Genomic DNA, 140,800 nt, shown 5'->3' with positions numbered 1-140,800 from the left:
CCAGAATTGAGACACAAATTTCTTTATTTTTATTTTTTTGAGATGCAGTCTCGCTCTGTTGCCCAGGCTGGAGTGCAGTGGCACGATCTCAGCTCACTGCCACCTCCACCTCCTGGGTTCAAGCGATTCTCCTACCTCAGCCTCCTGAGTAGCTGGGACTACAGGCATGTGCCACCAGGCCTGGCTAATTTTTTCTATTTATAGTAGAGATGGGGTTTCACCATGTTGGCCAGGCTGGTCTTGAACTCCTGACCTCAGGCGATCCGCCCACCTTGGCCTCCCAAAGTGCTGGGATTACAGGCATGAGCCACAGCGCACAGCCAGACATAAATTTCTGTTATTTGTAAGCCACCCAGTTTATGGTATTTTGTTACAGCAACCTGAATATAAAAAGCCTGCATGACACTGCTGGGACACCTAAAACAATGGCCGTGGAAGGCAGTTCAGGGGCTTCATCTAGAATAGCGGTCAGCAAACTAAAGGGCTAGAGAGTCAATATTTTAGGCTTTGTGGTTCACCTATCAGCTCTGTCACACTTTTTTCTTAGAGACAGGGTCTCACTATTGTTGACCAGACTGGTATCATCAAACTCCTGGGCTCAAGTCATCTTCCCACCTCAAACTTCCAAAGTACTGGGATTACAGGTGTGAGCCATCACACCCAGTGTCTTCTTTAAAAAACCACTTTTTTTTTTTTTTTTGAGACAGAGTCTCGCTCTGTTGCCCAGGCTGGAGGGCAATGGTGCGATCTTTGCTCACTGCAACCTCCGCCTCCAGGGTTCAAGCAATTCTGCTTCAGCCTCCCGAGTAACTGGGATTATAGGCGTGCACCACCACGCCCGGCTAATTTTTGTATTTTTAGTAGAGACGGGGTTTCACCATGTTGGCCAGGCTGGTCTTGAACTCCTGACCTCAAATGATGAACCTGCCTTGGCCTCCCAAAATGCTGGGATTACAGGCATGAGCCACCGCGCCCAGCCAAAAAACCACTTTTTAAATGAAAAAAAGTTCCAGGATAATCTCTGTACCTTAAGACAAAAACAAAACAACATTCTTAGCTCACAGACCTTACAAACTAGCTAAATTACCCGATTTAAAAATATTTAACAAAAGCTAAAAACAAGCAATATACACATGTAAACAACACATCTGAACATAACCCAGAACTCTGGAAACTTCAGGGGCATTTGTACCTCTAAGATGGCCTTGCCTGGCAGAGATCTTCTGTGAAACCAAAGGTACTGGGCCAGGACCACAGCACAGGGCCAAACATACATTCCATACTGGAGATGCAGGACCTGAAAAGAATGTTTTTGTGTGCCATAAATAATTTAGCTGCTGGAAGTTGGAATCATTTATACAGCAATTTCTGTCAGGCACTGGCATCCATTACAAAAATGGCAGCCCTGTTCACCAATCCACGACCTTTGGGGATATAAAACTGCAATGCAATGTGATAGAAACTCTTGATAGCACTCTTTATTCAACAAGCGCTTCTAGTGTCACAGTACCAGGGATCATTCTTAGACTGGGGATGTAGCTCTCCCTGAGCACATATCCTACTGTAGAGAGAGAGGCAACGAGCAAGCAAATAAGATATTTCTAGTCAGGGGCCGGGCACGGTGGCTCACACCTGTAATCCCAGCACTTTGGGAGGCTGAGGCGGGCGGATCACCTGAGGTCAGGAGTTTGAGACCAGCCTGGCTAACATGGTGAGACCCCTGTCTCTACTAAAAATACAAAAAATTAGCCAGGCGTGGTGGCACGTGCCTGTAATCCCAGCTGAGGCGGGAAAATCGCTTGAACACGGGAGGCGGAGGTTGCAGTGAGCCGAGATTGTGCGACTGCACTCCAGCCTGGGCAACAGAGTGAGACTACTTTTCAAAAAAAAAAAAAAAAAAGGCCGGGCGCGGTGGGTCACGCCTGTAATCCCAGCACTTTGGGAGGCCGAGGTGGGTGGATCATGAGGTCAGGAGATCGAGACCATCCTGGCTAACGCGGTGAAACCCCATCTCTACTCTACTAAAAATACAAAAAAATTAGCCGGACATGGTGGTGGGCGCCGGTAGTCCCAGCTGCAGTGAGCAGAGATCGCGCCACTGCACTCCATCCTGGGCGACAGAGCAAGACTCCAACTCCAAAAAAAAAAAAGGAAAAAGGCTTCTATTCTCACAGGCAATATCATCACCCCCTACATTTAGGAAGAAATGCAAGTGTATTTAAACGTGAAGCCAGCCGGGCGAAGTGGCTCATGCCTGTAATCCCAGCACTTTGGGAGGCCGAGGCGGGTGCATCACCTGAGGTCAGGAGTTCAAGACCAGCTTGGCCAACATGGCAAAACCCCGTCTCTACTAAAAATACAAAAATTAGCCAGGCATGGTGGTGGGCGCCTGTAATCCCAGCTACTTGGGAGGCTGAGGCAGGAGAATCACTTGAACCCGGGAGATGAAGGTTGCAGTGAGCTGAGATCGTGCCACTGCACTCCAGCCTGGGCGACAGAGCGAGACTCCATCTCAAAAAAAACAAAAACAAAAAAACAAAAAAATCCGTGAAGCCAGATTGGGCATGGTGGCCAATGCCTGTAGTCTCAGTTACTTGAAAGGCTGAGGTGGGATGATCACTTGAGCCCGGAGGTTGAGGTTGCAGTGAGCCCACCGCTGCACTCCAGCCTGGGCAATAGAGCGAGCGTCCGGATCAAAAACAAAAAGTAAAGCTGTTTGGAAACAATCAGAAACAGCCTCCACTCCACTCCACTCTTTTTTTTTTTTTTTCTTTTTGACAAGGTCTTGCTCTGTTGCTCATGCCTGAGTGCAGTGGCCTGATCATAGCTCACAGCAGCCTCGACTTCTCGGGCTCAAGCAATCCTCCCACCTCAGCCTCCGGAGTAGCTGGGGCTACAGGCACAAGCCACGATGCCTGACTAATTTTTCTATTTTTTGTAGAGACGTAGTATCACTATATTGCCCAGGCTGGTCTCGAACTCCTGGTCCCAAGCGATCCTCCCGCCTCCGCCTCCCATTTAACTTCTCTAAAGCTGTTTCTTTAGCATGGGACATGCCTCACAGGCTGCTGTTAAAACCAAATGAAATACTGCAACGTGAAAGTGCTTTGAAAAACCGAAGACAGGCAGGGCATGGTGGCTCACTCCTGTAATCCCAGCACTTAGGCAGGCGGGAGGATCACTTGAATCCGGGAGTTGGAGGTTGCAATGAGCTGTGATCGCGCCACTGCGTTCCAGCCTGGGCGCCAGAGCGAGACAGTGTCCCAAAAAAATGAAAAGAAAAAGAATTATTATTGAGAGTTTTGTGGTAGCTGTGAGCTTAGAGGAAGAAGCGAGGTCCAACCCAAGAAACACTTTGGGCACCAAATAAAACTGGAAATCCTGGTCCCAAAACTCACACCAAAGTGAGAGAGAAGGATGAATCAAGAAACCCTTGGACAAGATCAAAAGAAGCATTAGAGGTCAGTCAAGAATGTCACTTTCCTGGCAGGAAAGATTAGATGTGGAGAAAGCCGGCCCGGCGCAGTGGCTCATGCCTGTAATCCTAGTACTTTGGGAGGCCGAGGCAGGAGGATCACTTAAGCTTACAGTTCGAGACCAGCCTGACCAACATAGTGACCAGGGTCACTTCTTGGTAGGGTCTCCAAAATTCTTACTGAGAGCCATTTAATGCACCGAAGGGCTTCCTATCCTACGTTTTTGCTCCGGGGGCCAAGCTAAAGCAGGAAGCTGCGCAGCTGAGCGTCCGCACCCCCGGTCCCTCAGGACCCCAGCCAAGTCAGCTCCTGAGAACCGCTCCTGACCTCAGGCGCCTCCCGGCCGGTGCTGCTACACGCACCTGCGGGACGTGGACCTCCAGGACGGCCCCGTCGGCCCCCGGGCCCGGCTCCTCCGAGAATCGAAAGCGCTGGGTCCGGACCCCCTGTCCTCGGAAATCGTGCTCGCCCAGTGGGGCGCCGTTGGGCCCCGGGCAGGCGGGGGACCGCGGAAGGCTCCGGGCTGCCAGACTGCGCGAGCGGGGAGCCCCGGGTCACGTGGCTGTAGCACCTGACGGCAAGAAGGGGACAGCCCGGCTCTGGTGATAACCCTGCCGCGCTGCGAGCGAAGAAAGCCCGGAGCAAGGCGAAAGAGACTCACACGCGCAGGACTGGCAACCGGCGGCTCTCGCGACCGGAAGTGATGGGCACAGCGGCAGCGCGGGAGGGCGGGGCGGGGCGGGGCGGGGCGGTGGCGCAGCCGACGTGACCTTCCCAACATGGCGGAGGCCCGCCGAGTGTGAAGGCGGACCCCAGGGGAGCCGAAGCCAATGGAAGACCGCGAGAGGCGTGGGGGCGGGGAAGACGGCGGCCGCTTGCCCAACCCGAGGCTCGGGAGGTGGCTGGGGAGTGAATTTTCTGGAAGGCGACTTTAAAGGCGCCAGGACGGAGCGAAGGGCGTTTGGGTGCTGCCGTCGCCGCCGCCCAGGCCGGGGAGGGGTGCGTTAGTGTCAGGAAGCGGGCTGCGCCGAGGTCGTAGCGGAACCAGCTGGCGACCCCGCAGAATGAACCACAAGAGCAAGAAGCGCATCCGCGAAGCCAAGCGGAGTGCGCGGCCAGAGCTCAAGGACTCGCTGGATTGGACCCGGCACAACTACTACGAGAGCTTCTCTCTGAGCCCGGCGGCCGTGGCGGTGAGCGGGTCGGGCGGGGGTGGCCAGGCCGGGCATCGGCACCTCCAGCCGCTGCGCACTTTTCTCTGGGCCCGGGGCTGCCCTCGCCCCGAGCGCCCGGGACCTCGTAGAGGCTCACCCGCACCCCGCGGAGTTTGGGGTCCCCGAGGCGCGGATACCGGGGCGGGCCTGCTTCCTCCCACGCTGTGGCCGCCCGTCTGATCCGGCGGACGACGGGAGTCCCACGCCTGTGGCGCTCTCAACTAGGAGGCCGGTCGTCCCTGACTCCTTTGGGCGGCGGGTCCCCTAGGGGACCGGGCTGTCAAGGCTCATGGGGGGTGGCTCTAGGAACGACGTGGCCTCACGCACGCGCCCTCCCCCCATCCCGGAGGAGCCAGACGAGAGTCAACTTCCTTCGGTTTGCTATTACCAGTTGGCCTTGGGGACACCCTTATCTGCCACTGGACTTTTTTTTTTTTTTTTTTTTTAACTGGACAGGTCTTTTTTAATTCCCTCAGGATAACGTGGAAAGGGCAGATGCTTTACAGCTGTCTGTGGAAGAATTTGTGGAGCGGTATGAAAGACCTTACAAGCCCGTGGTTTTGTTGAATGCGCAAGAGGGCTGGTCTGCGCAGGAGAAATGGACTCTGGAGCGCCTAAAAAGGAAATATCGGAACCAGAAGTTCAAGTGTGGTGAGGATAACGATGGCTACTCAGTGAAGATGAAGATGAAATACTACATCGAGTACATGGAGAGCACTCGAGATGACAGTCCCCTTTACATCTTTGACAGCAGCTATGGTGAACACCCTAAAAGAAGGAAACTTTTGGAAGACTACAAGGTGCCGAAGTTTTTCACTGATGACCTTTTCCAGTATGCTGGGGAGAAGCGCAGGCCCCCTTACAGGTAAAGTATTTTGCAGCTAAGTGCTTAAAATCCTTTTCTTTCTTCTTCTTTTTTTTTTTTTTTTTTTTTTTTGAGACGGAGTTCACTCTTGTTGCCCAGGCTGCAGTGCAGTGGTGCGATCTCGGCTCACGGCAACCTCCATCTCCCGAGTTCAAGCGATTCTCCTGCCTCAGCCTCCTGAGTAACTGGGATTACAGGCATGCGCCACCACGCCCAGCTAATTTTGTATTTTTAGTAGAGACGGGGTTTCAGCATGTTGGTCAGGCTGGTCTCGAACTCCCGACTTCAGGTGATCTGCCTGCCTCGGGCCTCCCACAGTGCTGCGATTGCAGGTGTGAGCCACCGCGCCCGGCCTGTGGTTAAAATCTTATCTACAATAGCATTTGCTCGCTGAGTTCAGTTGGTAATCTTTTTTCGAAACAGTGAGTACTCCCTCAGCTGTACATTGAACTCACTTAGGGGGCTCCTGAGGAATGCCTGGGCCCTACTGGGGAGACTGATTTAATTCGGGTGATGCCTGGGCATCAGAATTTCTGAAAGCTCTTCAGGTGACTTGAATGTGCAGCTAAAGTTGAACCACTGATCTCTAAGGAATGTTTTAATAAAGTCCAGCAATGAACCACATTAGTGATTTTTCTTTTCTTTTTTTTTTTCTTTATTGAGATGGAGTCTCTCTCTGTCGCCCAGGCTGGAGTGCAGTGGCGCAATCTCGGCTCACTGCAGCCTCCGCCTCCCGGGTTCAAGCAATCCTCCTGTCTCAGCCTCCTGAGTAGCTAGGATTACAGGTGCCCACCACCACACCCGGCTAATTTTTGTATTTTTAGTAGAGATGGGGTTTTACCTTATTGGTCAGGCTGGTCTCGAACTCCTGACCTCAGGTGATGCACCCACCTCCGCCTCCCAAAGTGCTGGGATTACAGACGTGAGCTACCGCCCCAGCTGATTTTTCTTATTTTGTTAGGAATCAGTCCATGAACAACGCACTCAGTGTTTCTGTGTACCAGAATTTATATAATATCTGAAATAAAGATGATATATCGCATACAATTAAAACCTGGCCAGGTGCGGTGGCTCAACCCTGTTATTCCAGCACTTTGGGAGGCCGAGGCAGGTGATCACTTGAGGCCAGGAGTTCGAGACCAGCCTAGGCAACATGGTGAAACCCCGTCTCTACTAAAAATACAAAAATTAGCCAGGCGTGGTGGCGTGCGTCTGTAATCCCAGCTACTCAGGAGGCTAAGGCAGGAGAATCACATGAACCTGGGGAAGCAGAGGTTGCTGTCATCCAAGATCACACCACTGCATTCCAGCCTGGGTGATAGAGCAAGACTCTCAAAAAAAAAAGAAAAACTAAAAATTTATTGTTTTGTGTGGTATGTGTGTAACTAAATTACACTTCACATCTTGGATATCTCCATTCTGTAGGTGGTTTGTGATGGGGCCACCACGCTCTGGAACTGGGATTCACATCGACCCTCTGGGAACCAGTGCCTGGAATGCCTTAGTTCAGGGCCACAAGCGCTGGTGCCTGTTTCCTACTAGCACTCCCAGGGAACTCATCAAGGTGACCCGAGACGAAGGAGGGAACCAGCAAGACGAAGCTATTACCTGGTTTAATGTTATTTATCCCCGGACACAGCTTCCAACCTGGCCACCTGAATTCAAACCCCTGGAAATCTTACAAAAACCAGGAGAGACTGTCTTTGTACCAGGTATAGATGAACTGGAAGAAAGTACATTCTTTCCCGGGCGCGGTGGTTCACGCCTGTAATCCCAGCACTTTGGGAGGCCGAGGCGGGCAGATCACAAGGTCAGGAGATCGAGACCATCCTGGCTAACACGGTGAAACCCCGTCTCTACTAAAAATACAAAAAAATTAGCTGGGCGTGGTGGTGGGCGCCTGTAGTCCCAGCCACTCGGGAGGCTGAGGCAGGAGAATGACGTGAACCCAGGAGGCGGAGGTTGCAGTGAGCCGAGATCGCCCCACTGCACTCCAGCCCGGGCGACGGAGCGAGACTCCATCTCAAAAAAAAAAAGTACATTCTTTGATTTCAATATTTTGTCATTTTGGAGCAGAACTGTTAGAGAATGAGTCCAAAAAATCCTTTGGATGCTGCCTGGTAAATGAACTGGTACTCACCTCTGACAGTAACATGTAGCTATAGTGTCACATACTTTGGGAGCTCTTGTTCACATATTATATGGCTATAAAACCTGATAAACTGTATGTAGGCCGGGTGTGGTGGCTCACACCTGTCATATCAGCACTTTGGGAGGCCGAAGTGGGTGGATCACTTGAGGTCAGGAATTCAAGATCAGCCTGGCCAACATGGTGAATCCCTGTCTCTACTAATAATACAAAAATTAATCAGGCATGGTAGCGGGCGCCTGTAATCCCAGCTACTCAGGAGCCTGAGGCAGGAGAATCACTTGAACCCGGAAGAGGAGGCTGCAGTGAGCTGAGATTGTGTCACTGCACTCCAGCCTGGGTGACAGAGCAAAACTCCATTTCAAAAAAAAAAAATTGTATGTAAAGATACAACTTTTCTTTGTTTGCAGTAGTTACCTATTGTCTTTGTATATGTGTAGTGGCTTGTTTGGTTTCTGTAAATTGGAGTTTAATTCTTTTTTTTTTTTTTTTTTTGAGACCGAGTCTCGCTCTGTCACCCAGGCTGGAGCACAATGGCACAATCTCGGCCCACTACAACCTCCGCCTCCCAGGTTCAAGCGATTCTTTTGTCTCAGCCTCCCAAGTAGCTGGGAATACAGGCGCATGCCGCCACACCCAGCTAATTTTTTGTATTTTAGTAGAGATGGGGTTTCATCGTGTTGCCCAGGCTGGTCTTGAACTCTTGAGCTCAGGCAACCCACCGTCTTGGCCTCCCAAAGTGCTAGGATTACAGGCGTGAGCCACCACCCCCGGCCAGGGTTTAATTCTGTAAATTGAGTTGGAGGTCTCACTGTTACCCAGGCTGGCCTACTTGGTTCAAACAAGCCTCCTGCCTCAGCCTCCCAAAGTGCTGGGATTATAGGTGTGAACCACCAAGCCCAGCCTAAATTGAGTTTTTGATGCAGTATAGCGTTGTCCTGGTTGAGTCAGGAAGTCCCACACCAGACAACTGCACTTTGATAAGTGAAGGAAAGTAAGCGTATTTAAAGTAGGTGTCCTCTTCCTAGAGGCTGAAGAACTTTATGCTTTTGCACTTTGGTCACAGCTTTGGATTAACAGGAGTAAACAAACTTTTCCTATAAAGGGCTGGGGAGTAAATATTTTAGGTAAGCCAGACTGTCACAGCTGCTCAACTCTGTCCTTGTAGCTGGAAAGCAGCCCTAGACAATCCGTCACCAGATGGGCGTGGCTGTGCTCCGATAAAACTTGATTTACACAAACAAGTTGTTTGCAATCCCTGGATCAGAAGGAACGTTTACTACCCTGTATTATGTCTCTGTAGGCTCTCCCTTATGGATAGGAGTTCCCAGTTTCTGGTGTGTGTATTATACAGTAATTAGGTATAGGATCAAACCTTGTTTAACTGTTTATTTGTTGGATTTCAGGAGGCTGGTGGCATGTTGTCCTCAATCTCGACACCACTATCGCCATCACCCAAAATTTTGCCAGCAGCACCAACTTCCCTGTGGTATGGCACAAGACGGTAAGAGGGAGACCAAAGTTATCAAGGAAATGGTATAGGTGAGAGTCATTTTTTTTAAATTTCTGCTTGGTTTCAATTTCGACCCCAGAGATAAAATGGCTAGTCCACTGCTGCGATGCTGTGTGCTGATCGTAGACAGGCCTGGGCAAAGCTGGGGCTGCCGACCCTCTGGGTAGAGGAGAGAGGGGCCAAGGTCAGGGCGAGTCCTCAGGGTGTTTGCCAGCCTCAAGGTGGCAGGGTGAGACTCTGCATGTTGAATCGAAGCCACTCAGTCAAGACGTCATAATTGGGATTGTTTCTCGTTTTGTTTTGTGTTTTGTTTTTCAAAGCTAGCGCTAGTTAAAATCATTTTATTTGGGTTTTATTTGGGTTGTTTCTTTTTCTTACCTAGAAGCATTATTCCCATTTGAACTTAATACCTTCAGTTCTTGTGAGTGAGGTGACTGCCCTGGAGACTTAGCTCCTCTGTTTATCCACAGAACAGATACAGCACGGGCAGCGGCAGTGCAAGCCACCCACAGCCACCCCGTGCCACTGTGTCCCAACCCTGACCTGGAGGGACCAGCTCTCGGGGTAAGAGAGGGATTCTGGCTTGTTCCATGCTCAGCCTCCCTGCTGAGAGGGCCAGTAAGGGTGGTGGCTTCTGTTCTCCCTGGACTGTTGGGCATCTGAGGCCCACTTACCCCGCCCCAGAGGGCACTGCGTGCTGCGATTTGGTCACACCGCAGGCCTTATTATACAACAGGTCTTTTGTCACTGATTACAGTGGTTGCCAGATGAGGTTTCTGAAGGGGAGGGCTGCTGCTCTTCAGTTCAGTTTTACGCTCCCAGTGAGGGGGGACCATCTCTGTTACTTGACACTTCGTATTTCTTACAAATCTAATTGTTTCTACTCTTAGAATCTAACCAATGCAACTCTGATCATTATGTGCTGTGCTGTGGAAAGGAAAGATTTTTTAAAAATCGGCTGGGAAAGGTTCAGGAAATAAAACTAGGAAGAGGAACTTTTTCTCCTAAGGGAATAAAACTAAGACTAACTTAAGGAAAATTGTGCCTCGTGTATTGGTGGCATGGCTGGCTCGTTTGTGCAGGTGGTAGTAAATTGTGTGTAGTTAGTATAGTTTTCCTTGCAGAAAAACATGGGCACCGTATTGGGTTTCTCTTGTTCCCAGCCTGGGGTTTTGTCCTCACCATTGTACAGTAGCCATTCTGAACGGACACACCTGGCATTCCCAGGTGTTTCTGAGAGACACAGGCCTCAACTCTGAGTGAGTCCTTGTGAGTGGGTATGGCTGTCAGTGCACTGAGAACAACACTTCTTGCCTCTCAGGATCTTGAAGCAAGAGCACCCCGAGTTGGCAGTCCTGGCAGACTCGGTTGACCTTCAGGAGTCCACAGGGATAGCTTCCGACAGCTCCAGCGACTCTTCCAGCTCCTCCAGCTCCAGTTCGTCAGACTCCGACTCAGAGGTGAGGCCTTGCTCTCTGGCTGGCTCCTGGAGCCTCCAAGGCTCATGTAACTCAGTCATAACCAAGTGTGACTCTTCCTTCTCCTATCCAGGAGAAGGATATGAAAGTTTTTCCACCTTGTTCTAAGGGTTACACAGTTGTCACCATTCCTGCTGAGTGGTGTATCTTGCCCATTTTACAGCTTCGCACATGTGCATGAATTGTTTTTTTTGTTTGTTTGTTTGGAGACTGAGTCTTGCTCTTGTTGCCCAGGCTGGAGTGCAATGGCGCGATCTCGGCTCACTGTAACCTCTGCCTCCCAAGTTCAAGCAATTCTCCTGCCTCATCCTCCCTGGTAGCTGGGATTACAGGCGCATGCCACCACACCCAGCTAATTTTTTGTATTTTTAGTAGAGACTATAAACTCTATATGCTTTAGTAGGGCTTCACTATGTTGGCCAGGCTGGTCTCGAACTCCTGACCTCAGCCACCCGCCTCAGCCTCCCAAAGTGCTGGGATTACAGGCATGAGCCACCGCGCCTGGCTAAGAGTTGTTAAAATAGCCTTGAGGTATTGGGTATTTGGGGATTTAGTGAAGTAAATGGCTCAAGATGAAGCAGCAGTGTCAGATTTCAAACTCATCCTTCTGACCGCAAAGCTCATATGAAGAATTTCCCCAATGGATGGTGAATTGTAAGCCTGGAAATTCAGCAAATCCAGTAACCTTAAACTTGAAGCTGACAGTAATACTGGGTGAGAGGGCCCTGCACCTTTAACAGATGAAATTTCTATCTCAGCCTGGCGCAGTGACTCAAGCCTGTTACCCCAACACTTTGGGAGGCCAAAGTGGGTAGATTACTTGATGTCGGGAGTTCAAGACCAGCCTGGCCAACATGATGAAATCCCATGTCTACTAAAAATACAAAAATTAGTTGGGCCTGGTGGTGCACACCTGTAATCCCAGCTACTCAGGAGGCTGAGGCGGGAGAATCGCTTGAACCCAGGAGGCGAAGGCTACAGTGAGCCAAGATCATACCACTGCCCTCCAGCCTGGGCGACAGAGTAAGACTTTGTCTCGAAAAAAAAAAATTCTGTCTTTTCACATAGTCTACTGATCGAGTCTTTTCTCGTCAGGCAGGGAACGGGCTCTGGGAGTGTTCAGTGCTGTACCTACTTCTTTCATATATCAAGCTCTGTTGGTAGAGTGAAATCTTATAATGTACTTTCAGAATTCTGACTAAAATATTTTTATAATGGGTATCCTATTCAGACAAATAACCGCACCGTTAAGAGAACAGTGGAGGGATACTTGGCCTCTGAGGGAAGTTTGAAATTCCTAGGGAGCCGGGAACATCCAAGGAGGTGGCTATGAAGGCTGCATGTGGAGCTGTCATAATGACTGCTTTGCATCTGGGAGACAGTGACCAATATGTGTGCTGTCTCCCGAGGTCAGAGGTTTGTTTCATGAAGAAGTGGGTTGCATCCAGGTTGACTCCTTGTTTTCTCTCCTCCTGTGTCCAGTGCGAGTCTGGATCCGAGGGCGATGGGACAGTGCACCGCAGGAAGAAGAGGAGGACGTGCAGCATGGTGGGAAACGGGGACACCACCTCCCAGGACGACTGTGTCAGCAAAGAGCGCAGCTCCTCCAGGTGACCCAGCAAGGCTGTTGTCTGTATGGAAGGACACGCTCGCGGCGAGGGCAGGGCCTGGGGAGGGTGGCCTGTCCAGTCCTGCAGACAAGGGGAGGCCTGACAGAGCCCAAGAATGAGGACGCCCTCGGCACGGGAACCCATTCACTTAGCGTTTGCTCCAGTAGCTTTCCCTCTGCTACCGATGCAGATAAACGCGGCTTGTTTTACTCAGAAAGGCAAGAGAATGTGAATAGTGCCAAGAAAACCCTTTACATTATTTAATAAAAATTGAATCCATTTTCTATCTTGGAAATGTTTTCCTTTGAGAATACCAGAACATTCCCTTATTGCTCTTCTCCTCATGGTGGCCTTGGGGGAAAGCAGTGACTCCTGCTGTGCATCCTTGACCGCAGAGTCGTCGTCCCAGCAGCGTAGGGAGAGCCATTGGAAAAGTCACCCGGCATCTTCTGCAGAACCTGAGGCATGGCCTCTTGCTTTTTCTCCCAGTTGCCATTGCTGCTTGAGTGCTCAGCCAAATCAGACAGCAGCAGAGAACTCTGATTTATCAAATCTTTCTTTTTTTTTTTTTTTTTTGAGACAGGATCTCGCTCTTGCCCATGCTGGAGTGCAGTGGCGTGATCATGGCTCACTGCAGCCTCAACCCTCCAAACTCCAGCGATCCTCCTGCCTCAGCCTCCCAAGTAGCTGGGACTACAGATTCACCCCACCATGCCCAGCTTTTTTTTTTATTATTATTTTTTTTGAGACAGAGTCTCGCTCTGTTGTCCAGGCTGGAGTGCAGTGATGCGATCTCGGCTTATTGCAACCTCTACCTCCCAGGTTCAAGCAATTCTCCTGCCTCAGCCTCCCGAGTAGCTGGGATTACAGGCATGCGCCACCACGCCCAGCTAATTTTTCTTATTTTTAGTAGAGACAGGGTTTCACCATATTGGCCAGGCTGGTCTCAAACTTCAGACCTTGTGATCCGCCCACCTTGGCCTCCCAAAGTGCTGGGATTACAGATGTGAGCCACCATGCCCGGCCTGCTAATTTTTTTTATTATTTTTAGTAGTGACGAAGTCTTTCTGTGTTGCCCAGGCTGGTCTTGAACTCCTCACCTCAAGTGATCCCCCCACCTCAAGTGATTCCCCCACCCCAGCCTCCCAAAGCAGTAGGATTATTACAACAAGCATGAGCCACCTCACCCAGCTTTTATAAAAACTTAATCACGTCTCCAAGTACAAGATTGGACCTAAATAAGTTAAAATTTAAACATGTGTTTGCAAGCACCTGGGCATGTAACAGGCTCATAATGGAATTTGTTCACTCTCTGCATTTGTCTAGAGTCTTTAAATGCCACAGGTCTTTGATATGCTGGTTAAGTGTTAAGAGAGGTTGTTGGAAGATAGTAAAACACTGAAGTTGAAGCTAGGCATCGTAGCTCAAGCCTGTAATCCCAGCACTTTGGGAGGCCAAGGCAGGAGGATCACTTGAGCTCAGTAGTTCAAGACCAGCTTGGAGAATATAGTGATACCCTGTCTTTAAAATATATATATATATGTTTTAATACTGACGTTCATAGGATTTTGAATGTCTGAAGCCCTTGACTGCTGAAGGTGACATTCCTGTTAACGTTTTCTCTCCCAGCAGCTCAGTCTTTCTTAAATGCACTGGGGAAGTGCAGGACCCACAATCCCTCCTATCGTGTAGTCTCCATTCTCTGTGGTTTAGCTGAAATTCCATGGGGAAATTCAAGTGACTTATTCAAGTAAATTTATCAAACTGGAATGTGCATTTCTCAACCCTACATGTCCTTTCACAGCCATACTTAGACTCTTCTTGCCTTTTTAAATTGTTTCTATTATTATAGATTTATATCTGCACTTGATCTGTGACTTTGTAATTTGTAAGAAAACTCGGGAGAAAGCCCTGCCATGACGTCCACGTGGGGTCCCAGGGGTCCTGCTTTTTAACATTGCCTTCCAGCTTTGTACCCAGCATGCTGTCTACGTGCTGATTACAGGCAGTTGTACTTTCCTTGGCAGGATTAGGGACACTTGTGGAGGCCGGGCTCACCCCTGAGCAGATAAAGAGACTCTCCCTGAGGTGCTTTCAGCGTAAGCTTTTGGCAGCCACCCAACTCAGTTCTCGTGTCTTCTGCTCCTACCTTCTCCTCTGTCTTCTTTGAATTTGGATATTCCTTCCCTGGTCCAAGCTCCTATCTTCGGTCAAATGCTGTTTTTACTGCTTCCTAAGGATAGATTATCAAGAAGTTTAACAGCTCGGCCAGCTCAGTGAAACACTGAAGCTAATGGGATATTGGGTAAGAAGGTTCTGTGCTGTCTCATTGAAAACCGAGCTGGTCAACCACAAGGCTGGCGGGGTGTGATCCTTTTAACATCTTGTTGTTACCTCACGGATGTCGGTAAGGAGCTTCCACAGAGCCAGCTGCGTACCACAGAGACTGATAGTGGTGAGTGGACTTTGTGAGCCAATTATGTGTCGGAAGGACTTGGAGTCCGCCCTCCTTCCGGTATGTCACCATCAGCCCACAAATGCATTCAGTGGCAGTGACCCAGCACCATCACCCACTGCTCAGTCTGTCTTAGGATTCCTTATCTTTTTCTCCATCATCATAGAGACTGAAATTTCGGGGGTGTCTTTGTACAGTGTATTTTTTTGGGGGGGTGATACATTTGGGTTGTTTGCATAGAGTGGGAACAGTGTGCAATGTGCTCTTACCACAGAACTTAAAGTATGAATAGGCTCCATTCTTCCCCACCACGGGATCCAGAAGAAGCACTCACTTTGCAGGGTACTCTGAGATTAGCGTTCCCCATTTGTTTGACCTACAGACGTTAAGTGGGTGACTTGTGTTACACACGGGGAGTAAATTCAGAGATGGCACCTCTAGTCTTTGCAATCTGTTGATACTTCTAAATAACTAACTGGATGACTTTTTGGGGATTGACCAGCAGATGCCATCTCTTGCCCTCTTGATTCACCTGCTTGCCTTAATTTGTCCCTAAATTCAACTAAACTTAAGTAAGAGGGGTTGTTGAGGCCATGCTGCGCACTTGGAAGCACTGCCTGGGCTGGAGCGTCGGAGGCATTGGCAGGCATGTGGGAAGGAGCTCTCTCTGCAGTGTTCACAGGTAGGGAGGCTGTGTGTGGATACGTTAGAATTGTGTGCTGTTGCCTCTCAGAATATCCATTAGAAACAGGTGTAACCAGGAAAATACAGGTCTCTGCTCACTGTTATTAACAGACTGTCATTTCCTGACATTGGGTCATGTGGCTTTACTCTAGGAGGCTCGTTCTCTATTTTTGTCTGAGTTCAATTTTCTGCATCCTCAAATGCCAACCCCAGTATATGGCTGGGTAGGTAGAACTGTGCTGCCTGCCTGCCACGGGGGCCGCTCTCCCTCCTCACCCCCACGCCCACAGCTCCCTTGGTTCTGTGGTGGGCACAGCATGTGTTTGGGTGTGAGTAAAGTCAAACTCTGTATGTATAATCTCTTGGTAGTAATATCTGAGTGGTGGTGTTCCTCCTGCTTTTTAAAAAGACTTGCCATCTACAAAAAGCTTTTTTCTTTTTCCCAGCGTTGTTCCTGTGCTGCCACACTTGCCCTTTTTCCTTACCTTCCTTTCAGTTTTCTATCAACGACTCCTCTAAACTTCAGTTTAAAATAAAAAACAGCCCAAAAAGGCTCTTTGCCACCAGGGGGCGTGGTAGGACACGTTGCCAGTGGTCTGGATAGGGGAGCAGAAATTTTGAATTTTAAAAATTAGCCACCAAGGCCAGGTGCAGTGGCTCATGCCTGTAATCCCAGCACTTTGGGAAGCTGAGGCAGGGGGATTGCTAGAGTCCAGGAGTTCAAGACCAGTCTGGGCAACATAGTGAGATCCCATCTCTCAAAAAAATAATAATCTAGAAAATAAAGATTAGCCACGCAGTTTTCCTTCTCCAGATGCTAAAGGTGATTCCTGTTTGATAACAGTATTCCAGAAATGAGGGGAATAACATATCTGATAGGCCCAAGTCAGCTCCGGATAGTACAGTGTCTGGATAGTACAGATTATGTGCTCCTGGGACATGCTTTGTCTATTCCTGCCAGGCCAGGGCTTCAGCAGCCCTATTCCCCAACCCCTTACTGTCTGTGTGGGCCAGCCAGGCTCTCTGTTATGTAAGCACAGCAGGGGCAAGGTGGGGAAACTGCGTGTGAGAAAGTGGAGTGGTGGCGGGTAGCCAAGGTAGACTAGGAAGAGTGGGTACCCACAGACCACTTGTTCACAAGTTAACTCTTCTTCCCATCTGGCGTGAGCTACTCCATTGAATGGTGCCAACAACAGTAAAGTGAAGGAGATAATGTTAGATTATTTTCAGGGATGATTCTCCAAGATGACAGCAGATCTTAAAACCAAAGAGCTGGGTCCTGGAAGAAGGGATCTTGGACTATTAACTTCTGATGGAAGGACCAGACTGGGAGAGATAAGAGTTGGGGACCTAGAACATCAGGAGGACCCTGGGTCTTTGGGGATGAGGCTTCACCATCAGCTGGAAGACTCCATGCTGCACACACATGCCTCTGCCATTAGTGGCACTGGGATGTTTAGGGTGACATCCTTGAGGGGAGAGCCACTGAAAAGAGGGACATTCACATTTTGCTGTATTCTTTCAGCTGTCCATGTCTTAATAATTCAAGCGTTCAATAGATGTTTGAGGGCCAGGCACTGCTCTTGAGGTGCTGGAGATACGGTGACAAGCCCAGGTCCCTGACAAGCTCCACAAGCTTAATGGACAGTGAATGTGCGGCTGTTCACAAGGCCGCTGGTGAGCGCAGGTAGAAGGAAGTGCAGACCTTCTTAAATGCAGGTGTACTGGATCTACATGAAAGAGCATAATTAACACCAATGTATACTTAAGGTAGTAACGGCTTCTTCATAAAGTAGCAAAACTAAGGATCTGTGGGAAGGTTGCTGGTGCAAATGCTTTATCAGCTTACTAGAGACTCAGCCTTGGATTTAGGACTTTAGACAAGTATAGGATGGAACAAAATTTTTGCAGTAAATGTAAAAAATGCTGTGTAGGAGGAAGGCGTATAAGGATGCCCCAGCTGTAGGTTCTTTAGATTGTCTGTAGTATTTCCACGAGTAAGTTGTTTTCGATGTGTGTACTGGTATTGCTGGTAGATTTGAAGTGGAGTCTGGTGGCTTCTTCCACACTCCCCTCCCACTAGCTTGTGTCAAGATGTGACATCCTATGCGGCAAAACTAGATGAACTTGCACCCCCAGGCGGTGGCTCTCAACTTTGTCTCATTGTTCAGAAATTTCGGCCAGGCGCCGTAGCTCACCCCTGTAATCCCAGCACTTTGGGAGGCCATGGTGGGTGGATCACTTGAGGTCAGGAGTTCAAGACCAGCCTGGCCAACATGGTGAAACCCCGTCTCTACTAAAAATACAAAAATTAGCCGGATGTGGTGGCACATGCCTGTAGTCCCAGCTACTCGGTCAACTGAGGCAGGAGAATCACTTGAACCCAGGAGGCAGAGGTTGCAGTGAGCTGAGATCAAGCCACTCCAGCCTGGGCAACAGACCGAGACTCTGTCTTTAAAAAAAAAAAAGAAATGTCATCTAAGCCCCAGTGAACCTCCTGGGAGGAGAGCTAGCCCTGGCCAGCTGTCTCCAAAGTGACGATGCTACAGAAGAACTGGGACTGTCTTCTGCGCACTCGTGCCTCCTGGAGTTGTCAGAACACTGAGCAGTCTCCTAGTTCTGCGTCCATCTAGCCATGGGGTCTGCCATGAAAGCCTGTGGATCTGCCATTGGGTTGGTATTTTTAACTTTCACTTGGGTGAAACTTGTTCATCATTTTAAATAAAGCAACATGATTTGGAGTTGTGTTTTTGGCATTGTTTTGTCCTTATTTTCTTTCTTACTCATTTGAAAGTCAACAGAATGCACTTTGTCAGCAGAACAGGACTTTTAAAAAATGTATTTATGCTTTAAAACAATGGGATGGAGCACAAAATTAAGGCCCTGGGTCAGGATCATTGATGCACACCTGTAATCCCAGCTGCCCAAGAGGCTGAGGCAGGAGGATCACTTGAGCCCAGGATGTCGAGGCTGCAGGAAGCTATGGTCATGCCTGTGAATAGCCACTGCACTCCAGCCTGGGCATCATAGTGAGACCCTGTCTCTTTAAAAAAAAAAAAAAGAAAAGAAAAGAAAGACCCTGTCTCTTTAAAAAAAAAAAAAAAAAAGTCGGCTGGGCGTGGAGGCTCAAGCCTGTAATCCCAGCACTTTGGGAGGCTGAGGCAGGCAGATTGCCTGAGTTCAGGAGTTCAAGACCAGTCTGGCCAACATGGTGAAACCCTGTCTACTAAACACAGAAAAAAATTAGCCAGGCGTGGTGATGGGCGCCTGTAATCCCAGCTACTCAGGAGGCTGAGGCGGGGTATCGCTTGAACCCGGGAGATGGAGGTTGCAGTGAGCCGAGATTGCGCCACTGCATCCCAGCCTGGGGCAACAGAATAAGACTCCATCTCAAAAGAAAAATAGGTCCATACACTGGCTGAAACTTCCACAGTGGTTAAAAGCTAGTTGCCCGTAGATAAAGCCTATTTCACATTTTATAGTTTGGGGGCTCTTTTCATCAACCACCACTAAAAGGAAATGCATGGCCCACTTAGTATCTATCATACAGTGCTGCAGAATTCAGCTCTCCCTGTTGCTGGGGAGTCTTGTTTGTATATCTTCATTTAAAAAGAAGCACTCCATCTAATATCTTGGTTTATATCACAGATCAGCTCAGGCACTGTAATTTTCCCAAAAAAGTATTAAATGCATCCTCGGCAAAAACTGGAACCGTGTTTTTTTTAACATTAGGCCTTATGTTTGGCGTGATACCTGACATGCCCGTCCTGTGTTTATTTAAAATAAAGAGTGGGTGGGGAGTGGTAGGAAAATACGTTTTTGGTTACAACGTATTTATCTCAAAATCCACTGTTCAGCAACAGAGGCCTGGGAGGATCTGGAGAAACAAAAACAATAGCCTTCATTTCCTTCATTGTACCCTCCCAGCCTGCACGCATTCTGGAATTGTGCAAAGAAGAAAGTCTGGTAAGAGGAATAGCGTTGACCAAGGACCTGCAGCTGAATTTCAGGTGTAGGGGCGGGGGAGCCATGTTACTGTTACAGGGAGCCCTGTGTTGAAGGCTGCTGGCCTCAGCTCCGAAGGGAGCATTCACTGGCCAGGATCTGGAGATGTCCTCTGTGAAAGTGCATTAAGGCAACCCTGAGGATTAAAAGCAACTCCTGACATGCCTATAAAAACGGCAGCGGCTGAACGTAATCCGGCTTTATGATTGCTTTACAAGCCAATCCAGGCTGCCGTTTCCATGAAGCTTCCCGGGTTTGCTTGTCTCTCTGCATTCCCCAACTAGCACTTATATTTCCAAAATGCTCTAAGATGAACTGCCGTACCAAGGCCAAAGATGACAACCTAAGGGCACCTCATACAGTATTTCAAATTGAACCTGAGCTAAATTGTGCCCCAAAGCGTCAAGACTGCCCAGGCCGGGCAGGGGTTGGCCCTCCTGTGTCTCCCAGGTGGTCAGGGCTCTGCCCCCTCAACACCCCCGCCCGCAGCCTGTGCGTCACCCCCGGGGGCCGGAGGGGGCGGGGGCGGGGCGCGGCGACGGGGGCTCCGCCCCGGGGCGGGGCGCGGCGACGGGGCGCGGCGGGCTCCCTCGGGGTCCCAGCTAGCCGGCACTCGGCGGTCGCGGCGCGATGGAGGCGCCTGCCGAGCTGCTGGCCGCGCTACCTGCGCTGGCCACCGCGCTGGCCCTTCTGCTCGCCTGGCTGCTGGTGCGGCGTGGGGCGGCCGCGAGCCCGGAGCCTGCCCGCGCGCCCCCGGAACCCGCGCCCCCGGCCGAGGCCACCGGGACCCCGGCGCCGTCCCGCCCCTGCGCCCCCGAGCCGGCGGCCGCGTCCGCGGGGCCGGAGGAGCCTGGAGAGCCCGCGGGGCTGGGGGAGCTCGGGGAGCCTGCGGGACCGGGGGAACCCGAAGGGCCAGGGGATCCCGCGGCGGCGCCAGCGGAGGCGGAGGAGCAGGCGGCGGAGGCGAGGCAGGTACGCACCGGGGCCCCCGCGGCCCCCTCCCCACCCCCGGGGCTCGGGCCGCCGCTGCCGTTCCCCGCCGAGCCAGGTAGCGGGGCCGCGGCCTCCAGCCCAGGCTGCCCCCGGGAAGCGCAGAACCCGCGGCCCGCAGGAAATGCAGGTCCCGCCATGCTAAGCCGCAGTCCCGCAAACTCGCCGCCCTCCCCCAGAAAGTGTGGCGAGGGGCGAGCCCGATGGAGTTTGTTTGAAGGTGTTTTGCTCTCCCCTCCCCTCGGCCTCTCCCAGCCCAGGGCGTGCTCCGCAGCTGCTGGCTCCCAGGCCTCGCGACCAGGGCTTGGAATTTTGCTCCACACCCATCTCTGACCCCTCCCGCCCACCGGTTCCCAAATCCACGTGCCTGTGGCTTATTTCAAGGCCTGCCATGAGAGTTATCTTGATGTTTAAAAAGTAGTACTTTCGGGGGGCGAGGGAGGAAGGCTGGCTTTTCTTTTTCAGCCAATTTGAAGTCCAGGTTTCAGAGTCAGTGCTGTGGCGTTTTGTGAAGCCCGTAGGCTGGGACTGAAAGAAAAGGCACCCGATCCCAGCAGTCCTTTTTATTGTCGTTTTCAAGCTACACATCTCCTAACACCCTCCTACCCCCACTCCCCCGGGTTGTAGGTAAGCTGGGCCTGGATGGAGTGAAGATGCAGGATAAAGCCCTCCTGGAGCACCAGTGAGCACCCCAAAGCGGCCCTCCCTGCCTCTGCCCCAGGCCTCCCACCATGCTGTCCATCAGCTCGGCCTTGGCCACCTTGTCCTGCCTGTGGATATCTGAGAGGAGTCGGATTTCCCTCATCCACTCATCCCAGCCCCTACACTGTGTGCCCATGTTCCCTGGAGTTCACCACGCTTGGCTGGTCCAGGCCACCGCCAGGGTCTCCGAGTCGGATTGTAATCCCTTGTTCTTACCCCTGAGCTCCTTTTCTTGGAAGGGAGGAGAGCCGGGATGCCCGTTGTCAGCGTGTCTGCGTGCCCACTCTGTCCTGTGCGGGACACAATGGTTTACCCTGGAAAGAAGCCCTTCGGGGCAGGAGGAGGCAGCTAGGCTGTGCTCAGAGGCATTTCTCTTTGCTGAGTAAGTGCGCCAGACCCCCTCTGAGCAGGCGCTTTGCTTGACAAGTGGGTGACTAATTGTGTCATTAGAGAGGATTCTAACCAGCCACATTTAATGGGGTGGAGGGGGGCAGGCCCTGCCGTTCTTGCTTGGGGTGGGCTTCCAGACCTCACGGGGTGATGGTGGAGGGGGCGCGGTTTGGACATGTGCTGATCTGTTGTGTTTGCTCCCATATTTGGGATTCCTGCCTCCATCGAGGTCTCGCGGGAGCAGGAGAGGCCTTTAGACAGTTCTGGAGCCGTCATGCACCCTCAGTCAGCCCTGGCCTTACAGGGTTGGCCCGTTATCACCCACACCAGGCTCTGGACTGAAGTCAAAATGTCCTTTAGCGGCGCCTTGTCTTATCTCAATCCTGTGGGACACAGCGCTTAAAGAACTTTCTACAAGGCTTTCGGCTCTCAGCACATGATACCTACAGGAATAGGTTCAGTGGTGTTTAAATAGGGCCCCTCGCATAATTTGCCTCTGTCTGGGTGAATGCACGTCCTCTGAAGCTGAATGGGTGCTCTGAAGGACAAGGCAGTATGGGGGTTCGCGTGCCAGGCAACCCCCATGACATAGGTGCCAGTGAGGATGACTTGAGGCTTGTGTCTGTCCTCCCGCTAAGGCACCCTCCGGAGAGAACCCACCCCACAGGAGAATTCAATTGAAGTCAGTGCCCTTCCCCTTTGGGCTCAAGTCCCCAGGCCTTCCTGAGCTGGCCAAAGCTCCCCCAAAACTCCTCCCTGCAAACATTAAGCCAGGTGTTGTGGGGACACAGATATTGTGTCATCCCACCCACTCCCAGTGGTGGCATTAACCTAAGAAGCTGCTTAGAAATTGTCTTGATGAGCTTCGAGTCAGTGACAAGAAAAAAAAAAAAGGAAAAGAAATTGTCCTGAAGTGGACTCCAGCGTTTCCAAGAGCTTCCAGTGCTTTCTTCTGATGATTACACTGCTGGGGCTTGGAGGACAGATAGGGAAAAACGCCCCCTGGGGAAGATAACTCAAATCGGGGTTGGGAAGTGGGGTGATGCCCTCTGCCAGCCTCCTTCTCCCTCCCTCCCTCCCTCACTCCCTAAGCGAACCCCACCAACAGCGAAGGAGGAGGGCAGCTCCACCTGCTGTTAGCTCGGAAGTCACTGCCCTGGGGAGCAGCGTGTAACTCACCTCTCCCCTCCCTCTTCATTTTCCATTAACTGCTTCCTTTCTAATCCAGTCCTCTCCCTTCCCAAGGAGGCCTGGGCGGGCTGGGGCAGCTGCTGCCTCTGACTACAAAGCTGATTATTGAGAAGGATCTCTCGCCCCGGGAAGCAGCCTTTAGCTGCTGTTGGGGATCGCTCAGGAGCGTCCTCTAGTGCACGGTGCCCTCTTTGGCCAAGGACAAAGTAGTGGGGAGGAGCCACTGTAGGCTGAGACCCTGGAAATGGACCAAAGAAATGGGGATGAGATCAGTGCAGCTCTTGCCTCCCCAGGGCAGCACAGGCCAGGGCAGGGAGGCCGAGGAGAAGTGGAATGATACTGCTAGAACCTCTTTTCTCTCCTAAGGATTAGCACAGGGTGGGCTGTGAGGAAGCATTACAGGCAAGTCCTGTTCACACAAAGAATCATGAGCCAACGAAGTCGAGAACAAGAGCCGGCCTCTTTTCAGGCCAGGACTCAGGGCTTTCTTGGTGTTCCTGTGTAGGTTGGGGTTTTAGGATTGCCAGGCCTCTTACCTAATGGACTTGTGGATGGGAGCAAGGCTGGATGGTCGGATTCCCAAACAGTGGTAATTGGCAAAGTGTCAAGGGTCATTTGAATAACACTAGAGTTAAATTTCTTATCTGTGCCAGGACTCAGGTATCTCGGTACTTGGGGCCCAGCTCTGCTCATAGACAGACTTGAGCCCAGGCGTGATGGCTCACACCTGTAATCCCAGCACTTTGGGAGGCCGAGGCGGGAGGATCACCTGAGGTCGGGAGTTCGAGACCAGCCTGGCCAACATGGCGAAACCCCGTCTCTACTAAAAATACAGAAATTAGCCAGGCATGGTGGCGCGCGCCTGTTATCCCATCTACTCAGGAAACTGAGGCAGGAGAATCACTTGAACCCAGGAGACTGAGGTTGCAGTTGAGCCAAGATCGTGCCACTGCACTCCAGCCTGGGTGACAGAGCGAGACTCCGTCTCCAAAAATATAAATAAAATAAAAGAGTACTTTGGGAGGCCAAGGTGTGTGGATCACAAGGTCAGGAGATCGAGACCATCCTGGCTAACACGGTGAAACCCATCTCTACTAAAAAATGCAAAAAATTAGCCGGGCGTGGTGGCCTCACCTGTAGTCCCAGCTACTCAGGAGGCTGAGGCAGGAGAATGGCATGAACCCAGGAGGCAGAGCTTGCAGTGAGCCGAGATCCCCGCCACTGTACTCCAGCCTGGGTGACAGAGCAAGACTCCATCTCAAAAAAAAAATAAAAGTAAAGACAGAGTAGGGACTTCCTGCAAGGCAGTGGGCCGGTGTCATGAAGCACACAGAGAGACTCTTCTAGATTTAATTGGGATTTAGGAGATTAAAGCAATATGACAAATACAATCTTGATCCTTGATTGGATTCTCGATCAGAGAAGGGAGCTATAAAGGACATACTGGAGATAATTGAGACATTTTTTAAATGAATGGCTGTGTTAGGTAAGCTTATTGAATCAATGCTGAATTTTTTGTGTACGATACCGGCAGATGGCTGTGTAAACAATGTCCTTATCCTTAGGAAGATGCAGGCTGAAACATTTTGGGATGACATGTCATGATTCAAATAGTTACATGCACACACACACACAGTGTGGGTGTGTATATAGAGAGAGAGAATGCAAAGATGGCAAAATGTTAACAATTGGTGAATCTAGGTGAAGGGTGTATGGTATTCATTGTATTATTCTTTCAACTTTTCTGTAGGTTTGGAATTTTTCAAAAGAGAATGTTGGAACAAAGAAGCCAACATTCTTCTTTGGGAAATTTCTTGGGAAAGGGGTTGGTTTTTCAGACAGTCTGGTGGTGGTGGTCTGAGTGAGTAGCACAGCCTCCATCTGTCTGTCTTCACCATGTGACTTGGCCCTGGTTCCCCCGAAGTCACCCTGCTGTCACGTCCACCTGTGTGCTCTGCCCTCAGCAACCTGTTTACCATAGGTGTGGGCTCTGGAAGCTGCAGAGACCCCAGCCTTCCCAGAATGACCCAGGAGCAGGTGAACTTCCCCATCATCTGTCCTGCCTTTGTGATGGCAGTGTGGTCCTTTGTGATGGCGGTATGGTCCTTTGTGATGGCGGTGTGGTCCTTTGTGATGGCGGTGTGGTCCTTTGGGATGGCGGTGTGGGCCTTTGTGATGGCGGTGTGGGCCTTTGGGATGGCGGTGTGGGCCTTTGGGATGGCGGTGTGGTCCTTTGTGATGGCGGTGTGGTCCTTTGGGATGGCGGTGTGGGCCTTTGTGATGGCGGTGTGGGCCTTTGGGATGGCGGTGTGGTCCTTTGGGATGGCGGTGTGGGCCTTTGGGATGGCGGTGTGGGCCTTTGGGATGGCAGAGTGGTCCTTTGTGATGGCGGTGTGGTCCTTTGGGATGGCGATGTGGGCCTTTGTGATGGCGGTGTGGGCCTTTGGGATGGCGGTGTGGGCCTTTGGGATGGCGGTGTGGTCCTTTGGGATGGCGGTGTGGGCCTTTGGGATGGCGGTGTGGGCCTTTGGGATGGCGGTGTGGGCCTTTGGGATGGCGGTGTGGTCCTTTGAGATGGCGGTATGGTCCTTTGTGATGGCGGTGTGGGCCTTTGTGATGGCGGTATGGTCCTTTGTGATGGCGGTGTGGGCCTTTGTGATGGCAGAGTGGTCCTTTGGGATGGCGGTGTGGGCCTTTGGGATGGCGGTGTGGGCCTTTGTGATGGCGGTGTGGGCCTTTGGGATGGCAGAGTGGTCCTTTGTGATGGCGGTGTGGTCCTTTGAGATGGCAGTATGGTCCTTTGTGATGGCGGTGTGGGCCTTTGTGATGGCAGAGTGGTCCTTTGGGATGGCGGTGTGGGCCTTTGGGATGGCGGTGTGGGCCTTTGGGATGGCGGTGTGGTCCTACTTTCTGTTCTCTTAGCAAAATCTCAGAAACCAAGTAGTGGAGGGCCAAGTAGATATTTGCCAGTTATTTATATCATTTTAGGTCCTTGTCTTTAAGCAGCTTAGGCTGATATATCAAAATACCACAGACTGGGTTGCTTTAACAACAGGCATTATTTCCTACACTTTTGGAGGCTGGAAAGTCCAAGATGGAGGTGTTGGCAGATTCCAGTTTTGGTGAGGGCTCTCTTTTTGGCTTGCAGACAGCCACCTTCTTGCTGTATTTTCACACGCCAGAGAGAGAGGGATGTCTCTTCGTCTTCTTATCAGGGCCCTCATAGCATCTTAGGGACTCCACCATTGTGACCTCATCTAAATCTCACCTCCCAAAGACCCCCACCTCCAAATACCATCACACTGGGGGTTAAGGCTTCAACAGATGGATTTGCAGGGGACACAAATATTTAGTCCAGAACAGGCCCGGTGACTTACTGGGGGAAAAACTAGAAATAATCCAAATGTTCATTAATTAGCACATTGGATTCATCAGCAAATTAGTATGAAATAAGTAAAAAGGTAGAACATAAAATATTGTATTCACAATAATTATAACGATATAGAGCAACTGAATAGAAGATGCCTTGGAGGGCTGTAAGTAGAGTTCCCTGTTCAGTAGTTCCAGTGGGTATTTTTTTGTAAAGTTGTTTGAGCGCATAACTTAATTTTTTTCCATATATGAAATAAGTCCAGGGGCTTTCCTAATAGCTAAACTTTGTTCTTTCAGAGAGAAAGAGTCTTGGTTACAGACTAGTGTCAGCTAGAATTTTCTGCTTAGCAAGAAGGAGTACGTTTTTAAAGAATATGTCTTGAGAAAAAAGCCACCTAGCTTTGGAGAGCTAGAAATGAAATGGTGAGCATGCAGACAGTTTCTTTTTTGTAGCCCCACTCTTTCCCAGTCGGCTCAGACCACAGTGTGGGAGGAGGGAGACTAGCTTGGGCCTCTGGTAAACAGTCTTCCGGAGAAATGCCAGATCCCTGATGGTTAGGAGTATTTCTGGAACAACCTGCGTTTGGCCACACTAAGCTTGCCACTGTTAAGTACAAATGTATGGAACAGGATGAGGAGGTCAGGCTCAGAAGCCCTTTCTCTAAGGGGGCTTCATGCAGAGATGTTTCCAGCATTCTTTTTTTTTTTTTGAGACGGAGTTTTGCTCTTGTCGCCCAGGAGTGCAGTGGCGCAATCTCAGCTCACTGCAACCTCCACCTCCTGAGTTCAAGCAGTATTCCTGCCTCAGCCTCCCGAATAGCTGGGATTACAGGCATGCACCACTATGCTTGGCTAATTTTTTGTATTTTTAGTGGAGACGGGGTTTCACCATGTTGGCCAAGCTGGTCTTGAACTCCTGACCTCAAATGATCAGCCTGCCTCAGCCTCCCAAAGTGCTGGGATTACAGGCATGAGCCACTGTGCCCGGCCCTGTTTTCAGCATTCTTATTGCTTGCTGCTTGGTCAAAAGGCTGGAAAGGGCCAAGCGCGGTGGCTCATGCCTGTAACCCCAGCACTTTGGGAGGCCAAGGCAGGAGGATCACTTGAGTTATGGAGGTAGAGGCTGCAGTGAGCTTTGATCGCACCACTGCACTCCAGTCTGGGCAGCAAGACCCTGTCTCAAAAAGAGAAAAAAGCTGGCCGGGCGCGGTGGCTCACGACTGTAATCCTAGCACTTTGGGAGGCTGAGGTGGGCGGATCACGAGGTCAGGAAATCGAGACCATCCTGGCTAACACGGTGAAACCCCATCTCTACTAAAAATACAAAAAATTAGCCGGGCATGGTGGCAGGTGCCTGTAGTCCCAGTTACTCGAGAGGCTGAGGCAGGAGGATGGCATGAACCTGGGAGGTGGAGCTTGGCAGTGAGCTGAGATCGCACCACTGCACTCCAGCCTGGGCGATAGAGTGAGACTCCGTCTCAAAAAAAAAAAAAAAAAATCTGAAAAGGAAGCTGGAGGGTGCTGCAGCAGTCATTCTAGTCATTCTGTTCCCTGCTACAGGGCGGTAGAAGCGATGCTATTTTCTTTTTCTTTTTTTTTTGGAGACAGTCTCCCTCTGTCGCCCAGGCTGAAGTGCAGTGGCACAATCTTAGCTCACTGCAACCTCCGCCTCTCGGGTTCAAGTGATTCTCCTGCTTGCCTCAGCCTCCTGAGTAGCTGGGATTACAGGTGGCCACCACCGCGCCAGGCTATGATGCTGTTTTCTGGACACAGGGTTACATTGGCTAAAAAAATGGCTACATGAGATTTAACGGCCCAGAGAAAACCCATTGCAGGACTCATGGAAGTTGTTTATCTTCAAATGTTGCCTCTGAATTGCCATAGAACTTACAGAAGTGATTGTCCACTTTCCAGGCATCAGCTCCAGTTTTTTGTTTTTCTCAATGTATTCTTTTTTTTTTTTTTTTTTTGAGCTAGGGCCTCAGCTGGTCCAGTGGTGTTGAGTTATCAGAACTTGTTAACATTAGTGTCACTAAACTTGATATGCAACTCCCTACTGCTAAAGTTAACTGGCTTAAAAAAAAAAAAAACAAAAACAGAGTCTCACTGTGTCGCCCAGGCTGGAGTGCAGTGGCGCAATCTCAGTTCACTGCAACCTCTGCCTGCTAGGCTCAAGCCATCCTCCTACCTCAGTCTCCCGAGTAGCTGGGACCACAGGCACACACCACTACGCCTGGATAAGTTTGGTATTTTTTGTAGAGATGGGGTTTCGCCATGTTGCAGGTTGGTCTCAAACTGCTGAGCTCAAGCAGTCTGCCAGCCACTGCCTCCCAAAGTGCTGGGATTACAGGTGCGAGTCACTGCGCCCAACCCTTCAGCTCCAGTTTTGTGGCCTGTGTATGTGTGTATTTAACGTTTTCAAGTGAGAACTCCTTGCGCTCATTTGTAACCCGCTGACCAACCTGACCTCTGGGTGAGACAACCCTGGCAGATTCTCAGCAAGGGCCTTCTTATGTGATGACCTTGGTATTCATCGTTTTTCTCCCAGCCTGATTCTTATTTGCTGAGGACTCAGAGTCTGAGATAAATCTCGCTGTTTTGAGACAAGGTCTGGTTCTATCACCCAAGCTGCAGTGCAGTGGCGCAGTCTCAGCTCACTGCAACCTCCACCTCCTGGGCTCAAGCCATCCTCCCACTTCAAGAGAAGAAAATGCCCCCAGCCCAGTGGTGTTCTGCTGGAGATCAGCAGGAAACCCTACTCCATAGTCAAGTCAGCCGTTAGCTTTTCATGAAGTTCTTCTATGGTGAGGCCTCCTCGAGATATATATATATGTATTTCAAGAGGGAGTCTCGCTCTGTCACCCTGGCAGGAGTGCAGTGGTGCAATCTTGGCTCACTGCAACCTACCCCTTCCGGGTTCCAGAGATTCTCTTGCCTCAGGCTCCCAAATAGCTGGGATTACAGGCACATACCACCACGCCCAGCTAATTTTTGTATTTTTAGTAGAGATGAGGTTTCGCGTGTTACAGGCTAGGCTGGCCTCAAACTCCTGCCCTCAAGCAATGCACTCGCCTTGGCCTCCCAAAGTACTGGGATTACAGGCGTAAGCCACTGTGCCCGGCCCTCAAGAGATTTTAAAAACCGACCACTTGCCTTCTTCTTCTTCTTCATCTTCTTTTATTTATTTATTTATTTAAAGAACCAGGCTGGGGTGCATTGGCACAATCATAGCTCACTGCAGCCTTGACCTCTCGGGCTCAAGGGATCCTCATGCCTCGGCCTCCTGAGTAGCTGGGACTGCAGGTGCACACCACCACACCCAGCTAATTTTTAAACTTTTTGTAGAGATGGTGTCTTGCTATGTTGCCCAGGCCTGGTCTCGAACTCCTGGCCTCAATCCAGCCTCCTGCCTCTGCCTCCTGAGGCTCTGTGATTACAGATGTGAACTGCTGTGCCCAGCCCTTATCTTCTATTACTGTATTTCAAGCTGGTCATGGTCAAAATTGTTCAACCTGGTTTTCCCCCATAAAATTAAGTCATTTTCTCCAACCCTCTTCCATCAGATTTTATTCATCTCTTAGTTTTCTTCTCTGTCCTATATTTTCTCTATCTCAAAATGTAGCACCTAGGATTCGACCTGATATTCCCTGATAGGGGTTGCGGAGAGTACAGATTGCTGCCCAAGAGTGTTTTGTTGTTATTGTTGTTTTCCTTTTTTGTTTTTTAAATGAAGCTTTTGGTGTCCTCTAAATCCTCTTTGTAGGAACTTGCCAGAAACTGTTAATCTGATAGGATTGAATCTGGCATGCTCCAGTCATCTGAGCAAGAGTTTGTTTAGGCTTGTGAATGTGCCCTTGATTGGGATGTGAGGTTGGAATGCAGGACGATGCTTTTGGTCTGGACGTTGGAACGCGGCAGTCGGCCCTGGGCAGGGGTTGGGGCCCGGATGGGGTCGGCTCCTCGCAGGAACAGTGATCTGGTATCTCCCCAGACACCCCCACCCACAACGTAGTCCCTCCTTGTCGGTGGCTTACCCAGCACACTCCCTCTGCTCTTTGCCCTGCTGGAAGAGCTCATGCCCATAGTATCAACTGCAGGACTCCTGGACCAGGCCTGCCTTGCCGCCTTCCAGAACACACCTGCCACCCCCATCCCCCTGATCAATAGCTGATGGTGCCCACATCTATACACCCAGCTCTCGCCTCCCCTGAGCTCCCTGGCCCCTGGCTTGTCTACGTGCACCTCAGCCCAACACACTGATGAGTGCCTCATTTCTGCTGCCCCTCCACCCGGCATTCCTCATCTCATCCCGGATCCATCCCCCCATGCTCAGCTGCTCAGACCAAAAGCCCAGGCCTATCCTTGTCATCCCCGCCTCCCTCACGCCCTGAAGACCTGCTGTCTGCAATTCTGGTCACCTATCTCCAGAGTGTGTCCCAAGAGCAGCCCTCCCTCCTCTCATCTTTCTGGCTCCTGCTTCGGTGGCTGTTCAGTGACCTCCTCACTGGTCTCCCTGTTTCCCGTCCTTCCCGTCCCTGCCAGGCTCTTCCAGCAACCAGCATGACCTTCCTAGCACGGAGAGCACACCCCACGGCCCCTGCTCACAGCCCTCCGCGTGCAATTCCAAACTTTCCACAGCCCCAGGCCCAGGAGCACCCTGCCTACTCGGCATCTGCTCCCAGCCCCCTGCAGCCACAGACTCCTTTCTGGTGCTTAGACCTCCCAGCCCTGCGCCCATATCAGGACCCTGCCCAGCACACCCCTCCCTGCCTGAGCCTTCATGCAGTCGGTCCTCACCTCTCTCCTCTCCGTGTCCTTGCCCCCGTGAGCAGATGTAAAGTCCCACCCGCCGCCCGCCCACTCTCTCTCTTTCGCCAGTGCATCGTCACGTTTGGCTTTCTTCATAGCACTTCATCCGGTCTGAGGTCATCTTTTATTTCAGTGTGCCTTGTCTGCCGCAGTGGAATGCCTGTTCCGGAGAGCAGGGCCCTTGCCCGCCACGCCCCAGCTCCTGCAACAGGCCTGAACGCAGTAGACACCTGTTGAATAAATATGCCACAAAAAGAAAGGACAGAAATCGCTGTGGGCTCCTGCCTAGAGGCAGGTCCTGTCTCTTTGTCTCCCACCTGGGGCAGCAGGAAGGTGACTTGTTTCTCTCTCTGCCCAGGCCTGTAGCCCAGCGCCCTGCACAGCCACCTGCAGTTCTTGCCCTCACACTGTTACGTTATGCCCCAAAGAGGAAGACTGCTCTGTAAGGTAGTGAGTTTCCTGTGCCAGAAGTGTTCAAACAGAGATGGGATACCAGCAGTTCATCCAAGGTTCCATCAGCAAGTATTTTTCCTTAGGCGGAAGCCACACTAGATCAGTGGTTTTCTAACATTTTCTAAAACACTGGATCCTGGCCGTGTCCGATGGCTCATGTCTGTAATCCCAGCACTTTGGGAGGCTGAGGCGAGCAGATCACCTGGATCACCTGAGGTCAGGAGTTCGAGACCAGCCTGGCCAACATGGCAAAACCCAGTCTGTACTAAAAATACAAAAAGCCAGGTGTGGTGGCGCATGCCTGTAATCCCCACTTGGGATTAATCAGCTACTTGGGAGGCTGAGGCAGGAGAATCGCTTGAACCCAGGAGGTGGAGGTTGCAGTGAGCTGAGATTGTGCCACTGCACTCCAGCCTGGGCGACAGAGCGAGACTCCGTCTCAAAAGTAAATAAATAAAAAATGATAATAATAAAACACTGGATCTCTTCTTGCCTCTTCAGTGTCTTATGGAAGCCCAGGACATAAAGCAAAAACAGAGCTGCTCTGGATGGCAGTCTAGGCCCCTTTTACTCTGTCCCCTCCTCCTTGCAGCAGTCTCTGCAAACCTAGGGTAGAATTAAAGGGCCTCCAAATCAGGTCCTGTGACCCTGGGGGACCCTTGCCCAGACAGAGGAAGGAGAGGGGTGCAGAGGTGAATGTGGAAGGACAGATCACATTCCTGAGGCCATGGTGCAAAGAGCACCCCAAGTCCCAGCCCACCACCCCTGCCCATCGAGTTCTTAGCACCCTCGGTTCTTAGCCATCGAGGGGAGAGACCTCACCCAATCTGATGGCAGAAGAATCTGGAAGTAGAACTTGGAGAAACAGAGATTACTGAAATTGAACAAGGTCAGGCAACGTAGGCAGGTGGCATGGGTTTTGAGCAGGAAAAGCATTATGAAGTTGGCATTTGAAGATGTTCTTAAAGCTGGATGAGGGCTGAGTGTGGTGGCTTCTGCCTGTAATCTCAGCACTTTGGGAAGTTGAGGCAGGAAAATGGCTTGATCCCAGGAGTTTGAGACCACCCTGAGCAACATAGTGAGACCCAATCTCTACAAAAAATAAGAAAACTAGCTGGGTGTTGTGGCACACGCCTGTGATCCCAGCTACTTAGGAGGCTGAGGGGGGAGGATTGCTTAAGCCCAGGGAGGTTGAGGCTGCAGTGAGCCATGATTGCACCACTGCACTCCAGCCTGGGCTACAGAATGAGTCTGTCTCCCCAAAAAGGATGAATTGGAGGAGAGCAGATGTAGGTGCCACCTGAAGGCATTGAATGGTTGTAGCAGGAGAACACAGAATAAAGGGGTAAAGCCAGAAGACTGTTGGAGTGAAGGGGAGACTCTAGAATTCAGAATAGAAAGGAAGTTAGGGCTGGGCGCAGTGACTCACGCCTGTAATCTCAGCACTTTGGGAGGCCGCGGTGGGCGGATCACTTGAAGTCAGGAGTTCAAGACCAGCCTGGCCAACATGGCGAAACCCTGTCTACTAAAAATACAAAAATTAGCCGGGGATGGTGGCGTGCACCTGTAATTCCAGCTACTCGGGAGGCTGAGGCAGAAGAATCTCTTGAACCCGGGAGGCGGAGGTTGCAGTGAGTAGAGGTCGCACCATTGCATCCCAGCCTGGGCAACAGAGCAAGACTCTATCTCAAAAAAAAAAAAAAAAAAACCAGAAAGGAAGGAAGTCAGGTTGGAATCAACATTCCCAGGCCATGTTAAGGTGTCAGAGATGCTGTGGCTGCCAAGAAAAACTGGACAAGTGAGAGGGGGACAGTTTGAGACGGGTTACTAGGTTCTGGACAGAAGTTCCTGGGACATGCCTCATCCAGTAGCAAATATGGATTTAGAGAGTGGAGCCTGCGTGTCCCCAGCCTGGAGCTGTAGTTTGGAGGGGGAGATGGCTGAGTTGTTTTGCCGGGTATGGAGGAACAGAGGTGACCCCTGCCTCAGCCTGCCCTCCCTGCCCACCACCAAGCCCCCGGAGCTGGCGCCAGCTGGGCTTTGCTGCTCGCCCCACAGCTGATGCTCCCCCGCCCCCGTTGCAAAAGATGAGCAGCTGATTGGCTAATGGAGTCCTTCTGGAAGGAGTGAGAGCGTTGTCAGGCACTCTGGAGGCAGCCCTGGGCCTGGCCCATTCTGGGGTTGGGGAGCCTGGGCAGGCCCCTTGTCACCTTCCTGTTTCTCCATCCTTGCCTGCTGCAGGCAGGGGAGGGACAGGTGTCCCCTTGGGAGTTAGGAGCGGCCTGCCTCCTGGAGCCGCTGTCCTCTAAAGTCATTCTGGATTAGCCAGTGGGATCGATGCTGTCACAGCCTGTGGCAGCTCTGGTGGCCACAGGGCCACAAGAGACCTTCTTTGCACTGCCCCACAGCAGAACCATCTCCTTGGGCAGCAGACACAGGCAGAAATCTGTCTCTATCACTCTGTCTCCCTCTGTTAGTGTCTCTCTCTCTCTCTCTCCCCTCCCCCCTCTTATGTATCCCTCTCTTCTCTCCCCTCCCACCTCCCCTGTCTCCCTCTCCCGACTTCAGCACTTTGCATCACGCTTGAATTAGCTTGAATCAGCCAGGGCAGCCATAAATGGCAGCGTGCAGCCTGCAGGGCGTGAGCTTGGTTCACTGTCTCTCCCAGCTACTGCAGCCTGGCCGGGCCCCTCAGCTTGGCCTCCGGGGCACCCTGGTCCTAGGCTCCTAGCACTGGGGAGGCTGTCAGGAGGCACGTCCCCTTTGCCTTCCCCCTCCCTCCTCCACCTCCTCCATTGGAGGGAAAAGCTGAATTAGAAAATTATCCCAGAACATGACATTAAAACGTGGTCTCTATTCAGTCATAAAATGCTGAGACTCTGATCAGTGAAGTGATGGAGCTTGGGCTCAGCCCAGCCTGCCCTAGGGACCAGCCAGGGTGACGCCAGCTGCCTGTCTCAATTCACTGTTTCCATGAAATGGATTGACTTTCATCAGAAACATGATGTATTCATTTGCCAGGGCTGCTATAACAAAACGCCACAGACTGGGCACCTTCAGCAACAGACGTTTCTTTTCCCAGAGTTCTGCAGACTGGAGGGCCAAGTTCAAGGTGTCCGCGGGTTCAGGTCCTCCTAAGCCCTGTCTCCCTGGCTTGCACTCGGCCGCCTTCTCCGCCTCATGTGGTCTTTCCTCTGTGCACTCACAACCCTCATGTCTCTGTGTGTGTCCGAGTTTCCTCTTATAAGGACAGCAGTCCTTGGGTTAGGGCCCACCCTAATGGCCTCATTTTAACTTAATCACCTCTTTAAAGGCCCTATTTCCAAATAGAGTCAGGCTGAGAAGTAGTTGGGGCTAAGGCTTCAGCATATGAATTGGGGCATGGAACACAGTTCAGCCCATGAGCCGAGTAGCCTGAACACTCCTGGGACCAAGGGCATGGACAGGAACTCCGCAGTGATGATGGCCTTGGGTGAGGTTTGCGTCAGCGCTCAAGCAGCTGCTCTGTTCTGTTTCCTTTAAGACCTCAGGAAGAATCAGCTGCATACTCTGTTGGGTTCGTGCCGCCTCCAGGAAATGATCCTGGTCGCACCCACCGTGGCACAGCTGCCTGATGGTGGGGAGGACTCAGACCATGAGACCCTGGAGAGATTGCCTTTGGCTGGTCGCGCCTTCACGGATTCATTCAACGCTGAGCTGAAGGCCAGATGCCTTTAGCATCGCAGTTTGGGCCTTTATCGTCGCTCCCCTGAGCTCTGTACCCTCCTCAAGGTTCCTCCTGCCTCTTCTCTTGCCTCTATTGCGATCCTCCCACCTCAGCCTCCCAAGTGCAGCTCTCATCCTGTTTGTCCCTGTTTTTTTGTTGTTTAAAAAATTTATATTGATACCTGTTTATTTTTTATTTTTATTAATTTTTTTAGAGGCAGGGTCTCCCACTGTCACTCAGTTGGAGTGCAGTAACACCATCATAGCTCACTGCAGCCTCAAACTCCTGGACTCAAGCGATCCTCCCACCTCAGCCTCCCAAGTACCTGGGGCTACAAGCACATGCCTCCACCCCCGGCTAATTTGTTAATTTTTTGTAGAGATGGGGGTCTCACTTCATTGCCCAGGTTGGTCTCAAACTCCTGGCATCAAGCAGCCCTCCCACCGCGGCCTCCCAAAGTACTGGCATTACAGGTGTGAGCCACCGCACCCAGCCTTGTTTATCCCTGTTTGAAAGCTTCAGGTGGCTTCTCACTTCCTGAGGAATGAAACCAAACGCTTTAGTGTCCTGTATACGATCCCTGTGGTTGCAGACCCTGTATTTCTGCGCACTGTTTCTTTCTTTCTTTTTTTTCTTTTTGAGACAGAGTCACACTCTGTCACCCAGGCGGGAGTGCAGTGGTGCGATCTGGGCTTACTGCAACCTCTGCCTCCCAGGTTCAAGAGATTCTCCTGCCTCAGCCTCCCAAGTAGCTGGGATTACAGGCACCCACCACTACACCCAGCTAATTTTTGTATTTTTTTAGTAGAGAGGGGGTCTCACCATGTTGGTCAAGCTGGTCTCGAACTCCTGGCCTCAAATGATCCACCTACCTTAGCCTCCCAAAGTGCTGGGATTACAGGCATGAGCCATCACACCCAGCCTCTGTGCACTATTTCTGCCTCACACCCACCCTGCAATCATACCCAAGTCTGTGGAGCCACTGGAAGAGCTGAGGTGTTCCGTGCCTCCATGCCTTTACATGGGCTATACACTCTGCCCAGATGCCCTTCTCTCTGCATCTGCCTGGCAAGCCCATATCAGACCCAGCATGGCTTTCTCATCCACTCTAAGGCCTTCCCTGCTCCCCACAGACACAGCTGAGCACCCTTTCCTCCAGGCCCCCACCGTGCACATTCCTGAAAACATAGCTGCAAATTTGAATGTGCCAAAGCGGAAGGAAAGATGAGCGTGCTATGAGGGAGGCATGAAGGTAAAATCCTTAGTGCCAGCTCTCTGTTGGGCACAGCCTTAGATGATGGAGCTCTGGTATTTCGCACAAGGTTTTGCTTTATCCCTTCCCATCCCGTTGCACACACACATGCACCTGAAGCTAAAGAGTCACCCCTTGCAGAAGGGTTTGTGTCTTTGTCTCAATTGCACTGTGTCTGAAACCGGCACTTCTTACTACTGGAGTCAGCACTTTCACTTTTCTGTTGTGTCCACACTTTTATAAAATCAGGGCAAAATGCAGTCAACACTGGTGGTTTTATTGTTTTGTTTTGTTTTGTTTTTAAGACAGAGTTTCGCTCTTGTTGCCCAGGCTGGAGTGCAATGGCGTGATCTTGGCTTACTACAACCCCCACCTCCCAGGTTCAAGCAATTCTCCTGACTCAGCCTCCCAAGTAGCTGGGATTACAGGCGCCTGCCACCATGCCCAGCTAATTTTTTGTATTTTTTAGTAGACCCAGGGTTTCACTATGTTGGCCAGGCTGGTCTCGAACTCCTGACCTCAGGCGATCCACCCACCTCAGCCTCCCAAAGTGCTGCGATTACAGGCCCCCGGCCCCCATTATTTTTTTAAAAAGTAAAACACCACAGCCAGAAGCAGGGAGGCTGAGGCAGGCAGATCCCTTGGGCCCAGGAGTTCAAGTCCAGCCTGGGCAACATGGCAAAACCTCATCTATACCAAAAATACACAAATTGGCCAAGCCTCCTGGCCCATGTCTGTAGTCCCAGGTACTAGGGAAGCTGTGGTAGGAGGATTGACGGAGCCTGAAAGGGCAAGGATGCAGTGAGCCGAGATCGCATCACTGTACCGCAGCCTGGATGACAGTAAGACCCTGTCTCAATAATAACAATAATAATAATTGGAATTCATTCAGTTATTATTAGTATATTCTTTAAAAGCCTAACAAGTTACCCAGATAAAAGTGAGGCTGTTATTTCCAGTAGAAGCCTAGGTGTGAGGCCCTGGGATGCCTCCGTGGGGTGCAGTTTGAGAACCACTCAAAAAAACATTCCATGGCTATCCAACCCTTGACTTCGGCGGAGCTGAGATCTGATGCAGGCAAATTTGAGATGTTCTTGGCCTGCAAAGTCTCAATGTGGTGAGTGGTGGACACGAGAGATGTCAGTGGATGGTGGACACGGTGGTCCAGGGGCTGTGGGAGTTGGAATGGAGCGGCTCTGAGGCAGGGAAAGGCAGGGTGGAATGGCCTCAGGACAAGCACACGGTGGGGGAGGGGGCTCTCCAACGAGCCTCTCCACCCGGGCCCACTCTAGGCAGCTCACTGCTGTGGTCCCAGAGGGTCCTTGTCCCCCAGGCAGAAATTGGGCTCCTGGGCCTATGCCCCCGCCCATCCAGATAAGTAGATGGAAGGGGGAGGGTTTGACTGCCCCAACTGGGGCCACGGGATTCAACAGACAACTTCCAAAAGAACAGGGGATTTCTGCACAGACAACACAATAAATGGCCAATTCAGCAGTGTTTTCAAGCTTTTTTTAATTAGGTGTCACAATAAGAAAGAAATTTTAAATTACATCCTGTATATAAAGTCACACAACTACACCAGAAGTTTTTTGTTGTGGTGTTGTTTTGTTTTCTTTTGTTTGAGACAGGCTTTCACTCTTTCACCTAGGCTGGAGTGCAGTGGTGTGATCTCGGCTCACTGCAGCCTTGACCTCCTGGGCTCAAGTGATCCTCCCACCTCAGCCTCCGCTGGGACTACAGGCAGATCCCACCATGCCCAGCTAATTTTTGTAATTTTTTTGTAGAAATGAGGTTTGACATGTTGCCCCGGGCGGTCTCAAACTCCTGGGCTCAAGCAATCCACTTGCCTCAGCCCCCCAAAGTGCTGGGATTACAGGCGTGAGCCACCTCGCCTGGCCCCAGAAGTTTTATAAACCAGTATCTAACTCTACCACACACAAAACACTGTTTGTCTTTAATTTCTTTTTCTTTTCTTTTTTTTTTTTTTGACAGAGTCTTGGTCTGTTGCCCAGGCTGGATTGCAGTGGTGTGATCTCAGCTCACTGCAACTTCTGCCTCCCAGGTTCCAACAGTTCTCCTGCCTCAGCCTCCCAAGTAGTTGAAGCAGTCGTGCATCACCACGACCAACTAATTTTTGTATTTTTAGTAGAGACGGGATTTCCCCATGTTGGCCAGGCTGGTCTCGAACTCTTGACCTCATGATCCACCCGCCTTGGCCTCCCAAAGTGTTGGGATTACAGGCATGAGCCACTGCGCCCAGCCTTGTCTTTTGTTTCATTCTGGGATACAGGGGTGTCCCCAGAGTCTTAGTGCAGTTTTAATAACTTCAGATGTTTAAATGTACAAACCTACAAAACATCAGTTGAATATTTACTTATTTAAATTTCTTTTCCACTTAGTTTCCTGACAGTCAAGTGCTAGATTTTTCATTTTAATTCTCTGCATGTGCCAGTGTCTGGATGGACAGGCAGGCAAAGGAGCCCTTTCCTGGGCTGAATTGACCTCCCTTGAGGTCACATGTGCACAAAATCCAGTTCTTTGGAACATAGTGAAGCTGGAGTCACCAGTGCAATCTTTTCCCGTAGCTGACCAACGGTCGATAAAAGGTTTTTCAAAGTTTGAAAACAACTAGAGCCATGTATAGCACTAGAGGGGGTATTGTAAGAATCTGAGTAAGAGATATCAAGGTATTTTAAATGTAAATAACCTTTCAAATGTCATTTTTTGGTACATTTGTAGTATCTATACTTCTGAAGTTATTAAAGCTTCAAACTTCACCAAGACTTTGGTCGCCCATTTTTTTTTTTTTTTTAACAATACTAGTAAGGCCTTCTCATTTGCTTTCCTGACCCATCAATGGGTCACGACCACAGCTTTTTAAAAATCAGACTTGCAGGCCGGGCACGGTGGCCCACACCTGTAATCCCAGCAGTTTGGGAGGCCAAGACGGGTGGATCACCTGAGGTCGAGAGTTCAAGACCAGCCTGACCAACATGGAGAAACCCCCATCTCTACTAAAAATACAAACTTAGCCAGGTGTGGTGGCACATGCCTATAGTCCCAGCTACTCGGGAGGCTGAGGCAGGAGAGTCGCTTGAACCTGGGAGGTGGAGGCTGCAGTGAGGCAAGATCACACCATTGCACTCCAACCTGGGCACCAAGAGTGAAACACTGTCTCAAAAAAAAAAAAAAGGAAAAAATCAGACTTCCAAAGTCAAGTACAATTTTTTTTTTTTTTTTTTTTTTTGTGACAGGGTCTCACTCTTGCCCAGGCTGGAGTGCAGTGGCACCCCCATGGCTTACTACAGCCTCAACCTCTTGGGCTCAAGCGACCCTCCTGCCTCGGCCTCCCAAAGTGCTGTGATTACAGGTGTGAGCCACTGTGCCTGGCCCAGAATCTAAATGTGTACCAGCCTCTCTCTGCTCAGGAGGGCTTGGGCACGTCAGCTGATACCGGGTCCTTTGGGGATACGGATCTGCCCCGGCTGATGGACTCCTCGCCCTGGATTGCAATTATTTGTCTTTCCTACTGGACCACGAGCTCCGAGAGACTGTGCTCATTGTTGCTGTTGTTTTTCATTTAATCTTTGTGTCCTTTGCACATAATAGGAGAACTGGCCTCCTGTCTATTCTTGATATTGTGCTTAGTTCCGGGGCCCTGCCCTGACTAGGTCAGTGACTGTTTGCCTGTCATTAAAGAGAGACATCAACCATGAGAAAAACCAACTCTTTTTCTGTCCATGCACACAACACTCCACAGAACCCTTCACTTCTGATACCAAATATGAAGCCAGCCCCACCCCTACAACCAATGCATTCTCCAGCCACCCAGACACCAAGTGGGTGTCCTCCCGTTCAACTCTGACACTAACTGCCTGGAATCAGCGCAGACCCCACAGGTTAGGGCCCAGTCCCACAGACTGCCCCCCACTTCAGGGGCCAATCACAAGTATCAGGTCCCCTTGTTCCCCACACTTTGGTCCTACTTGGCTACAAATCAGGGGTTCCGTGAACCCCTCAAGTTGAGTAATTTGCTGCGGCATCTTACAGAGCTCAGGGAAGCACTTATGTTAACTGGCTTATTAGAAAGGAAGTCATAAAGGCTACAGACGAACAGCCAGATGAAGGTACCTAAGTAGAGTGAGGTCCAGTAGGGTCCTGAATGCAGGAGCTTCTGTCCCCATGGAGTTGGGGTACGCTACCCCCTGCGCACGGGAATGCATTCAGCATCCTGGAAGCCCCCCAAACCCTATCGGGATGTTGACGGAGGCCTCATCACATAGGCGTCATCGATTCTTAACTCAATCTCCAGCTCCTCTCCAGTCTCTGGAGGAAGCTGGGGGGTGGTGGGGCTGAAAGTTCCCAGCTCCTCATTGCAGCTTGATCTCTGTGGTGATCAGCCCACCCAGGAGTCACCTCATTAGAACAAAAGACACTCCTGTCACCCAGGAAATTCCAGTGGATTTAGGAGCTCTGTGCCAGGGACTGGGATCAAAACCAAATGTTAGAACAAAACATGCTGTTAGCACCCCTGTAACTTAGGAAATTCAAGGGATTTAGGAGCTCAGTGTCAGGGCTGGGCATGGTGGCATGCACCTGTGATCCCAGCTACTCCAGAGGCTGAGGCAGGAGGATCGCTTGAGCCCTGGAGGTCAAGACTGCAGTGAGCTGTGATTGCACCACTGCACTCCAGTCTGGGCAACAGAGCAAGACCCTGTCTTAAAAAACAAAATAAAAACTGTGTCAAGAACTGGGGGCCGAAACCAAATATATATATGTTTAGGATGTTACATTTTTTCTACTTTTTTTTTCCAAGTGATCCTTCTGCCTCAGCCTTTTAAGTAGGTGGGATCACAGGTGTGTGCCACCATGCACAGCTAATTTTTAAATTTTCAGTAGAGGCGAGGTGTACACTATGTTGCCAGGCTGGTCTCGAACTTCTGGGCTCAAGCAACCCTCCCACCTCGGCCTCCCAAAGTGCTGAGATTGCAGGCATGAGCCTCTTACTTTTTCTTTTTTTCCTCTTTTTTAGAATATATAAGAAAATAAAGGAAAAATGGGGTCTTTGGATCTGACTGTCCAAAGACACCATTAGCATTTAAAAAATATATTCAGTCATTCATGCATATTAATGGAAAGTCCAAATTATACTGAAATGTATAAGATGGAAAGGAAAAGCTGCCCCCCAATCTCCTCTCCCAAGAGGTAGCCACTGCTGACAGTTTCTCGTGGGCCCTTCCAAAAAACAAGCCTTTTCTCTGCATTTTCAAGCACATGCGTACACTTCCACTTTGCCACTTACGGCAAGATGACTGTGCTGCTCACGTGGGGCTGCTGCTTGCATTTTTCCCTCCATTTATCTTGATGCACTTTTCACGTCAGCACTTATCAACGCCTCCCTTTTTTTTTTTTCTTTTCTTTTTTTAAGGTGGAGTCTTGCTGTGTCACTAGGCTGAAGTGCAGTGGCGCAATCTCGCCTCACTGCAACCTCCGCCTCCCGGGTTCAAGCGATTCTCCTGCCTCAACCTCCCGAGTAGCTGGGATTAAAGGCACCTGCCACAACACCCAGCTAATTTTTTTTGTATTTTTAGTAGAGACGGTGTCTTGCCATGTTGGCCAGGCTGGTCTCAAACTCCCAACCTCAGGTGATCCACCCACCTCGGCCTCCCAAAATTCTGGGATTACAGGCGTGAGCCACCGCGCCCAGTCCCCAGTTCTGTCTTTTCAACTGCACGCGGTCAGAGTCGTTATATAAAAATCCTGATGGACATTTCTCCAGTCTGGAGCAGATTCCTAGAAGTGGGTTTGCTGTGTCAAATGGAGCGGCTCCTCTTCCTGCCCCCTGAAGAGGCCTGCCTACCCCGACCTCAGCCACAAAGATACTTTGCTGTGCAAAATTTGGGAAATATCAGGACACCCAGTCACCACTTCGCCATAGATAGCACTGAGTCTCTGTGTACGAACTGCTCAAAAGGGAAGAGGCTTTGTTGCCTGCGCAGCTCCCCCCGGGCGGCATTTTGTGTAGTCAAGGAAGTCTCCCAGGCCGGGCACAGTGGCTCACTCCTGTAATCCCAACACTTTGGGAGGCCGAGGCAGGCGGATCACCTGAGGTCAGGGGTTCGAGACCAGCCTGACCAACATGGTGAAATGCTATCTCTACTAAAAATACAAAAAAATTAGCTGGGCTTGGGTGGCGGGTACCTGTAATCCCAGCTACTCGGGAGGCTGAGGCAGGAGAATCGCTTAAACCCAGGAGGCAAACATTGCAGTGAGCCGAAATCGCGCCACTGCACTCCAGCCTGGGCAACGAGAGCCAAAACTCTGTCTCAATAAAAAACTCAAAAAAAAACAAAAACCAAACAAACAAGAAGTCACTCAGAGGAGCTCAAGGCCCCTCTGGGTTTGCCACTTCTGACCCGCCATGGGGCTTGTAAAAACTTCGCCTCCCAGCACAGCTCAATGTTTTGTTAGGGAGCCTCCCTGTGAGCGGCCGACGCTGGCTGGGCTCCATGGGATCAGCTGGGGCTGCTCATTCATTCATTTCCACATCTACCCACTGGGCTTCCAAGTTGAAGTTCCTGGGGCCCCCATGTCCCCTCCCCACGACCTTCAGTCCCACAGAGCCCATGGGCACAGCACGTCGCTCTCATCCTCTGACATTCCTGCGAGCTGAAGTCACTTCTTCCTTCCACCAGGGCCATCCCGGGCCATTCCTCTCATCATCTGTTTATTGTGTCTCTGTGTGGGAGAGAACTGGCTGAAGAGGTGGGGCTCCAGTTTTGGGAACATGGACACTGAGAGAGTTGGGGATGGAAAACAACATAGAAGGAAGCAAAGCCAGAGGCTGCGAAGGCCATGCTGCCTGGCCCTGGTCCCAGACAGACACCCCAGCCAGCTTTCCTGTTGCACCGTTTGTCTACTCGCCGCAGCGACGCAGTGGGAGTCCTGGGCCCGCTTCTCCAAATGGCACACAGAAGCCTCAACAGGCACCCACCTGGGGAAGGCCAAGGCCGAGGGCTTGGGGTGCACAGTCAAGAACACGCCTCAGCTCAGCATTTGTGAGCCGAGTCACTTTGGCCCATCGTTTGTATGCAGCCCCCATAACCACAGGGCAGGTGCTGCCGCAGGGCGTGGACAGGCTGGACCTTCGAGGCCCTCCTCTGTCTCCCCTACCTTCTGCCCCCCACCACTTCCCATCACCCAGTCTGTGCCAAGGGCACTGACCCTGTCCTTGTCTTGCAGGAAGAGGAGCAGGACTTGGATGGTGAGAAGGGGCCATCGTCGGAAGGGCCTGAGGAGGAGGACGGTGAGTGGGACCTCTGCGCTCATGACGGGGCCTGACTGTGTCGGGGGTGGCCTGTGTTCTGCTGGGGATCCCAGGAGCTGGGGTTCGAGTGCCAAGGGGAGGGATGGGGTGGGACAGTGGCCTGAGTGGGGCATGAGAGGTGAAGTCTGGCGCCATGGATGTCCTGCCCTGGCCTGCCTGTAGCCCTCCCTCACGCCCCTTGCACTTTGGGGCTTGGCTTTCCCATCCCGGGGCCCCTCTTGGGAACACACTACACGCCCTGCCCGGCTCTGTCCTGCACTGCCTCCTAACTCCCCTCTTGTGACCGACCGCGCTGTACATTTCACGATTCTCTCCAAACATCTCTGACCTATTTTACTGAGACGAAAACCACTCACACAGCCTCCCCCGTGCCTTCTTCAGAACGAAGGCCCCAGGAGGGGACACGCCTGCTTTCTAAGCAGCTCTGGCTGACTGGCCACAGGCCCCAGCCATGAGACTGAGAGGAGAAAGGGAGTGGCCGAGAACAGGGGAGACACTGCCAGATCTGACCCGGCCAGGACAGACAGAGGCGGAATAAAACGTGGGGTGGCTTCTGCTGGGTCCGTCCGCCTATTTCTCTAAAAAAGAAAGTGGAGGCAGACATGCAAGATGTCAGCCTTTGTTGGCTCTGTATGGCAAGCACAGGGAGGATTAGTGCTTTCTGCATTTTTGTATGTTTGAAATATTTCATAATTTTTAAAAAGCAAGACTGTTTTTGTGATCTTAAGTCGGCTGCTGGCAGGAGCACTGGAAAGAGAAGGTTTCAGGAATGTAGGAACCAGCTCCTGCGGGCAGGCTGGGCTGGGGTGCAGAGCTTCCCCTGAGGCAGTGCTTTGGTTTCCATCAGCACAGCCTGAAGCAGGAGGGGAGACTGAAGCTTGGGTGCAGGCGGTGGGCTGCAGGTGGGGACATTAGTCCCTTACCAGGAAGGACCCTTGCTCCCTGCTTTTGGGGACTGGGGACTCACTGCAGCCATGGCCCTGGCATCTGTCCCTGCCATGTGGCCTGAGACAGCTGAAGGGATGCAGGGATCCTGTTAGTGACTTGGGGACACGGGAGGGAGGCCCCTTGGTAAGGACAAGGAGAGAGGCTTGCAGACCCCTCTCCCTGGCATAGCTGCCAGAGGGCACAGTCACCCAGCACTGTCACCAGCCTCCCCCCTTATCTGCACCGCTGCTCCTGAACATCCCCCACCCCCAGTGCCTCCTGCCATCTTAGCCTCCTGCCATCTCTAGCAAGGCAGGGAAAGGAAAGGTTTATGGCTCCAGCTGTTGGAAGAATGTGTGAGCACCCCCAGCCCCTCTGCAGTACGAGGCAGCCTCAGAGGCTAATTGATTAGTGTCGCTAAAATGACTTCCCTGAGCGACTCGGTGAATTCACAGGAGACTGGAGGAAGAAACCTCCCCCATCCCTCAGAGGCTGTCACATTGAATCTTGGCCTAGCAAAATTGGATGCGCTGCCTGGTGCACTGCATGTGATTGAGCGAAATCCTTTTTAAGTCGTTTGTTCTGTCTGGCTCAGAAAACAAAACTAATCAGACTTGCCCCATAAATTGAAACCTAAGACTGGGACCAAGGCAGGATTTTGTATGTTTTCTTTTTTTGGGGGGTGGGGGGTGGGGGGTGGGGGGATACTGGAATCTTACTCTATTGCCCAGGCTGGAGTGCAGCAGCGCGATCTCGGCTCACCGCAACCTCCGCCTCCCGGGTTCAAGCGATTCTCCTGCCTCAGCCTCCTGAGTAGCTGGGATTACAGGCATGCACCACCATGCCCGGCTAATTTTTTGTATCTTTAGTAGAGACGGGGTTTTGCCACGTTGGCCAGGTTGGTCTCGAACTCCTAGCCTCAAGTGATCCACCTGCCTTGGCCTCCCAACGTGCTGGGATTACAGGCATGAGCTACCATACCCAACCAGATGTTTGGGTTCTGAATTCGCATCTAGAACCTTCTTCCTTTCACTCTGAGAGCCCCCCGCCTTCCCATCAGTCCGCATCAGCCTATCTGGTAACATGAGGGCTGCAAGCTAGAGGGGAGGGGCCTGGCTTTTCAGGCTGCTGGACAGGATATGGAGGGACAGAGAGGGCAGCACTTCCAGAATAGCAGCGGAGGATCTCTCTACGCCTCCCTCACTGGGTCCTTTAGTTAGTGGAGGTCAATAAGAGGCCAGCCAGCTCTGCCCGATACCTGCTGGATTCAGGAACCAAGAGGTTGCTCCCCCATGGGGCTTTTCCCTCTGGAAGCTCAGCTTTTCTCTCCTCACCGTAGCTCATGTGCCCAGAGCCTGTGTCCACTCCAGGTCACAGGTCCTGGCTTCCTACCCGTCCATGTGCCCTCTTCAGGCCTCGAGATCTGTCCGTTTTTTGCAGGCAGCAATGGGGGGTCTACCCTCAGGGACTGGCAAATCGGGCTCTGCCTCTTCAGCAGTACACACGTCAAACCCGCTGCGGCAAATCCTGCATCCCTGGCCTGGCCACTGTGGGCTGCCTGGATGCGTGTTTTTAGACTTCCAATAGCCGCAGGGGGTGGGGGGATGACACAAGCCTCCCCAAGCCCAGGCAGGCATGGTGTGTGTCCGGAGATGAGCTGTGCTCGGCTTGCCGGAGCTATCGCCTCTGAGCTAAGTAACCGAGAGGACCCGCAGGGCAGGGCCAGGGCAAGGCAGAGCACTGCAGATGTCGGGAGGGATGTGGCATCTGGAGACAGCCGCGGACTAGGAGCGGGACTGCTTTCTCTCTAGCTGTCTCGTTGTAGGATTTAAGGGAAAGCTATGGAACGAGAGGGGGTATAGGCGCTGGGGTGAGATGTCTCTGACAGCCAGATGTGGCCTCTGCTTGAGGTGTTTCTTTTTAAACCTAGGGAAAGGGGGCCGGGGTTTGTGGGGCCAGCCTCTACAGCACTCCTGGCACTTACTGGGTCCCCTCTCCGCAGGAGAAGGCTTCTCCTTCAAATACAGCCCTGGGAAGCTGAGGGGAAACCAGTATAAGAAGATGATGACCAAAGAGGAGCTGGAGGAGGAGCAGAGGTAGGCTGCAGCCCCTTCGCTGGCGCCTGGCGGGCTCTTGGGGGAGGGGGGTGCGCCTCTGAGCCCTTCATGTTCCTGCCCCGTGGCAGAAGGGCCCCGAAAGGAGGTGGGGCTCCTACATGTTCTGCCCAACCACCGCCCCACCTTCCCAGTTTAGGAGTTCTTTCCTGCCCTGGTCAGTCAGGCTCGCACACCCCTGGCACCCCTCCCTGGCACTGACCAGGAGGCAGCCACTGGTGATGGGGGATACAGAGCCCATTTACTGCACTCCCCCCCACCCTCTCCACACCCCACTGCCCCCCATCTAAAGAAATGAGATGCCAGGAAAGAGCCTGGAGCAGACCTGGCTGTCCCTCACACACAGAGTCCCCAACAGAGCTGATTTCTCCATTTCTCTTTGGGACACAGCGGATTCTTGGTGCTCATCATTCAGCAGCCTCCCAGGCCGGTGCCTGCAGCAGCGCCTTGTAGCTCCGGGCAGTGCAGCTATGGCTTCTCGTTGTTGGAACTGGCTCCCCCTTCCCATCTGGACACCCCCTGCACAGCCACTGGGCACCCTGCCACATTTTCCCTCCACACCATCCTGCTGCCGGGGAAGGGGTGCGCTGGGCACAGTGGGACAGCTGGGGAGGTCTCAGCAGAGGGACAGTCGTTTGCACCAGGCCCAGCAGGCTCCTGGTGCTCACCCACACTGCTGCCCTTCTGCAGCGTGGCCTGGAGTCCTTTGGTTAAAGCAGAAGTCTAGGCGGTAGCTGTGCCATTTTCCAAGCCTGGCGACTCAGAGCAGCTCGTGGGAATCACCCCCTACTTGTCAGCAGAAACCAGCGGTCTAGGGTCCGAGCGGAAGGGGTGGTTTATGATTTTGGAATCAGAACTCAACTGCCCCTCTCATGGCTGTGTGCCAGGCCACCCGCCGGGCAGCCCTCTAACTTCAGAGCTGCTCTGCCGGTGACAGGCCCTGTCTCCCCTCCTGCTGCTGGCATCAGCGCTCTCGACCCTCAGCAGGAAAGCTCTTCACCCTGGGTGGGTGGGGGGCGGGCAGTGTAAGTACAGCCAGGAGGAAGAGCCCTGGCAGGAGCCCCGAGTCCTCAGGTGCTGAGGATGCTGCCTCTTGGCATGACCAGGTTTGCTGCATTTATATTTCAGGATTGAGCTGACCTCTGACCTCACTTCCCTGTAGCAAGTTCCTTAGGTCCTGAGCCACAAATATTCTTGCAAATCCTTTTGGTAAGGACACTGATTTCTTAGACTAGTGGTGCTCCCCTTCTACTGCGTGCTAACGTGCCCCCAAACAACTGACGCGGCCTCAACCTCCCCTCCTCCATCGCCTTCATAACCGATTAATACATTTCCCACCTGAGCCCTTCTCATTCTTCTCAAGCACGAGGAATCTCTGGCAGAAAAGGCCCCGTCTGGGGGCAGAGGTTCCTGGAGGGGAGTTAAGTCCCTGAGTTCCTGGAGGGGGCCTAATGGGCCGGCAGGTTGGGGTGCTAGTGCCTCCTCGCAAGGCTGGGGGAACTGTCACCCCGGGACCTCAGGCTTCGGAAATGTGGATGTCATCACCGTGCAGCCTTGGGTCTCACCCTGAGAAGGTGAGGCAGCTTCTGCACAGTGCACAGCAGATACCCTGAGACCGGTCCGTGCTCCCAAGCTGTGAGACAGGCAGGTTCTTATGATCAGGGCAAGGGTTAGCAGACGACGGCCGGGCCACATCTGATCCCCCACCCGCCTGTGTCAACCCAGCGTGGCAGGAACAGCAACACTCACCCATTTTCCTGCGGTGTGTGCCCCTTTGCCACAGTGGCCAACCTGAGTCACTGCAGCAGAGACCGCACAGCCCCCCAAATCTAAGGAGTAGCTGGCTCTTTGCAGAAAAAGGTTGCAGTCTGTGGACAGAGGCTAGAGGGGGCTGGACACAACTGCCAGCCCTTGAAGGTCCCAGGGGACAGAGGCTGCTCAGGCAGATGGATCTGGAGGGCCTCTTAGAACAAGAAAGACCAGGCCTCAGGCTGGGGATGAAACTGCCACTGCCACCCACGTCCAGAGCTGGGACCTTGGCAGTGGGGAGGGAAAATCCCTTCCCCTTATTTTCAGAGAGTAGACCCTCTGCTGCCCATCCTTCCCCCACTGGATCTTCGGAGGTCTCTAGACCACCAACCCACACTTGGCTGTTCCGTGGGACCGACACTGTGCCCGAGGTGCTGCTCCTGGGACGAGGGAAGACTCCTCGACTCCTCTGCATGCTGCAGTTACCACTTTGTGCCCTGAATTGAGAAGGAGGGGCCGGAGGACTTCTTGGGGCAGGACTGGAGTTCACGTCCATTCCCATCACTGCCCAGCCCGCATGCTCCCTGTGGCTCCCAGGCATGCCAGTGGCATCTGCTTGCTCCCCGACACCTCTGCCCCCTGCATGAGGTCGCCCCTCGCAGCACTGCGTGGGGTCCCCGCGGCTCCACATCACGCTGTCCTCACACGGTGATGCTTGGGGTTGCAGAGGCTGGTCCGTTTGGCTTTGGCTTTTCATCTTCAGCACGATGGTTCTCATGGGGGTGGGGAGCACCGGCAGCTGTGAGACAGTTCCGGTCCCAGCCGAGTCCAGGGAACTGCCCTAGAATCATCAGTATGAAAAATAACATGCCTGTTGTTATCAAACCACTAAAACCACAGGCCAGCTAGCAGGGTGCTCTCTCTCCGCCTGTCAGGTTCTGCCCTCCCGGGCTCCATGCCTCTGATGCCTTTCCTAGCTCTCAGGGTCCACAGTCGAGTTGCAGCTAAAAGCTGCATGTCCCCTAACTTTAAATTTACTAGCTCAGCCAACAGATCTGCATCTAGAACCTGAAGCTTTAGTGGTTGCCGGTTCCAGCACTCCTCAGGAGCTTCAGTTCACAGGCTCTCACGACAATTAGGAAGTGGGACTGGAAGCAGGAGGCCCCAAATTAGTTCCCCGACATGCTGAAGTGGTCAGTCTCATCCTTGAACTACTCAGATCAAATTCCTTCCGCCTGGGGCCAGAAAGCGGTCAGGTCTGTAAATCCAGAGGCAGCTGCTGCTTAAGATCCTGCTTGCCACTGTCTGCCCGCCTCCTCAGCTCTCCCCTCAGGCCAGAGGTTCACACACTTCATGCCTCTGGTGGCGTCCCTGGGTTCTGCTGGAGCTGCTGTGGGAAGTGCCACCTCCATTTTCACAGTGTGGCTAGGACAGTGGGCTCGCAGGCTGGTGACAGCTCCCCTGAGCAAGAGGCCTCCTCCTCCTCCTCCCCCAGAGCTAGGGAAGCTGGCAGGGCTTGGCTGGCTTCACAGCTTGGCAGGAGAAAGAAAAGGCGTGGCTGTCAGCTCCTCTCCATCACTTCTTCCGACCTTGTGGTCTCAGAGCGAAAATGAACCCAGGCTATAGACTAGGCTGGCTCTGATAGATCAGGACCCACCCCTCCATTTGAGGTCTGCAGGGCTGTCTTGACTCCTCTGGAAATGGACATGACTAGAGGAAGGTGCTAGTGTGGTAAAACAGGGAAGGGGAGGAGGAGGCCAAGGAACCACAGCTGTGGGGTAGTTCTGGTTCTTCCACCTGATGTATGCAAGAAACTATGCAAACAATAGACCTGCCAGCGTCAATTTCCAGCTCAGGCTGGAAATGCGTGCTGACTGTGACCACCAGGAGAGGGCGCCAGAGGAACAAGATCAGACCTGCTGGGTTCTCAGTGGTCCCAGGACTGGCAATGTGTATTAGTTCATAAAAGATGGGCACACCGTTGGCTCCATCTGGAAGCGTGCATCCTAGGGTGCCAGTATCCCCCAAGGGGACAAAACTCAGCCAGCGGGAATGGGAAATTATCTAGGGTGATAGGAGTATTGTCAGCACAACCACACAACCCAAGATCAGAAAGGCCCTTGGCAATTCAACTGCCCAAGTTTCTTCCTTAAGTACCCTGCAGAGGCTGAACAGGGTCCATGGGCTGCCAGGTTCTGTGCAGGATCAAGGGGAGCTCTGCAAGCTCTGGCCAGCTTTGTGGCACAGACTCTCTTGCCGCAAGCGATGAGAAGCAAATCAGCAGTGGTTTGAGAAACCAGAGTCTAGCGCAGCTTCTGCAATTCCAAACATTCTCCTTCCTCGTCCCCATTTCCCCCTTTCCTTGCCCATGGTGCAGGATGGAATGAGTAAAATAAATTATCTTTTTCTCCCCATTTCTCTTTACAGAACTGAAGAATAACGAAGTTATCCTTAGCGTCCTCCTAAAGGCTTTTCCTTTTGGCATCTTAAAAGCTTGAGAGATAAAATGGAAACCCCAGAGAGGAGTCTGGGCAGGCTCCCAGGGTGCATGCTGCCTCCATAAATCTGCTGAGCTCTAGACCCTCAATCAGGACTTGTCCCTTGGCTAGCAGGATCCTGGGAACACCTTTGGCCCTGCCCTGTGTAGAGATGTTCATGTCCGTTTCTGTGGGTCACTTTGTTAAGCTGAAGAGTTTTAAGAGTTAGAGCTCAGACCCTGGACTGGGATTTTTTCTTACCACTCAAACTTGCTATCCACACACCCTGCACACCTTAGCTAAAACGAACATTTTAAAAGCAGAGTTCATTTTCACTCCAGTCCCCCCTCTTTTGCCCTCACTGAAGCCAAACCACAAAAGACTTTGAGGAATGAGAGACAAATGAGGTGGAGCTCACCTGTGCTCACCAGCTCCGTCCAGGTGGTCAGCCGACCCCTTTCCCTGGGAATCCCACTTCTCTCTCTGGCTGGCTTGGTTGTTGGGGGTGAGATGCCATATTGATTACAGGGCAGCAAAGAACCAGTACCAGGAATTTACTTGACCATTCCCCTTATTTTTCATCTAGAGGAATCTTGGATTCAGCCCTTTTATTGCTAAGACACCTTTTCACTGAGGTTCTTACCAGCTCAGCCAAATCTCCACTCTGCTATAGCAGAAGCAATAATGTTTGCTTTACAAAGATTTCTTGACTATGCCTTTTCTTAGAAAGTTTGATAGATTAGTTACAACTTCAGATCATCAGATCAGTCTCAAATTCGTTTCTTGGAATTTTATATTTGATAATATTTATACTATACCAAACTCATTTGCAGTTCTTAGGTTTGTTGGTTAAAACATTTTTTTTAAAAGCAGTAAGTTTATAGAAAATGTTTTCATTTAATGGAAGGCTGGGGAATGTCCAGCATCAACCCCTATGGCATGCATTCCCAGTGGCCTTCTCATCTGGGCCTGGAACCTTTGGTTCAGGGCTTAGGGGAGAACAGGCCACACGGCAACAGCCACACAGTCATTGCCTTCAACACAGAGCCCCGTGTCCCCAAACAGCAATAGTCATGCCCTTGTCCAGGCTGGGATCTAACTGATACAATAGGTCGTTGACTCCCTCCTAGTAGAGCTATCTAGGTTTGTCTGGAAAGTTTCCGACCCTGGCTTATAGGCACCACACCTCATGTACTCCTGATGGCTTGGATCTCTGTATTCAGCCTTTGTTCAGTCCAATAAACTTTGAGTAGATGATCTCAATTACTGTGTGTTTTTTCAGTTTGCTTTGTTTAAAAAAAAAAAATCCCTTTTGAACCCATTGAAGTTTGACTTCTCTTTCATTTTGATGCCTCTTACTCTGCAGCAGAGTACAAAGCCATACATCCACCCTGTTAAAAATATGCAGTCGCCATGGCTGTCAAAACCACATGACATGATCTGTGTTCACTCAGGGACATGTGGATTGTGCTTCCATCCACAGAGCTCAGCACACCCTTTCTGTCCACGGGAATTCTTTCTTTTTTTTTTTTCTTCCTTTTCTTGAGACAGGGCCTCCCTCTGTTGCCCAAGCTGGAGTGCAGTGGTGCAGTCACAGCTAATTGTGGCCTTGACTTCGTGGGCTTAAGTGATCCTCCCGTCTCAGCCTCCCAGGTAGCTGGGACTACAGGTGCTCACCACCACGCCTGGCTAATTGTTTATAGAGACAGGGTCTGACTATGTTGCCCAGGCTGGTCTCGAACTCCTGGGCTCAACTGATCTTCCCATCTTGGCCTCCTAAAGTGCTAGGATTACAGGCGTGAGCCACTGCACCTGACCCTCTTTCTTCTTACAGGAGGGCACAAAGCACACATCATAGGCTGCTGCTTCTCCAGACAGGGGAACCAACTGTAGACACAGCTTTCTCAGGGGACAAGGGAGGCTGGGAAGTGGGACTTCAGTATTTCAACTACTAGATGCTGCTCTAGACAGAAAACTTTGCCGGATGGAAGATGCGGGGCTGGGGAGAGGAGGGAAGGGTGAAGCAGAAGGAATATGGTAGTAAAAGTATGGGAGCGAACATGGAGACCACGCCTCCAGGCAGTGTGGGGGATGCCAGTGGCCCAGGGCTATGCTGAGGTCCTGCAGTTGCAGAGCCTGTAACGTGCTTACGACCGACCCAGCTGCACAGCGGGGCTGAGAGGTCCAACGCTGCAATGTGGTTTACGTTCTCTTAAGGCACTGAGACCGTGGTGTGTGGAGGGCAGGAACTGCAGAAACCAGAAGAGTGAGATGCAGCCAGGATGCAGTACCCGGCTGGGCTGAGGAGCACAGGGCACCAGAGTGGAGCAAACAACAAACATATGGCTCCCTGGGTTCGGCAGCCGCCTCGCCCCACCTGAGGTGTTTGTGCTGTGGAAGTTGTCCTGTGCTGGTCATATGGTGTAGCTGAGCCTCATAAAGATAACAAGACATTGCTCCCAGCACAGACTCTGTGTGGAGCAAACATTTAGGCCAGTCTTCCTCCACACCCATCCCTTGATTAAAGGGGCAGGGCCACCGCCTGCCATAGGGTGTCCTTGTGCAAATTAGGAAAAGGCACCCCCCTTTCTCTGGCCAGTGAAACCCCACAGGCTGCCCTCCTCACTCCTTTGCCAAGCACTGTCTTGCACACATTTGTATGCTCCCCGATTTCCCAGCTGATAATGTTTTTTCTTTCTCCACTTTCGGCTCATTCCTCTCAACGAAGGCTGTTTCTAACCTATTTCTTCATAGTACTACCTCAAGCTGCTTCATGGAGCCTATCTTCTTCCTCATTATGTCACTGTGGGATGTGCAGTCAACAATCAAATGAGGCCCAAAGGGAAACTGAGGCACAGAGCACCTAAGTGATACCTGGGGTCCCCAAACCTCCCCAGCAAACCTGAGATTTCACATCCCAGTTTTTAGAGCCCCAAAAGTTGCGTGTGTCAGACCCAACCAGCTCCTATGTTCTAAGTGGGTTCTATTTTCGTTTTCTTCTTGTTCTGAAAAGCAACCGCAGTCACACAGGAGAGAGGAGAGTCCCAACTCCGCCAGCTGCACACAGGCTCTCTCTCTCCCCAGTGGGCTAGGAGCACCTTCTTCCTCTTTGTCCTTTCTTCTCGACAGAGTTCAGAAGGAACAGCTGGCTGCCATCTTCAAGCTCATGAAAGACAACAAGGAGACGTTTGGCGAGATGTCCGACGGCGACGTGCAGGAGCAGCTCCGGCTCTACGACATGTAGACTGCGCCCGCGGGATGCACAGCGGCCATGCCTGACGCTGTCCCCACCCTTGCCCCATGCCCTTGTTCTTTCCAGACTTCTGTAGGCCTAATTTTCCCTTATAAACATAGATGCAGGCGAACATTCTATACATACTTGACAAGCTCTTGCAATGTGTATATTACTTTGCAGGAATCAAAATTGTTTTATTCGGAGGACAAAGTCCCTGACCCCTCTGGTTTCTGCTTGCTGGTGAGGTTCCAGCTGTTATCGGGCTCTGAGGCCCTCTCCTGATCCAAATCTTTTTTTGTTTGTTTGAGATGGAGTCTCACTCTGTCTCCCAGGCTGGAGTGCAGTGGCGTGATCTTGGCTCACTGCAACCTCCACCTCCCGGATTCAAGTGACTCTCCTGCCTCAGCCTCCCGAGTAGCTGGGATTGCAGGCATGTACCATCACACCTGGCTAATTTTGTATTTTTAGTAGAGACAGGGTTTTGCCATGTTGGCCAGGCTGGTCTCGAACTCCTGACCTCAGGTGATCCGCCCACCTTGGCCTCCCAAAGTGCTGGGATTACAGGCGTGAGCCACCATGCCCGGCCAATACTACACTCTTTTTCTGCCTTATGAGGAGTTCTGGAAGCTTCTGTAACTGTAGGGAAGCAAGCTGTAGGGGAGCATTCTTGGTTTTTTTGTTCTGTTTTATTTTTGTTTTTGTTTTTGAGACAAGTTCTCACTCTGTCACCCAGGGTGGAGTGCAGTGGTACCATCATGACTCACTGCAGCCTTGACCTCCCAGGCCCACAAAATCCTCCTTCCTCAGCCTGAGTAACTGGGACTACAGGTGTGTACCACTACATCCAGCTAAAGGAGAGCGTTTTTTTCTTTTCTTTTTCTTTTTGAGACAGAGTCTCACTCTGGCGCCTGGTCACTGTGCCCTTCACCTTCTGGGTTCAAGTGATTCTCCTGCCTCAGCCTCCCTAGTAGCTGGGATTACAGGCATGCGCCACCATACCCAGCTAATTTTTGTATTTTTAGTAGAGATGGAGTTTCACCATGTTGGCCAGGCTGGTCTCGAACTCCTGACCTCAGGTGATCCACCTGCCTCGGCCTCCCAAAGTGCTAGGATTACAGGCATGAGCCACCATGCCCAGCCAGGAGCGTTCTTTCAGCAAAAAGTCTAATCCAGAGACTCACCTTCCATCCTGGCACTAAACAATAGTACTAGAGGTAAGATCTGCCAAGAATTTCTCTCACTTAAGCAGGATACTTACTTTAAATATAATTAGGCAAGACTTATTTGAGTACTTGCCTAATTGTATTTAATTAGAACTATGCTGGACGCTGTAGACAGAAGAAATAAAATACTCAACTTGGTCCCTACCTTTCAGCAGGTTAAAGGCCTTTAGGAAAGAAAAGCCTGTGTGCAGGGAAAGAGAACCTCACCAGAAAGTATTCAATAAAATGCCAAAGTGATCTTACAGAACAGTGCCTGTGACACCGGAGGGGATTGTTCCGTCTTTGTGAGTGAACATACAATCATGGGGATAACTGGTCTTTCGTACCATGCAGGTCCCATTTCTGATCACCCCACTGGCAGGACAATTCAGTTCTTGAGCAAACTGAGTTAGGGAGGGTATGCTAAAGACAGAACCTATGCAAGTTCTTAGAAATATTTTTTGTTTGCTGAAATAAAGCTCAATCAACACACTACCTTAAAAAAAGTGGAGCAGCGGCATTTCCATGCCTCATGCTCACCATCATGAGGTTAACTTCCCGCCATCGCCTCTTGCCTGCCAGGGGTTTTTTGGGAGCCCTTCTCTGTTCCACTCTGATTCCTTTTGTTTCTTTGCTGACCATTCGCTCTCTGTGTCTGTTGTTGGATCCAAATACGAGTGTTTTTCTTTCTTTTTGTGGTCAGTGCTTTTTTCCTTCTTGAAATTGTTTTACTGTGTTTTGTCAAAAGCATTTAACCATGTTATGATTTAAGAATTCTCTGTTCACTTGAGGTCAGGAGTTCAAAACCAGCCTGGCCAATACGGCAAAACCCTGTCTTTACTAAAAATACAAAAATTAGCCAGGCGTGGTAGCACACGCCTGTAATCCCAGCTACTCAGGAGACTGAGGCAGGAGAATCGCTTGAACCCAGAAGGTGGAGGTTCCAGTGAGCCATCGCGCCACTGCACTCTAGCCTGGGTGACAGAGTGAGACTCTGTCTCAAAAAAAAAAAAATCATTTGTTCCGTCTCAGGTCTTAGGGACCCCTTATGTCAGCTAATCTCTCCGTCCCCTAAATGCACAACGGTGGGCAGGGCAAACTCGTAGGTGCCCTTATCCCTCCCAAGGCTGCGCTGCAAAGCTCCCGTGGCTCCATTGCCCACTTTCTCCTCCCTCTTCTTTCTTTTCTGATTATACAAAACAGGAATGACTCGTGTACTTGAGTCAAAATCCTCATGGCATTGGGAAAAGTAAACTGAAGGAGTTTTTGTATACTTGTACCGGCTAAGATGTTCTGACTGCAACGAACAGAAAACTCCAATTCAACTGGCTTAAACAAGAACAGGGCTCTCTCACGTGAGAAGCCAAAAGTTAGAACAACTCCAGGCCAGAATGGTCGGGGCTCAAGCTGCAGTTCTCTTAGCTCAGTCTTCCTTGTACTGTGGGCTTTTATTGGAGACTAGCTCTCCTCATGGTGGCAAGCTGGCTGCAGGAGTTCAGGTATCTCATCCAGAAGCAAGAAAAGGGTATGTCTTGCTTGCGTCTCTAGGCGTAAGGGAACTGGTCCAGATGTCCCCGCCCCACATCCCTTCAGATCCCAATTGGCCAGAATATGGCATGTGCCCATGTTTCAACCAATCATGGGCAAGGAGATGGGACCAGCATGATTGGCCTAGACTCCTGGAGCCTGGGGCTGGGCCCAGCATTCCCTGAATACATGGCCATCTGGAGGAGAAGGTAACTGAATTTCATTGGGGATCTGTGATAAAAGGGAGCATGGGTGTTGGGGAGACACCTGTTCCAGTTGAGTTTCCTATGAGGTCCAGGACAGGGCTTGGTGGGCCCTCGGAAGCCAGTGTCTGAAGTGCTCAGCATCCTCCTCTTCCTCGGTGGTGGGTGTCCACCGCCCAGGCCCCACCCCTGGCCTTGGACACTTCATGGAAACACTGCTGGTTTGCTATGGTGTTGGGTGGCTCCTGTCTATTCCCCATAAGTGCTGGCGTCTGTTGACACCATTTCTGCCACCTCATCTGAGATTGCTCTCATCAGCTCACAGAGATTCATTTCAGTGAATGAACCAAATCTAAGCTAAAAAGCATAAAGGAGGGCAGAAAGAAACAGCAGTGTGGGAGAAAGAGTGCAAACACCGAGAGAAAGATGTCTACCTGGCAGCCATGTCAGAGAGTCACCAGTATGTATGTCACTGCCACCAAGAACCTAGAGCCACAGAGGTCTACAGAAGTCAATCCCAACGGAACTCTCTCTGGGTGTGGGGGTTGAGAGAACCTAAAGCATTCAGGTGCACAGAGCCTCTTTCCAGCGACGGGAACCAGTCTCAAAGCCTTTGCATCTCTCCCTGCCCTCCCTCCATCACTCTGCTGAGAACGCTGCCCCAGGCTGGACTGCCTACATGACACAAATAGCAGTGGACTGTCACTTGTCAGTATCTGCAGTTCTGTTTACCAAAGCCTGCTTGCTAGAGACTTTTCAGGGCCTCCTTCCCTCAAAGTGTCCATTGTACCTCCATCTGGATACAATTAGCTGGCTCCCCACTTCCTGGACTGACAGTAACCACCTTTTCCAATGACCCTGAAGAAAACATGCAATCTAAGCTGCTTTACGAGTAACCTACAACTGAGGACAAATTTTCTATCAACTCCCAGTACCCCTCTCTGCCGTGGCTGTTTTGTTACTGGTTTTCCATTATTTTTTTAATTTGAAAATGTAAATAATTATACTAAGACCAGATCACTCTGAGACTGTTTTATTCTAATTTGCCCTAAGGACCTGCCTGTACTTAGAGCCTGACACAAAGCCCAAGTTGATCTACTGGGCAGCTCTCTGGGCCTGAAAGGAAGAGCACATGACCAGACTTCAACAGTAAGCATGGCTAGGTCCAGGCAGACCATGATTGCTGAAGGCAACAGTATGGTCCACGTGGAATCAGGCTGCTGAGGAACAGCAGCGAGAGGCTGCCTCTGAATCACATCTGCAGGGTCACCTGGGCCTGGTGGAGGCCCACAGTCATCCATTAAGCCCCAGTATCCTATGTGGGAGTATCCACGTCTAGTCTGTACTACTCACTGCAGGAGAGGTGGCAGATGAGGAGGTTTCCTACTTTAAAGCAGGCAGAAGTTGTTTCCTTTCTTCCCTCCTCACAGCCTTGAGGGGGAGGTTGTGCCCAGCCTGATAGCAGCTGCCTTGCCCACGATTACATCCTGTTCTGGGGGCAGCCCACCTCCAAACCAAGTCACTAGTGGGGTACAAAGGTCTGCCCTGTCTGCCAAAAGGACAGTGCTGATGGACCATTCCAGTTCTAGAGTTCCCAAAGAGACGTCTTTTTGGAGAGGGGCAGGGTACCAGAAATCCTTCACTCAGGCTATAGCATGGCCTCCAGTTATAAGTAACTTGAGTCCCACGCAGCCAAACATGCCTTTCCGGGTCTAGTGCTGGGTTCCAGAACAGGAAGCCTGGCAAATTCCTATTGCCACAGATTCTTTTTACTATTATTACTGTCACCTTATTTTTCTTTTGGTGGAACCCCTCTAGGGCTTCCACCAGATTCTCCTCCATTTATGCTATCAATTTTATCAGTTTTGGTTTTATCGTTTCAGTGCTTCTTTTCGCTAACGGTAGCAGCCAATATACATCATCTCTGGAGACAGATCACGCCACAGAAAATATTGTCGTTTTCCTCATTTTTCTTAACACCACAGAGTCAGCTGGGCTGTAGTACCAGCCCGGATGTACCAGTTTACTCAGCCACTCCCCCTCTCATGGACATCTGCGTGGTTTCCAGTCTTGCAAATTCATACAGTGCCACTACAAATAAAACCTTGCGCGTATGCTGTTTTCATATTTGTGCAAGTTTACTTTCAGAGTAGATTCTAGAGGTGGATTGCGGGTCAAAGGTAAATTTGCACTCCCTCCCAGCAATGCAGGACAGATCAGGTTCCTGTATTGTCCTTAACAGCGTACCTCGCTTGTTAAACTTTTGGATTTTTGACAATCTGATGGATCAGAAGCCTTAGCTCAGTGAGGTTTTTGTTTGCATTCTTCTGATTATGAAAAAGGCTGAGAACCCACTTAAATGTTTAGGGGCCCCTTGCATTTTATTTTTTTTCCTGTAAACTGTCCATTCATGTCTTGTCCCATTTTCTACTGAATACCATCCATTAAATCTCCGCTTTAGCTCACTGAGTTGCGCACATTTCCGACGATCTTGGCGGTAATTTGGGCTCAGCGCGGTAGTTCTCCAACCCTGACCCTGCACGGGGAGGGGGGTGCCTTAACTAAGGTAACGAAAGGGAATCTGAGTCATTCCAGGGAAAGCCTACTAAAATCAGGAGGCTTTGTGAGAGCCAAAATACTAACTTTCAAAAAAGCGAAAATACTCCCAAAACCCACCGGCAGCGGTTTTACTTACGCCCTAATTTTAGCTACTGTGCCCATTTTATCTACTGTAGGGACAAACGCACGGAGAAAACCACCCACCCGCGAAGCGAACCAATCACTGCCATAGCGCCGGTATCCCTCTGCGGCATTTCAGTGGTTCAAGCACCTGCCAATCTGCTGCGAAGCCAAAGGCCTTGATTCCCATTGGGTATTGCATCCTTCCATCTTCCCCACCTCAAGCCCGCCCCACGCCGAGGGTGGAAAGCCCCGGATGTCCGGCCACACCCAAGGTCTGTTTCCCTCAGTGATTGACAAGGGCCATCGTCCAATGAGAATGCGGCCCAGCCAGGCGTGAGCCACCATGCCGGGTCTGGGGGAGCGTTTCATGAGCTCCACAAACGGTCCTTGGGCACCAAGCTGGGCCCCGGAATACCAAGATGAGCTGAAACCAGTCCCTGCCCTTTGGGACACCTGTGTCTCCACCTTCCTCCCTCTGACGCTCCCAGGCTTGCCCTCGAGCAGATTCAGAGGGTGGCCCAGGGTTTCAGGGGGTTTCAGACGGCGGTACTACAGCTGGCGCCAACACACACACACACACCCCTTGCTTTTCACATTCCCTATTGTCCCAGGCCTAAGGTAAAAGCCAGCAGTTCCGTACACACCCAGCTTCACATCTCACCGTGGTGTCTGATACTGGGCTGACAGTCACACCTTCCCTCACCTGTGCTTGCCCTTTCAAGTCCTGCCCCAGGCACCTCAGCTGGGCTTTACCAGAGCACGTAGAGTGCAGGCTGAGTGCGTGTGAAATGCGTTGGACTTACCACTCGGCTGAATGATCACATTCCTTTTCTCCACCCAGTCGTGGCCCCCTGCAGGCTCCACACCGCGCGGGGTGGCCCCACCAACCTGGAATCTTTGGGCCTGATGGCAGCCTGGGTCCTCTACAAGTGAAAATTCCTCAGACCAGGGTTGCTGAACCGTGTTAAATAACTCAGTCTGCAATCAGGGTTTTTGAAAATCTCCCTTTTCTCATTCTTTTCAGTTCTTTAATTACTTTTTGTGGCGCTCACTAAGATGGGACAGGCTATGCTCACAGGCTGTCAGACGCTCAACTCCTTCAATGGTTTATCACATTCACCTCGGGACTGCCACAGGTGGTGTCTTTGGTTCTCTTTGTACTCAGCTTCAATGATACTGCAAGCTAAATTTCAGAAGAGGAGGCAGCTGGCAAGGGGAATAAAATTAAGAAAATTGTTCCAGGAAGAAAAGGTTCAATGAGAGAAATGGGAGAAAGGGGGCAAAGCACAGAGGATTCAGATTTGAATATTGAATCTTGTGAATTGGTCCATTTACTCTCAGACATTTATTGAGCCTGTCTTCACGCAAAACACTATGGTAGGTGACGTAATGCAGAACGAACTCCACTTGGTTCCTACTTACAAGGCAAGGTGACAAGAAGTTTTGATAACTTTTTGGAGTGCATGCCAAGTGCCCTGCAGAGCACTGTGCTGTGTGCCTTGCAAATAAATGTTCTCATTAATCACTACTCTATGAAGCCTGTAACATTCTTTTACAGATGAAGAAAACAAAACTCAAAACATTGAATAAGACTCAATAAATGAGCAAAAGATCTAAATAGACATTTTCCCAGAAAAGATACACAAATAGCCTATAAGCACATGAAAAGATGCTCAACATGTCAATCAAATGCAAATCAAAAACTGCAACAACGAGACACCGCTTTACATCACGAGGATGGCTATAATAAAAAAGACAGATAATAACAAGTGGTGGGGAAGTGGAGGAATTGGAACCCTCACACACTCTTCACGGAAATGCAAAATGGTACAGCTGCTTTGGAAAACTAGCAGTTTCTCCCAATATTAAAGTGATACCACATGACGCAGCGATTCCGTTCTTAGGTGTATACCCAAAAGAATATGTATGTACTCTTAGGCATATACCTATGAAAACATATGTCCACGTAAAAACTTGTACATGGATGCTTGGAGCCGCATTATTCATGATAGCCAAAAAGCGGAAATAATAGCTAAAAGGTGGTCAGGTGCAGTGGTTCACGCCTGTCATCCCAGCACTTTGGGAGGCCAAGGTGGGCAGGTCACCTGAGGTAAGGAGTTCAAGACCAGCCTGGCCAATGTGATGAAACTCCTTCTCTACTAAAAAAATACAACAATACAAAAATAAAAATAAAACTAGCTGGGCGTGATGGTATGCCTGTAATCCCAGCTACTGCAGAGACTGAAGCAGGAGAATCACTTGAACCCAGGAGGCAGAGGTTATAGTGAGCCAAAATTGCGCCACCGCACTCCAGCTTGGGTGACAGATGGAGGCTCTGTCTCAAAAAAAAAAAAAAAAAAAGCTAAAAGGTGGAAAGAACATCCATCAACTGGATGCATGGATAAACAAAATGTGATCTATCCACATCATGGAGTATTCAACAGTAACAAGGAATGAAGTACTGATACATTCTGCAACATGGATGAACTCTGAAAACATCACGCTAAGTGACAGAAGTCAGACACAAAGACTGCACAGTGTATGATTCCATTTACATGAAATGTCCAGGATGGGCAAATCTATAGAGACAGAAAGTGGATTTATGGTTGCCAGAGGCTGGGGGTGGGGTGGAGGGAAGAGAAGTGACTGCTGATAGGTACAGGGGTTTTTGGTGGGGGAGGACAGGTAATGAAAATGTTCTAAAATGATTAGAGTGATGGTTGCACAACTCTGAATGTACAAATAGCCATCGAATTGTATGCTTTAAATAGACGAATTGTATGGTATGTTAATTATATCTCAATAAAGCATGTATATACCTATGTATATACATATATATAGCATTGAAGATAAAAGATCCCAGTCAGAAAGGCACCATGAGCACATATTGTAGTCTCTCCTTGGGACTTTTTGTTTTTGTTTTGAAACAGAGTCTCGCTCTGTCACCCAGGCTGGAGTGCAGTGGTGCGATCTCCCCTCACTGCAACCTCCGCCTCCCAGGTTCAAGCGATTTTCCGGCCTCAGCCTCCTAGGTAGCTGGGATTACAGGCACGTGCCACCACACCTGTGTATTTTTGTATTTTTTGTAGAGACAGGGTTTCACCATGTTGGCCAGGCTGGTCTCCTGGCCTCAAGTGATCCTTCCGCCTTCACCTCCCAAAGTGCTAGGATTACAGGCATGACTCATCACACCCAGCCCCCTTTGGCCTCTTGAGAGGAATTTTATTTATTTTTTCATCTGTAACCATGAGAGAAAAGAAGGTATAATGATATCAACTAATGTTTATTGTTGGCTGTGTCTGGCTCTGGGATAAAAACTTTTATGTTCTTTTTTTTTTTGAGATGAAGTCTCTCTCTGTCGCCCAGGCTGGAGTGCAGTGCAATCTTGGCTCACTGCAACCTCTGCCTTCCAGGATTCAAACAATTTTCATGCATCCTCTTCCCGAATAGCTGGGATTACAGGCATGCCTGGCTAATTTTTGTATTTTTAGTAGAAACAGGGTTTCACCATGTTGGCCAGGCTGGTCTCGAACTCCTGACCTCAAGTGATCTGTCCGCCTCTGCCTCCCAAAGTGTTAGGATTACAGGCGTGAGCCACAGTGCCCAGCTTAGAACTTTATATTCTATGTAATTTAGTCCTTGTGAGAAACATGATATGTGGCAGGTTGAGTCTCCAGGAAGCCAACGGAGGTGGAGGTCGGCATGTAAGAGGTTTGTTAGGGGTGCTCCCAGGTCAAGACCTGCAGGAGGAGGAGGAAAGGGAGAGGACTCAGCGCAGGGAGGAGGGAGAGCTGTGATGCAGTCTCAGTAGAGGCTGAGCAGACACTGTGGGGAGCAGTTGTGAAGCTACTCTCCCCAGTGAAGTAACACCCCCACCCCCCATAGATGCTGACAGTGGAGCCTTTTTGACAGCAGCACTGCAAGAACTGGGGGAAGGATCCTTAAAGATCCTTCATTCCTAATGAGAGATATGGGTGGCACAGCAAAGTAGCCACTATGATTATTACTGCTAGCATCTGCCTTTTTTTTTTTTTTTTTTTTTTTTTTGGTAGGCAGGACCTTGTTCTACTGCCCAGGCTGCAGTTCAGTGGCGTCATCACAGCTCACTGCAGCCTCAATCTCCTTGGCTCAAGTGATTCTCCCACCTCGGCCTCCCAAAGTGCTGCGATTACAGCTAGGAACCACCACACCCGACCTCTGCATTTTACAGGTAAGAAAATCCAAGCATAAAGAAGCTAAGTAACTAGCCCAGCTTAGTGAATAAGAAGCAGGAGGCATTCCAATCCACTCTGCCTGGTGCAGAACTGGGGGCTGTTAGCTTTGAGGCTGTACTGCTTCCACCCTGAGGAGTCCTTGAGAGGCATGAAGAAGGGAACCCCTGTCCAGGCATACTGAAGAGGACTGCCCCCTCCAGGGGGGCTGCACAGCTGGGAGTGAGGGGTCCCCCCCCCAGGGGGGCTGCACAGCTGGGAGTGAAGGGTCCCTGGAGCATGGCCCGGTTGGGACAACTGCCCACTTCCTAGAGGTATCAGGCCAGTGGATCCTCCACAACCCACAAGGCTTTGGATCTGCCAAAAAGCAAGCAGCCCTCATCTTACACTCAGCGAGATAAGCCAGACACAAGAGGACAGATATTCTATGATTCCACTCATACAAGGTATCTAGATTGGACAAATTCATACAGACAGAAAGTTAAAGAGTGATTGTCAGGGGTTGAGAGGAGGGGAAACTGGAGAGTTATTATCTTTTTTTTGAGACACAGTCTTGCTCTGTTGCCCAGGCTGGAGTGCAGTGGTGTGATCTTGGTTCACTGAAATCCCCGCCTCCTGGGTTCAAGCCATTCTCATGCCTCAAGCTCCAGAGTAGCTGGGATCCCAGGCACGTGCCACCACACCTGGCTAATTTTTGTATTTTTAGTAGAGATGGGGTTTCAACATGTTGGCTAGGCTGGTCTCAAATTCCTGACCTCAAGTGATCCATCCACCTCAGCCTCCCAAAGTGCTGGGATTACAGGCGTGAGCCACCGCACCTGGCCTGGAGAGTTATTGTCTAATGGCTACAGAGTTTCAGTTGGGGAAGATGAAAAAGTTCTGGAGATGGATGGTGGCGATGGTTGCACAACAATGTGAATGTATGTTATCCACTGAAGGAGTTAAGGATGATCAACCTGAAAATATGAAGATTGGGGCCAGGTGCAGGGCTCATGCCTGTAATCCCAAGACTTTGGGAGGCTGAAGCGGTAGGATTACTTGAGCCCAGGAGTTCAAAACCAGCCTGAGCAATAGAGGGACTCCCAACTCTACAAAAAAAAAATGTTTTTTTTAAATTAGCTGAGCGTGGTAGCACGTGCTTGTAGTCTCAGCTACCTGGGAAGGCTGAAGTGGAAGGATTACTTGAGCCCAGGAGGACACAGCTGCAGTGAGCCATGATCAGTTGCACTCCAGCTTGAGTAACAGAGCAAGACCCTGTCTCAAAAAAGAAAAATGCAGATTTAGTAAATTGATTATTTCAGGTTGAAGGCATTTGAGAAACTGCGGTTGCAGTTTATCACAACAGAAAAAAAATTATACACACACAAACATTTCTAGGTTTTGTTTACCTGGGTGTTTTATTTTCTATTTTAAATTGCAGAGAAAGAAAAGAACATAGCAAAGGTTATGAAAATTCATTGAAGCAAGTGTCCAATAAATATGAAAAAAGATGCTCAACATCAGTAATCAGACAAATGCAAATGAAAGCAATAATCTTTTTAAAAATTTTTAAACTATCAGAGCAGCAAAATATTGAAAGGTTGATAATGTCATATTTTGTCAAGGGTATAGGGAAAGTCATATTACACTCTGCTAATAGTAATATAATTATTAAAATTGTATCAACTTTAATAAATGGTCAAGCAATTTTATATAATTTATTACAATTTAAACAAGATACGCTATGATGGAATAATCCTACATATATCTGCCCTAGAGAAATATTTTGGAGTCCATGGAAATATGTCCAGGGATGTTCACAACAACATCCGTGTGATAAGAACAATTAGGAACAGCCTAACTTACAGGCTATTATGCAGCAGTTAGCAGCAGTTAAAAGGGATGAAGCCATGCTACCTACCTACAAGGAAAGATCCTTAAGACACATGGTTGGCCAGGTGCAATGGCTCACGCTTGTAATCCCAGCACTTTGGGAGGCCGAGGTAGGCAGATCCAAAGGTCAGGAGTTTGAGACTAGCCTAGCTAACATGGTGAAACTCCATCTCTACTAAAAATACAAAAATTAGCTGGGTGTGGTGGCGGGTGCCTGTAAGTCCAGCTACTTAGGAGGCTGAGGCAGGAGAATCTCTTGAACCCAGGAGACGGAGGTTGCAGTAAGCTGAGATCGTGCCACTGCACCCCAGCCTGGGCGACAGAGTAAGACTCTGTCTCAAAAAAAAAAAAAGAAAAGAAAAAGAAAAAAGACACATGGTTAAGTAAAACAAGCAATTTTACAGCAGTGGTGTAATATGATCTCATTTATGTTACACCCTCGTAAATATTACCTAGAGAGTTCTATAGAGAGGGGTATATAACATACTACTAACAGTGGGGTTGAAATGGTTGCCAAGAAAGGCTCTCCCCCCCGCCCTTAAAGACAAGTGTGATAGTAAAGAAAGGCTTTAAACTTTGGGAGGCCATATTGGTCTCTCCGTTCCTCAGTTTACTGCAACAAAAGTGGGAGGATTGATTGAATCCATGAGTTTGAGACCAGCCTCAGCAACATGGTGAGATTTCGTCTCTACAGAAAAATCAAAAGGCCAGGTTCAGTAGCTCATGCCTGTAATCCCAGCACTTTGGGAGGCCAAGATGGGAGTATCACTTGAACTCAGGAGCTCAGAAACAGCCTGGGTAACATAGCAAGACCTTATCTCTATACGAATAATTAAATAAATAAATAAAGTCAAAATTAAAGAAAAATTTAAAAATTAGCCAGGTGTGGTTGTGCACGCCTACAGTCTCAGCTACTCAGGGGGCTGAGGTGCGAGAATCCCTTGAGCCCAGGAGGTTGAGGCTGCAGTGAGCCCTGTTTGCACTACTGCACTCCAGCTTGGGAAACAGAATAAGACGCTGTCTCAAAAAGAAAAAAAAGAAAGAAGAAAAAAGAAAAGAAAGGAGGGAGGGAAGGAGGGAAGGAAAAGGCTTTAGCTTTATCTCTAATGTTTGAACTTTTTACCCTGAGAATATAAATCCTGTCTTCCTTCAGTCATCAAAATAAACAAATTTCAAGGGTACTGTGTCCTCTCCCCCTACCCTGGAATGTGTCCTGACTCTTCCACTCCACACTGACGCATAAAGAGGTATAAAATGACCCTCCTGTTGGAGGCCTTGGAGATAGTTGGTTCTGTTCCACCATGATTCCATCCAGGCTACCTTCAGGGAAAGTTTTGACAACTTTGGGCTATCAGTACCCTACATAGATTAGTGATGGGGTCCTCACTGTCAGAGGGTGATCCAGCTTCAAATCCGATGTTAGAGTCTGTTTGTTAGGACCACTCCTGGGGCTGATTGCCTGAGCTTGAGTCACCTGGAAACAGGCCCTGTGGAAATTTGTGCACAAGCAGTTTAGCGGGGCGTGCACTTGAGAACGACACTTGCAAGTGTAAGAAACCAGAATATTATATCCCAAAATATGCCACTGTGGCATAAAAATTATTTCGAGCTAAAGGCAATTAAAAAACAGCAAACAGGCTGGGTGTGGTGGCTCACACCTGTAATCCCAGCATTTTGGGAGGCTGAGGCAGGTGGATCACCTGAGGTCAGGAGTTTGAGACCAGCCTGGTCAACATGGTGAAACCCCATCCCTACTAAAAATACAAAAAATTTAACTGGGTGTGGTGGTGGGCACCTGTAATCCTAGGTACTCGGGAGGCTGAGGCAGGAGAATCACTTGAACCCAGGTGGCGGAGGTTGTGGTGAGCTGAGATGGCGCCACTGCATTCCAGCCTGGGCGATAGAGTGAGACTCCATCTCCAAACAAAAACAAAAACAAAAGCAGCAAACACAGGAAAAGCTTTCTCTACCCTTCCCCTTTTTTGCCTAAAGGCAGGCATAGAAATTCTGCTTTACTGGAGACCACTCGAGACTTACCAGCCCAGAGAGGGCACCAGAGGAATCTACAAACCTTCCTTCCTCCTTTAGTGTTCTCCCAGTTTCCCACCCTTAAAAGCCTACAGCCACTTACTTTTTTCCTATCTCTTATCTACAACTTTATTGGTCTTTTTTGACCATGCTATATAAGCTGGAGATCTTGGTCACATATTGAGTTACTTTTTGTTGAAGGGCAGCTGATGAGGTTTGGCAGGGTGGTGGGGGTCAAAGCAGACACCAGACCACCAGGCAAGGACAAGAAGGACATGGCAGCCGTGTTTTCTAAAGCCTTGACTGGTGGGAAAAAAGGGACCGAATTGTGTTTGGAAATAAGAGAATTTAGACTGGGCGCACTGGCTCATGCCTGTAATCCCAGCACTTTGGGGGGCCAAGGCACACAAATCACTTGAGGTCAGGAGTTCAAGATCTGGCCAACATGTTGCAACCCCATCTCTACTAAAAACTACAAAAATTAGCCGGGCGTGGTGGCACATGCCTGTAATCTCAGCTACTCAGGAGGCTGAGGCAGGAGAATCGCTTGAACCCGGGAGGTGGAGGTTGCAGTGAGCTGAGATCACGCCATTGCATTCCAGCCTGGGCAACAGAGTAAGACTGTGTCTCAAAAAAAAAAAAAAGAAAAAGAAAAGGAAATAAGATAATCTAAATTGCGGTGGCTCACGCCTATGGCAGAAGGATCACTTGAGCAGAGGAGTTTGAGACCAGCCTGGGCAATGAAGTGAGACTTCCTCTCTACAAAAAATAAATTTAGCTGGACGTTGTGATGTTGCTGTAGTTCCAGCTATTCGGGAGGCTGAGGGGGAAGGATTGTTTGAGCCCAAGAGTTTGAGGCTGCAGTGAGCTATGATTAAGCCATTGCACTCCAACCTGGGTGACAGAGTGAGACCCTGTTTCTAAAATAAGAGCATTTTAAAAAACATAATCACCATATCATTGTCACCTTTAATACATGTAATAATTCCTTAATGTTATTTAATATCTGATTATTGAAATTGGTTGGTTTAGGGTGCAGTGGTTTACACCTGTAATCCCAGCACTTGAGCTCAGGAGTTCGAGACCAGCCTGGGCAGCATGGCGAAACCCTGCCTCTACTAAAAATACAAAAATTAGCCAGGTATGGTGGTGCGTGCCTGTAGTCCCAGCTACTTGGGAGTCTGGGGCATAAGTATTGCCTGAACTTGGGAGGCAGAGGTTGCAGTGAGCTGAGACTGCACCACTGCACTCCAGCCTGGGTGACAGAGTGAGACTGTCTGAAAAAAAAATTTTTTTTAATTTAAAAAATAAGAAATTGGTTTGTTCAAATCAGAATCCAAACAAGAGCCACCCACTGCAATTAGTTGTGCTTCCAAGTCTCTTTTATTCTACAACAGTCTTCTCATCTTTTTTTTTTTTTTCCTGAGACGGAGTTTTGCTCTTGTTGCCCAGGCTGGAGTGCAATGGTGTGATCTCGGCTCACCGCAACCTCCACCTCCCGGGTTCAAGCAATTCTCCTGCCTCAGCCTTCCCGAGTAGCTGGGATTACAGGCACGCACCACCATGCCCGGCTAATTTTGTATTTTTAGTAGAGATGGGATTTCTTCATGTTGGTCAGGCTGGTCTCGAACTCCTGACCAGAGGTGATCCGCCCACCTCAGCCTCCCAAAGTGCTGAGATTACAGATGTGAGCCACCGCGCCCAGCCAAGTCTTCTCATCTTTTTTAAAAACTGACATTGATTTACTAGGGAAGCCGGGTCTTACAGAATATTCACCTGGATTTGGCTGAGGGGGTGGTTAGGGTATAGCGTCTCCTATTCCTCCATGCGATGCACTTCCTGCACTTAGCTCTAAAGGCTGGACTGTATGCAAATGCATTCAAATTTGTGACCAGAATTCTTCACAGGGCTATATTTGTCACCCCAAGTTTGATGACACTGAGATTGGTCAATGAAGTCAGCCTGCTCCCTCCATCAACCTGAGCTTCTGTCTCAAGGTCTCAGTGTTCATTTATGATCATTGTCATAGGAGTCGGTAAAATGATGGTTTTCTGATTCTATTATTCCTCTTGCAATGAACTGTATAAATTCTATAAAGAACTTTCCCTCATTGGTTATGTGGTTTCACTAAAATATAGTTTGTATGGAAAGGGGACCTTTTGTGTTGGCTCCTGGGAACTTCTTTTTCCTTTGGATTCTTTTCTTTTTTTTGAGATGGAGTCTTGCTCTGTCACCCAGGCTGGAGTGCAATGGCACGATCTCAGCTTACTGCAAAGTTCACCTCCCAGGTTCAAGCAATTCTCCTGCCTCAGCCTCCTGAGTAGCTGGGATTACAGGCATGTACCACCACACCCAGCTAATTTTTGTATTTTTAGTGGAGACGGGGTTTCACCATGTTGGCTAGGCTTGTCTCGAACTCCTGACCTCAGGTGATCTGCCTGCCTCAGCCTCCCAAGTGCTGGGATTACAGGCGTAAGCCACCACACTCAGCCTCCTTTGGTAATTTTTTGTTTAGTTTGAAATAAGACTTACAGAAAAGTTGCAAGGCTAGTACAACAGACTCCCATCTGCCCTTCACCTGGATTCCCCAGTAGTTAGCATTTTACCACATTTGTTTAATTATTTTTCTCTCTCATATATAGGCATACATATATATATCATTTTAGCCACTTGAGAATGAATCACAGTGTCCTTTTCCTGTAAATATTGTAGTAAAGAACAGAACATACTGTTAAATAATCACAAGCAATGATCAATATTAGGAAACTTATATTCATACAATTCTATTATTTAATCTATGAGTGTATTCATACTTTGCCAGTTGACCAACAATGTCTTTAATGTTAAAAAAAAAAAAAAAAAGGCTGTTCCAGGATCTAATCCATGATTAAACACTGCATTTATCTCTGTCTCTATAGTGTCACTTAATGTGGAATAGCTCCTCAGTCTGTCTTTTGTGACCTTGACATTTCCTAAGAGTACAGGCCAGTTATTTAATAGAATCTGTGAACTTGGAACAAATTTGTCTTTGATAATTTCGTTGCTTTCTGACAAAACAGGATGCCCACACCCCTGTACATTTCCTGGTCCTGATTCTCAACGACCATTTCTTGCATGGGAAAGAAATGGGACCTGAGGCCAGGCAAGGTGATTCACACCTGTAATCCCAGCATTTCGGGAGGCCGAGGCGGGCGGATCACCTGAAGTCAGGAGTTTGAGACCAGCTTGGCCAACATGATGAAACCCTGTCTCTACTAAAAATAAAAAAACTAGCCGGCCGTGGTGGCAGGCATCTGTAATCCCAGCCACTCAGGAGGCTGAGGCAAGAGAATCGCTTGAACCTGGGAGGTGAGGTTGCAATGAGCCGAGATCACGCCACTGCACTCCAGCCTGGGTGACAGAGCAAGATTCTGTCTCAAAACAAAAAAAAAAAAAAAAAAGGGACCTGAATCCTGATGATAGTGCTATTGATTGGGGTGAGACGCAAGTGGGGACAGGGGTCGCAACCAGCTGAGCATCCCGGGACTGCCTCTCCTCCAGCCCTGGAGACTCCTCATTCTGGGGAATGGCAGCTTCGGGCTAGTCTCTGTGGATGAGTTTCTCAGATGCCTGGGTGACACCAAGGTAGAGCGGGGGACCTGCAGACCTCGTTCCCTGCATGGCTCTGGGTGTGGCTCATGCAGGATAACCCTCAAATTTCCTCCTACTCGTTTTTTTTTAATGACAGATTTTATTGCATTTTAGGGCTTGAGAGGTTCAATTGTTTTTCTTATCTACTATTATTGATTTACTGTAACCGCCAGCAAGGCAAACACAAAATTTGGGGCATCCGCTTGCTGTCAAGGAAGTGTCAAAATATTTGATAAACATAGGGTGACTCAGCAAAACAACTCAGACTCTAATTACATGGTGAATGCACCGTGCCGCAGAGGACTTGCCCTGTCCCAGGCGATGCGGGTGGCTGCTCATCCATGGAGGCGATTGTTCTTGGCAGGTCCTTCCTGCAGGGATGGATGCAGGGCAGAGGGTTACTGACTCACAGGGAATGGCTGCACTCACTGGCAAAATCCTCCCTGTGATTTTTGTGAATGTTCTCACAGAAGAAACTGCTAAGTGATCTTCAGTCTCGGGGCTAGACTCCTACTACTATGGGATTCCTGGGCCACAGCTCCCAAGGAAATGCGGAGGCTGCAAGAAAAGGTCAACAGGTTGTTGCACCTTTGGCTTCTGAGTGTTCCAAACAGAAGGGTAGCAGAAAGTGCTGCAGGGCTGTCTGAGAAGAGGGCCTCAGGACAGAACTGTCAGTGTCAGAGAAGAGGCGGACTGGGGACATCAAAGGAGAAGGGGAAATATATCCAGACAGGAGTCTAAGTGCAGTTGTTTTCTTGAGAAGCCTCACCTCATTGAGGTATCAACATGAAACCATTTTTTCTTTCTTTTTTTTTTTTTTTTTTGAGATGGGGGTCTGGTTGTATTGCCCAGGCTGGAGTGCAGTGGGGTGATCTTGGCTCACTGCCACCTCCACCTCCTGGCTTAAACCATCCTCCCACCTCAGCCTCCCGAGTACCTGTAGTAAGGCACACACCACCATGCCTGGCTAATTTTTGTATTTGTAGAGATGGGGTTTTGGCCGGGCATGGGGGCTCACCCCTGTAATCCCAGCACTTTGGGAGGCTGAGGTGGGCAGATCACTTCAGGTCAGGAGTTCAAGGCCAGCCTGTCCGATGTGGTGAAATCCCATCTCTACTAAACACATAAAAATTAGCTGGGCATGATGGCGGGCACCTGTAATCTCAGCTACTCGGGAGGCTGAGGCAGGAGAATCGCTGGAACCCAGGAGGTAGAGGTTGCAGTGAGCCAAGATCACGCCACTGCACTCCAGCCTGGGTGTTGGAGTGAGACTCTGTCTCAAAAAAGAAAAAAAAACAAAAAACAAGAGATGGAGTTTTGCCATGTTTCCCAGGCTTGTCTTGAACTCCTGTGCTCAAGCGATCTGCCTTCCTTGGCCTCTCAAAGTGCTGGGATTCCAGGCATGCGCCATGGTGCCCAGCCCATTTTCTGTTTTCTAATCACTGCTTCTAATCACTCTATGCCAGTTCCTGTCAGTCCCTTAGCAATATCTTGGGCAGATTCATCACTTTAGCCTGGTAAAGCTCAGGCCAGCCCTGTTTCAAGCCCCACTCGCATATCTGGTTCACAGTGCTTCACCTCCCCTTCCCAGCACAAGCTGGGCACTCACACTGCTTGCTGGGAGAATGAGGAGATTGGGGAGTGGACCTGGTCTGGTTCTGTGATACCTGCTGCCTCCTCTCTTTACAAGGCCTCGCTTCATAGCTGCCCTGGTGTGGAGAGCAGGAAATGGAAGTGGTCAGGACACGGAAGAAGACAGCAGAGGTGTCTTAATGTAGCTGGCTGTAGGCCCAAGGTGAGGAGGCCCCAGATCCAGCTGGACTTGGTTCCATCTGTTGCTGCTGGCCTCTGAGGATAGGGTGGACTCTGCATAGATGGTGTCCCCTCTTTAACGAAGCCCTGCTCAGAAAACCCAGCCTAGTCTTCCCTGGCCCCACCAGGAAATCTACTTTCCAATCTCCAGAGGGAGGGCCCTATTATTTGCTTCAGAGGCCACCTGGACAGCGTGTGAGCCCTCCTTCCTCTCAACTTTGTGCTTCTTCCTATGGAGACATCGAGGCTTTTCTGCACTTTCCAAAGGTCACGGGAGATGGCCTGGGGGTGCCCCCTTCTTGTTCCTCAATTCAGACAAGGTTTTCGAACACTGCCAGCTTGGGCCATGCTGGTGGATAGGTAGACTGCCTTCAGCAATCACAGCACTGTCAATACTTGATTCCATTTCTAAATCTGTTTCCCAGGCTGGTCTGGAACTCCTAAATCTGGGCCACAAGCATAAAAGAAGCTGCATGTAATTAGTTTGCTTATTTCCATAGACCTGTTTGTTGAAATGGAGTATTCTACTGGCAAATCGTCACATAGAAAAAGAGGTGGGTACAAAGGGCCCAGATGGAAAGCCTGAAGAAAAAAACAAATGATTTTTTGGTCTGATTTGGGTAGAAATGATATTCTGAAGCAGAATATCAGTTGCAAAGAGATCATTATCCTCACTCCCTAAGTAAATATCAAGGGGGCAGACATTCTCTTCATCTTGGATGATTTTCACAAGCTGTATACCTCTGGGGATATTGACAAAGACATTTTCAACAGAACAAAAATCAGTGATAATTATAGCTTGTGGCCTTTGAAGCAAAATATAATGAGACCTATCAAGACACACCAAATCATTTATACCCCTTTTAAAATCAGTAAGAAGGCTACTATGTCCAGGACAATAGCAAACTAGGGGCCTCAAAACACATGTTTTTGGCCAGGCACAGTGGCTCATGCCTGTAATCCCAGCACTTTGGGAGGCCGAGGTGGGCAGATCACCTGAGGTCAGGAGTTCGAGGCCAGCCTGGGCAACATGGTGAAACCCTGTCTCTACTAAAAATACAAAAATTAGCCAGGCATGGTGGCAGGCACCTATAGTCACAGCTGCTCGGGAGGCTGAGGCAGGAGAATCACTTGAACCCCGGAGGTGGAGGTTGCTGTGAGCCGAGATTGCGCCACTGCACTCCAGCCTGGGCAATAGAGTGAGACTCCGTTTCAAAAAAAAAAAAAAAAACGAGAAAAGAAATCTGGTTGTTTAAGAGTCTGGGACCTCCCCCTTCTCTCACTCCTGCTTTCTCCATGTGATGCGCCTGTTCCCCTTTGCCTTACGCCATGACTGTAAGCCACCTGAGTCATGGTGGTCCTGTACGGTCTGCAGAACCATGAGCAAATTAAACCTCTTTTCTTTATACATTACCCAGCCTTTATAAATTTCTCATGGCTTACTTCCTTCTTTTACCTGGTCACTTCCTCAGAGAGGCCTTCCCTGACCACAGCTCTTACTCTATGCTTCATTTTTCTTATTTATTTATTTATTGAGACAGAGTTCCACTCTCTCGCCCAGTCTGGAGTGCAATGGTTCGATCATAGCTCACTGCAGCCTCCAACTCCTCAGCTCAAGCAATCCTCCTTCCTCAGCCTCCCCAGCAACTGGGACCACAGGCACGCGCCACCACATCCAACCAATTTTTAAACTTTTATGTACAGATAGGGTCTTACTATGTTGGCCAGGCTAGTCTCAAACTCCTGGACTCAAGCGATCTTCCTGCCTCGGCCTCCCAAACTGCTGGGATTACAGGCGTGAGCCTTGGCACCCTGCCACATTTTTCTTCATAGCATGGATTATTATCTGTTTAATTGATTCTCCACTATCTCTGTTCTAAGAGCTTACCTCAATGAAGGCAGGACTGCTATATTTTGTTCATCACTATGTCCACGGCACCAATAATGCCTGGTGTTGGAGAAATAATCATTAAAAATAAGTCTCCTGCTACTCCAGAAAACTTCTCCACAAAGGCGGCTTCAGCATAACAGCTAGTATTATTGTTACTACCTTTTAATATGGAGCGCTTCACAAATTTGCATGTCATCCTTGCACAGGGGTCATGCTAATTTTCTCTGTATCGTTCCAATTTTAGCATATCTGTTGCTGAAGCAGGCACAGCACAGGTTATTAATATTGCAGGCTGGCTAAGTGCAATGTGGTCATTAATTTTCAACCCTTCCTCTCTGGGAACTGGTGGCCAGGGTAGAGTTTTCCTGCTAGAATCTCATCCTCTGCCTTTCGTGTGCTGATGCCCTGTGTTACTCCGTGAGCCTCACTGGTCAGGTAGGGAACACCGGATAGGGAACCTTCCAGTACTTGAGCTGGCCAAGTGCCCCTCCTCTGTGTCTCTACTGGCCCCGTGTGTTTTCTGTCACTCACTGACACAACAGTTTACAGTACTTACCCCAGGAGTCAGTATATAGTAAACTCTTAGGAAATGTGAACTGAATTAATTCACAGGCAAAATCTTTGAGTTCGTGTCACATGTCTTTTAGATTGCACCCGTTACCACAATACTGGGCTGTGGTGTAGGCCTCCCTTGCTATCAAACTCATTCTTCCAAAAGGAGAGTATACGGGAAGGTGGAAGGACTTCCCATGTCCCAGGAAATGGTTGGCTATAATCTTAGAGAATGAACTAGGGCCCGGGCATGGTAGTTCATGCCTATAATCCCAGCGCTTTGGGAGGCCAAGCTGGGTGGATCACCTGAGGTCAGGAGTTTGAGACCAGCCTGGCCAACATGGTGAAACCTCTTCTCTACTAAAAATACAAAAATTGGCTGGGCGTGGTGGCACACGCCTGTAATCCCAGCTATTTGGGAGGCTGAGACAGGAGAATTGCTTGAACTCAAGAGGCAGAGGTTGCAGTGAGCCAAGATGGCACCACTGCACTCCAGCCTGGGCAACAGAGCGAGACTTCTGCCTCAAAAAAAAATAAAATGAGGCCAGGCATGGTGGCTCATGCCTGTAATCCCAGCACTTTGGGAAGCTGAGGTGGGCGGATCACCTGAGGTCAGGAGCTCAAGACCAGCCTTGCCAACATAGTGAAACCCCATCTCTACTAAAAATACAAAAATTAGTCAGGCATGGTGGCATGTGACTGTAGTCCCAGCTCCTTGGGAGGCTGAGGCAGAAGAATCGGTTGAACCCAGGAGGTGGAGGTTGCAGTGAGCTGAGATCATGCCACTGCACTCCAGCCTGGGTGACAGAGCGAGACTCTGTCTCAAAAACAAAAAAGAAAATGAACTAGGGTTCTTTGGGCATTATTAGAGCCTTAGGAGAACAAGAAACATGGCAGTTGTATTCAGAGACCAAAGAAATGTTGTCAAACAAATCTATCAGGGCCTGTCTGACTTTCTCAGCTACCTGAAAGAACAGCTGCTGGCCCAGGCACAGTGGCTCACGCCTGTAATCCCAGCACTTTGGGAGGCCGAGGCGGGCAGATCATGAGGTCAGGAGATCGAGACCATCCTGGCTAACACGGTGAAATCCCGTCTCTACTAAAAATACAAAAAAAATTAGCCGTGCATTGTGGCAGGTGCCTGTAGTCCCAGCTACTGAGGAGGCTGAGGCAGGAGAATGGCGTGAACCCGGGAGGCAGAGTTTGCAGTGAGCCGAGATTGTGCCACTGCTGCACTCCAGCCTGGGCGACAGAGCGAGACTCTGTCTGAAAAAAAAAAAAAGAAAGAGAGAAAGAGAGAAAGGGGGAGGGGGGGAGAGGGAGAGAGGGAGGGAGAGAGAGAAAGAAAGAGGGAGGGAGGGAGAGAGAAAGAAAGAAAGAGGGAGGGAGGGAGAGAGAGAGAAAGAAAAAGAAAGAAGGAGGGAGGGAGGGAAAGACAGACAAGAAAGAAAGAAAGAAAAGAAAAGAAAAGGAAAAGAAAAGGAAAAGAAAAGAAAAGAGTGAGCGGGCTGCTGCAGCCCACAGGGACGTCAATCAGCCGTCCAGCCCAGGCTCAGTCTTCCAAGTCAGCTACACCTGCCAATCACGACCATCCAGGAGGTAGAACGGTCTGTCAGGAGGAAATACCAGAAAGCTCACTTAATATTGAGTCCTTGCCTAGGGCACCTTAATCGTCTACTCCTTTATTAAACAACAGTCACAAATTAACTTTTTTTCTCTTTTTACCAAATGGCATTATTTCTGCCTTTGTGTTACTGTGCAAATGTTCTAAGAAATAGATATGCCTGCTGAGCGTGTTACAAGGAAAAATATTGCAGTTTTAGGAGCCAGGGGCATTGTTAGAATTGTTGGAAACAAGAAAAAAGAAAACACTGGCCGAAGAGGAGCATAAAACTATCTCACCTTTATACTTGGACAAGAAGAGTGCCATTCCTGGACTTCGCTCTTTAGAGAGCCCCAAATCACAAATGTACAAATGCAAAATTACTAAAGAACAACAGGCACCTGGCTGGGTGTGGTGGCTCACGCCTGTAATCCCAGCACTTTGGGAGGCTGAGGCGGGCAGATCACGAGGTCAGGAGATCGAGACCATCCTGGCTAACACGGTGAAACCCCGTCTCTACTAAAAATACAAAAAATTAGCCGGGCGTGGTGGCGGGCGCCTGTAGTCTCAGCTACTCGGGAGGCTGAGGCAGGAGAATGGCGTGAACCCAGGAGGCAGAGCTTGCAGTGAGCCGAGATCGCACCACTGCACTCCAACCTGGATGACAGAGCAAGACCCCATCTCAAAAAAATAAAAAAAAAAGAACAACAGGCATTTATGTTGCTTGGATCTGGTGAACAGTGATAGTGCAGCACAATCTAGAGCCTTCAGCACTGGCATTTATGACTCACACTGTTCAGGCCCCAGAGAAAGGCTTCTCCACATCACTTGCCCTATGTCTTCAAAATCAAAGATGACAGTGTCTGGATGCTATCTAGATTTGTGGGTTCTTCAGAGGCAAGCACTGACTCAAGATACGGGAAGAATTTGAGCAGCACAGGTGCTTGGTAATAAAAAGGACTAATTAATTAGCTTGTCAATTCCTACTTTCAGAGAGCAGAAATACAATTGATTTTTGCATAACAAAACACATTTTCCTACTCTTTTTTTTGAGACAGAGTCTCGTTCTGTTGCCCAGGCTGGAGTGCAATGGCACGATCTTGGCTCACTGCAACCTCTGCCACCCGGGTCCAAGCAATTCTCCTGCCTCAGCCTCCCAAGTTGCTGAGATTACAGGTGCCTGCCACCATGACCGGCTACCTTTTTTTTTTTTTTTTTTTTGAGACGGAGTTTTGCTCTTGTTGCCCAGGCTGGAGTGCAATGGCGCGATCTCGGCTCACCGCAACCTCCGCCTCCTGGATTTAAGCGATTCTCCTGCCTCAGCCTCCCAAGTAGCTGGGATTACAGGCCTGCACCACCACGCCCAGCTCATTTTGTATTTTTAGTAGAGATAGGGTTTCACCATGTTGGCCAGGCTGGTCTTGAACTCCTAACCTCAGGTGATCTGCCACCTCGGCCTCCCAAAGTGCTGGAATTACAGGCGTGAGCCACAGCGACCGGCCACATTTTCCCACTTGTATTGATTGTCCAATTCCTGATTCTGGAGGTACTCCCAAATCAGTGCAATATTTGTCACAGTTCTAAAGAATATTTTGCGGCCATGCATGGTAGCTCACACCTGTAATCCCAGCACTTTGGGACACCAAGGCATGAGGACTGCTTGAGCCCAGGAGCTCCAGACAAGCCCGGGAAACATACTGAGACTCTGTCTCTACAAAAATTTAAAAAATTAAACTAAATTTGGCAATAGTAAAATCCTCATATTGCTCCTAGGTTTGGATAAATTGGATCTAGACATAACGTGTGAAATGTGATGCCATTTCTTTATGTTGGCAACTAGATGGACATTGAACAATAAAATTGTGGACAGTTCATTTTTTATAAAAATACTTTTACAGGCATACCTTGTTTTATTGCATTTCACTTTACTGTAGTTTGCAGATAGATAGTGCAATTTTACAAACTGAAGGTTTATAGCAAACCTCCATCAAGTAAGTCTATCAGCCTCATGTTTCCAACAGCAAGTTCTCACTTCATGTCTGTGTCACATTTTGGTAATTCTTGTGATATTTCAAACTTTTTCTTTCTTTTTTCTTTTTTTCCTTCTTTTCTGCTTTTCTTTTTTTTTTTTTTTTTTTTTTGACAGAGTCTTGCTCTATCGCCCAGGTTGGAGTGCAGTGACGTGATCTCGGCTCGCTGCAACCTCCACGTCCTGGGTTCAAGGGATTCTTTGACCTCAGCCTCCCCAGTAAATGGAACTACAGGTGCATGCCACCATGCCCGACTAATTTTTATATTTTTAGTAAAGACGGGGTTTCACCATGTTGGCCAGGCTGGTCTCGAACTCCTGACCTCAAGTGATCTGCCTGCCTCGGTCTCCCAAAGTGTTAGGATTGCAGGCATGAGCCACTGCACCCAGCCACCAAACTTTTTTTTTTTTTTTTTTTTTTTTTTTTTTTTGAGATGGAGTCTCACTCTGTTGCCCAGGCTGGAGTGCAGTGGCATGATCTTGGCTCACTGCAACCTCCACCTCCCAGATTCAAGTGACTCTCCTGCCTCAGTCTCCCGGGTAGCTGGGATTACAGGTGCGTGCCACCATGCCCCACCGATTTTTTGTATTTTTAGTAGAGATGGGTTTCACGGTGTTAGCCAAGATTGTCTTGATCACCTGACCTCGTGATCCGCCCACCTCAGCCTCCCAAAGTGCTGGGATTACAGGCATGAGTCACCACGACCAGCCATATTTACTGAATATTTTAAGCCCACTGTTGAGACCTACTGCTAAGAAGAAAAGACTTTTTTGAAAATATTACTGCTCATTGACCATGCACCTGGTCACCCAAGAGCTCTGATGGAGATATACAAGGAGATTAATGTTTTCATGCCTGTTAACACAATGTTTATTCTGCAGCCCATGGAATAAGGAGTAATATTAACTTTCAAGTCTTATTATTCAAGCAATATATTTTGTAAGGATATAGCTGCCACAGATAGTGATTTCTCTGATGGATCTAGGCAAAGTAAGTTGAAAACCTTCTGGAAAGGATTCATCATTTTAGAAACCCTGAAGAACATTCATGATTCATGGCCAGAGGTCAAAATATCAACATTAACAGGAGTTTGGAAGAAGTTGGTTCCAACCTTGGTGGATGACTTTGAGGGACTTAAGACTTCAGTAGAAGAAGTCACCGCAGATGTGATGTAAACAGCAAGAGAAGCAGAATTAGAGGTGGAGTCTGAAGATGTGGCTGAGTTGCTGCAATCTCATGATCAAACTTCTACAGATTAGAAATTGATTCTTATGCATGCACCAAGAGGGTTTCTTGAGATGGAATGTACTCCTGTGAACACTGTTGAAATGAAAACACCCCCACTGGCTGCTCTGAAAAGCCATCTTTGCATTGTTCCTCGTCTGGCTCCTTGGTTCCTCCTCTGTGGACTCCGGCAGCTTTATCACCAGAGTCCTCGAATTCTCGCTTCCTTTTTAATCCTCTGCATCAGATCACTGGCATGCCCCATCATGTCAGATGCAGCCATAGACACCAGCTCCAAGATCACCACCAAGGACTTAAAGGAGGAGAAGGAAGTTGTGGAGGAGGCAGAAATGGAAGAGATGCCTCTACTAATGGGAACGCTAGTGAGGGAAATTGGGAGCAGGAGGCTGACAATGAGGTAGATGAAGAAGAGTTAGAAGGTGATGGTGAGGAAGAGGATGGAGATGAAGACGAGGAAGCTGAGTTTGCTACGGGCAAGTGAACAGCTGAAGATGATGAGGATGATGATGTCAATACCAAGAAGCAGAAGATTGATGAGGACAACTAGACAGCAAAAAAGGAAAAATTAAACTAAAAAAAAAAAAAAATGGCTGCGATCTAGTCATCCTCCACTTCCCATCTCTGAATCCAAACGTAGTCACCTTCAAGTAGAGAGACCGCCCACAGATGACACGCACTCTCCACCACCCAACTCAAACCATGAGAATTTGCAACAGGGGAGGAAAAAAGAACCAAAACTTCCAAGGCCCTGCTTTTTTTCTTCAAAGTACTTTAAATGCAGCCATAAAAAAGAATGAGTTCATGTCCTTTTCAGGGACATGGATGAAGCTGGAAGTCATCATTCTCAGCAAATTAACACAGGAATAGAAAATCAAACACCGCATGTTCTCACTCATAAGTGGGAGTTGAACAATGAGAACACATGGACACAAGGAGGGGAACATCACACACCGGGGCCTCTTGGGGCGGGGGTGGGGGGTCGGGGAAGGGGAGGGAGAGCATTAGGACAAATACCTAATGCATGCAGGGCTTAAAACCTAGATGACAAGTTGATAGGTGCAGCAAACCACCATGGCACATGTATACCTATGTAACAAACCTGCACATTCTGCACATGTATCCCAGAACTTAAAGTAAAATTTTTAAAAAAAAGACTAATCTTATTATAGGAATATTACTATGATTATTAGTATGAATTCACCTCCATAAAAATACTTGAAAAGGAAATTTGTGTTTTTTACTTACATTTTATATTTTTGTACATATTGTTAGGGTCAGCCTTTTTTTGTGTTTTTTTTCTTTTTTTGTGAGACGAAGTTTCTCTCTTGTCACCCAGGCTGGAGTGCAGTGGCGCTGTCTCAGCTCACTGCAACCTCTGCCTCCCAGGTTCAAGCGATCCTCCTGCCTCAGCCTTCCAAGCAGCTGGGTTTACAGTCATAAGCCACCACGCCCAGCCTAGGGTCACCCATTTTTAATGATCTCAGATAACCAAACCAACCTTTGGAGCGTTCTCTGTCCTACTTCTGACTTTACTTGTGGTGTGACCATGTTCACTGTAATCTCAAAGGAGAAAAAAAAAACCTTGTTAAAAAAAAAAAAGACAACAGAAAAACAATCTTATTCTGAGCATTCCAGTAACTTTTTTGTGTATGTACTTAGTTTGTATGAGATGGTTAAAAAGGCTAAAGATAAAAGATTTCTTTTTTTTTCCTTGTTTGTCTATGAAGTTGCTCTTTTTGTTTTTGTGGGTTTTTTTTTTTTTAATTTTACAAAAATTAGCCAGGTGAGGTGCCGTGCGCCTGTAATCCCAGCTACTTGGGAGGCTGAGGCAGGGGAATTGTTTGAACCCGGGAGACAGAGATGGCAGTGAGCTGAGATCGCACCACTGCACTCTAGCCTGGGTGACAGAATGAGACTCCATCTCAAAAAAATAAAATAAGATAAAGCAAAATAAAATAAGACAGCAGTAAAGCTTGCTGCATAGATTGAAAGTTTTCTCTGTAATGTGATGTTTGATGCCATTTTGCCCATCCACATTAGAAATTCTTTCAAAATTGAAGTAACTCCTCTCAAACCCTGCTGCCGCTTTATGAACTAAGTTTATGTAATATTATTTATTCTTTGTTTTCATTTCTTTTTTTTTTTAGAACAACTCAGCAAAATAAAATTCCTATTTGTTGGACAACATTGTTTCACACGTATATGTTTCTTTTGTGTGCAATAGCATTATGTCTAAAATACCAATGTACATATGTTAATTTTAAAACACTTTATAGGCTGGGCGCGGTGGCTCACGCCTGTAATCCCAGCACTTTGGGAGGCCAAGGCGGGTGGATCACCTGAGGTCAGGAGTTTGAGACCAGCCTGGCCAACATGGCGAAACCCTGTCTCTACTAAAAATACAAAAATTAGCTGGGCGTGGTGATGGACGCCTGTAATCCCAGCTACTTGGGAGGCTTTGGCAGGAGAATCGCTTGAACCCAGGAGGCAGAGGTTGTAGTGAGCCGAGATTGTGCCACTGCACTCCACCCTGGGCAACAGAAGTTAAACTCAGTCGAAGGAAGGAAGGAAGGAAGAAGGAGGGAGAGAGGGAGGAAGGAAGGAAGGAGGGGGAAGGAAGGAGAGAGAGAAAGAAAGAAAGAAGGAAGGAGAGGGAGGGAGGAAGGAAGGAGAGGGAAGGAAGGGGAGGAAGGAAGGAGAGGGAAGGAAGGGAAGGAAGGAAGAGAAGGAAGGAAAGAGAGAAAGAAGGAAGGAAGGAAGGAAGGAAGAAAACATTATGGTGTAAACATATATAAAAAAAATTTCTGTTACTCACTTTGCTGCAATTGCAGTGGTCTAGAATCAAACTCACAATATCTCCAAGGTATGCTTTTAAAATATTTAATTACATTTTCAAAATCAAATGTAAAATTTCAGTTTTATTTAAGTAACTTTGACTTAAAATTCGCTACATAACTTTTATATGCTAAAACATATGTGCAGGGACAAGAGCGACCTTATTTTAAACGCTAATCTGCCTGACCGACCCTGAGTCCGAGAATACCTTCCAAATGTGTAGTTGATGTATTACTCTTTAGGTAGGAACACCTATTCATTTTAACTTTCACTTTTCCTCCAAGACAATGTGAGATGCTGTTGCAGACATCATAGGTGTAGTGATACTCATAGCCACCTACAAATTCCTTCCAGAGCACATATACTTTTCCCCAAGATAGAAGCCCTAGATTTGAGGGGTTGCATTGCAGAGATCTACGTGTCTGCAGCCCCCCAAGACCATGCTTTTCTATCTGTAAATTTACCCAGTAAATCATCCTATGCTGACAAACTGGATTTGTCTGCCTCCTCCTCTGGTTGATTGGCTCCTTCAGCATTTGGAGGTTGCTTTGTAGATACGGCTCTTTCTTGCAACAATAGGCCACGTGGCCTTCTTTTATGCTCATATCAGTTCACCACAAGAGTTATGGGTGGACTGTCTGAGATAGCTATGTGAGGAACTCAGCAGACCTTTCCCTACAAAACAGCCATTTAATTGGTGAAAATTATTTGTTTGTTTGTTTGTTTGAGACAGGGTCTGGCTCTGTCACCCAGGCTAGAGTGCAGTGGTGACACTCCACTCACTGCTCACTGCAGCATCTCAGCTCACTGCAGATTTGATCTCCCAGGCTCAAGCGATCCTTCCACCTCAGCCCCTCAAGTAGCTGGGACTACAGGTATGCACCAACACGCCCGGCTAATGTTTGTACTTCTTGTAGAGGAAGGGTTTCACCATGTTGCCTAGGCTGGTCTCAAACTCCTGGGCTCAAGTGATCCTCCCATCTCAGACTCCCAAAGTGCTGGGATTACAGGTGTAAGCCACTGCACCTGACCTAATTGGTGAAAATTATTTAAATAATTAAAATAAAATGATGTTGTCCTAAGGACATACAGCAAATGAAGAAATATTTATTCAAGAAAATCTCCTGAATCCCAGTAAGAATAAAGAGTCTGTGGCACCTGAGTCACATCCCACTCCTATCTTCTTCCCACGCAGGTGTCGCTTCCCAAGAAGATGGGGGGCTCCCTCTGTCTCCACTCCAGGCTGCAGTTTCACTCTAAGAAGGGCGTGTCACTGGTGTCTCTCATCTCTTCCAGCTCTGTGTTGCAAAAACTGTATTCCATGCAGGTGTGGTCAAGAGGGCTGGGGCTCCCTTCCCCGACCCAGACCCCACTTGTAGGGTGGAAACTCTGTACCAGACACAGTGATTAAGAAACTCAGCAGAAGGCCAGGTGCGGTGGCTCACACCTGTAATCCCAGCACTTTGGGAGGCCGAGGTGGGTGGATCACGAGGTCAGGAGATTGAGATCATCCTGGCCAACATGGTGAAACCCTGTCTCTACTGAAAATACAAAAATTAGCTGGGCAGGTTGGCACGCACCTGTAGTTCCAGCCACTCGGGAGGCTGAGGCAGGAGAATCGCTTGAACCTGGGAGGCAGAGGTTACAGTGAGCCAAGATCGTGCCACTGCACTGCAGCCTGGTGAAAGAGCGAGACTCTGTCTCAAACAAAAAAAGGAGAAAAGAAAGATACTCAGCAGAAACATCAGAAATTGTACACTCTGCACACAAACCAGGAAATAGGCTTCATAGAATTAGTTCAGAATTAAATAAACAAATGCCCAAAGAACAGTTCCACCAACAAGCCCCAATGTAGTGGGGAATTCAGCATCTAGAGTTGCTACAATATATTATCTAAAATGTCTGGTTTTCAACAAAAAATTATGACACGCAAAAAAACTGTGACAAATACACAGGAAAAGAAGTCAGGCAATAAAAAGTGCTTTTGAAGGGACCTAAATGTTGGACACATTGGAAAAAGACTTCAAAGCAGCTATTATGAATATGTTTTAAAAATCGAAGTAGACCAGGCACAGTGGTTCACGCCTGTAATCTCAATGCTTCAGGAGTTCTAGGCAGGAGGATTGCTTAAGGCCAGGAGTTCAAGACCAGCCTGGGCAACACAGTGAAAACCTGTTTCTACAAAATATATATATATTTAAATAAATTAGCCTGTAGTCCTAACTACTAGGGAGGTTGGGGAGAAAGGATCACGAGAGGCCAGGAGTTCAGGGTTACAGTGACCTATCATTGCACCACTGCACTTCAGCCTGAGTGACAGAGCAAGACCTTGTCTCCAAAAAAAAAAAAAGTTTTTAATGTAAACCATGTTTAAAGAATTGAAGAAAGGCATGATAATAATGACTCATGAAATAGAGAATGTTAACTAAAAAGATAGAAAAAAATTATTAAGTAAATGGAAATTCTGAAGTTGAAAAATAAATAATCAAAATGAAAAATTCACTAGAGGGGCTCAATAGTAGATTTGAGTTGGCAGAAGGAAGAATCAGCCAACGTGAAGACAGATTAATAGAGATGAAGAACACTAAGAAAAATAATGAGTAAAAATGAACAGAGCCTCAGAGAAATGTAGAATACTGTTAAGCACACCAACATACTCATCCTAGGAAAGAATGCTCAAGAGGCAAAGATAGAGAGAAAAAAAATATTCAAACAAATAATACCTGAAAACTTCTGAAATTTGTTGAAAAACGCTAATACATAGATCCAAGAAACTCCAAGTGAATAAATGCAAGGAGACCCATACAGACACATCACAGTCAAAATATTGAAAGCCAAACATAGAGAAAAATCTTGAAAGAAGCAAAAGAAAAACAATCTAAATTACTTTGTGCTCATGCACTTGTCTTTTGAATTGGTTATTATATCTGCCTGGTCCTCTCATGAGTAGAATCAAATCTTTAGCACATTTTTATGTCTTATGTCTATTTGAGTAATGATTTTACCTTTTACTGAAAATTATCTTTTAACAACTCTCATCTGCATATAAGTTCTCACATGTCCCATCAGCTGAGGTATACTGAAGTTCAAAGACTAAAGTTAAAAGCTTTAGTTTAAAAAGGAGAAAAAGTTTTTGCCATTGAGCTTAAGAGAATAAAATAAAATAATAAAAACGAGAGAAAGGTAGATCTTACCAAACACAAAATTGTAATGATGTTTAAAAAATAATTGGCAGCTGGGCGTGGCGGCTTCCAGCACTTTGGGAGGCTGAAGTGGGGTCGCTTGAGACCAGGAGATCAAGACTAGCCTGCACGACATAGCAAGACCCCTCAATCTCTACAAAAAAAAAATTTGCCAGGTGTGGTGGCACCTACCTGTAATCCAGCTACTTTGGAGGGAGGCTGCCGCAGGAGGATCTTGTGAGTTCAGGAGTTCAAGGCTTCAGTGTACTATGATTGCACCACTGCACTCCAGCCTGGGTGACAGAAAGAGGCCTTGTCTCAAAAAGCAAAAACAAAATAATTGGAAAGTCAATTTCTCCTAAAACACACACTTCTCTGGATCCCGAATTCGGCCCGGGCACATGCCACAGCAGCAGTGGGCTGGAACCTGAGAACCAGGAAACTAGGACTCTGGATTATCCTGCCACACCAGCTGGCCTCAAGGTCTTCAAGTTCAACCTGACTCTGATGTGGTGAGAGGGACAGATTGTCCACAGTAGCTCAGCTTGCACCCAGGAGCTCAACTGGATCTCCATGCCCTGCGGAAGGCAGCGAGCACTGACAGCCAGTGCCTTCTTCAGAACATAGGGCGTGATGAAAGAGATACTCTGTTTATTCACACCAGTACTGTGGGTAAGAAAATGCCTTTTCACTGTGCACTTATTTACATAGCGTTGCAAGCAGGCACCAGGATACAGGAATATGTACAGAATATGTACATGTCAAGTGCATAAGGGAACTCAGGATAAGGGGCCAGTTAGGACAAAGAGTTATGACTTGATACAGATCAATTCAGAAAATGTTTATAGAGTTAACATATGAGCATTTGTAGGTTAGGCACGGTGAGAGAGAAAGAGAGAGGCTGAGTCAGTACTATGTTTCTCCTTGCTACCAGCCCATGCCTTGGAACAGTGCTGTGAGTTGCAGTGTACAGTAGGGGATAAAGGAAACCATCAGTCGTCTGTATTACCCTCAGCTGCTCAGACATATGTTCCTGCCTTTTTCATCCTCCCTGAGGAAGGTGGTTTAATCATTTATCGGTGCATGCCATGGGTGAAGACCAAGAGCCTTGTGTACAGAGCTGAAAACTATACGTTAGGAGAAATGCCCACTGCCAGGTATGAACAGTGAGCCCAGGCCCCAAAACCTCTCCCACAGTTCAACACCCTGGACAATATTTTTATAAAATTACTGACCCACAGTACTTTATGGAGGGCTGCTTCTCTGAATTTTTAAAGTTTTCTACAAATGGTCTTGATGTTTTTCCTCTGAGGTGTACTTTCTTTTCCAAGAATTATGTGGGTTTTGTTTGGCATTGCTTTGATCAAGATAGAATTAATGATTTCTCGTAGGTGCTACTAAGCAGTGGATACAAATGCAATTGGCCAGGCACGGTGGCTCACACCTGTAATCCTAGCACTTTGGGAGGCCGAGGCGGGTGGATCACGAGGTCAGGAGATCGAGACCATCCTGGCCAGCATGGTGAAACCGTGTCTCTACTAAAAATACAAAAATTAGCCAGGTGTGGTGGTGGGCACCTGTAGTCCCAGCTACTTAGGAGGCTGAGGCAGGAGAATCACTTGAGCCCAGGAGGCAGAGGTTGCAGTGAGCCAAGATTGCGCCACAGCACTCCAGCCTGGCAACAGAGCGAGACTGTCTCAAAAAAAAAAAAAGAAAGAAAAATGCAATCACGGCCAGGCATGGTGGCCGATGCCTGTAATCCCAGCACTTTGGGAGGCTGAGGTGGGAGGATCACTTAAGTCCAGGAGTTTGAGACCAGCCTGGGCAACATACTGAGGCCCATCTCTATTTCTTAAAAAAAGAATGCAATCTCTAGGTCAGTTGGATCTGGACCCCAAGCCAGTGGCTCACCGTGTGATCTTGAGCTGGCAGCTTGTTCTTGGAGGCCATTTCCTCCTCTGTAAAATGGAGATGATGACAGTACCCAGCCCCTAGAGTGGCTGTGAGGGTTCCATGAGTGACTGTGAAGACTCCCCAGTGCCCAGCTCAGAGTGAGCCCTCATACGTGCTAGTCATTGTTGTAATGGTCATGATTTCAGATGAGAAACAGGGAAGGTTGAGCTAAAGTGTTGAACATGTGTGTTGGATGCCTACCACAAAGCCCTGTGCATGGTGGCCTCAAGGTGTCTTCATGATAATCCCACAAGGAAGATAACTGCTTTTTTCCATTTATATGGCGGCAGATGGGTTAAGTAACCTGACCAAGATGAGATTGCATATAATGTGGTTACATTTCTCATAAAGCTTGACTTTCAGATATTGGCTTCAGAGACAAAAAAGGAAGGTGAACGTGTTTGAACACAAGGAGTTTCCCTTCCTTTAAGCCACGCCAGCCTATAAGCCTTCATACCGCAGTGAAGGCGGTTCCTCCCTTCCCTGGCAGAGACTGATAAACTCAGCACTCACCAGAGTGGCTCATTGTTAAGACAAAGGGTGTGCACTTCCCGGCCAGGAAACCTGAGCGGTGAGACTCCCAGCTGCCTACATCAAGGCCCCAGGACATGCAGAACCTTCCTCTAGAACCCGACCCACCACCATGAGGTCCTGCCTGTGGAGATGCAGGCACCTGAGCCAAGGCGTCCAGTGGTCCTTGCTCCTGGCTGTCCTGGTCTTCTTTCTCTTCGCCTTGCCCTCCTTTATTAAGGAGCCTCAAACAAAACCTTCCAGGTAAGATTCTCGTCCTTTCCACTTATTTCATTCATTTGAGGAAACAGAAAAATGATAGCCCAGGGAGGACTGGGGAAGTCTGAGCCACCTGTGTGTCCACATGCGGGTGTCAGGGGTCAGGAATGTTCTCAAGAACCACGGGGAAGAAAGACTAATGGGAAGACTTGCAGGGAACAGAAAGGGTGGCAGTGGGGAACCAAGACACCATGGGATGGACATGTCCAGATACCGTGGGACACGTACAGGAGTTTGAGAACTGATGGGTTAGGTCTGCAGAGTGCAGACAGAAGACATGACTGCTTTCCCCTCTGGGACTGTGAGTAATGGCAGCAGCACTGGGTTAGTTCTTACATGCCATTCTCTACGTCCTGAAGTGAAAGAGCCATCCTGTGTGTTCCACTTGTTTCAGACCCGGACTCACCCTAAGTTTGTCGGTAAAATGGAGAGCCTCCCTCTTAGGGAGGCAGTTTCAATTCTGGACACCAAGTTAATCCTTCAAAAATACCTTCTAGACCATTTTTCTTAGAAAATACACACATCTCCAGCAGTGAGAGGCCCTTTTTTTTTTTTTTTTTTTTTTTGAGACGGAGTCTCACTCTGCTGCCAGAGTGCTAGAGTGCTGGAGTGCAGTGTCATGATCTCGGCTCACTGCAACCTCCACCTCCCAGGTTCAAGCCTCAGCTTCCTGAGTAGCTGGGACTATAGGTGCATACCACCAGGCCTGGCTAAGTTTTTGTATTTTTAGTAAGAGACAGGTTTTCACCATGTTGGCCAGGCTGGTCTTGAACTCCCTACCTCAAGTGATCTACCCACCTCGGCCTCCCAAAGCTCTGGGATGACAGGCGTGAGCCACTGCGCCCACCCAATAATTTCATTTCACTGTTCTTAAACGTTGAAAGTAATGCAGGTTCTCATAGAGTTAAAAAAAAATACAGAAAGCTGAAGAAGGAAGTGAGGGTCTCCCTATTATATCTCCACCTCTATCCACTCTTCAAGGTGACCACTCTTGACACTTGAGGGTACACGGAATTCTATTATTATGTAGCTAACACTGCTATAGTATTTACTATGAGCTAGCCCCTATTCTAAGTGCTTGATAAATATTAACTCACTAATTCTCATTATTAGGAGGACACTGAGACACACAGAACTGAAGTGATTCTCCCAAGATCACCCTGCTAGTATGTGGAAGGGCCAAGATTCAAACCCAGGCATTTTGGTGCCATACCCTGTGCTCATTACCTTTATGCTATACAAGCCCGATAGATAGATGGTAGATAGATAGATAGGCAGATAGAGAGAGAGAGAGAGAGATAGATAGGCAGATAGATGGATAGATAGAGATATAGATATCTATATATAGTATGTAGATATATATACTATATATGCTATATACTGATATACTATATGTCAATATGTAGCATCAGAGATACATGTATAGATATACTGTATATATAGAGAGATATAGATATATACACACATATATATCATATAGATTTACATATATATGCACGAGAGCTATATATATATCTGTCATATATATGTATATATACATATATATGTATCTCATGCTACATATTGTTCCACAGGTTGACCTTGTAAGTCACACTATATCACGGACATCTTTCCATGTCGGGACATACAGGTCTACTCCCTTCTTTCAACAGTTGCTTAGCATTCCACAGCGTAGGTACCGTTTACTTAACCAACCCCTATCAAGTTTCTCACATACCTTTGAGCACTTGCGTAGTGATTTCCGGGTAGATTTCTTGAAGTGGAATTGCCAAGACAACGGATATGTTTACATGAAATGTCAGTGGACACCATTGAATTGTTCTCTCAGAATGCTACACTGACAGGTGCAAGTTTACTTTACCTCCCAGGACCACACTGGCTTTCATTAGGGTTTTGAAGTCTTAATCATCTGATAGGTGAAAGTGTTTCTCTTTTTAATTTGCATTTCTCAGATTACTGATGTATTTGAGAATCTTAACTTTATTAGTCATTTGTACTTTTCTGTGAATGACCTGTTCATATCTTTTCTTCCTTTTTATTATTTATCTTTTTTGTATTTGTAGGAGCTTTTTGTGTATTAGGGATATTAACCTTTTTATCATATATGTTACAATACTTCTAAATGCAGTGGGATAATTTAGGAATCAGAGAGACCGAGGGGTTGAGGAGGATTTATTATCATTATTTAGGTGCACCGGCCCAGTCACATTAACATCCAAAAAAACTGAGCCCCGAACAAAGCGTCAGGTTACCTTTTAAGCATTTTGTGGGGCAGGGGGAGATCTGTGCAGGGGGAAGCATATTACAGAAGCAAGAAACAAAGACAGTTACTCAATTGAGACATGCATTACATCATTTCTTACTTTTCAAGGAAAAATATGTTTTACGACTTGAGTTTATCTGCCTAGTGACCTTGCAGCTGCACAGCTGGAGAGGCAAGGTCTTCACAATGCCTGGGAAAGGGAGAGATAAGGCTCACTGGCCACAGACAGAAAAACAGGCAGTTAATTTTTAAAGGATTCCACCTCTTTTTCTTTCTTAGGAGGAATTGGGTTTTTTTTACATACATCTGAGTTTTTGCTTACACATTCTTTAATTTCTTTTAATTCCTGTTTCAAAATATCTTCTTCAGCCTGATATTTGTTTGGTTTTATTTCACTGTTTGTGATATCTTATGTCATACAGAAGTAATTGTTACATCAATAAAATTTGTCCATCTTTTCCTTTGTGGTCACTGGACTTTGTGAAATTTTTAGGAAGGTCATTCCCACCCCTAACATTATATACATTTTCTTTTACGCTTTCTAATATTTCTGTACTTTTGTTCTTTAAGCTTAATAAGAATCCATCAGAAATTTACTTTTGTGTATGATGTGAATATAGGTTTGTATTTGTTGGAACACTTGATTGCAACTGACAAAAACCCAAGACAAGCTAGCTTAGATAAGAAGACAGGGGAGGAGAGAAGCTCAGAGGGTTAGAGTCCTCATGGGGCGATGTTTTGGGGTGGGAATGGGCTGCCCGAGAGTCACTCACAGTGACCGGGCCTGGCCTTCCCAGCAGATGCCACATGCCCTGGAGTTAAGGGGCAAATGTTAAGTACAGCAGTGTCTGGTTCTGGTCTAGAGATTTCTGAAGGCAAGAAGTTGTTGGAACTGTCCACGATGTAATGTACCTGGGAAGAGACAGAACCACCCTGCCCCTCCCTCCCAGGTCTTCACAGCCCAGAAGGCAGTGGAAGTTCAGCACTTCCTGGTGGGAGGGCAGAGACCAGAGCCCTCAACTGCTCAGTTACCTGCTGGAGCAATAATGGGACACTCACTCCAGAACAGTGTTTGGGGACACTAAATGCCACAGGGGGCAGTGGGAGATGTGATCCTAGAAAGGACCCTCCTGTGGGGATTCTCAGTGTAAAGGAGAACCCTTCCCCAGAGAAACCACATTTACTAATGTGCAGAGACCACCAAGTCAGCAGGGGCCCCCAACATCAGACAGAAGCCGAATGAACCTCAGGGCAGGCAGGGACACCCCAGCCCCACCCTCCAAGACAGGCGCTCACTTAAGTAACCATACTGGAGGAGTTACGACTTGAAAAAAGAGGGGGAGTTTTCTCGGTGCCTGTGATTTTTACTGCCCCCTCTCTCCAGCTTCCCCAATCTCCCCCTCATCTCATCCCCCCCGTCTCCCACCCCCACTCCCCACCTCCAGCAGCCAAAGTCTGAACTCTGGCCTGGCTGGCTTGGTGGAATAAAAGAGCTTAGAGCCAGCTAGAGCACCTTGTGTGTGTGTGTGTGTGTGTGTGTGTGTATCATGTAATTATATGAATTTGTGAGATTACATGAATTATGTAATTTCTTTTATTTATTTTTCGAGATGGAGTCTGGCTCTGTCGCCCAGGCTGGAGTGCAGTGGCGCGATCTTGGCTCATTACAACCTCACCTCCTAGGTTCAAGCGATTAGCCTGCCTCAGCCTCCAGAGTAGCTGGGACTACAGACGCACGCCACCACGCTCGGCTAATTATTGTATTTTTAGTGGAGACAGGGTTTCGCCATGTTGGCCAGGCTGGTCTTGAACTCCTGGCCTCAAGTGATCTACCTGCCTCAGCCTCCCAAAGTGTTGGGATTACAGGCATGGGCCACCGCACCTGGCCGGCATTGTCTTATTTGTCTGTGTTTCCTCAGTGCTATGAACAGGGCCTGGACCCAGTGGAGGTGCCTTATAAATGCTTGTTGATGAAAGAACGAATTTGTCACCTTAAAAAACAGGCCAGGCCGGGCGCAGTGGCTCAAGCCTGTAATCCCAGCACTTTGGGAGGCCGAGGCGGGCGGATCACGAGGTCAGGAGATCGAGACCACGGTGAAACCCCGTCTCTACTAAAAAAATACAAAAAATTAGCCGCGTGCGGTGGCAGGCCTGTAGTCCCAGCTACTCAGGAGGCTGAGGCAGGAGAATGGCGTGAACCCGGGAGGCGGAGCTTGCAGTGAGCCGAGACTGAGCCACTGCACTCCAGCCTGGGCCACAGAGCGAGACCCCGTCTCAAAAAAAAAAAAAAAAACAGGCCAAAATGTTTAAACTTTATGGCTCTCAAAAACTTTAGAGTAAGGGAGTTAACTTCAGTAAATTCATGCTTTATGCAGAGTACTCTGTCAATAGATTACAGGATGGATGATCGGGGGAACATGGTTTTAGAGGGGATAGTTTAGAGGCCTTGCAATGGTTTAGGATAGAATTAATGAGACCGTGAGCGAGGACAGTGTGAATAGGAAGAAAGGATTGAGAAGAAGTCAGACCAGCTGGACTCGGCAACCAATAGGATGGTGGGAGGAGTGTAGCAGAAGAATTTCAAGACAATTCTATGAGGCCACAGGCACAGTGGCTCATGCCTGAATCCCAGCACTTTGGGAGACTGAGGTGGGCAGATCACCTGAGATCAGGAGTTCGAGACCAGCCTGACCAACATGGTGAAACCCTGTCTCTCCTAAAAAAAAAAATACAAAAATTAGCCGGGCATGCTCCGGTGCCTGTAATTCCAGCTACTCAGCTACTTGGGAGGTTGAGGCAGGGAGAATTGTCTGAATCCGGGAGGCGGAGCTTGCTGTGAGCCGAGAGCACGCCACGGTACTCCAGCCTGGGCAGCAAGAGTGAAACTCCATCTCAAAAAAATAATAATAATCAATAAATAAAAATACAAAAGTTAGCCAGACGTGGTGGCAGTTGCCTGTAATCCCAGCTACTCGGGAGGCTGAGTATTACCACTTTTATCACAGGAGAATCGCTTGAATTCGGAAGGCAGAGGTTGCAGTGAGCTAAGATTGCTCCACTGCACTCCAGCCTGGGTGACACAGCAAGACTCTGTCTCAAAAAAAATAAAAAAGACAATTCTATGATTTCAAACCCATCGGGCCATCTTTCATATCATCTTAAGACACACCCATGTGCATCATTTGTTCACTGATGTGTAGATGTCATCTAAGACTATGTCTCTGCTTGGCTTCCATAGCCTGGTATAAATATGTTTTGGAAGATCTATGCTTGTTTTAACTTTAGAGATAGTAATTAAGAGTGAGCTGTGTAGCATGGCCCCTGCACAAAGATGACATGCAAATTCGTAAAGCGTTCCATTAAAAAAAAAAAAAAGAGTGAGCTATAAAAACAGATCTGTGGGTTCTGTTTGTCATTTTCTTGTCACTTTATTTTCTCCAGCCTGGCCAGCATGGCAAAATTCCATCTCTACTAAAAATATGAAAATTAGCTGGGCACAGTGGCACGTGCATGTAATCCCAGCTACTCAGGGGGTTGAGGCACAAGAATCGCTTGAACCTGGGCACTGGCTTCCAGTGAGCCGAGATCATGCCACTGCACTCTAGCCTGGATGACACAGTGAGACTCTGTGTCCAAAAAGAAAAGAAAAGAACTTTATTTTCTGTCACCTCCTGATTTCTGATTCTGAACTCCCATCCACCAAGCTTCAGGAAAACTTAATCTCAGCTCTTCTCGCTCCTCTGCAGGATGGTATCAAGGGCTCCAGGACATCTGAAGCAGTGGCAAGGCACGGGAGTGGGTCGCTGACTCAGCTATTGAGTCGCTGCTGAAACAGCCATTGTTCCTGCCCTTTGGCTCTTTCAGGTCCACCTGGCTTATGTGTGAGAGACTTTTCTTTAATTTTTTTGAAACGGAGTCTCGCTCTGCCATCCAGGCTGGAGTGCAGTGGCGTGATCTTGGCTCAGTGTGAGACTTTTCTGACACTGTCTGTGGTCCTCTCTTCCTAGGCTCAGGATTCTTTTTTTTTTTCAGGGGTCTTGTTAGACCCTTGGAACACTGCCAGGAAGCAGGGTCCTCTGACCTTGGAACTCACAGATGCCTCCTTCTCTCATTTCCGCCACCCACCAGAGTAAATCTTTCCAGGGGAAGGACAATGGTAGTAAGAAGTAGTAAAGTCCTTCCTCCTCATAACTTCTCCAAGATTGATCTGTTTCACTACATCTTGAACATGAAACCAAATCTTCACTGCTGGGGGTGTGGGGGTGGGGTGGAGAGGGAAACAATTAAATAACATTTCAAAATAGTATATAATTATGTTCAAAAGCATGACAGGCGTAGAAAAGGGATCCGGCTGTTCATGCCCTGAGGTACTAACAGTAGATTCTTTGAAGGGACTGGGATAGTAGGAGGTTGCTATCGTTTCATGTTTGAAGGCAGTTTCTGCTTTTTCCGTAATAAGCACACATTGCTTTTATAAAAATAAAAATAATTCCTAAAAGTTCACTTCTGAAGACTCAGAAGAAAAAGACTCAGCTTAGGTAACCGCTACATACCAAAGTATCCCCCCAAGCAGAACTGCCTCCCTAGGCTGTCACCACTGCCTCGCATACGTATGACTAATATCATCATACTGATGACACTTTAAGGCAGCTGCTTATACTCATGTCTGTTTCTCTTCTAGACTGTGAGCCTCTTAAAACCAGTGACCATTGCTTTTTTTATCTTTAATCTCTAGCAGATACCTCTGAATGCCTGTCATGTCATGGCTACTCAATGAATACTGCAGAATAAACATTGCATTGTGTTTTCAAATTCTCGTAGAACTTTCCATAACATGTCTCATTTAGTTGGTTTGTTGTTGTTGTTGTTTTGAGACAGAGTCTGTCTTTGCTGCCCAGACTGGAGTGCAGTGATGCGATCTCTGCTCACTGCAACCTCCACCTCCCAGGCTCAAGTAATTCTCCTGCCTCAGCCTCTCGAGTAGCCGGGATTACAGGCGTGCACCACCACACCCGGCTGTTTGTATTTTTAGTAGAGACAGGGTTTTACCATGTTGGCCAGGCTGGTCTCAAATTCCTGACCTCAAGTGATCTGCCTGCTTCAGCCTCCCAAAGTGCTGGGATTACAGGCATAGGACATCTAACTTTCAAACCAGCTGACTGGCATTCTGGCCCACAGTGAATTCAGCTAGGCGAAGGGCATCTCTGAGAATGCTGGGGAACTATCTGTTCAGGGGGAGCTCTGGAAGCTGGATCCAGCCACTGAAGTATGATGAGCAGCAACTGACTCATTTTCCTTCTGTTTTCTCTCGAGTCCCAGAACATAACATCCCCACTAGAATCTCCCCACTAAGATTGAGGTGGCTGAAAACCACCACACAGGCTTTGATTTGAGAAAAGAACACTCAGAATAACAAGAGAATATGGATTTCTGCCATTTTTTTCCAGCATACAAAGAGAATTAAGGCAATCGTACAGCTTTTAGTCATGGAAGCAGCGTATAGACACATCTAAAGTCAAAGTGAAGTCGTAAAAATAAAGCATTCATTCGCTTTTAGAAAACTTTCAGGATTTTCCAAGGAAAATAAACTTTGGAGTTTGTTTTTTGTTTTTGTTTTTTTGAGACAGAGTCTTGCTGTATCACTCAGGCCGGAGTGCAGTGGTACGATCTCAGCTCACTGCAACCTCTGCCTCCCAAGTTCAAGCGATTCTCCTGCCCCAGCCTCCCAAGTAGCTGGGATTACAGGCATGCACCATCATGCCCAGCTAATTTTTGTATTTTTAGTAAGGACAGGGTTTCACCATGTTGGCCAGGCTGGTCTTGAACTCCTGACCTCAGTGATCCGCCCCCCTTGGCCTCCCAAAGTGCTAGGATTACAGGCGTGAGGCACCACATCCAGCCAACTTTGGAGTTGGAAAAGAAAAGCAGAATGGCTGGTTTCTATTTCACATAAGACAGGAGACCCTGAAGCACTGATCAAACACCAAAAGGGGGCTGGAATAGCCCCCGTGGACACCAAGGGGGTCTTGGAAACTCTAGGCCCAGCAAACAACGTGGGGCACAGGAGGCAGGAGCAGTTCAAGGTAGAGAGCTCCACAGCAGGGAGTGGAGAGGCACACGGGGAGAGCAAAGGGTTGGTTTGTCCTCCTTTCAAGGAGAAGCAGCATCAAAGCTGTGGGAACCAAACATGAAACCTGGAAGAGGAAAGCTCGCCAGCCAGGGGGCCTGAGATAAAATGAGGGCAAAGTTGATGGTGGGGACTGAGAGAGAGCCTAGAACTTAGGGATGTGAGTAGAGGCAAATCTGTGTGACCAGCCATTCTCCACATACCAGGCGCAACTCACCTGCAGCCACTTCCGCTCTCCGCGCCATAGAAGGCGGGAGCCCAGGTGCAAAATTATTTAGAGAATCAAAGGAGTCTTTTCAGCTCTTTTCTTATCGCTCCTCCATAAAATAATCTTCTACTCCTACTAGTTTTATTAGTGAGTGACCTTTGATTGCGGTATTTTTTCAAAATTCCGTTTCAGCCTCTTCAATATCCTAGTCAACTTCAACATTCCTGTGTTATCTCTCATACTGTATTCTTGGAAAATATCGCTCTCTGGCCAATAGGTGTTTCATGGCTGCAGGCATAAACGAACTTTGAACCTTTTGCCATTTCTTCACTTCCAGGTTCCCCTTGGTGATTTGCACTTAAGAATATAGAAGGTAGCTGGGCCTGGCGGCGCGTGCACCTGTAGTCCCAGCTACTCAGGAGGCCAAGGCAGGAGACTCATTTGAGCCCGGGAGGTCGAGGCTGCACTGAGCTGTGAACATGCCACCAACGTAGACAACAGAGACTCAGTCTCAAAAAAAAGAAAAAATATATATACAGAGAGGGAGGAGGTTGCCAGATAACTATTTTCCTGTTTCTTTTATTGTGCAATTCTTATTCATGATAAATTGATTGACTGATTGATTTTTACTATTATTATTATTATTATTTGAGATGGAGTTTTGCTCTTGTTGCCCAGGCTGGAGTGCAATGGCACGATCTCGGCTCACCACAACCTCCACCTCCCAGGTTCAAGCAATTCTCCTGCCTCAGCCTCCCGAGTAGCTGGGATTACAGGCATGTACCACCATGCCCGGCTAATTTTGTATTTTTAGTAGAGACGGGGTTTCTCCATGCTGGTCAGGCTGGTCTCGAACTCCCGACCTCAGGTGATCCACCCACCTCGGCCTCCTAAAGTGCTGGCTCTACAGACATGAGCCACCATGCCTGGCCATTATTATTATTTTTTAATTGAGACAGAGTCTTGCTCTGTCACCCAGGCTGGAGTGCAGTAGCGCTGTCTCAGCTCACTGCAACCTCTGCCCCCAGGTTCAAGCAACTCTCGTGCCTCAGCTTCCCAAATAGCTGGGCTTACAGGTGCGTGCCACCACGCCCAGCTAATTTTTTTTGTATTTTTAGTAGAGACGGGGTTTTGCCATGCTGGTCAGGCTGGTCTCGAACTCCCGACCTCAGGTGATCTGCCCGCCTTGGCCTCCCAAAATGCTGGCTCTACAGACATGAGCCACCTCACCCAGCCAATAAATTCATTTATTAAAGTGCAACATTTTATATTTTTACTTCCCTAGTAGATCAGAATTATGCAGTTAAGTTGCTTTTTGTTTTGGTATGATCCATGATTAATTTGCCTTTGCCTCTGGGCTAGCAGTCATTGATAGAAGAAAGCCTTCCCACACCCCAGCCCAGCTCACAGGGTCAGGACCACACAGGGCCGAACGCGTTGAATATGGGGCACTCAGCATATGGATACAATTTGAGCATTTAGTAAATACCGTGCATGAGAATAAGGAAATGCCTATCTCAACACCCACAGCCCTAGCAATCATAGGTATATTTAATTATAGGGAATTAAATGAAACTTAATTACATAATTTTGTCACTACCTGGGTTATTGCTGTGAGTTCCTGCAAAACCTAAACGAGTCATCAATCAATTGTAGATTTGTGGTTGAATAGGCCTTCCAGGAGTCACTGCGCCATTCCTGCTGCTAGACAGGGTTCCAGGGAGGAGTGCCTTACCTCTTCAGGATCCGTGTGGCCACTAAGGAGACGGCCAGCTGTCCATGCTATGTGGCCTGAGATGTGTGATGTCAAAAACCACCCCTGCCTCATCATCTCTCCCCGCCACAGCCAAGTTAAGGTGCCTGCCAGCCAGGCAGCTACATCCATGAAAATGTTCAAGATAGAGAAAATGTCATTCAGCAGAATTCCTCTCTGCAGAGTGCTGCCAGAGTTCGGGAGGGAAGTTTCCATAGGCTTCTTGAGGCTGGGGGTTGGGAAGTGGAGGTCAGGGTGAATCCCCCAAGAGGCTTTGCTGGATAACAAGAGCTGTTTGTTAAACCGGATGAAGAGCTTGGTTTTTGCTGAATGGCCCACGCGAGCTTAGAGCTTACACGGAGTAGTCAGACCAAGGGGAGTGGTGAGCCTCACACCCACCCGCACAGCACTCAGACCTTCTACTAGGCAAATGTGGAATGAACTGATCAAGAATGTGTTCTTCACTCACTCAGGTTTTTCACTCTGTGTTGAGTGGCATTCTTTCAGAATGGATACTTTGGGGGTGTCTTCCCAGTTCATGAACCAATAACCCCCTCTTCCTCTTGAAAGTGTCCTCCTCCCATGCACAGAGTGGGCCCCAGAATATCATGTAGTATGTGACCGAGACCCCTGGAAAGGGATGGAGATAGGACCCAAGGGGGCCACAGTCTTCTCCTGCTAGAGTGAAAAATTGGGAGCAAAGAGAGTCCACAGACCCCAGCACAGGTGTTACGGGGTGGCCATCTTCCACCAGCCTGTGGGTTGGAGAGCAGAGGAGGCCTGTCTGCGGAGAAAGAAAGAAAGAGTAGAAGAAAGCTGATTCAGAGGGAGAGGTGAGATAGAGACAAAGCCTTAGAGAGAGATTCCTGGTTCCAAGTCCTCCCAGAGGCTCAACTACTTCCTGCTCTTGGGTTCCTTGAAATGCTTTCTATTCTTATAATAAATTTTTCTTTTTCTTTTTCTTAGTTGAAAATGAAAAATACAGAAAGAATTAGGGTTTGAAGCCCATTAGCCTTTTCGGGATGTTCCATATTTCAGTCCAACCCTGTCCTAAGGCCCATCTCTCCTTTCTGGTCAGAAATAGCTCTCATCCAAGCTACTTCTTTGAGTCATATAACAAAGGCAGAGGCATTTTGCATGCAAGTCCAGTTAAAAATGTGTGTGTTGAGGCCAGACGCGGTGGCTCACGCCTGTAATACCAACATTCTGGGAGGCCAAGGCCGGAGGATCACTTGAGGTGAGGAATTTGAGACCAGCCTGGGTAACAGAGTGAGACCCAGTCTCTAAACACACACAAGTGCATGCGCGCACGCACACACACACACACACACACACACACACACACACACACAGATTAGCTGGGCATGGTGGGGCATGGTGGTGCATGCCTGTAGTCCCAGCTACTTGAGAGGCTGAGGCCAGAGGATCACTTGAGCCCAGGAGTTTGAGGCTGTAGTGAGCTATGATTGTGCCACTGCACTCCAACCTGGGCGACAGAGCAAGACCCTGTCTTTTAAAGAAAAAAAGAAAAAGAAGGTGGGGCGCAGTGGCTCACGCCTGTAAAAATCCCAGCACTTTGGGAGGCCAAGGTGGGCAAATCACGAGATCAGGAGATCAAGACCATTCTGGCCAACATAGTGAAACCCCATCTCTACTAAAAATACAAAAAAAAAAAAAAAATAGCCAGGCGTGGTGGCATGCGCTGTAATCCCAGCTGCTCGGAAGGCTGAGGCAGGGGAACTGCTTGAACCCGGGAGGTGGAAGGTGCAGTGAGCCGAGATCGCGCCACTGCACTCCAGCTTGGGCGACAGAGCCAGACTCTCTCAAAAAAAAAAAAACAAGGTGTTTCAAGGAGGAAGGATCCCTGGGAGGTAAGGAGGAAGAACTGTCAGCTGTCAGCCCTTTCCTAACACCCTTGGGAAATTTAGGCTTCAGTTTCAAGGTGAGAATAGAGAGTGCCCCCGCTGGAAACCCTGAATAAATGTGTTGCTTTGAGGCTGAGAAAGACCGGAAATACCACCCAGGGTCAGCTGCAGCTCAGGCTGGGAGGCCCTAGTGGAGGAACAGCTCATGTAGGTAACCAGTCTGCTTCCCATATTGCCTTGGCCGGCCCTGCCTTTCTCCAGTGATCAAAGACCTTTGTTTCCTGCCTTGAATAACAATAATCGTGTATTACATAGGTCCAAGGTCTGTGTCTTATTCAAATTTGTATTCCCGGTGCCTGCACAGCACACTGCACAGAATAGACATTTAGTAAACGTTTGTTGGATGAGATGCTCTCCTGTATGTCCTATGTACATATCTCAAATTCTATTCCGCTTTTGTTTGAATCTATTTTCTGGCCAGGCGCGGTGGCTCACGCCTATCATCCCAACACTTTGGGAGGCCGAGGCAGGTGGATCACTGGGCAGGTCAGGAGTTCAAGACCAGTCTGGCCGGCATGGTGAAACCCCCATCTCTACTAAAAATACAAAAATTAGCCAGGCATGGTGGCGGGCGCCTGTAATCTCAGCTACTCAGAGGGCTGGGGCAGGAGAATGGTTTGAACCCAGGAGATGGAGGTTGCAGTGAGCTGAGATCGTACCACTGCACTCCAGCCTGGGTGACAGAGCAAGACTCTGATTCAAAAAAAAAAAAAAAAAACAAAAAACGAAAAACAAAAATCTACTTACACTTCTGCTTCTGACCTGTTTCCACAATCTTCAGCCTTCATCACAGGTTATCTCTGTCCCTAGGCATCAACGCACAGAGAACATTAAAGAAAGGTCTCCACAGTCGCTGGCAAAGCCTAAGTTCCAGGCACCCACAAGAGCAAGGAGGACAACCATCTATGCAGAGCCAGCGCCAGAGAACAATGCCCTCAACATACAAACCCAGCCCGAGGCCCACACCGCCGGAGACAGAGGAAAGGAGGCCAACCAGGCACCGCCGGAGGAACAGGACAAAGCGCCCGACACAGCACAGAGGGCAGCATGGAAGAGCCCAGAAAAAGAGAAAATCACGGTGAACACACTGTCACCCAGAGGGCAAGACGCAGGGATGGCCTCTGGCAGGACAGAGGCACAATCATGGAAGAGCCAGGACACAAAGACGACCCAAGGAAATGGGGGCCAGACCAGGAAGCTGACGGCCTCTAGGACAGTGTCGGTGAAGCACCAGGGCAAAGCGGCGACCACAGCCAAGACGCTCATTCCCAAAAGTCAGCACACAATGCTGGCTCCCACAGGAGCAGTGTCAACAAGGATGAGACAGAAAGGAGTGACCACAGCAGTCATCCCACCCAAGGAGAAGAAACCTCAGGCCACCCCACCCCCTGCCCCTTTCCAGAGCCCCACGATGCAGAGAAACCAAAGACTGAAGGCCGCCAACTTCAAGTCTGAGCCTCGGTGGGATTTTGAGGAAAAATACAGCTTCGAAATAGGGGGCCTTCAGACGGTGAGTTTTTGCCACCACGACTTCCCTCTGACTCCAGCTCTGAAGCCCCTCCTGAGAGGAAGCCCAGCCCACCCTCTCCTCACCTCCTGGGCTCTGCTTCTAGACTTTGTCTTGTCCTGCCCCAAGTTCATTATGAGGCAGAGCTCAGCCCTACAAGACTCTGCCCCACTTGTCTTTCCAATGACGGCCTCAATGGGGGAGGAGGAGCAGGCAGGCCCCGGACCCCTGGTGTGAACAGCGTAAGAGGGGTGAGTGAGATGGGGCCTGCCCTGGAGCTCCTGAGGCCTGGAGGTCATCCATCTGGGGTGACAGAGTGTGATCTACTCTGGGGCTTGGCCCCTGAATCCCCATCCTCTTGTGGGGGCTGCAGGGGAGGGACTCACAGACAAGGACACCCCAACCTCATGCCCAGCTCTGTCCTCCAGGAATGCCTTGTCTTCCCTGCAAAGTCAATTCCACAGCCTTCACTCTCTCCTAACCCTAAGGAAACAGTCTGACTGAACTACACCCACCCACACGGTCCTTCTCACCTGTCCTTGCAGAGGGGCAGTATCCAAAATGTGTATGTTGCTGGGTATAGTGGCACATGCCTGTAGTCCCAGCTACTCAGGAGGCTGAGGCGGGAGGATCACTTGAGGTTAAAGTGAGCTATGATGGCACCACTGCACTCCAGCCTGGGCAACAGAGTGAGACCCTGTCAGAAGGAAGGAAGGAGGGAAGGAGGGAAGGAGAGAAGCAGGGAAGGAGGGAGGGAGGGAGGGAGAAGGCCCACAAAATGTGCACATTTACACACATATGACTGGAAGCATGGCCCTGACAGCACACTGGACACATGCCACATTCCCAGGATGTGGCCCCTCTCACACTTACAAAGGTGCATTTGCATTTTTTTTTCTTTTTGAGACGGGGTCTCGCTCTGTCGCCCAGGCTGGAGTGCAGTGGCACAATCTCGGCTCACTGCAAGCTCTAGCCTCCCGGGTTCATGCCATTCTCCTGCCTCAGCCTCCTGAGTAGCTGGGACTACAGGCGCCCGCCACCACGCCCAGCTAATTTTTTGTATTTTTAGTAGAGACGGGGCTTCACCATGTTAGCCAGGATGGTCTTGATCTCCTGACCTCGTGATCTGCCCACCCCAGCCTCCCAAAGCGCTGGGATTACAGGCGTGAGCCACCACACCCGGCCTAGGTGCATTTGCCTTGATGGCCGAGAACACCCATTTCCTGGAACCCTCAGGACCACAATGAGCCCAGACAATGGGGAGGGGAGGGTGAGCAGACCCTGAGAACAGGATGGAAGAGGTAGCAGAGGCCGCGCCTTCCAAACTGCGAGCCCCAGCCCTTGCTGCAGTGGTGCAGCCCCCGGCCGATGGCCTTTCTGGGTCTCTCCTTCCTGACTTCGTCCTCCTGTATATAGACTTGCCCTGACTCTGTGAAGATCAAAGCCTCCAAGTCGCTGTGGCTCCAGAAACTCTTTCTGCCCAACCTCACTCTGTTCCTGGACTCCAGACACTTCAACCAGAGCGAGTGGGACCGCCTGGAACACTTTGCACCACCCTTTGGCTTCATGGAGCTCAACTACTCCTGTGAGTCCTTAACCCAGGGGAAGGTGTGGGTGCGCAGTAGGCCGGGGCAGAGGGCAGCTGGCTTTCTGGTCTGCCTCTTCCCTGGGGTTTGCCAGACCTGGCAGGAACGATGGGTCGGACTCCTGTCCCTCCCAGGGCTCTGAATGGAGCACCCCCACTCTTGTTCCAGTGGTGCAGAAGGTCGTGACACGCTTCCCTCCAGTGCCCCAGCAGCAGCTGCTCCTGGCCAGCCTCCCCGCTGGGAGCCTCCGGTGCATCACCTGTGCCGTGGTGGGCAACGGGGGCATCCTGAACAACTCCCACATGGGCAAGGAGATAGACAGTCATGACTACGTGTTCCGGTAAGCTGTCCCCACCCAAGCTCCCCTCTCCAGCCCCTCTCCTGCCCCCTCCAGCCCCTCTCCTGCCCCCTCCAGCCCCTCTCCTGCCCCGTCCAGCCCCTCTCCTGCCCCCTCCAGCCCCTTCTGCAGACGTGGACTCTTCTGAGAGACCCATAGGACGTTCCATGCCTGCATCTGGAAGGTGGAATTCCTGGGCTCTCCAGAGAATTTCAGCACATAACTGCTGCCTCCCCCATTTCTCCTTCCTTTCCCCACCCACCTACACAAATCTCCCTCCTCTGCTCACCTGTCCCGTCTGATTGTGTCTTTCTGCACAGATTGAGCGGAGCTCTCATTAAAGGCTACGAACAGGATGTGGGGACTCGGACATCCTTCTACGGCTTTACCGCCTTCTCTCTGACCCAGTCACTCCTTATTTTGGGCAATCGGGGTTTCAAGAATGTGCCTCTCGGGAAGGTGAGCAAAGAGGAAGGAGCCTGGCCACACCCAGACTCTGGATGAGGGAGCACAAGAGGTGGGAAGGGAGAGGAGAAGCTTTCATCCGGATGGAGTCTGTGGTTGGTACAGGCTCCCCTCCTATAAGGGCAGGAGTGGGGAGGACCGTCAGACCAGTCCAGAGGAGAGCAAGTGGGCATTTGGAGTCAGAGCTGGGCCACCCCAGCTGGTGGTCCTGAAGGCAGTACTTTTGGACCACTCCCTGTCCTTGGTCCTCAGGACGTCCGCTACTTGCACTTCCTGGAAGGCACCCGGGACTATGAGTGGCTGGAAGCACTGCTTATGAATCAGATGGTGACGTCAAAAAACCTTTTCTGGTTCAGGTACCCACTGTCCTCCTGCCATCCCCTTATCCTAGGCTGAGCCATGTCGTGAGTGGCTCTAAAGGGTTGGACAGGTGGGGACAGCCTTAGCTATCACCTGGAGATGGGATACCAGTCATGCTCATGACCCTGACTTGGCCCACCCCAGGCCAGGTAAGGGAGCTGAGTCCGAATGACCCCTTCCTAACCACAGGCACAGACCCCAGGAAGCTTTCCGGGAAGCCCTGCACATGGACAGGTACCTGTTGCTGCACCCAGACTTTCTCCGATACATGAAGAACAGGTTAGAGCAGAAAGCATGTGACACGTAGCCCAGGTCCCTGTTATCCTTGCAGCCTCCTGACAGTTGGGGGTTTGGGGCATTTCACAGGTTTCTGAGGTCTAAGACCCTGGATGGTGCCCACTGGAGGATATACCGCCCCACCACTGGGGCCCTCCTGCTGCTCACTGCCCTTCAGCTCTGTGACCAGGTAAGGCTCCCCTGAAGCTGCAAAAATACCTAGAGAAACAGCTCCTGGGCTATTCCTGGGCCTGTTCAGCATAGGAAAATGCATGGGCTGGGTGCACACGTCTGGTGGGTGCATGCAGTTATGTGTGCATATCCAAGGACCTGTACCCAGACCCCTAGGGATGGAGCCAGGGAAAAGAACCCCCGCCCCTCAACACAGAATTAGCCATGAGAAGAAGCCTGGGCAACAGCAACTACAGGCTGTGTTTCTCCTCCAACTGTGATGTAGGTGAGTGCTTATGGCTTCATCACTGAGGGCCATGAGCGCTTTTCTGATCACTACTATGATACGTCATGGAAGCGGCTGATCTTTTACATAAACCATGACTTCAAGCTGGAGAGAGAAGTCTGGAAGCGGCTACACGATGAAGGGATAATCCGGCTGTACCAGCGTCCTGGTCCCGGAACTGCCAAAGCCAAGAACTGACCGGGACCTGGGCTGCCATGGTCTCCTTGCCTGCTCCAAGGCACAGGATACAGTGGGAATCTTGAGACTCTTTGGCCGTTTCCCAGGGCTCGGACCTAGCTCCAAGCCCTTCAGGAGTTCCGAGGGAACACTTGAACCGTGGACAAGACTCTCTCAAGATGGCAATGGCTAATTGAGGTTCTGAAGTTCTTCAGTACATTGCTGTAGGTCCTGAGGCCAGGGATTTTTAACTAAATGGGGTGATGGGTGGCCAATACCACAATTCCTGCTGAAAAACACTCTTCCAGTCCAAAAGCTTCTTGATACAGAAAAAAGAGCTTGGATTTACAGAAACATATAGATCTGGTTTGAATTCCAGATCGAGTTTACAGTTGTGAAATCTTGAAGGTATTACTTAACTTCACTACAGATTGTCTAGAAGATCTTTCTAGGGGTTATCTGATTCTAGAAGAGTCTATACTTGTCCTTGTCTTTAAGCTATTTAACAGCTCTACGTGTTGTACAAAACTGATAATAATACAAATGATTGTTGTCCATGGAAAGGCAAATAAATTTTGTACAGTGAAGATGCAACTAGTTGTTACTCCGTGGATAGGGACCAGTTTTGCACGTGGTCCCTTTCATTCTTCTATTCTCCCCATTAACCTGCTTTCTTTCTCAAACCCCTATGACGAGAATTGAGCTAAGCCAAAGACATTTCAGTTCACCTTACCCTTTGAGCTCTGTCTGCAGGATTTGGACTCTGGAGCCTGGAACAACCCTAAAAATTCTAAATAGAATAAAGTGGCCGGGCACGGTGGCCTGTAATCCCAGCACCTTGGGAGGCCAAGGCAGGCAGATCACTTGAGGACAGGAGATCTAGACCAGTCTGGCCAACATGGTGAAACCCCGTCTCTACTAAAAATACAAAAGTAAGCCGGGCGTGGTGGCGGGCGCCTGTAATCCCAGCTACTTGGGAGGCTGAGACTGGAGAATCACTTGAACCTGGGAGGCGGAGTTGCAGTGAGCCAAGATTACACCACTGCACTCCAGCCTGGGCGACAGAGCAAGACTCCGTCTCAAAAAATAACAAAAATAAAAATAATAAATAAATAAACAAATAATAAATAAATAGAATAAAGGACCCTTGGTAGGAGAGTGGAAGGGAGAGAGGGGAACTTCCCTTTAGACTTCACGGTTAGGGAAGGAGGGGACCAGTGGGACAGGGATTTGCTTTGCACTAAAAGGGTGCAATGCCAGATCCGGGCGGCAGGTGGCGGCAGCTGGGCGCCCTGCTCGCGGCGCCCTGTCCTTCGCGGTACCCCAGCCTCCTTAGTTCTGCAATAAAAAGCAATAAATGCTTTTCCCCCACAAAGCTCTAGTCACAACGACTTTGACAGGGTGGTCACCACATCAGGTCACAGCAGGAGAGAAAATGAGTAGCCACGGGCAGAGAGCCCCCTTACCCCCATATTGGCCTCCTCAAATTTAAACTCAGGCTACCTAAACTTAACGACTGAGCCTCACTGAGTGTTACTCTGAGTCCAAAGTGGAATATACTGATGGGTTAGCTCACTCTGCTAGTATAAGCCAATAGAATTAGAAAAGATAGGTCAATTAGAGGCATAAGAATTAGAAAAGAAGAGGAAAACTGTGATAAATAGGCTACATATTATAGTAAGTTAGCAGGATATAAGATTAGCATACGGAAATCAGTGACTGTCATAAACATAAATAATAATCAAGTAGAGGATATAATGTAGAGAAAACCCATTTACAAGAGCAACAATGTCTGTATGAGGAAAACATTAACACTCCTGAAAGACACAGAAGTAGACCCGAATAAGCCAAGTCATCTTTTGTTCTTGGAAAAGATGACTCAATATCATAAATATAAGTCAGTTCTCCTCAAGTTAATTAATAAATGTAATGCGATTCTAGTAAAATGCGAAAACATTTTTTCTAGAGCCTAAACTGATACACGTATTCATATGGAAGGATAAAAATGTAAGAAGAGCTAGGAATACCTGCGAAAGAAAAGCTATGAGAGAGGTCTACCTCTACCAAATATTCAGACATGCTATAAAGTCTCTATAATTAAAACAGTGTGGTACTGAAGCAGGAATAGACAGACCAGTGGAATGGAACAGAAGGTCCAGAAATAGACCCAAGCATTGTGATTAATGGTGCTCAGACAGCCAGGTGGTCATTTAGAAAGAAATCAAACTAGGTCTGTAACTCCCATCAACAATTAAATTCCAGATGGTTCGGAGATCTAAATGTAAAAAAATGAAATGACAGAGGCTGAGGCAGGCAGATCATAAGGTCAGGAGTTCGAGACCAGCCTGGCCAATATGGTGAAATGCTATCTCTAATAAAAATACAAAACATTAGCCAGGCCTAGTGGTGCATGCCTGTAATCCCAGCTACTCAGGAGGCTGAGGCAGGAGAATCGCTTGAACCCAGGAGGCGGAGGTTGCAGTGAACAGAGATCGTGACATTGCACTCCAGCCTGGGCAATAGAGCAAGACTGTTTCAAAAACAAAAAGAAAAAAAGAAAAAAAAGAAATGACAAGAGTTCTAAGAAGTCATGGGTGAGTAGCTCTTTGACCAGAACGTAAGAAAAAGATTTCTAACTAGGACTCACAATCCAAAGGCAATACCAGACTGGTAAATTTTACTACATAAAATTAATAAAATGGGCCAGGCGCGGTGGCTCACGCCTATAATCCCAGCACTTTGGGAGGCCAAGGTGGGCGGATCATGAGGTCAAGAGATTGCGACCATTCTGGCCAACATGGTGAAACCCCATCTCTACTAAAAATACAAAAATTAGCTGGGTGTGGTGGCGTGCGCCTGTAGTCCCAGCTACTCAGGAAGCTGAGGCAGGAGAATTACTTGAGCCCGGAAAGCCGAGGTTGCAGTGAGCCAAGATCATGCCACTGCATTCCAGCCTGGTAACAGGGCGAGACTCTGTCTCAAAAAAAAAAAAATAATAAATAAATAATAAAAATAAAAATAAAAAATTAATAAAATGTTGCATGGTGAAAAAAATCACCATGAGGACAAAAGACAAATTAAAAAGTGGGAGAAAATATTTGCCACATATATCATGGATAAATGGTTTATATATATATATATATATAGTAAAGCACTTTGAGGAAAATAGACCAAAAACCTAATAGAAAAATAGGCAAAAAAAATATGAACGGCAACTCCCCAAAAAAGATGTAAAAATGATACTTAGACATGTGAAAAAAATGTTCAGTCTGACTCATAGTAAGAAATGCAGGCCAGGCGCAGTGGCTCACGCCTGTAATCCCAGGACTTTGGGAGGCTGAGGCACGAGGATCACTAGAGGCCAGGATTTCAAGACCAGCCTGGGCAACATAACAAGACCCCAGTCTCTATTAAACAAAAACAAAAACAACAAAAAAAGAAAAGAAAGACTTTAAACAAATTAAATTTAGAAGGTTTTTTGAGCAAAGAAACAATGAATCAGGCAGCACCCTGAACGAGTAAAGGTTCAGAGAGCTCTACGCAGCAACCTTGTAGGCAGTACTTATAGACAGAAAAGGGAAGTGATGTACAAAAACAGCTGGATTGGGCCGGGTGTGGTGGCTTACACCTGTAATGCCAACACTTTGGGAAGCCGAGGCGGGCGGATCACCTGAGGTCAGGAGTTCGAGACTAGCCTGGCCAAATGGCGAAACCCCGTCTCTACTAAAAATACAAAAATTAGCCAGGTGTGGTGGTGGGCGCCTGTAATTCCAGCTACTTGGGAGGCTGAGGCAGGAGAATTGCTTGAACCTGGGAGGCACAGGTTGCACTGAGCCGAGATCATGCCACTGCACTCTAGCCTGGTGACAGAGCAAAACTCCATCTCAAAAATAAAAAGAATTCCAGGTGCGGTGGCTTACGCCTGTAATCCCAGTACTTTGGGAGGCCAAGGCGGGTGGATCACTTGAGGTTAGGAGTTTAAGACCAGCTTGACCAACATGGCAAAGAAGATGAAGATCTCTACAAAAAATACAAAATAAAAATTTTAAAAATAGCTGGGCGTGGTGGCGCATGCCTGTAGTCCCAGCTACTCAGGAGGCTGAGGGAGGAGAATCACTTGAACCTGGGAGATGGAGGTTGCAGTGAGCCAAGATCGTGCCACTGCATTCCAGCCTGGGTGACAGAGCGAGACTTCATCTCAAAAAAAAAAAAAAAAAAAAAGAAAAAGAAACACAAAGAAAAGATTTACCAAAACCTAATGAGATTGGTTACCTAAGGGGGCTAAATAGGAATAGGGCAGAAGATAAGAGATTGAATAAGGGTCAGCAGAGGCAGTGGCACTACTCCGAGTATACCTTTTTGCAGTTTTGCCTTTGCACTTTACATACTCCAAAAATAATGAAATCAACAGGATGGGGAAAAATACAAAAATTGAATGCAAAGAGAAACAAATAAACCTAACAATAAGGCTGGGCATGGTGGCTCACTTCTGTAATCCCAGCACTTTGGGAGACTGAAGCAGGCAGATCACCTGAGATCGAGAGCTCAAGACCAGCCTGAACAACATGAAGAAACCCCGTCTTTACTAAAAATACAAAATTAGCTGGGCATGGTGGCACATGCCTGTAATCGCAGCTACTCAGGAGGCTGAGGCAGAAGAATCGCTTGAATCTGAGGGGTAGAGGTTGCAGTGAGCCGAGTTTGCGCCATTGCACTCCAGCCTGGGAGACAGAGCAAGACTCTGTATAAAAAATTTTTAAAAAGGCCGGGCACGGTGGCTCACACCTATAATCCCAGCACTTTGGGAGGCCACGGTGGGTGGATCACCTGAGATCAGGAGTTCGAGACCAGCCTGGCCAACATGGCGAAACCCTGTCTCTACTAAAAATACAAAAATTAGCCAGGTGTGGCATTGCATGCCTGTAATCCCAGCTACTTGGGAAGCTGAGGCAGGAGAATCGCTTGAACTCGAGAGGCAGAGGTTGCCATGAGCAAGATTGCGCCATTGCACTCCAGCCTGGTGACAGAGTGAGACTCTGCCTAAAAAAAAAAAAAAAAAAAACTAACAATATTAAAATCTAATTTATAACCCCACAGAATGGGCAAAACAATATTTCAATTATATATCCTCAGAATAAAGACAAAAAGGATAACAAACATTGAACTCTAGTTGGTGGGTAGGTTTTTCACACTGTTTTATCATTCTGAAGCCACTTTCAGTGAATTACAGGATTCAACAAATCAGAAAATATGTTAAGGAAAATGGGACTCCTGTTTCTCATTGTCAAAAAAAGTTACAATTATGGAAAAAGGCAAGACTATAATGAACAATGAACCCTCTGGTGTTGGACTAGAATTGAAGGTATCAGTATGAACTTGTGGTTTTAGATCTAAAGAAAGAATTCTATGGGTGGGGATCTGCCTATAAACATGCACACACGTATACATATATTCCCTAGATCCGTCAATGAATAGAGTCTAGAATCAACGAAACTCCGCTAACAGTGAGTACATGTAATCTTGGGTTCCTAGATAGCATTCTTCACTATAAGCAACCAGGACTTCTTAGAGAGAAATGGCTGATTCCAGGGCTGGGGTAGGGAAGGTACAAAACGAACCTGGAACATTTTATTGTTCTAGAAAGTAAGGACGTGCTTAAAGAATGGGACACATCAAAAGATCACAGAAGCCAGCCTGAAGACGCTCCCACTGGCTTAATACAAGATGATTTGAGAATGAAAATTGGTAATGATGGTAATGAATTTCAACACATTCAACAAATGGTAATCTAGGAGTCCACTCTGATATAAATAAATACATATACACATACATAAGAAAGAAAATCTTTTTCTTTTGAGGCAGGGTCTCACTCTGTCATCCAGTCTGGAGTGCAGTGGCGTGATCTCAGCGCACTGCAACCTCCATCTCCTAGGTTCAAGCGATCCTCCCATCTCAGCCTCCTGAGTAGCTGGGACTACAGGTGCCACACCACCAGGCCCAGCTAATTTTTTTTTTTTTTTTTGAGATGGAGTCTCGCTCTGTTGCCCAGGCTGGAGTGCAGTGGCGTGATCTCAGCTCACTACAACCTCCGCCACCTGGGCTCAAGCGATTCTCCTGCCTCAGCCTCCCAAGTAGCTGGGACTACAGGTGCCCGCCACCACACCCGGCTAATTTTTTTGTATTTTTTAGTAGAGACAGAGTTTCACTATGTTGCCCAGGCTGGTCTTGAACTCCTGGGCTCAAGCGATCCACCCATCTCAGCCTCCCAAAGTGCTGGGATTACAGACATGAGCCATTGTGCCCAGCCAAAAAATTTGTAGCTTTAAATGCAGTTCAAGATCAATCTAAAATTACATACACATTTTCCACGAATTATCTTTCCTATTGATAAATTGTTTTTTCTGTCCTCCAGATGGTTTGTACAAGAAAGGGGAAGATTAAAGAATCTCTCTGAAACATGACAGACAAGTTGGCAAATTGATGTCGTGCCAGCCTGCCCCCACACCCGCATTCTCAACTCTTCTAGCTGTATCTGCTTCTTCTCTACAAACATAAGAAGAAATAGAAGTCTAGAGGGAATAATAATAGCCTGATACCCCATACTGATAGCCTGATGAAACCACCTGCTTATTGTCTGACCTGCTTTTCATCTGTGAACACATAAAAATGTGGCTCTGTTCATTAACATTAAGGACATAGAACCGGGAAATCTTGGCTGCTAAAATCAAAGACCATGACAAGCTTTGCTGTTTGAAGTCACATTAGTGAGAACGGAACAAGCCACTCTTGCCTAGAGGATGGAACATCCCAGTCTTGCCTCAGCAGCATGCGAGTCCCTTGACCCAGAGAAACAGCCCCAATCCCAACCCAGGTGCAGAGCTTCAGATAACCAGAATGAGCACAACATTCTATATTTTTCCTAACTATGTCAAACAAACAGGACGTTGAGTCAATTTTAAGGGCCAGGTCTTCAACTCCAGTCTGAAGTTATTCATCCAGCAAATTTTTTTTCTTCTTTTTTTTTTGAGACAGGGTCTTGCTCTGTTGCCCAGGCTGGAGTGCAGTGGCGTGATCACAGCTCACTGCAGCCTTGACCTCCTGGGCTCAAGTGACCCTCTCACCTCAGCCTCCTGAGCAACTGTGATCACAGGTGCATGTCACCACACCTGATAATTTTTAAAAACTTTTTGTAGAGACAGGCTCTCACTATGTTTGTTTTAAACCTATCAAAGAACTGCTTGATTTACATTTTATCCCCATTCCATCCTTCCCCAAATCCTATAATCACATCCCTTCTTTTGCATGGGGAGGTGGCCCACAGTGCCTTGAGTGTGAGCCAGTAACTCTGCTGTTAGAATCAGCTAATAAACCTAATTTGTGGACATATGGACATGTCCCCTATGGTCTTTATCAGATGGGTTTGACCTCATCACTGGAGAGACATGCCATAAGCCAAGACTCCAGGTCTCTCCCATTCTCCTCCCAAACACTGTGCAGAGCATGGCCTATGGCTGTGGCAAAGGCACCTAGAGGCTGAGGTTTCCCAAGAAATACAGTGTGGGAGGCCAGAGGATGCCACTCCAAAATACACAGGCTTGTTGAGCTCAGGGCAGTTCTGAAGCAGCAGGTCCAGAAAGCTCTGCCCACCCTGTTTGCCTAAAGGCAGGACAAGGCCCAGTGCAGTGGCTCACACTTGTAATCCCAGCACTTAGGGAGGCCGAGGTGGGCGGATCACCTGAGGTCAGGAGTCCGAGACCAGCCTGGCCAACATGGCGAAACTCTGTCTCTACTAAAAATACAAAAATTAGCCAGGCATGGTGGTGAGTGCCTGTAATCCCAGCTACTCAGGAGGCTGAAGCAGAATTGCTTGAACCTGGGAGGCAGAGGTTGCAGTGAGCCGAGATCGTGCCACTGCACTCCACCCTGGGTGACACAGCAAGACTCTGTCTCAATAATAATAAGAAGAAAAGCAGGACATCAATTTACAGAGACAGAAGCTATCCTACTCCTCTTTCTACCACAGAGAGCAAAGCTGAACCACTGAAGACATCTTTGCGCCCTTCTGGGCCTGGAGCCGGCTCCAGAGGCATCCACAGGAACAGGCTTCCCCAACCAGCCTGCACCCGCCAGCTCCGTGCCTTCCCCAAGGGGCTGCCCCTAGACACCCAAAGTCCTCTCCCCTGGTGACTTCTCTGAAGATGTACTGTTCTCTAGCCGGGCACAGTGGCTCACACCTGTAATCCCAGCACTTTGGAAGGCTGAGGCAGGTAGATCACGAGGTCAGGAGTTTGAGAGCAGCCTGACCAACATGATGAAACCCCATCTCTACTAAAAATACAAAAATTAGCCAGGCATTGTGGCGGGCGCTTGTAATCCCAGCTACTCAGTAGGCTGAGGCAGGAGAATCACGTGAACCAGGGAGGTGGAGGTTGCAGTGAGCCGAGATTGTGTCGTTGGACTCCAGCCTGGCCAACAGAGTGAGACTCGGTCTCAAAAAAAAAAAAAAAAAAAGGTACTGTTTTCTGTGGAAGATGTAACATGAGCTGTGGTTCAAAGCCAATTCTTTGAGAACAAGGCACTCCCTGGGCGTCTCCCATGAGCACAGGAAATGTGCATGTTGACGAACCTCTTTCTCTTATTTTTTGGGATGTTGTTGTCATTGTTGTTTGAGACAGGGTCTCGCTCTTTCTTTTTTTTCGTTTGTGTTTTTTTTGAGACAGAGTCTTGCTCCGTTGCCCAGGCTGGAGTGCAATGGTATAATCTTGGCACACTGCAACCTCCACCTCCTGGGCTCAAGCGATCTGCCTGCCTTAGCCTCCCAAGTAGCTGGAATTACAGGTGTGTGCCACCACATCCGGCTAATTTTTGTATTTTTAGTAGAGATGGGGTTTCACCATGTTAGCCAGGCCAGTCTCGAACTCCTGACCTCAAGTGATCTGCCCGCCTCAGCCTCCCAAAATGCTGGAATTACAGGTGTGAGCCACCACACCAGGCCTTGTCTTTCTCTTGTTAATCTGCCTTTTTATTCCAGGAGGCCAGATCAGCTAACAACTTATGAGAGGTGAAGAAAAAAAATGCTTTTTCTTCCCCTACAACAGCTATGCTGAATTCCATCATAGTAAACAGAGCCTGCGTTCCTCCAGGAAAACATCACATTTGGAAGTCAGGTATTAAAACCACAGCCAGGCAGCTCCTGGCCCTAGAGCTGAAGCCCAAACGCCTCCAGGGTTTTCCATTCATATTCCTTTACCACCTGTTCACCAATCTTGTCTCCACAGTGAGAGGTGACAGCGTGCTGGCAGCCCTTGCTCACTCTCGGTGCCTCCTCGGCCTCGGTGCCCACTCTGGCCACACTTGAGGAGCCCTTCAGCCCACCACTGCACTGTGGGAGCCCCTCTCTGGGCTGGCCGAGGCTGGAGCCAGCTCCCTCTGCTTGCGGGGAGGTGTGGAGGGAGAGGCACGGGCGGGAACCGGGACTGCACGTGGCGCTTGCGGGCCAGCGGGAGTGCCAGGTGGGCGCCGGCTCATCAGGCCCCACACTCAGAGCGGCTGGCCAGCCCTGGCCCCAGGCAGTGAGCATCTTAGCACCCAGGCCAGCAGCTGAGGAGGGGCACCAGGTCCCCCAGCACTGCTGGCCCGCCCACGCCATGCTCGAATTCTCGCCAGGCCTCAGCAGCCTCCCCGTGGGGCAGGGCTCAGGACCTGCAGCCTGCCATGCCTGAGCCCCCCCGCAGTGGGCTCCCACAGGGCCCGAGCCTCCCTGACATGTGCCACCCCATGCTCCGTGGTGCCCAGTCCAATCGACCGCCCAAGGGCTGAGGAGTGCAGGCACGCAGCGTGGGACTGGCGGGCAGCTCTGCCTGCGGTCCTGGCATGGGATCCACTAGGGGAAGCCAGCTGGGCTCTTGAGTCGGGTGGGGACTTGGAGAACTTTTATGTCTAGCCAGAGGATTGTATATGCACCAATCAGCACTCTGTGTCTAGCTCAGGATTTGTAAATGCACCAATCAGCATTCTGTGTCTAGCTCAAGGTTTGTAAACACACCAATCAACACTCTGTGTCTAGCTCAAGGTTTGCAAACGCACTAACCAGTGCTCTGTGTCTAGTTAATCTAGTGCGGACTTGGAGAATTTTTACATCTAGCTAGAGGATTGTAAATACACCAATCAGCACTCTGTGTCTAGCTCAGGGATTGTAAACGTACCAATCAGCACTCTTTCGAAACGAACCAATCAGCTCTCTGTAAAATGGACGAATCAGCTCTCTGTAAAATGGACCAATCAGCAGGATGTGGGTGGGGTCAGATAAGGGAATAAAAGCAGGCTGCCCCAGCCAGCAGTGGCAACCCACTGGGGTTCCCTTCTGTACTGTGGGAGCTTTGTTTGTTTTGCTCTTTGCAATAAATCTTGCTGCTGCTCACTCTTTGGGTCTGCACTGCCTTTATGAGCTGTAACACTCACCACAAAAGTCTACAGCTTCACTCCTGAAGCCAGCGAGACCATAAACCCACCAGGAGGAATGAACAACTCCAGACACGCCACCTTAAGAGCTGTTACACTCCCCTGGAAGGTCTGCAGCTTCACTCCTGAAGCCAGCGAGACCACAAACCTACCAGAAGGGATAAACTCTGATCACGTCCGAATATCAGAAGGCACAAACCCTGGACACATCATCTTTAAGAATTGTAACGCTCACTGTGTATCAGAAGGCACAAACCCTGGACCCACCATCTTTAAGGACTGTAACACTCACCATGAGCGTCCGTGGCTTCATTCTTGAAGTCAGTGAGATCAGGAATCCACCAATTTTGGACACAACAGCAGATGTCAAGGCTGTTTTTCTGGGTGGGGAAATACAAAAAAGGGAGACTATTTTATTTTATTTATTTGTTTTTTTGCAAAGAGTTCATCTCTGCTGAGACCTGATGTGGCAGCCACCACCAGCCTCCCAGGCGGGAAAGCCCACGCCAGAGGGCCACCCTCTGAGATGCTCGAAGTCCATGTTCCTACACAGCTCTTTGGCAGCTGTCTCTCTGTGCTTGTACAAATGGAATTCAAATTCTTTGTACATCTGGTTATTCTGCTTCTCATTGAGATTGAGGGAAGGTGAGAGCACCTGGCAGCGGAGGAATTCTAGAAGAATCTTGTCAGGTCCAGAAGTCTTAGGAAAGCCACCCTGGAGGTTATACTCTGTTACTCAGAAAGAGAAATTAGGAAAGAGAACGGATGATTTGTTCTAGGTTTGGGTGTAAACCCTGCCTCCACCTTTGATCGGAAATTCCAAAAACCTCCAAATGCCCCTCAGGGCCACTCTGGGACGTCAGAAGTCATCAGCTCAGGCGCTTCAGCAACTGCCAGTCTCCTTCCAGTCTAGAGGGGGAGACAACTGTCCTCAAACCTGTAGCCAATCAGGCTTCGCCCCTTTACTTGACCAGTCAAAGAAAAAAGGCCCAGAAGTCACAGTGAGACCCATCCCGAGCCTTTCTGTGATTGATGGGAGCCTCATCCAATGAGAAATAAGCCATAGTTATCCCTGGTGAGTGCAGCCAGCACCGTTGCTCCCTCCCCGGGTCTGCAAGGCCCCGCAAAGGGAGTGACTTGTAAGCCACAGGGTCGGTGAGTTGTTCAGTGCACCTGCCTTTCCTCGGCCCCTGGCCCTCAGAGGCCCTTCTGGAGACTCAGGGCCATGCCGCTGTCCTAGTTCCTGGTGCCCAGGCTGTCACTCCAACTTCTGCCTCCCCCTGCTCCCCGGTATATGTTCATGCCCCAATTTCCCTCTTTCTGTAAGGCCTCCGGTCATTGGATTAGGGCCCACACGAATCCACTGTGCCCTCATTTCAACTTGATTACATCTGCAAAGACCCTGTAAGGTCATATTCACAGGTTCTGAGCAGACGTGAATTTGTGGGGATGCTATTCAACCCAGCACAGCCTGGAAGATCTGCTTTCCATTCTTTTCAGTTACTTATTCACCCAGCAAATATTTTTCTTTTTTGTTTTGTTTTGAAACAGGGTCTTGCTCTGTTGCCCAGGCTGGAATTGAGAGACAGGACTAGCTGGATTTCCTAGGCCAACTAAGAATTCCTAAGACTAGCTGGGAAAGGTGACTGCACCTACCTTTAAACACGGGGCTTGTAACTCAGCTCACACCCAACCAATCAGGTAGTAAAGAGGCCTCACTAAAATATAAATTAGGCTAAAGCAGGAGGTAAAGAAATAGTCAAATCATGTATCACCTGAGAGCACAGGGGGAGGGACAATGATCAGGATACAAACCCAGGCATTCGAGCAGGGAGTGGCAACCCCCTTTGGGTTCCCTCCCATTGTATGGGAGCTCTGTTTTCACTGTTAAATCTTGCAACTGCACACTCTTCTGATCCGTGTTTGTTACTGCTCAAGCTGAGCTTTCACTCACAGTCCACTACTGCTGTTCACCACCACCGCTGTTTGCCACCATCCCAGACCCACCATTGACTTCCACCCCTCTGGATCTGGCAGGGTGTCTGCTGTTTCTGATCCAGTGAGGTGCCCGTTGCCACTCCCAGTTAGGCTAAAGGCTCTGTCCCGGGTTTGTCCTAATTGAGCTGAACACTAGTCACTGTGTTCCACAGTTCTCTTCTGGGACCCACGGCTTCTAATAGAGCTATAACACTCACCGCATGGCCCCAGTTTCCATTCCTTGGAATCCGTGAGGCCAAGGACCCCAGGTCAGAGAACAAAAGGCTCGCTGCCATCTTGGAAGTGGCCCACCACATCTTGGGAGCTGTAAGAACAAAGACTCGCCTGTAACATCTGGTGGCTTGTACAGGGATTCTCCAAAGCAGTGAGTAATACTGACCACTTTCACTTGCTATTCTGTCCTGTCCTTCCTTAGAATTGGAAGAAAATACCGGGCACCTGTTGGCCGGTTAAAAATGATTAGCATGGCTGCCGGACTTAAGACTCAGGTGTGAGGCTCCTGGGAAAAGGCTTTCTAACAACCCCCAACTCTTCTGCGTTGGGAGCGTTGGTCTGCCTGGCTTCCACTTTCACAATTTTCCTAGGGAAGCCAATGGTTGACTAGAGGCAGAAAGCTGTCGTCCCGAACTCCCGGCATTAGCCAGTTGAGATCATGGTGCAGCCGGAAGTCTCTACTCAACAGTCGTCCATGAGTGCCCCCCTACCTTTCCTTCTGACCCATACCTCCTGGATCCTGACCACGACTTTCTTGAAACTATAGCCCCAAAATTCTCCTTACCTCTGAATCTACTTCCTCCGATCCCTGCCTCCTAGATACTAATGCTTCAGACTTTCACTTCCTCTCCCAAGTATTGGAGCAGGTTGTATCTCCAAAGGGATCTAAGGAAGCTCTACGCTGTGTCCTTAGGCATCTAGGCTATGAACCCAGGGAGTCTTGTCTCTGGTGCTCCTCCTAACTTATGTATACAGCTCTCGACACAGGCAGTGTCAGGCCTCTGAGCCCAGGCCAGGCCATCGCATCCTCTGTGACTTGCATGTATACATCCAGATGGCCTAAAGTAACTGAAGATCCACAAAAGAAGTAAAAACAGCCTTAACTGATGACATTCCACCATTGTGATTTGTTCCTGCCCCACCCTAACTGATCAATGTACTTTGTAGTCTCCCCCACCCTTAAGAAGCTTCTTTGTAATTCTCCCCACCCTTGAGAATGTACTTTGTGAGATCCACCCCTGCCCACCAGAGAACAACATCCTTTGACTGTAATTTTCCTTTACCTTCCCAAATCCTATAAAACGGCCCCCCCCCATCTCCCTTCGCTGACTCTTTTCGGACTCAGCCCACCTGCACCCAGGTGAAATACACAGCCATGTTGCTCACACAAAGCCTGTTTGGTGGTCTCTTCACACGGATGCGCATGAAATTTGGTGCTGTGACTCGGATCGGGGGACCTCCCTTGGGAGATCAATCCCCCGTCCTCCTGCTCTTTGCTCCGTGAGAAAGATCCACCTACGACCTCAGGTCCTCAGACCGACCAGCCCAAGAAACATCTCACCAATTTCAAATCTGGTAAGCGGCCTCTTCTTACTCTCTTCTCCAACCTCTCTCACTGTCCCTCAACCACTTTCTCCTTTCCACTCTTCAATCTTAATTTCAATTCCTTTCATTTTCCGGGAGAGACAAAGGAGACATGTTTTATCCATGGGCCCAAAACTCCGGCACCGGTCACGGACTGGGAAGGCAGCCTTCCCTTGGTGTTTAATCATTGCAAGGATGCCTCTCTGATTGTACACCCACGTTTCAAGGGTGCCAGACCACGCAGGGATGCCTGCCTTGGTCCTTCACCCTTAGTGGCAAGTCCCACTTTTCTTGGGGATGGGCAAGTACCCCTCAACCCCTTCTCCTTCACCCTTAGCAGTAAGTCCTGCTTTTCTGGGGGAGGGGCAAGTACCCCAACCCCTTCTCTCTTTGTCTCTACCCTTTCTCCGCTTTCCTGGAGCAGGGGCAAGTACCGCTCAACCCCTTCTCCTTCATCCTTAGCAGCAAGTCCCACTTTCCTGGGGCAGGGGCAAGTACCCCTCAACCCCTTCTCCTTCATCCTCAGCGGCAAGTCCCGCTTTCCTGGAGCAGGGGCAAGTACCCCTCAACCCCTTCTCCCTCACCCTTAGCAGCAAGTCCCGCTTTTCTGGGGAAGGGGCAAGTACCCCAACCCCTTCTCTCCTTGTCTCTACCCCTTCTCTTTCCTGGGGCAGGGGCAAGTACCCCTCAAACCCCTTCTCCTTCATCCTTAGCAGCAAGTCCCACTTTCCTGGGGCAGGGGCAAGTACCCCTCAACCCCTTCTTCTTCACCCTTAGCGACAAGTCCCGCTTTCCTAGGGGGCAAGAACCCCCCAATCGCTTATTTCTGCACCCCAACCTCTTATCTCTGTGCCCCAATCCCTTATTTCCACACCCTGACCTCTTATCTCTGTGCCCCAATCCCTTATTTCTGTGCTCCAACCCCTTCTTTGCTTTTCTGGAGGGCAACCCCCCCCCCCCACCCCTTCTCCGTGTCTCTACTCTTTTCTCTGGGCTTGCCTCCTTCACTATGGGCAAGATTCCACCTTCCATTCCTTCTTCTTCTCCCTTAGTCTGTGTTCTCAAAAACTTAAAACCTCTTCAACTCACACCTGACCTCAAACCTAAATGCCTTATTTTCTTCTGCAATGCCACTTTACCCCAATACCAACTCGACAGTAGTTCCAAATAGCCGGAAAACTGCACTTTCAATTTTTCCATCCTACAAGATCTAAATAATTCTTGTCGTAAAATGGGTAAATGGTCTGAGGTGCCTGACGTCCAGGCATTCTTTTACACATCAGTCCCTTCCTAGTCTCTGTGCCCAGTGCAACTCGTCCCAAATCTTCCTTCTTTCCCTCCCGCCTGTCCCCTCAGTCCCAACGCCAAGCGTTGCTGAGTCTTTCTAATCTTCCTTTTTTCTATAGACCCATCTGACCTCTCCCCTCCTCGCCAGCCCAAGCTAGGTCCCAATTCTATCTCAGCCTCCACACCTCCACACTGTAATCTTTTTATCGCCTTCCCTCCTCACACCTGGTCTGGCTTACAGTTTTGTTCTGTGAACAGCTAGCCCTCCCCCACCTGCCCAGCAATTTACTCTTAAAAAGGTGGCTGGAGCTAAAGGCATAGTCAAGGTTAATGCTCCTTTTTCTTTATCCCAAATCAGATAGCGTTTAGGCTCTTTTTCATCAAATATAAAAATCCAGCCCAGTTCATGGCTCGTTTGGCAGCAACCGTGAGATGCTTTACAGCCCTAGACCCTGAAAGGTCAAAAGGCCTTCTTATTCTCAATATACATTTTATTACCCAATCTGCTCCTGACATTAAATAAAACTCCAAAAATTAGAATCTGGCCCTCAAACCCCACAACAGGACTTAATTAACCTCACCTTCAAGGTGTACAATAACAGAAAAAAGTTGCAATTCCTTGCCTCCACTGTGAGACAAGCCCCAGCCACATCTCCAGCACACAAGAACTTCCAAACGCCTGAACGGTAGCAGCCAGGCATTCCTCCAGAACCTCCTCCCCCAGGAGCTTGCTACACATGCCAGAAATCTGGCCACTGGGCCAAGGAATGCCCGCAGCCCGGGATTCCTCCTAAGCCGTGTCCCATCTGTGTGGGACCCCACTGGAAATCGGACTGTTCAACTCACCTGGCAGCCACTCCCAGAGCCCCTGGAACTCTGGCGCAAGGCTCTCTGACTGACTCCTTCTTGGCTTAGTGGCTGAAGACTGAAGCTGCCTGATCCCCTCAGAAGCCCCCTAGACCATCACGGACACCCAGCTTCAGGTAACTCTCACAGTGGAGGGTAAGTCCGTCCCCTTCTTAATCAATACGGAGGCTACCCACTCCACATTACCTTCTTTTCAAGGGCCTGTTTCTCTTGCCTCCATAACTGTTCTGGGTATTGACGGCCAGGCTTCTAAACCTCTTAAAACTCCCCAACTCTGGTGCCAACTTAGACAATACTCTTCTAAGCACTCCTGTTAGTTATCCCCACCTCCCAGTTCCCTTATTAGGCTGAGACACTTTAACTAAATTATCTGCTTCCCTGACTATTCCTGGACTACAGCTGCATCTCATTGCTGCCCTTCTTCCCAATCCAAAGCCTCCTTTGCATCCTCCTCTTGTATCCCTCCACCTTAACCCACAAGTATAAGATACCTCTACTCCCTCCTTGGTGACTGGTCATGCACCCCTTATCATCTCATTAAAACCTAATCACCCTTACCCCGCTCAATGCCAATATCCCATCCCACAGCATGCTTTAAAAGGATTAAAGCCTGTTATCACTCGCCTGCTACAGCATGGCCTTTTAAAGCCTATAAACTCTCCTTACAATTCCCCCATTTTACCTGTCCTAAAACCAGACAAGCCTTACAAGTTAGTTCAGGATCCACCCCGTGGTGCCAAACCCATATACTCTCCTATCCTCAATACCTGCCTCTACAACCCATTATTCTGTTCTGGATCTCAAACATGCTTTCTTTACTATTCCTTTGCACCCGTCATCCCAGCCTCTCTTTGCCTTCACTTAGACTGACCCTGACACCCATTAGGCTCAGCAAATTACCTAGGCTGTACTGCCGCAAGGCTTCACAGACAGACCCCATTACTTCAGTCAGGCCCAAGTTTCATCAGCGTCTATTCGTAAAAACACACGTGCTCTCCCTGCTGATCATGTCCGATTAATCTCCCAAACCTTAATCCCTTACAAAACAACAACTCCTTTCCTTCCTAGGCATGGTTAGTGCGGTCAGAATTCTTACACAAGAGCCAGGACCGCACCCTGTAGCCTTTCTGTCCAAACAACTTGACCTGACTGTTTTAGCCTAGCCCTCATGTCTGCGTGCAGTGGCTGCCGCTGCTTTAATACTATTAGAGGCCCTAAAAATCACAAACTATGCTCAACTCACTCTCTACATTTCTCATAACTTCCAAAATCTATTTTCTTCCTCATACCTAATGCATATACTTTCTGCTCCCCAGCTCCTTCAGCTGTACTCACTCTTTGTTAAGTCCCACAATTACCATTGTTCCTGGCCCGGACTTCAATCTGGCCTCCCACATTATTCCTGATACCACACCTGACCCCCATGACTGTATCTCTCTGATCCACCTGATATTCACCCCATTTCCCCATATTTCCTTCTTTCCTGTTCCTCACCCTGATCACGCTTGATTTATTGATGGCAGTTCCACCAGGCCTAATCGCCACACAGCAGCAAAGGCAGGCTATGCTATAGTACAAGCCACTAGCCCACCTCTTAGAACCTCATTTCCTTTCCATCGTGGAAATCTATCCTCAAGGAAATAACTTCTCAGTGTTCCATCTGCTACTCTACTACTCCTCAGGGATTATTCAGGCCCCTCCCTTCCCTACACATCAAGCTTGAAGATTTGCCCCCACCCAGGACTGGCAAATTAGCTTTACTCAACATGCCCCGAGTCAGACAACTAAAATACCTCTTAGTCTAAGTAGACACTTTCACTAGATAAGTAGAGGCCTTTCCTACAGGGTCTGAGACGGCCAGCGCAGTCATTTCTTCCCTTCTGTCAGACATAATTCCTCAGTTTAGCCTTCCCACCTCTATGCAGTCTGATAACAGACGAGCCTTTATTAGTCAAATCAGCCAAGCAGTTTTTCAGGCTCTTAGTATTCAGTGAAACCTTTATATCCCTTACGGTCCTCCGTCTTCAAGAAAAGTAGAACGGACTAAAGGTCTTTTAAAAACACATCTCACCAAGCTCAGCCACCAACTTAAAAAGGACTGGACAATACTTTTACCACTTTCACTTCTCAGAACTCAGGCCTGTCCTCGGACTGCTACAAGATACAGACCATTTGAGCTCCTTTTTATTAGGCCCCAGTCTCATTCCAGACACTGGACCAACGTAGACTGTGCCCCCAAAAAACTTGACATCCCTACTATTTTCAGTCCAGTCATACTCCTATTCTCCATTCTCAACTACTCGTACATGCCCTGCTCTTGTTTACACTGCCAGTTTACACTGTTTCCCCAAGCCATCACAGCTGATTTCTCCTTGTGCTATCCTCAAACTGCCACTCTTAACTCTTGAAGTAAATAAATAATCTTTGCTGGCAGGACTATGCTGAATCTCCTTAGGCACTCTCTAATCAGATGTCCTAGGTCCTCCCAATTCTTAGACCTTTTATATCTGTTTTTCTCCTTCTCTTATTCCATTTAGTTTTTCAATTCATGCAAAACTGTATCCGGGCCATCACCAATAATTCTACACAACAAATGTTTCTTCTAACAACCCCACAATATCACCCCTTACCACAAAATCTTCCTTCAGCTTAATCTCTCCCACTTTAGGTTCCCACGCCACCCCTAATCCCGCTTGAAGCAGCCCTGAGAAACATCGCCCATTCTCTCTCCATACCACCCCCCAAAAATTTTCGCCGCCCCAACACTTCAACACTATTTTGTTTTATTTGTCTTATTAATATAAGAAGGCAGGAATGTCAGGCCTCTGAGCCCAGGCCAGGCCATTGCATCCCCTGTGACTTGCACGTATACATCCAGATGGCCTAAAGTAACTGAAGATCCACAAGAGGTAAAAACAGCCTTAACTGATGACATTCCACCATTGTGATTTGTTCCTGCCCCACCCTAACTGATCAATGTACTTTGTAGTCTCCCCCACCCTTAAGAAGGTTCTTTGTAATTCTCCCCACCCTTGAGAATGTGCTTTGTGAGATCCACCCCTGCCCACCAGAGAACAACCCCCTTTGACTGTAATTTTCCTTTACCTTCCCAAATCCTATAAAACGGCCCCCCCCATCTCCCTTCGCCGACTCTCTTTTCGGACTCAGCCCACCTGCACCCAGGTGAAATACACAGCCATGTTGCTCACACAAAGCCTGTTTGGTGGCCTCTTCACACGGATGCGCATGAAAGGCAGTTATGTGGGACCCATTCACCACCACCCGTGCCAGGGCTTTAGAACTGAAAACCCAGTACTTTAACCACTGGAACTGGGTCTACAACAACATAATAGATCAGGATGAAAACAAATTGAGTAAATTAAAGGGAGGTGCATATTCCTGTAGTGGCAAATGGGGGCAATGAGCGAACGTCCTTCCGCTGTGTTCCCAAAATCCATCTATAAAGAGAGAGAGGCAGAGAGAGATAGAGAAAGATAGAAGCAGTAAAGAAAAAAACAGTGTACCCTATTCCTTTAAAAGCCAGGGTACATTTAAAACACATCATTGATAATTGAAGGTCTTCTCCTTGACCCTATAACACTCCAGTACTACCTTGTTGTCAGTGTAAACAAGGGCATAGCCCAAAAGCACTGAGGCCACTGACAACCAGTAGCCTTCCTATCAAAAATCCTTAACCCAGGAACCCGTGGATAGACCAAATGCATTCAGTCAGTAGTGGCAACTGCTTTGTCAAACGTAGAAAAATAACCTTTAGAGGAAACATTGTGAGCATACCTCACCAGTTCAGAACTATCCTAAGTCAAAAAGCAAAAAGGTAGCTTACTACCTCAAAAATCTTAAAGTATGGGGCTACTCTGTTAGAAAAAGGTGATTTAACGTTAACCACTGAAAATTCCCTTAAACCAGCAGGTTTCCTAACAGGGGATTTAAATCTTAATTACCATGCAAAGATCTGACCAGACCTAAAAGGAACTCCCTTCAGGACAGGATGGATAGATGGCTCCTCCCAGGTGATTGAGGAGAAAAAAACACAATGGGTATTCAGTAATTGTTAGGGAAACTCTTCGTAGAAGAAGAGTTAGAAAAATTGCCTAATAACTGGTCTGCTCAAACATGCAAGCTGTTTGCACTCAGCCAAGCCTTAAAATACTTACAGAATCAAAAAAACTCTATCTCAATCCTGACTCAAAAGGTTACCTACACCCTCTTGGAAACGAATTTGCATAAGAACTGTTGTTTATGGGAATGCATCTTGATGGAGCAGCTGAGTTGTTATGAAATACTCAGGAACCCAGCCCAGCTCTAGGACTCACCCTGAGCACAAAGGCAATGTTGGACATGCTGGTAAAGGACCACTAGAATCCAGCAGCCCAGACCCCTTTCTTTGTGGTCAAGAAAGGTGGGAAAACAGATGCAGGACTGCTACATCAGTGAGCGTAACTAATCCGATAAGCAGAGGTCCATGAGTGGTTACGCACCCTGGAAAGGAATAAGCATTAGGATCATAGAGGACACTCTAGGAGTAATGCTCATCGGAAAATGACTAGGGGTGCTGGCATCCCTATGTTCTTTTTTCAGATGGGAAATGATCCCCCCAAGGCAAAAATGCCCCAAGATGTATTCTGGAGAATTCGGCCTAGTCAGAGTGTATGTACCTTTTTCCCTGTCAGACTTGAAGCAAATTAAAATAGACCTATGTAAATTCTCAGATAACCTTGATGGCTATATTGATGTTTTACAAGGGTTAGGACAATCCTTTGATCTGACATGGAGAGATATAATGTTACTGCTAAATCAGACACTAACCCCAAATGAGAGAAGTCCCGCCATAACTGCAGCCTGAGAGTTTGCCCATCTCTGGTATCTCAGTCAGGTCAATGATAGGATGACAACAGAGGAAAGAGAACAATTCCCTACAAGCCAGCAGGCAGTTGCCAGTGCAGACCCTCATTGGGACACCGAATCAGAACATGGAAATTGATGCTGCAGACATTTACTAACTTGCTTGCTAGAAGGACTAAGGAAAAACTAGGAAGAGGCCTATAAATTATTCAAAGATGTCCACTATGACAGAGGAAAAGGAAGAAAATCCTACTGCCTTTCTGGAGAGACAAAGGGAGGCATTGAGGAAGCATACTTCTCTGTCACCTGACTCTATTGAAGGCCAGCTAATCTTAAAGGATAAGTTTATCACTCAGTCAGCTGCAGACATTAGAAAAAAAACTTCAAAAGTCCACCTTAGGCCCAGAGCAAAACTTAGAAACCCTATTGAACTTGGCAATCTCGGTTTTTTATAATAGAGATCAGGAGGAGCAGGTGGAACGGGACAAACGGGGTAAAAAAAAAAAAAGGCCACTACTTGAGTCATGGCCCTCAGGCAAGAGGACTTTGGAGGCTCTGGAACAGGGAAAGACTGGGCAAATCGAATGCCTAATAGGGCTTGCTTCCAGTGCGGTCTACAAGGACACTTTAACAAAGATTGTCTGAATAGAAATAAGCCACCCCCCTCATCCATGCCCCTTATGTCAAGGGAATCACTGGAAGGCCCACTGCCCCAGGGGATGAAGGTCATCAGAGTCAGAAGCCACTAACCAGATGATCCCGCAGCAGGACTGAGGGTGCCTGGGGCCAGCACCAGCCCATGCCATCACCCTCACAGAGCCCTGGGTATGGTTGACCACTGAGGGCCAGTAGGTTAACTGCCTCCTGGACACTGGAGCAGCCTTTTCAGTCTTACTCTCCTGTCCTGGGCAACTGTCCTCCAGATCTGTCACTATCTGAGGGGTCCTAGGACAAGCAGTCACTAGATACTTCTCCCAGCCACTAAGTTGTGACTGGGGAACTTTACTTTTTTCACATGCCTTTCTAATTATGCCTGAAAGCCCCACTCCTTTGTTAGGGAGAGACATCCTAGCAAAAGCAGGGGCCATTATACACTAGAATTAGGAGAAAGAAAAAGGGTAAATATATATACAGACTCTTAAGTATGCTTACCTAGTCCTCCATGCCCTCGCAGCAATATGGAGAGAAAGGGAATTCCTAACTTCCGAGGGAACACCTATCAAGCATCAGGAAGCCATTAGGAGATTATTACTGGCTGTACAGAAACCTAAAGAGATGGCAGTCTTACACTGCCAGGGTCATCAGAAAGGAAAGGAAAGGGAAATAGAAGAGAACTGCCAAGCGGATGTTGAAGCCCAAAGAGCCACAAGGTGGGACTCTCCATTAGAAATGCTTATAGAAGGACCTCTAGTATGGGGTAATCCCCTCCAGGAAACCAAGCCCCAGTTCTCAGCAGAAGAAATAGAATGGGGAACCTCATGAGGACATAGTTTCCTCCCCTCAGGATGGCTGGCCACCAAAGAAGGAAAAATACTTTTGCCTGCAGCTAACCAATAGAAATTACTTAAAACCCTTCACCAAACCTTTCACTTAGGCATTGATAGCACCCATCAGATGGCCAAATCATTATTTACTGGACCAGGCCTTTTCAAAACCATCAAGCAGATAGTCGGGGCCTGTAAAGTGTGCCACAGAAATAATTCCCTGCACTTCAGGGCATATATTTCAATCCCTGTGTCTTTAATCTCCTTGTTAAGTTTGTATCTTCCAGAATTAAAGGTGTAAAACTATAAATCATTGTTGAAATGGATCCCCAGATGCAGTCCATGACTAAGATCTACCGTGGACTCCTGGATCGGCCTGCTAGCCCATGCTCTGATGTTGATGACATCGAAGGCACCCCTCCCAAGGAAATATCAACTGCACAACCCCTACTACACACCAATTCAGCAGGAAGCAGTTAGAGCGGTCATCGGCCAACCTCCCCAAAAGCACTTGGGTTTTCCTTTTGAGAGGGAGGACTGAGAGACAAGACTAGCTGGATTTCCTAGGCTGACTAAGAATTCCTAAGCCTAGCTGGGAAAGGTGACTGCACCTACCTTTAAACACGGGGCTTGTAACTCAGGTCACACCCAACCAATCAGGTAGTAAAGAGGCCTCGCTAAAATACAAATTAGGCTAAAGCAGGAGGTAAAGAAATAGTCAAATCATATATCGCCTGAGAGCACAGGGGGAGGGACACTGATTGGGACATAAACCCAGGCATTCGAGCAGGGAGTGGCAACCCCCTTTGGGACCCCTCCCATTGTATAGGAGCTCTGTTTTTCACTCTGTTAAATCTTGCAACTGCACTCTTCTGGCCCATGTTTGTTACTGCTCGAGCTGAGCTTTCGCTCGCAGTCCACAACTGCTGTTCACCACCACTACTGTTCGCCACCATCCCAGACCCGCTATTGACTTCTGGCAGGGTGTCCACTGTGTTTCTGATCAAGTGAGGTGCCCGTTGCTGCTCCCAATTGGGCTAAAGGCTTGCCATTGTTCCTACATGGCTAAGTCTCCGGTTCATCCTAATTGAGCTGAACACTAGTCACTGGGTTCCACAGTTCTCTTCCATGACCCATGGCTTCTAATAGAGCTATAACACTCACTGCCCAAGGTACAAGTCCTTGGAATCTGTGAGGCCAAGGACCCCAGGTCAGAGAACAAAAGGCTTGCTGCCATCTTGGGAGCAGCCCCACCCCATCTTGGGAGCTCTAAGAACAAAGACCCACCCATAACAGAGTGAAGTGGTGTGATCACAGCTCACTGCAGCCTCAATCTCTTGGGCTCAAGCCACCCTCCCACCTCAGCCTCCTGAGTAGCTGGGATCACAGGTGCACACCACCATGCCTGGATAATGTTTTAAAATAAAGTATAAGGAGGCTGTCACTATGTTTCCCAGGCTGGTCTCAAACTCCGTGGCTCAAGCAATCCTCCTGCCTCAGCCTCCCAAAGTTCTGGGATTACTGGCGTGAGCCACTGCTCAGGGCCTTTATTCAACAAATTTCTGTTCAGCACCTGTCATGTGCCAGGCTGGGCAAGGTGCTGAAAATTGATTAGGAAGGCAGACAGTTCCTATCCTCGTAGACTCACTCACCGTCTAAGGGAAGAAAGACAATTAAGCTAAGCATGCAGTGTGATGCAATTAGGGAGGGGCAGGGAGCTGTGAGAATAAATAGCAAGAAGATAGTGGTCATTGTCAGGCCTCTGAGCCCAAGCTAAGCCATCATATCCCCTGTGACCTGCACATACACATCCAGATGGCCAGTTCCTGCCTTAACTGATGACATTCCACCACAAAAGAAGTGAAAATGGCCTGTTCCCACCTTAACTGATGACATTGTCTTGTAAAATTCCTTCTCCTGTCTCATCCTGGCTCAAAAGCTCCCCTGCTGAGCACCTTGTGGCCCCCACTCTGCCCGCCAGAGAACAACCCCCCTTTGACTGTAATTTTCCTTTACCTACCCAAATCCTATAAAACGGCCCCAACCTTATCTCCCTTCACTGACTCTCTTTTCGGACTCAGCCCGCCTGCACCCAGGTGAAATGAACAGCCATGTTGCTCACACAAAGCCTGTTTGGTGATCTCTTCACACGGACACACATGAAATTTGGTGCCATGACTCAGATCGGGGGACCTCCCTTGGGAGATCAATCCCCCATCCTGCTCTTTGCTCTGTGAGAAAGATCCATGTATGACCTCAGGTCCTCAGACCAACCAGCCCAAGAAACATCTCACCAATTTCAAATCCGGTAAGCAGCCTCTTTTTACTCTCTTCTCCAACTTCCCTCACTATCCCTCAAGCTCTTTCTCCTTTCAATCTTGGCGCCACACTTCAATCTCTCCCTTCTCTTAATTTCAATTCCTTTCATTTTCTGGTAGAGAAAAAGGAGACACTTTTTATCCGTGGACCCAAAACTCCAGTGCTGGTCACGGACTGGGAAGGCAGCCTTCCCTTGGTGTTTAATTATTGCAGGGAGGCCTCTCTGATTATGCACCCACGTTTCAAAGGTGTCAGATCATGCAGGGACGCCTGCCTTGGTCCTTCACCCTTAGCAGTAAGTCCCGCTTTTCTTGGGGATGGGCAAGTACCCCTCAACCCCTTCTCCTTCACCCTTAGCAGTAAGTCCTGCTTTTCTGGGGGAGGGGCAAGTACCCCAACCCCTACTCTCCTTGTCTCTTCCCCTTCTCTGCTTTTCTGGGGGATGGGCAAGAACCCCTCAACCCCTTCTCCTTCACCCTTAGCAGCAAGTCCCGCTTTTCTGGGGAAAGGGCAAGTACCCCAACCCCTTCTCTCCTTGTCTCTACCCCTTCTCTGCTTTTCTTGGGGAGGGGCAAGTACCCCTAAACCCCTTCTTCTTCACCCTTAGCGGCAAGCCCACTTTTCTAGGGGGCGAGAACCCCCAATCCCTTATTTCTGCACCCCAACCTCTTATCTCTGTGCCCCAATCCCTTATTTCCGTGCCCTGACCCCCCTTCCTGCTTTTCTGGAGGGCAAGAACCCCCCACCCCTTCTCCGTGTCTCTACTCTTTTCTCTGGGTTTGCCTCCTTCACTATGGGCAACCTTCCACCCTCCATTCCTCCTTATTCTCCCTTAGCCTGTGTTCTTAAGAACTTAAAACCTCTTCAACTCACACCTGACCTAAAACCTAAATGCCTTATTTTCTTCTGCAATGCTGCTTGACCCCAATACAAACTCGACAGTAGTTCCAAATAGCCAGAAAATGGCACTTTGAATTTTTCCATCCTGCAAAATCTAAATAATTCTTGTCGTAAAATAGGCAAACGGTCTGAGGTGTCTGACGTCCAGGTATTCTTTTACACATCAGTCCCTTCCTAGTCTCTGTGCCCAAAGCAACTCATCCCAAATCTTCCTTCTTTCCCTTCTGCCTGTCCCCTCAGTCCCAACCCCAAGTGTCACTGAGTCTTTCTAATCTTCCTTTTCTACAGACCCATCTGACATTTCCCCTCCTCGCCAGGCCGAGCTAGGTCCCAATTCTTCCTGAGCCTCTGCTCCTCCACCCTGTAATCCTTTTATCACCTCCCCTCCTCACACCTGGTCTGGCTTACAGTTTCGTTCTGTGAACAGCTAGCCCTCCCTGACCTGCCCAGCAATTTACTCTTAAAAACATGGCTGGAGCTAAAGGCATAGTCAAGGTTAATGCTCCTTTTTCTTTATCCCAAATCAGATAGCATTTAGGCTCTTTTTCATCAAATATAAAAATCCAGCCCAGTTCATGGCTTGTTTGGCAGCAACCCAGAGACACTTTACAGCCCTAGACCCTAAAAGGTCAAAGGGCTGTCTTATTCTCAATATACATTTTATTACCCAATCTGCTCCTGACATTAAATAAAACTCCAAAAATTAGAATCTGGCCCTCAAACCCCACAACAGGACTTAATTAACCTCACCTTCAAGGTGTACAATAATAGAAAAAAGTTGCAATTCCTTGCCTCCACTGTGAGACAAACCCTTGCCACATCTCCAGCACACAAGAACTTCCAAATGCCTGACCCGCAGTGGCCAGGCATTCCTCCAGAACCTCCTCCCCCAGGAGCTTGCTACAAGTGCCAGAAATCTGATCACCAGGACAAGGAATGCCTGCAGCCCAGGATTCCTCCTAAGCCGTGTCCCATCTGTGTGGGACCCCACTGGAAATCGGACTGTTCAACTCACCTGGCAGCCACTCCCAGAGCCCCTGGAACTCTGGCGCAAGGCTCTCTGACTGACTCCTTCTTGGTTTAGCGGCTAAAGACTGACGCTGCCTGATCTCCTCGGAAGCCCCATAGACCATCATGGACGCCAAGCTTTAGGTAATTCTCACAGTGGAGGGTAAGTCTGTCCCCTTCTTAATCAATACGGAGGCTACCCACTCCACATTACCTTCTTTTCAAGGGCCTGTTTCCCTTGCCTCTATAACTGTTGTGGGTATTGACGGCCAGGCTTCTAAACCTCTTAGAACTCCCCAACTCTGATGCCAACTTAGATAATACTCTTTTAAGCACTCCTTTTTAGTTATCCCCACCTGCCCAGTTCCCTTATTAGGCCGAGACACTTTAACTAAATTATCTGCTTCCCTGACTATTCCTGGACTACAGCTGCATCTCATTGCCGCCCTTCTTCCCAATCCAAAGCCTCCTTTGCATCCTCCTGTTGTATTCCGCCACCTTAACCCACAAGTATAAGATACCTCTACTCCCTCCTTGGTGACTGGTCATGCACCCCTTACCATCTCATTAAAACCTAATCACCCTTACCCCGCTCAATGCCAATATCCCATCCCACAGCATGCTTTGAAAGGATTAAAGCCTGTTATCACTCGCCTGCTACAGCATGGCCTTTTAAAGCCTATAAACTCTCCTTACAATTCCCCCATTTTACCTGTCCTAAAACCAGACAAGTCTTACAGGTTAGTTCAGGATCTGCGCCTTATCAACAAAATTGTTTTGCCTATCCACCCCATGGTGCCAAACCCATATACTCTCCTATCCTCAATACCTCCCTCCACAACCCATTACTCTGTTCTGGATCTCAAACATGCTTTCTTTACTATTCCTTTGCACCCATCATCCCAGCCTCTCTTTGCTTTCACTTGGACTGACCCTGACACCCATCAGGCTCAGCAAATTACCTGGGCTGTACTGCCGCAAGGCTTCACAGACAGCCCCCATTACTTCAGTCACGCTCAAATTTCATCCTCATCTGTTACCTATCTTGCCATAATTCTCGTAAAAACACACGTGCTCTCCCTGCTGATCATGTCCGATTAATCTTCCAAACCTCAATCCCTTACAAAACAACTCCTTTCCTTCCTAGGCATGGTTAGTGCGGTCAGAATTCTTACACAAGAGCCAGGACTGCACCCTGTAGCCTTTCTGTCCAAACAACTTGACCTTACTGTTTTGGCCTAGCCCTCATGTCTGCGTGCAGTGGCTGCCGCTGCTTTAATACTATTAGAGGCCTAAAAATCACAAACTATGCTCAACTCACTCTCTACATTTCTCATAACTTCCAAAATCTATTTTCTTCTTCATACCTGATGCATATACTTTCTGCTCCCCTGCTCCTTCAGCTGTACTCACTCTTTGTTAAGTCCCACAATTACCATTGTTCCTGGCCCGGACTTCAATCTGGCCTCCCACATTATTCCTGATACCACACCTGACCCCCATGACTGTATCTCTCTGATCCACCTGATATTCACCCCATTTCCCCATATTTCCTTCTTTCCTGTTCCTCATCCTGATCACGCTTGATTTATTGATGGCAGTTCCACCAGGCCTAATCGCCACACACCAGCAAAGGCAGCCTATGCTATAGTACAAGCCACTAGCCCACCTCTCAGAACCTCTCATTTCCTTTCCATCGTGGAAATCTATCCTCAAGGAAATAACTTCTCAGTGTTCCATCTGCTATTCTATCTGCTATTCTACTACGCCTCAAGGATTATTCAGGCCCCCTCCCTTCCCTACACATCAATCTCGAGGATTTTCCCCCTCCCAGGACTGGCAAATTAGCTTTACTCAACATGCCCCGAGTCACAAAAACTAAAATACCTCTTAGTCTAGGTAGACACTTTCACTGGATAGGTAGAGTCCTTTCCTACAGGGTCTGAGATGGCCAGCGCAGTCATTTCTCCCCTTCTGTCACACATAATTCCTCAGTTTAGCCTTCCCACCTCTATACAGTCTGATAACAGACCAGCCTTTATTAGTCAAATCAGCCAAGCAGTTTTTCAGGCTCTTAGTATTCAGTGAAACCTTTATATCCCTTACGGTCCTCCATCTTCAAGAAAAGTAGAACGGACTAAAGGTCTTTTAAAAACACACCTCACCAAGCTCAGCCACCAACTTAAAAAGGACTGGACAATACTTTTTCCACTTTCCCTTCCCAGAAGTCAGACCTGTCCTCAGAATGCTACAGGCTACAGCCCATTTGAGCTCCTGTATAGATGCTCCTTTTTATTAGGCCCCAGTCTCATTCCAGACACCAGACCAACTTAGACTGTGCCCCCCAAAAATTTGTCATCCCTACTATCTTCTGTCTAGTCATACTCCTATTCACCGTTCTCAACTACTCATATATTCCCTGCTCCTGTTTACACTGCCGGTTTACACTGTTTCTCCAAGCCATCACAGCTGATATCTCCTGCTGCTATCCCCAAACTGCCACTCTTAACTCTTGAAGTAAATAAATAATCTTTGCTGACAGGACTATGCTGAATTTCCTTAGGCACTCTAATTAGATGTCCAAGTCTTCCCAATTCTTAGAAATTTAATATCTGTTTTTCTCCTTCTCTTATTCTGTTTAGTTTTTCAATTCATACAAAACCATATCCAGGCCATCACCAATAATTCTAAATGACAAATGTTTCTTCTAACAGTCCCACAATATCACCCCTTACCACAAAATCTTCCTTCAGCTTAATCTCTCCCATTCTAGGTTCCCACGCTGCCCTTAATCCTGCTCGAAGCAGCCCTGAGAAACATCGCCCATTATCTCTCCATACCACCCCACAAAAATTTTCACCATCCCAACACTTTACCACTATTTCATTTTATTTTTCTTATTAATATAAGAAGACAGGAATGTCAGGTCTCTGAGCCAAAGCTAAGCCATCATATCCCCTGTGACCTGCACGTACACATCTAGATGGCCAGTTCCTGCCTTAACTGATGACATTCCACCACAAAAGAAGTGAAAATGGCCTGTTCCCACCTTAACTGATGACATTGTCTTGTGAAATTCCTTCTCCTGGCTCAAAAGCTCCCCTACTGAGCACCTTGTGACCCCCCACTCTGCCCGCCAGAGAACAACCCCCTTTGACTGTAATTTTCCTTTATCCACCCAAATCCTATAAAACGGCCCCAACCTTATCTCCCTTCACTGACTCTCTTTTCGGACTCAGCCCGCCTGCACCCAGGTGAAATGAACAGCCATGTTGCTCACACAAAGCCTGTTTGGTGATCTCTTCACTCGGACGCGTATGAATGTTATAGTTTCACAACGTGAATATACCAATCACCTGAATTACACAACCTAAAAATGCAGCGAACATCTTATCTATCTTCTTGGGAAATAAGGAGAATCTTTTAAAATGCTTTAGTACCTAAGACCCACTATAATAAAGATGCAAAAAATGGAATCCTCTCACCCCGTCAAACATCACTCCACACATCTAACAGATTATCTTCCATGTCAGGCAGGAAGAAAAAAAACCAACACATTATCATTTAGCATTCATCAGCTACACTCATTTAATTAACTTGTGCTTCAGAAGCTTACCAAGATAGAGCTGGTGGCATAACAGAGGTGCAATTAATGCTACCAGTTAGGATACTGTCCAAAGAAACACATGAGATTGGGGGAAGGGGGAATAAGGCACCTGCTTCTGAGACGGATCATTGTCTTCAGCGTCAAAAAAAGATGACATCTCTCTAGTTAGCGTTTCTAATACCATAGTTCCATAATTTCCTGATACACTCTCAAAAGCAGAACTCTGGATTACGTGAAAACAGACTATTGCCAGGGACCTACCCAAATGCCCTTTATCAGCCAGCAAAACACTACCCAGGCTAATGGCTGACACCTGTGACCTTCTCTGGAGGTTCCTGGGGAGACTGTCACCCTGACATTCTTGGGACATTCCACCCCATCCCCACTCCTGGGGAGTTGATGTCTCACTTAAGGGGTACAAAAGGGGACAGGACAATTCTGTGTTGGGATCTATGCTTGAGATCTTGGCAGGTCAAGCCAAGCCTTTACCTGAGACTTCACTCGATTATTCTTTTCTTCTCTCCCTTATAGATGCTTCCTGACGAGCCCTCCCTCAGTAAACCACATGCCCCAAATTCCTGGCTCAGGCTCTACTTCTGGGAGAGGACACCTAATACAGAGGCCTTTCTAGGTGGTTTTAACTCACACAGTTGCCTCTAATTCTGGGAGTAAGCCCAACCCTGAAACAGCCGAAACAGACATCCCTTTCTTATATATGGTCACATGGTATTATCTAGTCTCTCTCTCTCTCTTTTTTTTTTTTTTTTTTTTTTTTTTGAGGCAGAGTCTCTCTCTGTCCCCAGGCTGGAGTGCAGTGGTGCAACCTTGGCTCACTGCAAGCTCTGCCTCCCGGGTTCATGCCATTCTCCTGCCTCAGCCTCCCAAGTAGCTGGGACTACAGGCGCCTGCCACCACGCCCAGCTAATTTTTTGTATTTTTAGTAGAGACAGGGTTTCACTGTGTTAGCCAGGATGATCTTGATCTCCTGACCTCATGATCTGCCCACCTCAGCCTCCCAAAGTGCTGGGACTACAGGTGTGAGCCACCATGCCTGGCCATCTAGTCTCTCTTTCTTGCTATGAAAACTCTACCAGAAATACATTTAGAACTGGCTTTCTTAGAAGCCTAGTTCTCTTATAAATTTGAAATAAAATGTGGACAGGAACATATAATCTGTTCAATAAAAGAAGCTGCCATAAAGTATAGCTCCCACTCTGGCCAGATGCGGTGGCTCACGCCTGGAATCCCAGCACTTTGGGAGACAGAAGGGGGCAGATCACCTGAGGTCAGGAGTTTGAGACCAGCCTGGCCAACATAACGAAACCTGTCTCTTCTAAAAATACAAAGAATTAGCCGAGCTTGGTGGTGGGCACCTGTAATCCCAGCTACTTGGGAGGCTGAGGTAAAAGAATCGCTTGAACCTGGGAGGCAGAGGTTGCAGTGAACCAAGATAGTGCCACTACACTCCAGCCTGAGTGATAGAGTGAGACTCCATTTCAAAAACAAAAAACAAAACACAAAACATAGCTCCCACTCTGGCCAGGTATGGAGGCTCACACCTGTAATCCCAACATTTTGGGAGACTGAGATGGGAGGATCGCTTGAGACCAGCCTGGGCGATATGGCAAAATCCTTTCTCTATTATTTAAAAAAAAAATAAAATTAGGTGGGGTGGAGTGGCTCACACGTGTAATCCCAGCACTTTCGGATGCCAAGGTGGGAGGATCATTTGAGGTCAGGAGTTTGAGATCAGCCTGGCCAACATGGTGAAACCCCATCTCTATTAAAAATACAAAAATTAGCCGGGCATGGTGGCAGGCACATGTAATCCCAGATACTCAGGAGGCTGAGGCAGGAGAATCTCTTGAGCCTGGGAAGCAAAGGTTGTAGTGAGCAGAGACTCTGTCTCAAAAAAAAAAAAAAAAATTAAAAAAAATTATTTAAAAAAAATCATGGGTCCCATCTCTCTCTCTCTCTCTCTCTCTCTCTCTCTCTCTCTTTTTTTTTTTTTTTTTGAGATGGAGTCTCACTTTTGCCACCCAGGCTGGAGTGCAATGGTGTGATCTTGGCTCGCTGCAACCTCTGCCTCCTGTGTTCAAGCAATTCTCCTGCCTCATTCTCCCGAGTAGCTGGGATCACAGTTGTGCACCACCACGCCCAGCTAATTTTTGTATTTTTAGTAGAGACAGAGTTCCACCATCTTAGCCAGGCTGGTCTTGAACTCCTGACCTCAAGTGATCTGCCCGCCTTGGCCTCTCAAAGTGCTGGGATTACAGGCGTGAGTCACCGTGCCCAGCCTCATCCTTTTCCTTGACTCATTCCAGCTTAGACCAAAAACCCCAAGTGCAAGTTCAGGCTTCCAAACTCTACAGCCTCTGATATGGTTTGGGTGTGTGTCCCCTCCAAACCTCATGTTGAAACATGATTCCTAATGTTGGACGTGGGGCCTGATGGGAGGTGATTATATCATGGGGTAGATCCTTCATGAATGGCTTAGCAACATCCCCTTGATGATAAGTGAGTTTTGCTCAGTTAGGTCATGCAAGATCTGGTTGTTTAAGAGTCTGGGACCTCTCCCTTCTCTCTATTGCTCTCTCTCCAAGTGACATGCCTGCTCCCACTTCACCGTCCGCCATGAATAAGAGCTCCCTGAGGCCTCACCAGAAGCCAAGCAGATGTGGGCACCATGCTTCTTGTACAGCCTGCAGCACAATGAGCCAATTAAACCTCTTTTCTTTATAAATTATCCACTGTCAGGTATTTCTTTATAGCAATGTAAAAACAGACTAACAGCCTCCAACTATGTCCTCTTCCCAAGGAGTGCCCTTGTAATGATTCAAAGCCTGGGCCAGGAATTGAGTGTTTTACCAGTGGGTAAACCGTGGCTTATCCATTAAACGTTGCAGCATAATTTATCTTTCATTAACCCCAGTCTCTCTCTTTCTTCCTCCTTTCAGAGTCACTGGTGCAAGGGCTCACACAGTTACTAACGGATTTAACATTAATCAACATTTTTCCTCTTTTCTCACATGCCTGGGACTTAGACAACTAATTCAGCTGTTTTAGAGGATTTAAAAGGTTAAAGTACAGATCTAACAAGTCTCGCAATTCTCTGAGTCTGGGTCAGCAGTTTTTTTGGTTTTTGGTTTTTTTTGAGACAAAGTCTTGCTCTGTCGCCAAGGCTGGAATGCAATGGCACAATCTGGGCTCACTGCAACCTCTGCCTCCCAGATACAAGCGATTCTCCTGCCTCAGCCTCCCGAGTAGCTGGGATTATTGGTGCCCGCCACCACACCTGGCTAATTTTTGTATTTTTAGTAGAGACGGGATTTCGCCATGTTGGCCAGGCTAGTCTCAAACTCTCGACCTCAGGTGATCCGCCTGCCTTGGCCTCCCAAAGTGCTGGGATTACAGGCGTGAGCCACCGCACCCAGTATAGGATCGGCAGTTTTTGATCTTGTTCTTTCTTGCAGTGAGGAGTAGGCAAAGGGTCCAAAAGTTGCTCCTGGGTCGAGGGTGCATTGCAGAGACCAAGAGAGATTCAGAAGCAGGACAGATGTTTGTGTTAGCAGTGTCAGAGGCACTTCAACCAGAGTG

At 48.7% G+C, this 140,800-nt stretch overlaps 4 protein-coding genes and 1 non-coding gene across 12 annotated transcripts in view; 3 read left to right on the top strand and 2 right to left on the bottom strand.

Annotated features, from left to right (window-relative positions):
* Positions 1 to 4,179, bottom strand: part of METTL23 (methyltransferase 23, arginine) — a 6,770-nt gene extending 2,591 nt beyond the window's left edge. The window contains exons 1-2 of one of the 4 annotated variants that reach the window (XM_054459597.2): positions 4,138 to 4,179; positions 1,193 to 1,297 (exon numbers count right to left, since the gene is read on the bottom strand). In XM_054459597.2, coding sequence (XP_054315572.1) covers positions 1,193 to 1,276 — 84 coding nt within the window. In that variant the 5' untranslated portion in view covers positions 1,277 to 1,297; positions 4,138 to 4,179. Of the gene's footprint in view, positions 1 to 1,192; positions 1,298 to 3,803; positions 3,971 to 4,137 lie in introns of those variants that run through there. The other 3 variants (XM_054459596.2, XM_063657123.1, XM_054459600.1) reach the window with 3 other exon arrangements.
* Positions 4,180 to 4,203: 24 nt separating this feature from the next.
* JMJD6 (jumonji domain containing 6, arginine demethylase and lysine hydroxylase) lies at positions 4,204 to 12,591 on the top strand. Of its 2 annotated transcripts, none has more exons than XM_054459593.2 (6): positions 4,204 to 4,669; positions 5,167 to 5,555; positions 6,981 to 7,267; positions 9,111 to 9,246; positions 10,539 to 10,677; positions 12,178 to 12,591. In XM_054459593.2, exons 1-6 carry the CDS (start codon positions 4,541 to 4,543, stop codon positions 12,307 to 12,309), a joined length of 1,212 nt encoding a protein of 403 aa, XP_054315568.1. In that variant the 5' UTR covers positions 4,204 to 4,540; the 3' UTR covers positions 12,310 to 12,591. The 2 variants fall into 2 exon arrangements, with proteins under 2 accessions (XP_054315568.1, XP_054315569.1); XM_054459594.2 differs by lacking the exon at positions 12,178 to 12,591 and adding an exon at positions 9,688 to 9,781 and having other exon boundaries at positions 4,382 to 4,669; positions 10,539 to 10,676.
* A 7,419-nt stretch (positions 12,592 to 20,010) lies between these two features.
* On the top strand, positions 20,011 to 56,035 carry MXRA7 (matrix remodeling associated 7). Of its 4 annotated transcripts, none has more exons than XM_054459582.2 (4): positions 20,011 to 20,421; positions 43,557 to 43,620; positions 46,571 to 46,664; positions 54,038 to 56,035. In XM_054459582.2, the coding sequence occupies exons 1-4, from the start codon at positions 20,080 to 20,082 to the stop codon at positions 54,150 to 54,152; spliced, it is 615 nt and encodes a 204-aa protein (XP_054315557.1). In that variant the 5' UTR covers positions 20,011 to 20,079; the 3' UTR covers positions 54,153 to 56,035. The 4 variants fall into 4 exon arrangements, with proteins under 4 accessions (XP_054315557.1, XP_054315559.1, XP_054315555.1 ...); XM_054459584.2 differs by lacking the exon at positions 54,038 to 56,035 and adding an exon at positions 50,859 to 52,171; XM_054459580.2 differs by lacking the exon at positions 54,038 to 56,035 and adding an exon at positions 47,073 to 47,753.
* Positions 56,036 to 75,362: 19,327 nt separating this feature from the next.
* Positions 75,363 to 75,465, bottom strand: LOC129018434 (U6 spliceosomal RNA). Its single transcript, XR_008495265.1, has one exon. It is a non-coding gene; the product is annotated as a U6 spliceosomal RNA (small nuclear RNA).
* A 13,660-nt stretch (positions 75,466 to 89,125) lies between these two features.
* Positions 89,126 to 107,418, top strand: ST6GALNAC1 (ST6 N-acetylgalactosaminide alpha-2,6-sialyltransferase 1). Its single transcript, XM_054459035.2, has 9 exons — positions 89,126 to 89,375; positions 102,477 to 103,176; positions 104,590 to 104,758; positions 104,928 to 105,099; positions 105,417 to 105,555; positions 105,814 to 105,917; positions 106,111 to 106,200; positions 106,288 to 106,387; positions 106,655 to 107,418. The coding sequence occupies exons 1-9, from the start codon at positions 89,245 to 89,247 to the stop codon at positions 106,850 to 106,852; spliced, it is 1,803 nt and encodes a 600-aa protein (XP_054315010.1). The 5' UTR covers positions 89,126 to 89,244; the 3' UTR covers positions 106,853 to 107,418.
* The last annotated feature ends 33,382 nt before the right edge of the window (positions 107,419 to 140,800 follow it).

This window comes from Pongo pygmaeus, chromosome 19, assembly GCF_028885625.2.
Source record: "Pongo pygmaeus isolate AG05252 chromosome 19, NHGRI_mPonPyg2-v2.0_pri, whole genome shotgun sequence".
NCBI classification, from domain to species: Eukaryota; Metazoa; Chordata; class Mammalia; order Primates; family Hominidae; genus Pongo; species Pongo pygmaeus.
Note: the sequence above shows the minus strand (reverse complement) of the source record. Positions and strands in the feature narration are given on the sequence as shown.

Coding starts and splice junctions, on each gene's coding strand:
- MXRA7 (XM_054459580.2), top strand. CDS start 20,080: ATGGAGGCGCCTGCCGAGCTGCTGGCCGCGCTACCTGCGCTGGCCACC. Junction 20,422..43,556: donor AGGCGGCGGAGGCGAGGCAG/GTACGCACCGGG, acceptor CTTGTCTTGCAG/GAAGAGGAGCAGGACTTGGA. Junction 46,665..47,072: donor GAGCTGGAGGAGGAGCAGAG/GTAGGCTGCAGC, acceptor TTTGGGACACAG/CGGATTCTTGGTGCTCATCA.
- JMJD6 (XM_054459593.2), top strand. CDS start 4,541: ATGAACCACAAGAGCAAGAAGCGCATCCGCGAAGCCAAGCGGAGTGCG. Junction 4,670..5,166: donor TGAGCCCGGCGGCCGTGGCG/GTGAGCGGGTCG, acceptor TAATTCCCTCAG/GATAACGTGGAAAGGGCAGA. Junction 7,268..9,110: donor AGAGACTGTCTTTGTACCAG/GTATAGATGAAC, acceptor GTTGGATTTCAG/GAGGCTGGTGGCATGTTGTC.
- ST6GALNAC1 (XM_054459035.2), top strand. CDS start 89,245: ATGAGGTCCTGCCTGTGGAGATGCAGGCACCTGAGCCAAGGCGTCCAG. Junction 89,376..102,476: donor CCTCAAACAAAACCTTCCAG/GTAAGATTCTCG, acceptor CTCTGTCCCTAG/GCATCAACGCACAGAGAACA. Junction 105,556..105,813: donor AGAATGTGCCTCTCGGGAAG/GTGAGCAAAGAG, acceptor CTTGGTCCTCAG/GACGTCCGCTACTTGCACTT.